General features: G+C 45.4%; 1 protein-coding gene across 1 annotated transcript; it reads left to right on the top strand.

Annotated features, from left to right (window-relative positions):
• Positions 1-30,069: 30,069 nt before the first annotated feature.
• WNT7A (Wnt family member 7A) lies at positions 30,070-126,746 on the top strand. The gene is made up of 4 exons (XM_070403737.1): positions 30,070-30,140; positions 34,841-35,067; positions 54,250-54,521; positions 124,879-126,746. Exons 1-4 carry the CDS (start codon positions 30,070-30,072, stop codon positions 125,356-125,358), a joined length of 1,050 nt encoding a protein of 349 aa, XP_070259838.1. The 3' UTR covers positions 125,359-126,746.
• Positions 126,747-144,179: the final 17,433 nt, after the last annotated feature.

The raw sequence follows: 144,179 nt of genomic DNA, 5'->3' as shown, positions 1-144,179 counted from the left end.
CATTTCTCAGTTTAGTAATATATTTATATTTTTAAGTATATATTTCAAATAAAATACAAGACATATTCAATTAGTAGTGAAAGGGCGAGGGCTATGCCCTCCATCTTACCCTGTGTCCTCCATTTTGGGGCAGCCACGTGCTTGGCAAGGAGCTTCTTCCCAGAAGTCTAAGCCTCTGCTGGCCACGCCCGGGATTTTAAACTAACCAATGACAATCAAGGAACGCGCGCGCCATAGAGATGACCACATCCTGTGTAGCGAGACACCGACTTGCGCCTGGCCAATTGGCGGGGCCCACAGTCCCCTCTCCCGCCCTTACTCCAACCCCCTATAAAACCCGTGGTCCCATCAGGCTTCTCTCTCTCGGCCACTTGGCTTGCCGTTGGGTCAGTGAGTGTGGTGGTCGGGGAGCTCAAGTTAGCTTGAAATAAAGGACTCTTTGCTTTTGCATCGGACTGGCTGGCTCCCTGGTGGTCTAATGGGGATCTTGAAATCTGGGCATAACAGTAGATTCAAATATATCCTCTAAATATTATATATGAGGCAAACTCAGATGAATATTTCAGTATTTTGTCATTTTAAAATACCTAGATATTTAATAATTTTTATCATTTAATTCAGCAAACTACAAAGTTTTAAGTTACCAAAGACTTTGGAAAACTATGTTTAGGCATATGAGGCTGGAGAAAAGGCAGGGGAGGAGGGAGCAGGCCTCTAGCTGCTTGGATTTAAACTGCTACATTTTTCCTTAGAGATAACATCTAAGGTTACTGCTGCGGCTTCTCTGCCTTTACAGGGAGAAGGGGGACTGGCCCTTTCCTCTAACAGAGAGTGCAGTCAGTCTCCTGTTGAGTGACTGCATTTACATTATTAATATATTTATAATTACTACTGAAAACTTTATTACAAATTCTTCATTTTAGTTACATCTATTTATTTATGTCTTAACAACTTTGAGATTTTAAATCCAATTATTATTATCCAAGGCATTTTCTTTGGCAAATTCTGTAACAGAGATAACTCACTGGCTTTCAGTGGCTTTAATGTTAAAGTATTATTTTATATTATTTTCCTTTTATGAAAACAGGAGTGCCCCCTGGGACCTGTGAGGCAACCTTGGAATTCAGTCTATTATTTTTTCAAGAACTGCCCATTATTATGGAAACATTAATCCTATTGTCCAAACCCAGCCTGTATATTTTCCTTGTGTCATTTTCGCCACCTTTTGCATTTGCATTCCACACCCTGTACAACAGCAACTTTGCAGAGTGCCCTCTCACACTCCAGGACCCTGTGGGGGATGTTGGAGAGCCGGTTTTGGCATGATCCACACAGGCCAGGCTGAGGGACCCCACCTGCTGGAGGGACTCCGCTCACTCTGCAGACAACGGGGGGGGGGGGGGGGGGGGGGGGAGACTGTGGGAAGTTGACTCCAGGGCATGTCCATCCCATCTCGCCCAGTCCCACCCCACAGGCCACCTTCTAATTAATTTCCTTTCAATGTGCATGAATCCGTGCACCAGGCCACTAGTATTTTTTAAAAAGTCAACAAATGCAATAAATACCAAATATACAAACCCACAGCTAACATCATACTCAACAGTGAAAAGCTAAAAGCATTTTCACTAAGATCAGGAACAAGACAGGGATGTTCACTTTCACCACTTCTATTCAACATAATATTGGAAGACATCTCCATAGCAATCAGACATAAATAAACAAATAGACAGATAGTATCCAAATTGCAAAGGAAGAAGTAAAACTGTCATTTGCAGATGACATGATACTATATATAGAAAACCCTAAAGAGTCTACCAAAAACAAAAAAACTATAAGAACTGATGAATAAATTCAGTAAAGTAGCAGGGTACAAGACTAATATTCAAAAATTGGTTGCATTTTTATATGCCAATAACAAACTATCAGAAAGAGAAATTAAGAAAATCCCATATATAATTGCATAATAAAATAAAATTTCTAGAAATAAATTTAACCAAGAATGTAAGAGATCTGTATTTGGAAAATTATAAACATTGAGAAAAGAAATTGAAGAAGATACAAGTAAATAAAAGAATATACTCTGTTCATGGATAGGAAGAATTAGCATTGTTAAGATGTTCTTACTACCCCAAGCAATCTATAGATTCAACACAATCTCTATCTAAATACTGATTGCACTTTTCACATAACTTAAACAAATACTCCTAAATTTTATAAGGAACCACAAAAGACTGAATAGTCAAAGCAATCTTGAGAAAAAGAAAGAATTGGAGGAATATACTACCTGATATTAAACTATACTACAAGGCTATAGTAATTTAAATATCATGGTACTGGCATAAAAACAGACACATAGACAACTGGAACAGAATAGGGAGCCTGGAAATAAACTCACACCTATATGGTCAATTAATCTATGAAAAAGTATGCAAGAAAATACAATGAAATAATGACAGTCCTTCAATAAGTGGTATTTAGAAAATGGGACAGATACATGTAAAAAAATGAAACTACCCACTTCCTTGCACCATATAAAAAGATAAACTCAAAATGGGTTAAAGACTTCAATGTTAAGACCAGACACCATAAAAATTCTAGAAGAAAATGTACAAAGTAAACTCTCTGACATTTTTTAAGCAATATTTTTCTGATATGTCTCCTTGGGTAAGGGGAAAAATAAACAAATGGAATTACATCACACTAAACATATTGCACAATGAAAGAAACCATCAACAAAGCGAAAAGACAACCTACTGAATGGCAGAAGCTATTCACCAATGATACCTCCAATAAGGGGAAAAATATAAGGGACCCATACAACTTAACACCAAAAAAAACCCCCCAAACAATTCAATTTAAAAATGAGCAGGGAACAGAAGACTGGCTGGAGAGAACCCTGATAACCAAGGACTGAAAGAGGAGACTGCATAGAGATTGGTAGGAGGGGCAGAAGCATGAAAGGGCTGGCCAGGCTCCCACAGATAGCAACTGAAGTTCCAGAGAAATATCTCAACTGTGGGGGGTTGCCATTGAGAACTCTAGGGTCTAATCCCCAAGCTGGACACGCGCCTCCCCCCCCCCCCCCCCCCCCCCTCCCGCAGCAGAGAGCACCAGATTGAGAAGGGTATCCACATAATATGTGGCTATGAAAAGCATCAGGGTTGCTGTCTGCCAGGAAGAGATGACTGGAAATTCAGGTACCCTCTTAAGGGGCCAATGCACAAAATTTCCTGTGGAGCCACTCACCTTGTACTCTGGCAGAGGGAAGACAGTGCCTTATAAACATAAGCCAGGACTTGAGCTATATAAACATAAGCCAGGGTTGGGAGCTCTGGGGTTAGAGCTCAGAAGGCAGATACCAGCTTTTCCTGTGCTGAGTCATTCCTTCACACTGCAGAGGTCATTTTCTCACCCAGATATTTGCTATACAAGCAACCTTGCCTGGGGGGGGGGGGGGAAGAAAGTTGATGCACACTATTAGAAAACACCTTGCCCCATGGTGCAAAGTTACTCAGGCCCATTAAGAGACTACAATTAGCCTCCAGGCAGAAGCAACTGCCCCACCCAAGAGTTTTGAAAAAACAAAACAAAACAAAACAACTCTTGCCACACCTGTGGATAATTGCTTGCGGGCAATTCAGGACAAAATCCTATCAGTCTTTAGACAGAGGTTGTCTCTGGAGATTCAGAAACAGCAGTTGACACTGTCCTACACTAGAGATTGAGAGGCATAGCAAATCTACCTAATATATAGTCAGAAACCCAAACAGGCAGCCAAAATGGGGAGAAAAAGAAACAACCCCCAAATGAAAGAACAAGAGAATTCTCCAGAAGAGATAAATGAAACAAAGATAAGAAATTTATCTGATAGCTTAGAATAGTGATGGTAAAGATGCTCAAAAGCATGAGAAAAGATATAACTATGAAAACAGAAATAAAGAATGACAGAGCCCTGACTGGTTTGGCTCAGTGGATAGAGTGTCAGCCTGTGGACTCAAGGGTCCCAGGTTCGATTCTGGTCAAGGGCATGTACCTTGGTTGCGGGCACATACCCGGTGGGGAGTGTGCAGGAGGCAGCTGATGGATGTTTCTCTCTCATCGATGTTTCTAACTCTCTATCCCTCTCCCTTCCTCTCTGTAAAAAATCAATAAAAAATATATTTTTTAAAAAAAAGAATGACATAGAACAAATACAGAACATATTGGAAGGAATATACAGCAGGTTAGGGGAAGGTGAGGATCGAATCAGTGGATTAGAAGACAGTTGAAAAAAATCACTCAATCAGAGAACCGAAAAAAATAATAATTAAAAAGCAGGAGGACAGCTTAAGGGAACTGTGGGACAATGTGAAACAAAACAATATTCGAATAACCGCTGTGCCAGAAGAGGCAGAAAGGAAGAAAGAGATAGAGGACATGTTTGAAGAAATAATGGCAGAAAATTCCCTAACTTGGTAAAGGAAAAAGTCACACAAATCCAGGAGGCACAGAGAACCCCAGGCAAGAAGAACCCAAACAGGCTGTGCCCAGACACATAATAATTAAAATGCCAAAAATTAAAGGCAAAGAGGGAATATCAAAGGCAGCAAGAGAAAAGCAAACTATTACCTACAAAGGAACTCCAATAAGGCTGACATCTGATTTCTCATCAGAAACTCTATAGGCCAGAGGGAATGGAATTAAGTACTGAAGGTAATGGAAACCAAGGATCTGAAACTAAGATTACCATATCCAGCAAGGATATCATTCAAAATAGATGGTCAAATAAAGAGCTTCCCAGACCAAAAAAAAAAAAAAAGGAGTACATCACCACCAAGCCAGCATTACAAGAAATGCTAAAGAGACTACTGTAATGAGAAGAAGCAGAGAGAGAAACCTAGGCATAGAGAATTAAAATGGCAATAAATACATTTCTATCAATAATAACCTTAAATGTAAATGGATTAAATGCTCCAATCAAAATGGATACAAAAACATGACCAACTGTATGCTGTCTACAAGAGACCCATCTGAGAACAAAAGACACACAGAGGATGAGAGTGAAGAGATGGAAACAAATTTTTCATGCAAGTGGAAAAGAAAAAAAAGCTGGAGTAGCAATACTCATATCCCACAAAATAGACTTCAAAATGAAGGCCATCACAAGAGACAACAAAGGTCACTACATAATACTAAAGGGATCACTCCAACAAGAGGATATAACCCTAGAAAACATATATGCACCCAATATAGGAACAACTAAATATATTTAAAAATTACTTTAAGAGGATTTTAAGGGAGAGATAGACAACAATAGAGTCATAGTAGGGGACTTTAACACCCTGCTGACTTCACTGGATAGGTCTCCCAGACAAAAAAAAATAACAAGGAAACAGTGACTCTAAAGGACACACTGGATCAGATGGATTTAATTGACATTTATAGAACATTTCAGTCCAAAGCTGCAGAATATACATTCGTCTCAAGTGCACATGGATCATTCACAAAGATAGACCACATGTTAGGACACAAAACAAGTCTCTACAAGTTCATGGAATTATATCAAGCATCTTCTCAGATCACAGAGGAATGAACTTAGAAATCAACTACAGTGAAAACAATCAAATACATTCAAACACATGAAGGCTAAATAGCATGTTATTAACCAATGAATGGGCTACCAATGAGATCAAGAAAGAAATAAAAAAAATTCTGGAAACAAATGAAAATGAACACATTATAACCCAAATTCTCTGGGACACAGCAAAAGCAGTCCTGAGAGGGAAGTTCATAGCACTATAAGCCAACCTAAGGGGAAAAAAAATCAACAATAAAATATTTAACCCTACAACTTAAAGAATTAGGAAGGGAACTACAAGAAAAGCTCAGAATAAGTGGAAGGAAATAATAATTATTAGAGCAGAAATAAATGACATATAGCCTAAAAAATAATAATACAAAAGAATCTATGAAAACCAGAGCTGGTTCTTTGAAAGGATAAATAAAATGGATGAACTGTTAGCCATACTAATCAAGAAACAAAGAGAGAGGACCCAAATAAATAAAGTCATAAATGAAAGCTGAGAAGTAACCACTGACACCACAGAAATACAAAGGATTATAAGGAAATGCTATGAACAATGATATGCCAACAAGCTGGATGATGTGGATGAAATGGACAAATTCCTAGAAAAATACAATCTATCTTTCAAAACGGAATCAGGAAGAATCAGAAAACCTGAATAGGCCAATAACAACTGATAAAATAGAAGCAGTAATCAAAACACTCCCAGCAAACAAAAGCCCCAGTCCGAAGACCATCACAGGGGAGTTTTACCAAACATTCAAAGAAGAACTAACACCTATACTCCTCAAACTATTCCAGAAAATACAAGAGGAAGGAACACTTTCAAGCTCTTTTTATGAGGCCAGCATTACCCTAATTCAAAAACCAGATAAAGACACTACAAAGAAAGAGAATTAAAAGCCAATATCCCTGATGAACATAGATGCTAAAATCCTCAACAAAATATTAACAAATCGCATCCAGCAATGCATTAAAAAGATCGTACACCATGACCAAGTGGGATTTATTTCAGGGATGCAAGGTTGATACAATATTCACAAGTCAAGAAAACTGATATATCACATAAACAAATTGAAAGACAAAAATATCACATGATCATATCAATACATGCAGAAAAAGCATTCAACAAAATCCAACACCCATTTTGGATAAAAACTCTCAGGAAAGTGGGAATAGAGGGAGCATATCTCAACATGATAAAGACCATATATTACAAACCTACAGTGAACATCATACTCAATGGGCAAAAACTAAAACCATTTCCTCTAAGATCAGGAACAAGACAGGGATGTCACTTTCACCACTTTTATTCAACATAGTCCTGGAAGTTGTAGCCACAGTGATCAGACAAAAAGAAGAAATAAAAAGAATCCAAATTGTAAAGGAGGAAGTAAAGCTGTCATTATTCACAGATGACATGATATTACACATAGAAAACCCTAAAGACTCCACCAAAAAAAGACTAGATTTAATAAATGAATCTGGCAAAGTAGCAGGATACAAAATCAACACCCAAAAAATTTGATGGCTTTTTTATACACCAACAATAAATTCTCAGAAAGAGAAACTAAACAATAAATCCCATTTACCATTGCATCAAAAAATTTAAAATACTTAGGAATAAACTTAACCAAGGTGGCAAAAGACCTGTACTCAGAAAACTACAGGACATTGAAAAAAGAGATAGAAGATGACATAAACAAGTGGAAAAACATATTGTGTTCCTGGACAGGTAGAATCAATATCATTAAAATGTCCATACTACATAAGGCAATCTACAGATTCAATGCAATCCCTATTAAAATACCAACAGAATATTTCACAGATTTAGAACAAATACTCCACAAATTTATATGGAACCAAAAAATACCCTGAATATCTGCATTAATCTTGAGAAAGAAGAACAAAGTTGGAGGACTCACAATACCAGATTTCAAGTTATATTCCAAAGCCACCATAATCAAAACAGCTTTGTATGGGCCCAAGAACAGGCATATAGACCAATGGAACAGAACAGAGACCCCAGAAATTGACCCATGCCATTACGCTCAATGAATATTTGACAAAGGAGGCAAGAGCATATGATGAGGTCAAGACAGTCTCCTCAATAAATGTTGTTGGGAAAATTGGACAGATACATGCAAAAAAATAATAAAACTGGGCCACCAACTTAGATCATTCACACGAATAAACTAAAAATGGATAAAAGACTTAAATGTAAGTTGGGAAACCATAAAAATCCTAGAAGAAACCATAGGCAGCAAAATCTCAGACATCTCATGTAGCAAATATGTTTATGGATACATCTTCTAGGGTAAAGGGAACTAAGGCAAAATAAACAAATGGGGCTACACCAATATAAAAAGCTTCTGCACAGCAAAAGAAACCATCAACAAACAACAAGGGAGCCCACTGTATGGAAGAACATATTTGGCAATGATACATCTGATAAAGAGTTATTATCCAAAATATATAAGGAACTCATACAACTTAACAGAAGGAAGACAAGCAATTTAATTAAAAAATGGGCAAAGGACCTAAACAGACACTTCTCCAAAGTGGACATACAGATGGCCAAGAGATATACGAAAAAAAAAATGCTCAAAGTCTCTGATCATTGCTGGAAGCTATCCATTGTCTACACTATCAGGAAAGTGTAAACAAGGAACCCAGAAGGCTGATGGACCTTGAGCTTTGGCAAGGGCTAAAGCTATGCACCTATTGTTTAGTTGAGACAATGGTGACTCAAGCAATTTCCTAACCTAATAGTCTCAAAGTGAATCTTTACTAGTATTTACTGACCTTTAAGATAGTCTGTTTGCTACTGGAATTGCCTGCCTAAGGGCAAGATGTGTATCTAAAATTGAATAAAAAGCTAGCAGGGCCTGGGCACCAGTGAAGTCCTTCCACTACAGTTGGGTTCTCTGCCTGGCCCCCTGTGATTTCCAAATTCATATTTCTTGTCTAGTCTTGTCATTTGTGCGCGGCCCTTCTTCAGGTCCTGAACCTTAGCTGCGCAGGTTGCGGCTGTCACATCTTTCACAGATCATCAGAGAGATGCAAATTAAAATGACAATGAGGTATCACCTCACACTTGTCAGAATGGCTTCCATCAACAAATCAACCAATACCAAGTGTTGGCGAGGATGTGGAGAAAAGGGAACCCTAGTACACTGCTGGTGGGAATGCAGACTTGTGCAGCCATCATGGAAAACAGTATGGAGTTTCCTCAGAAAATTAAATATGGGACTGCCATTTGACTCAGTAATCCCACTTCTGGGAATATATCCTAAGAAACCAGAAATGCTAATCAGAAAGAATGTGTGCACCCCTATATTCATAGCAGCATAATTTACAATAGCTAAAATCTGGTAACAGCCCAACTGCCCATCAGTAGATTAGTGAATAAAAAAGCTGTGGTACATTTACTCCGTGGAATACTATGCAGCAGTAAAAAAGAAGAATATCTTACCCTTTGAGACAACCTGGAAGGGCTTGGAGAATATCATGCTAAGTGAAATAAGTCAGTCAGAGAAAGACAAGTATCATGTGATCTCACTCATATGTGGAATCTAAGTAACAAAATAAACTGATGAACGGAGTGGATCCAGAAACATGGAAGCATGGAACAGAGTGGGGAATCTCAAAGGGAAGGCTGGGGAGGTAATCAACCAAAGACCTTGTATGCATATATGCATGGCCTATGGACACAGATGAGGCTATGCATATATGGGGTGGTGAGGGCCTGGGATGGGGGTAGGCTTTAAGGGGTTAGTGGGGGGGGGGAGAAAGGAGACATGAAATACTCTTAACAATAAACAATTATTTAAAACAATAATAATAATAAATAAAAACAATAGAAACATTTTTAAAAAATAAAGTAAAATTACAGCCAATGGGGGAGGGAGGAATGACAAGAAGACCTGAATAGATATTTCTCCAAAGAGGACATACAGATGGCCAACAGACACATGTAAAGATGCTCAACTTCACTATTCATCAGAGAAATGCAAATTTAAATCACAATGAGATGTCACTTCACACATGTCAGAATGATTATCTATCAATGCCCTAGCTGGTTTGCTCAGTGGATAGAGTGTTGGCCTGCAGACTGAAGGGTCTTGGGTATGATTCTGGTCAAGGGCATGTACCTTGGTTGCATGCTTCTCCCCAGCCTGGGCCCTGGTCAGGGTGGGTGCAGAAGGCAACCAATCGATTTGCTTCTCTCACATTGATATTTCTCTCTGTCTTTTCCTCTCTCTTCCACTCTCTCTAAAAATCAATGGAAAAATATCCTTAGGTGAGGATTAAAAAGTAATAGTAATAAATAAATAAACCAAGAACCACAAGTGTTGGTGAGGATGTGGATGAAAGGGAACCCTCATGCACTGTTGGTGAGATTATAAAATGGTGAGCCACTATGGGAAACAATATGGTGGTTCCTCAAAAAATTAAAAATAGAACTATCATAAATACCACTTCTGGGTATTTATCTGAAGAAATTCAAAACACTAATTTGAAAAGACATGTGCATTCCTATATTTATTACAGTCAAGATATGGAAGCAACCTAAGTGGCCATGGGTAGATGAATGGATAAAGAAAATGTAGTACTATATATAGTGAAATATTATTCAGCCATAAAAAATGAAATCTTACCATTTGTGATAATATAGATGAACCTAGAGCAAGCATGTCAAACTCAAAAGCTAAGATGGGCCAACTAAACAAGGTTTAAGTTTATGTGGGCTGCAAAAAAACAAAAGCTTCAATTTTCATAGAAACATAGGTTTATTTAGATAGAGACATGCTAAATACAAAGGGCTGAAATAAATGAGTAATTGTTAACATAACATAATTGAACATTTTAATAAAAATTAATATTCTTTTTGAACATCAACTTACCAGACACTGAATAACTGCACAAATTAATAAGCGTAACGCAAATAAACCTATTTTTCTTGTTCTCTGAAAGCGAAATATTTCCTGTTGTGCACACCAAACAAGTCAGTCCAACACTAACGACGTGGCAACTGGCTGCTAAAATATTCACTGCCAGTACCAGGGGAGAGAAATGGTGGGCCTGTGCGTAAGGCGTGTAAGGGAAATGAATGCAACACGATTATAGTAATCAGTCAGCGAACATTGTAGTCCATTTGTTATCAATAATTATGTATAACAAAATATTATAAAAAGTAAGTTATGAAATTTTTATGAAAATGTTTCTTACATACCATTATATTGGCTGGGACACAAAAATATTTGTTGTGGGCCACGAGTTTGACATTCTTGACCTAGGGTATTATGCTAAGTTAAATAAATCAGCAAAAGACAAATACCATATGATTTTACTTATATGTGGAATCTAAAAAATACATATATATACAAACTCATAGTTACAGAGAACAAGTTAATGGTTACTACATGGGAGGGATGTGGTTTAGGGGATGTGTTAAAAAGGTGAAGTGGTTAAGAAGTACAAATTGGGCCCTAGCAGGTTTGGCTTAGTTGATAGAGCATCGGCCCAAGGACTGAAGGATCCCGGGTTTGATTCTGGTCAAAGGACACATATCTTGGTTGCAGGCCTGATCACTGGCCCTGGTTGGGGCTCATGTGGGAGGAAACCAATTGATGTGTTTCTCTCACATTGATGTTTCTCTCTCTTTGTCTCTTCCTCTTCCTTCTAATCTCTAAAAAGAAAAAAAAGTCATTGGAAGAATATCCTTAAGTGAGGATTAACAACAAAATAGGTGGATTGCCCTCTAGTGACCTGGCAGCAGAGACCAAGCCATGACCACTTTTTGACATCAGATGAAAGTCCATTTTGTATCCCCTCCCAAGACTCGAAACCAGTACAAGTGATACCTGCTTTTTACCTAATACTGCTTGGGTGGAAAACAAATAGCACTTTGGGAGGAAATCCTTCAGATTGAATTATTTCCCAGTTTATGAAAAACAGAGCCTGAGAAAGAGAAGGGAATCTCCCTGACCTTGGCACCCAGGCGACAAAGGTTGCAGAAGCAGGCTGAGTGAATTTGGACCTTGAAGGGGTTCCTGAATATAATTATGCACTTGCTCTCTGAGCATTAGATGATGGTACTCAATCCCCAGGTAGACAAATTTCATAATACTACTCTCATTCCTGTTTATATCTGGAAAATTAAGACATAAAATTTAGCTGTACTAAAAATATAAAGGCTGCTTATGAAACAAGTTGTAAGGGGCTTTCTAAAAGGTCCAATACATTTTGTAGGTAGCCAATACTTACTTGAGAAAGCCTTGAGTACAGTTCTGATGCCACCTCGTGGTTAACATTGAGATCAGCACTTCTAAACAAAATTTGTAGAGCAGAGGGATGAAGGAGATGATATACTCTGGGAGGGGTGAGTAGTCATAAGTTCCTGAAGATGTGGGGAGGGAAGAGAGATGCAACTCGAGAAGTAACCTAGGGCCAGCTCCTGAAGGAGGCCTTTATCTCATGTCAGTGCCTATGTGACACGATCAGATGTGTATTTTAGAACAATTCAGCTGTTGGCATGGACTAAGAGAGACTGGGAGAGGGGTCACATGCCTCTGAGGTGGTTGTGCCTAAGACTTTTGGCCTGAATTCTTGGGCCATACCTCTGCTGCAGCTGCCTCCTATGAGAATATGAGCAGGGATTGCGGCTTACTTGTTCAAGTCTATATCCCCCTGCCTAGAAAAGTGCCTAGTACATAATAATTCTTAATTAAAATAAAAAGGGGCATATTTACTATATAAAATATTACATGAGCCTGGCTGGTGTGGCTCAGTGCTATTGATCCATGAACCAGGAGGTCACAGTTCAATTTCTGGTCAGGGCACATGTCTGGGTTGTGGGCTCGATCCCCTGTGGGCTCGATCCCCAGTGGGGGACGTGCAGGAGGCAGCTGATCAATAATTCTCTCTCATCTTTGAGGTTTCTCTCTCTCTCTCCCTCTCCTTCCTCTCTCTGAAATAAAAACATTAAAAATAAAATGAAATATTACATGATAATACTGTCAAAATATAGACCCTCTACCCCATGGATCCCCAGAGCATCAACCGAAAGACTTGTATGCATGCATATAAGCATAACCAATGGACACAAGACACTGGGGGGGTGCGGGGGTCGGGGGTGTGAGGGCATGTGCCGGGTGGGTAGGGGAGGCCGGGGGAAGGTCAATGGGGGCGGGGGGGGGGGGAAGAAGACATATGTACTACTATCTGTAACACTTTAAACAATAAAATAAAATTAAAAAAATAAAGAATAAGGAAGTAGCTCGGGCTTCACACCAGCCTGAGGCAGGCCTCAGGCTCCCCATCTTCCAGCTGGAAACCACAGGGCTCAGTGAGGTTACCCTCCATGCCTTTTCATGATTCTTACACTGCTCAGGCCCCAGAAAGCCCCTGCCTGTTTCCTATAGAAACCCTGGATTTGGGGCCAGACCAGGCTTAGCTGGGAGTCAGCCTGTCACACCTGGACCTCCAGGTTAAAGCAGCTGTCACAAGAGGAGCCAGGAAAATGTTCTCTGAACAACATAAGGGACAACTATTGTTCCAGAAAAACAGTATCTCAAACGACATTTCCAAGGACTCCCTCCAAGTTAATGGGACCCAGCAAACCCCAAAGAGAGAGAGGTGGCATCCAATCCCACTAGAAAATATGAAAAGGCTCTACTGTCCCACGAGAGGGGAGTGGGGAGGGCTTTAGAGAGGCTGCACACACCAATGTCTTCTGCCTTCCTCCATTACCTTAAATTTACAAATGGGGAAACTGGGGAGGACCCCAAAGTAAAAGATTCTCTCTGAGGTTACTTTGCAGGCTTGGGAAACCACAGTGCCCTCCTTTCCTGTTAGTCGTGGAAAAGTGGGGTCCAAAGATGATAGATTTCCAAAGCAGCCTCACCTTTACACACTCCCACTGCCTCCATTAGGCCCGCCATGCTGGGCCTCCTTCCTGTCGCCAGCACCACTGGCTGGACCTGCTAAGCCCAGGAGCTGGCTGCGCTCAAGCCCATTTGGCCCAACTCAGCTCCACTAGGTCCAGTCATCCACTGGGTGCCACTCTGCCCACCTTCTTGACCCCTTTCAGCTGGTGGAACAACACGGATTCACATGCTCTCCCTGCTTCACCCCACAGAGCCACTAGCTGGTCCAGGAAGGCCTCACCCAAACCCTAATCCTAACCCTAACCCTACAGGTATGGCTCCACCATTCCTCCTTGCTCCTGTCTTCAGTCACCTAAGAAGCACTTGTGCACCTTGCAATTCCCCTTCTGGGGAAGTCTGTCACACACAACCCCACAGGAGTCTTCCAGGATTTCCATCATTGCCCGAGGCCACGGGCCTGAGGAAGGAACCTGGACTCTGGATCATCATGAACTTGGCATGGAGTCCTGGCCCCCCGCATGGCAACTGGATGACTTTGGGCAGGCCTCTCACCTCTGAGTCTCAAGTCTCTCCATCTGCAAAATGAAGCTGCCGATAAATCCCACTCTCCCAGCCCATGGAAGGACTAGGGAGCCAGTGGCCACGTGTTGAACGGAGTGTGGACACAGAGCAGAGTTGGGTGACCAGAAAGAGAGAGCCCTGGCCCACACCACCCAGGAGCCAGAGGACTAACCCTAGGGTGGCAAAAAAAGCCTGGCCCTCTGCTTTCCCCCGGCTGTGTGCTTTGAGCAGGTTGCTTAGACACAGTGAGCCCAGTTTCCTGTCCCTAAAATGGACATAGCACCTTGGCCAGCAAGATCTATTTGTGCTCACTCTGGTCCAAGAAGTCTCAGAATGAGGCTGCGCATGCCAGTCCCATTTCCCATTCCTCAAAGGGTTGGGTGAGGAGAAAGATGCCTCTTATAATGAAATGACCCTTAGTGTAACTGAGATTCATTCCGTAAACCTTGACTAGCTTAGAACTCAAGGCTGGACACGCCGCAGAAACTGACTTTACTGATTTAGTAAAAACAGTTGTTAAAAGGGGAGATAGTGGAATTAGAAAAACCTGAAGAAGGGAGGTGGAAGCTGGGCTGCTTCAGGTGGTCTTGATCCTGAAAACCTCGGAACTGTCACCCTTGGACACTGCTGCTGTATGGAGGCACTACAACCCCTTCTGCTGTCACTGTTCAGACTTTGTGTCCAGAGACAGGATCTGATTGACGGGGCAAAGGTGTCAGGAAGCTCTTCACACTGGAGTAAGGTTTGAAGGATGAATAGAACTTCTCTAGTGGGAGAGGGAAGGGCCTTCTAGGGGGAGCAGCACAGAGGGCCTGCAACCTGGGGACATCTCAGAATTCTGATGGCCACACCAGGACAGGGACTTCCAGGTCCTCTGATTCAGTTCTCATAAAACCTTACAGAAATAGGTGCTATTAATTTTTTGGAAAGTGACTTTTGTTGACACCTGTAGAGAATGTTTATGAGTTTATTTGAAACAAACTAAAGACATGCTGGGAGCAAGATCTCAAATGCTCTACAGAAAGGGTTTTGCAGTTTCTTTTATGCATTTGAAATGAGGAAGGTTACATGTTGAAAAGTAAAACAGGGATTGGATTACAGGATAGTTAACAAGATTATGTGCTCTCTTGAGTGTGGTATGGCTTATCTCAAAGGTGTGTTAACCTAGAGGCTCAGGGCTTGCTCAAGGCAAAGATAAAAATTTTGCTAAAAAGTTATATGCCTAGGGCATGACTGCCCACTGTGACTGCTCAGTTAGGAATTTATAATTAGATCACCCTGTGAGGTTACTTTTCATAGGACTCCTACCCCCTTCCTTTTTTTTTTTTCCCACCCACAGGAGGGAACTAGTGGAAGGCTGCTTGGTCCTCTTGTCCTGGGTTTATCTGGATCCTGAGGAATGTGGATAGAAAGTAGGACAATAAGAAAGCCCAAAGCATCTGTTTTCCTTCTACTAGAAACCCAAATTCCCAACTAGAGGGGCCTAAACCATGAGAATTATTTTTTAACTTGGAAAAAAAACCCCAAAACCTAGAGGTGGGCAGTCTGGGCTGCAACAGCAGCTCACCCAGGCTGCCTGTCCCAGGCCCCTTCCTGTTTTCCATTCTGCCCTCCCTCCTCGAAATGGTAGCCATGCATGGGAAGAAGGGGAACCCAAGGGACTAAAGACCCAGTCATCTCCACCTGCTTCTCATGGGCTAGAAGAGAGTCATGGCCACTTATAGCTGCAGACGATGTTGGGAAATGTAGTTTTTAAAGTCTATCAAAAGACCGAGGCTCTATCTCCAAGACAAGGGATATTTTTCATTGCTTTTTAATCTATAATAATGATACCAGCTTTACTGTTCATTTACAGATATTTGTTCAAAGTGCCAATTATGTATGGTTTAGGCAAAAAGCTGGCTGTTATATGTATAGTAGTGAAGTGAACAGACAAGGATCTGTCCTCACAGGGGTCACTATGTGCAAAGCACCTAACACCCATTACTCTGTTAATTCTCCTAGCAGCACTGAGAGGTAAGTATGAGCACCCCATCTTGTGAACAACTAAATGGAGGCTCTGAGAGGTAATGATACAACAGAGCCAGCATTCAAACACATGTTGGTCCACTTCAAAGCTTCAGCTAGTAATAATGTTTCCTCAGCTGTGTTTTCTATCCCGGCTCCACCCAAAGCCTGGGACCTATTCTTCAGAGATTCTGGTTTAGTTGGTTGGAGGCAGAGCTCAGGCATCAGTTTACTTATATTACCTTATTTAATCCTCACAACAACTAGAAATGGGGGTATTTTTCTATTTAAAACCAGGAAAACTAAGACCCAGAGAGGTAGCCTCCCTTGCCCATAATCACACAGCAAGTCCACAATGGAACTGGAATGTGTATCCACAACTCTGCTTTATCTAAAGAGCTGCCCTTGGCTCCAGAAAAAGGTGGCTTCTGTAAATTTTGGGAGTATGCTGGCCAATCCTTCTGCCAGTCTCTAGCCTAGAAGCCTCCTTGGGTAGGTGTGTGCCTGTGATACACAGGCCTGGTCACACCAGGGCTGCAGTGGAAGCTAACCTGCTGAATGCCAGTGGGGCTGGGCCAAGGTGGGGGCTGGGCATGGGGACATGCTTTTGGCCAGCACAACAAGCAGTGGCTTCCTCCTCCCCAGCCGAGCCCTGCCTGATATGTCAGGCTCAGAATGGGTCACTAGCCAGGGACTGGAGGGCAGGCAGGGCTCCAGGGCCAGTTCTGAAGGAAATCACATGGTGGGGTCACAGGCCTGACCCACGAATGGTGAAGGGAGGGAGATATTTCAGGCCTGAGAGGAAGGACCCAACCCATGAGATGAATCACCCGGGACAGATTATCCTGAGGAAGACCTTGGGGGTGGAATTGTGATAAGCACCCTCTTCCCAAGGTGACCAGGAGCCATGGCCAGGCCAAGTGTGGCTGGAGAACTTAGATCTATTTAGAACGCCCACTAGGGCCCATGCTTTCCAGAAGTGACTTCCCAGTCACCTAACCTGATGATGAGTACCTCCACTTAAAGCTGAGAAAATGGAGCCTTTCAGATAAATCACTTCCTCAGTCACAAGGCCAGAGATGGGATTTGAAAAGGGAGTTTGCCTTCCTGTTACTGCCAGCTTGCCTCCCCAAAGCAGGGAGCTAAGATGGCTACTGCCCTCCCTGCCATATGCTCCCTGCATGGACATGGAGTCTCACAAACAAAACACCAGGCTCTAGACTCCTCATGCAAATCAGGCTTTGGGTCTTAGGCTTGCTTTTGGATTCGAGTCACTAGACTTGTCCAAACTCCTCACTGTATAAAGAATGGAGGCTAAAGGGGGCCAAGGGTTTACCCGGGATCCCATAGTGAGCCTGGCAGAGGCTGGCTTAATCTGACTCCTGCTTCTATCTCATGGGTCTGCACTGTTATTTGGGGTTAAAAGTGTTACTGTGAAACATTTTCTCAGTCTCTGAGTGTGGTCCTGGACCATCAGCATGGTTTGGGAATTTGTTTGAAATACACATTCTTGGGCCCCATCCCAAATGGATTGTATCAGAATGTGGGGGTATGTTAACAAGCCCACCAGGGCATTCTTCTGCCACCAAAACCCAAGTACACACACACACACACACACACACACACACACACACACACCACTATAGTTATTTAATGTTTAATGGCCTTAAAATGATCTTAACCCCAAGTTCAGTAAAAAAATCCCATTCACCCAATAGCCCATCCATTGACTCACAAACCCTGAAAGTCATGGGTCCTTGGGACTGTAATACTCAAACTTGAGAAACGTGCAGGGCCCTTTAAAAGGGAAAACTGTTTGTATGCTGTTTCCTGTGCACTAAAGGGTGGTCTGACTATTTTTTATTATACTACTAGAGGCCTGGTGCACAAAATCTGTGCATGGGGGAGGCCCTCAGCCCGGCCTGCACCCTCTCCAATCTGGGACCCCTCGGGGGATGTCCGATTGCCGGTTTAGGCCTGATCCGGCAGTCGGACATCTCTCGTACAATCTGAGACCGCTGACTCCTAATCACTCACTTGCCTGCCTGCCTGATCGCCCCTAACCACCTATGCCTGCCAGCCTGATGCCCCTAACTGCTCCCCTGCTGGCCTGATCGCCCTTAACTGCCCTTCCCTGCTGGCCTGATTGCCCTTAACTGCCCTCCCTGCTGGCCTGATTGCCCCCTAACTATTCCCCTGCTGGCCTGATTGCCCCTAACTGCCCTCCCCTGCCGGCCTGATTGCCCCTAACTGCCTCTGCCTTGGCCCCCGCCACTATGGCTTTGTCCAGAAGGATGTCCAGAAGATGTCCGGTCTAATTATCATATTACCCTTTTATTAGTATAGACTAGAGGCCCGGTGCAGGAAATTCGTGCACTGGGGGCAGTGTCCCTCAGCCCAGCCTGCACCCTCTCCAATCTGGGACCCCACGAGGGATGTCCAACTGCCCATTTAAACCGGCAGTCAGACATCCCTCTCACAATCCAGGACTACTGACTCCCAACCACTTAGCTGCCTGCCTGCCTGAATTCCCCTAACTGCTTCTGCCTGTCAGCCTGATCACCCCCTAACCACTCCTCTGCCAGCCTGATCGATACCTAACTGCTCCCCTGCCAGCCTGATCACCCCCAACTGCCCTCCCCTGCTTGCCCAGTTGCCCCCAACTGCCCTCCCCTGCTTCTGAGAAATGCCATCCGAAAGATATAAAATTCCAGTATGGTGATAAACTTGTCCGTGTATTCTAAAACAGTATGGCCCATATCCTGATGGTGATACAATATTTGCACCCATGGAAGCAAAAGCAAAAGAACTATTTATGGAACGAATATTTTCCATGAAATTTTTACTGTCAGAATCTTTGTTTGTCATTAATCTTTTTAAATATTCTGGTTATTCTGGAAAATGTATATCATTTGGACAGACTTTACCTTTGCTACAACATCGAGTAAATTTCCCTTTGGATGGTTTTTCATCAGAGAAATTTAGTGGTAGGCAAAATTGACATCTAACAGTCATTCCACAACAACTATGTTCGACAATTGCATCCTCATGTACTCCATTTTCACTGAGAAGGCATTTCCTACCAGTATTGGTAGTACCTGTTGATGACTGTTCTTTAGACATATTCTATTGTCACCACCACCTTCTTTCAACTTCAAAGGCACGTTGGTCTTTAGAAATTTTCTGTTGATGACGCTGGCTTTTTTTGGCTGCAGAGCTATGTTTTGCCAATAGTAGCTTTTCAGATACATTCTGTTGCAGGTGCCTCCTTCTTTCTACATCAGACACACATTGGTCTTCAGACATTTTCTGTCGATAACGCCGTCTTCTTTCGGCTGCAGAGCTACATTGTATCAACAGTTGTTCTTTAGACATAGTCCCACCTCCCTGCTGTCATGGTCTGAGATGCAGGTGAATGAGAGTCCTGGCTGTCAAGCTGTGGAGAGCTGTCTGACCAATGGCTGATTCTGGCTGATTCTGGGGGTGGGACTTCCTCCTCTCTACTGTCAGAGTCTCTGTGGTGGCGACAATGAAGCAAGCATTTCGCCCCGCCGCTCCGGGCCTGCCCTGCCCAGAGACCCTATGAGGCTGGGCTGGAATGCTTGCCTTATCGCAGGGGCGATGACGCAAGCGTCCCCACACCCCTCCCCCCAGCCTGCCCAGAGGCTGTCTATGACCAGGTTGGAACACTTGCCTTGGCCTTCCACGGGCAGGATGGAACACTTGCCTCATCTCTGGGGCAATGAAACAAGCGTTCCACTCCAGCCATTCCGTGCCCTCTGCCCAGAGGCCCTCTGTGGCCCAGGTGGAACACTTGCCTTGTCACCGTGGTGACAAAGCAAACATTCCGCCAGGCTGCTCATGCTGCCCGCTCTCAGTGGCTGCCCCCCTGGGACTGGGGGACTCCAGCAGGGCTGAGGGGACTGGGCACCACCATCTTGTGGCCATGGGCACCACCATCTTTGTGATGGAGTGACGGCTAATTTGCATATAACCTCTTTATTAGATAGGATTGCTTAAATATGTACTATCATAAAACTAAGTTTAGGCCCTTATGCAATTCTTTTGTTTCTTTGTTTATTTTAAAATCTTTAGTGTTGAAAGCATTACATATGTCCTCCTTTTCCCCCTATTGACCCCCTCCAGCCTTCCCTCATCCCCTGCCCCAGGCCTTCACCATCCTATTGTCTGTGTCCATGAGTTACGCACATATGCATACAAGGTCTTTGGTTGATCACTTCCCACCCACCCACCCTTCCCCACCTTCCCTCTGAGATTCCACACGCTGTTCTATGCTTCCATGTCTCTGGATCCACTCTATTGATCAGTTTATTTTGTTACTTAGATTCCACATATGAGTGAGATCATGTGATACTTGTCTTTCTCTGGCTGACTTATTTCACTTAGCATGATACTCTCCAGGTCTCTTCATATAGTCTCAAAGGGTAAGAGATTCTTCTTTTGTACTGCTGCATAGTATTCCATGGTGTAAATGTACCACTCCTCTACTGAGGGGCATTTGAGTTGTTTCCAGATTTTAGCTATTGTAAATTGTGTTGCTATGAACATAGGGGTGCATACTAGTACACTCTTTCTGATTGTGTTTTGGGTTTCTTAGGATATAGTTCTAGAAGTGGGATCACTGGGTCAAATGACAGTTCCATATTTAATTTTTTTGAGGAAACTCCATACTGTTTTCCACAGTGGCTGCACCAGTCTGCATTCCCACCAGCAGAGTATTAGGGTTCCCTTTTCTCCATATCCTCGCCAACACTTGGCATTTGTTGATGGTAGCCATTCTGACAGGTGTGAGGTGATACCTCATTGTCATTTTAATTGGCATCTCTCTGATGATCAGTGGCTTTGAGCATTTTTTAATATGTCTCTTGACCATTTGTATGTCCACTTTGTAGAAGTGTCTATTTAGGTCCTTTGCCCATTTTTTAATTGGATTGTTTGTCTCCCTTCTGTTAAGTTGTATGAGTTCCTTATATATTTTGGAGGTTAAACCCTTTATCAGATGTATCATTGCCAAATATGTTCTTCCATACTGTGGGCTCTCATGTTGTTTTGTTGATGGTTTCTTTTGCTCTGCAGAAGCCTTTTATTTTGATGTAGTCCCATTTATTTTCTCCTTAGTTTCCTTTGTCCTAGGAGATGTATCTGTAAACATACTGCTATGAGAGATGTCTGAGAATTTGCTGCCTATGGTTTCTTCTAGGATTTTTATGGTTTCCAGACTTACATTTAAGTCTTTTATCCGTTTTTAGTTTATTCTTGTGTATGATGTAAGTTGGGATCTAGTTTCATTTTTTTGCATGTATCTGTCTAATTTTCCCAACACCATTTTTTGAAGAGACTGTCTTGACTCCCTTGTATGTTCTTGCCTCCTTTGTCAAATATTAATTGAGCGTAATGGTTTGGATTGATTTCTGGGGTCTCTGTTCTGTTCCATTTATCTATATGCCTGTTCTTGTTAGCCCTTTATGCAATTCTAAAATCAGCAAGTTCCAGATTAATATGGACAACTACAACCAACATTACAAAGCCTAACTTTTAAATTAATGACATTAACAGTATGGCAGAGAAAGCTGATTTGCTGAGGCTAAATTGCAACTTGCAGCCTGACTGGGACACTGCCCACTACCACTTGACAGCCTTTCAGTTCTACCCCACGCATTACCTGCGGCAAGAAATGAATCAGTTCTCCCCTTCCTTCCCTCTATTCTGACTCCTCTAACCCTTCCTTTCTCAGCGCAGAGCTCCAGTACTTTTTCCCATGTTAGTAACTCTGCTTTCTTCTCCTCAGTACTCAGCCACGACAGTGACTTTAGCTGACACCCTCTTGACTGTGCACACAGAGGCAAACTCAGGCGGGATCTCACCTAGAGGGTGGCTGTCAGGGAGACAGTTGTCATCGCCATAAGCCAACACTTGTGGATATTAGATTCATGTTGAAATGAAAGAAGATAAATTTTCAATTTTCACGTTTGGAGCCTGGAAAATTAAAGGTCTGAAGCAGTCGCTTTTGGAGAATCTAAGTCAGAATTGCCATGCCTGGGCCCATTTCTGAGCTGGAGAAATTGAGGCCCAGAAAACAGTGGGGACCCACTCTTCCCTTCTCTGATCCTTCTAATGTCCATCATCTGTGTTTCACATTGGTTTGTCTCCAAATGCAAGGGGTTCCCCTAAAATAAAGTGAGTTGCCCTTCCTGAGAGAGGTTTGTGCATTGGTTGGCCACCACCCAGTGGGGACAGTGCAGAGAGGAATGGACACTGACTGGGTGAGTATTGAGCCACAGGAGGGAGCCCCAAAAGGCCTCTGTTCCAGCGAAGCCACACTTGGCATCTGGGATGCTGCTTATAAGTAGAGAAACTATGCCCACCTCTGCCAGGAAGTCTTCAGATTCCTTCTGGTACTAAAGGGCTAGGTTCCAAAATTATTATTATTACCACCTTCTCCTCCTCCTCCTCCTCCTCCTCCTCCTCTTCCTCCTCCTCCTCCTTCTCCTCCTCCTCCTTCTTCTTCTTTTTCTCCTTCTTCTTCTTCTTCTTCTTCTTCTTCTTCTTCTTCTTCTTCTTCTTCTTCTTCTTCTTCTTCCTCTTCTTCTTCTTCATCTTCATTATCACCAAATATTTATCATATATTGAGGGTGTGATATAATCCCAGACATTTTTCTAAATGCTTTACATATATGATTGCATATAACTCACGTGGTAGCATTATTGTTATCATTCCCATTTTATTGATGAAAAAACTGAGGGTGAGGGAGGTTAACCATTTTTCCTAAGGTCACACAGCAAGTGATTGAGCCAGGACTCAAGACTGGGTGTGGTGTACTAATGCCCTCAGCAACATTTTATAGCTGACTCTGCTCCTGGCCGTGTATCAAAAGCCTCTTGTTCTTGATTTGGGGTTCAGTCTCCCCACCTATGGAATGGGGAGTCTCTTTGCACCCTCATACTCCACTATCTCTCCCTAAATTTGCCTTTTGTGTGCTGCTCAGCTGGGCAGTCAACAGGACGTTGGTGGCAGAAGGATGTCCATGTTCCAGCTGCTCCCAGTCAGGATGCTGGGGCCCTCCCTGCCCTGGCCCTCCTGGGCTAGGCACTGAATCACAGTGCAGTGGGCAGACCTTGTGCACAGCAGTGGGAAGGCTGAGATGTAGATGAAAGCCATGGAAATGAAATCAGAGTAGAGGCCCCATTCTCGGCAGGGCTGGGGAGATGGGGGAGACAAACGGGGTTGAATGCTTGTCAGCCACAAAATAATGGAGGCTCACCTTCCTTGTAAAAACCCACATGCCACAGTGTCACTGCCCTTCTCAGACAGTTAGCTCTTTATTAAGCACTGTGTGCCAGACACTAGATGCTGGGCAAGCAGTTTAACCTCTCAACATCTCACTTTTCTCTTCTGGAAAATGAGGCTGTTGTGAGGAGTACATGAGATCATTCACTTATCCATTTATCCAACTATCGCGGGCTGACTGTGTGCCAGCCATCATGCTAGGAGATGCAGCGCTAAATGACAAACATCTACTTCAGCGGGGAAACAGATAACATAAGTCAACAAATGAATGTATTTGTCAAGTTCGAGGGGGTGGCAATAAACTCTAGGAAGTTAAATCAAGCCAGGGTAAAAGTTAGAGAGTGCTGTGCTGAGGCAGGGTGGATACTCGGGGACTATTTGAATAAAGTAAAGGACCACTCATCATTTTAAAACTATCCTTGTGAAAACTCACATCAGACTGCGTCACTGCCCTTCTCAGACACAGGTGACGTGAGCAGCTTCCACACCTGTGGAACAAAGTCTACAGGCTCTGCTATCAACTCCTGAACAGTGTCTGCAAACTTCTTCCCAAGCCCTCCTCTTCCTAACTCTTTGCTCTCCGTGGGCTGGTTCGTGTCTTGGTCGGGGCCTCCTCTGGAGGTGCTCATTTAGGTGAGGGGCAACCAGCACACAGTGGGACTGCTGCTGTGACTGGGCTGCTGGGGCTGTGGAGGTAAATAGCCTTGGGTGAGGATGGCTTCGAGGGAAGAACTGAATTGTAAACAGTATTTTTGTTATTCAGTTCTCAGCACATCTCCCCTTTAGAGAGGCCTTCTCTGGCCACACTAGCCGAGATTCCCCACAAAGCCCCTTTCTTTCACAGCTCCTATGCAAGCTGAGCGGTGATGGTGCTAGCCCTGATCTCAGAATCTCTCCCAGTGCTGGAGAAGAGGCAAGAAAGAAATAGTGGGAATAAAGGCAGGGCTCCCTGTGGTGCAGTGCTGAAAGGGAGGAGAGTGGCTGGCGGCAGAAAAGGGAGCTGGAGATGAGGCCGGAGATGAGTGGCCTGGGAAGATGTATCTGAGAAGTTCTGTTTCAGGGACTTTCTCAAAGCCACACAGTAGTGACAACACTGGGAGGAGAATCTCATTCTCTTGGCTCCCACAGAAGAGCTTCTGCCCCACACTCATGCCTCCATGTTCTATGTCCCGGTGTGCTTTTTCAGCAGCCATCCCCAGATGCACATCACTGGGGCCTGGAGCCTGGGAACCTCCACTCCTCCCAGCTGCTCCAAATGCTTTAGTAATAAAAACTTTTTCTCTGGTTTGTATTGCTGAAGCTTTCTTATAAGCACAAATGAAGAAAACTAAAGAAGCAATTATAAATTCTCTACAGCCCAGGCCCTGAATTCATCAATGGAAACTGTCTTCAATAGGGACATTCATTCCTGATGGGTGGTGACAACAAGTGGTGGCTGTGGTGTCCCCATTAATTTGTTACAAACACGTACACACCACTCACCATTTCCAGGCAGCTTTCTAAGCCCTTTACATAGTAGCATCTCAAACCACTGTTACCATCCCCAGTTCACACACGAGGAAACTGAAGCAAAGGAGAGAGTTAAGCAACTTTCCCAAGGCAACAGAAATAACAAATGGTGGAGCCAGAATTTGAACCCCTTTAGAGCCCTTGTTTATAGCAGTGTGGTAAGGAATGAGCAGAACTCAATGCATGTTGTAAATAATTATTAATTGCAGTCCTTGGGACCCACACCACCTCTCCTCTGTAGTCAGCAGGGGGAGCCAGAGCTCCTGGTCCACTGTGCCTGTGCCCCAGTCCAGGCCCCTCTGACTGAAAGTGGAACTGCCCTCGCTAAAGAGACATGCCCTGTTATTCACACTTGGTTTGGGGTCTTTGAACGAGTCAGATAGGGTTGCCCCAGGGTGGGGCTCCCCACTGAGTGAAAGATAAATCACCTGAAAATTATTTACCCCAGAGGAAGCCCCAAAATGAAAAAAAAAATCAACAACTGTCCTGGATCATGCAGCTATTAAGTGGCAGATCTAGGACTCAGACACCAAAGTCTATGACCTTTTTATCAAGCCATGGTCCTCAGCTGATGTTGGTGCTGGGATACAGAGTTGTAGGACCAGGGACCTATTGGCAGGGAGCTCGTGTGGTAAAGGAAGAGGAAGGGCCATGAGCCCAGAAATCCGGTGGGTGCGCGAGGTCTCCACCATGACCAGCTCAGGGGCCCTGGAGCATAAAGGGAGACACGTGTTCAAATGTCTCCTGCTGTGTCTGTACCCAGCACAAGGCCCCACACATCTTCCTCTTCAGTGTGGGTTTGATGAATGTGTGAATGAGGAAGAGACCAGAGTGCCTAGGACAGAAGGAGGTTAGTCAAGGTAGACTTTTCAGATGAGTTCCTATTGGGTGGCCTTGAAGGATGAGTTAGGAGTTTGCCAAGTGAAAAGGAGGGGAAAGGCATTCCAGGCATATGCAAAAGAATAACAGGGTGGAATAAAAAGTCTCTCAACTTGTTTTAAAAATATCAGAACCCACAACACACACACACACACACACACACACACACACAGTTAAAACTTTATTATATACAATGCCTCTTGCTTTCTGGTCCATTCCCATTTTGTAAATGTTAGTGGCAACCCACCGATTTGCTGTGATGAGGACTTGGGGGTGGGAGCGTTGGGAAAACTGGAGGCTGGAAGGGAGTTTGGCGCTAGACTGTGAAGACCTTTGGAAATCAGCGTGATGATCTGGACCCTTTTTAGTTCTTGCCCCCTGCAAGGTTGGACGCTAAACACTCCTTGCTCCTTCTCTAGCAATTCGAGTAACTGCCTTCATCCCTGGCTAGTTTTCTTCAGTTGGCTCTAGCTTCTCCTCTTCCCCAGCTGGTTCTTTAACTCATGCTGAGTTCCTGGGGCTCTGCACTGGGCCCCCTTGGCCTCCCACAGCACTCATCCTTGTCTTGGTTTGAAGGACCTGCTTCTGTGGAGGTCCGCCACCTTTGAAAGCCCTCCCTTTTGAGTTCAAGGCACATACAATCAGCTGCCCTCCCAGTAACCTACAGATACCTCAATCTCTCAACCAGTTCATCACCCTCCGACTGGCTCCTCTCCCATCCCAGCTCCATGTTGCCCTCATCAGTCCTACACACTGTCTCACAGAATAGGATCCTGTCCTTGGAGTCTCCTCATCCTGTCGATTCTGCTCTCAACTCCATCTGCTTCTCTCCATGCCATCTGCCACTACCCTTGTCCAGGCTGGGGCTTTTCTCTCTGGGTAACTGTTTTACCACCTGTTCTTGTCCTGCCCCTTTCTATCGATGCCCCATAAGAGCTGCCTTGAGCCTCTGAAAAAGAAATCGGATCATGTGACACCCCTGCTTCAAACTTATTAATATTCCCTAAATGTATCCCCAACCCCCTGCTGGGCCCCTTCTCTGAAACCTTCCCCCACTCCCACTGTCCCTAACGCTCTGTTCTCTAGACCCATCAGACCCCCATGGGCCCTGCTTCCTTTGGCTTCACAACCTCTACCTAGTTAACACCAACTCATTCCTTCTGGATCCCAGGGTAGGAACATCTCCAGGAAGCCTTCCCTGATTCACTCAGGCTGGATTTGGTGACTTTGTCTCTGTGTTTCCACAGTCCACTGTGCATCCCCCAGCTTTATGCCTAACACCTTCTTTTTCATTGCAGTGGCCCAAGTCTGTCTTTTCCATTAGATGGGCAGCAGAATTGCGGGGTTAAGGGCAGATGTCAAAGCCAAACTCTTTAGGTTAAAATCCCAGCCCCACCGTGTTTGGGCAGTGGGAGTTTGGAACTTCATTTAATCCTTCTGTGATTTGCTTTCCCCATACTGTAAAATGAAGGTAACGATGATGATAATAATAATATTAACAAGAAGAACAGCTGTTAGAGGATTAAATGAGTGCCTGGCACATAGCAAGTGCTGTGTGTTTGGTGATTTAAGTCAGCACTCAGACTAGTTACTCCAGGAGAGTAGACCCTGGATTTATTGGATCCACCGCTATGTCCCCAGCTCCTGCCCCAACATCCTGGTTATGAGTGTGACACAATGAATCTTTGGTCTCAGAAATGGTGATACATATAGATAAGAAAGTAACATTTGAGCAATGCTTCGGAGGCAGACTGCTGAGGGCTCCATGCTGATGGAATCTGTGGGTGAGACAGGAGGAGGAAAAACCTGACAAGACAAACCTGTGACATAGCCTCTCAAATCTTCGGCTGTTTCAGTTCACCAGCCACCTCACCCCAGCACTCATTAGCACCTCAATCCATTAAAGACTCCAGCTAGCATAAGAGTCAAGGTACATTCCTCTCTTCTCTCTCCCTACCCCTACCCTTCTCCACTGAGTCTAGGCCCAGTGTCTTCCCTCCTTTCTGCACCCCACTTCCACCCTAGTTGTTCCAATTAGGATTGCTGTGTCACAAGTAACAGCAACACAGTGGCCAAAACGAGAATTTCATTATCTTCACAAATCATGGGGTTCGGCAATTTGGACAGGACACAGTGGAGACGACCACAGAAGCCAGTACAGAGGCTTAGCTGCGGAGACTCACAGGCAGGAGTGACTGAATGGAGGCTCCTTCACCCACTGTCTGGCACCCAGCTGGGTGACTCCAATGCTGAACTCCGCTGGGACTGTGGACTGGAGCACTTACACATGGCTTCTAAATATGCCTGGGCTTCCTCACAGCGTGGCCGCCTCAGACCTCCGTGGTGGCTCAGGGCTCTAACAGGTATTCCAGCCAAGGCAGAGGCTGCACTGCCTCTCATGACATAGCCTTGCAAGTTTTGCAGCATCACTTTGGGCAGACCTTGTTGGTCGAAGCCCTCAGAAATCAGCCCAAATTCAAGCAGGGAGAGCACAGAGAACCCACCTCTCAATGGTAGGCATGTCTAATAATTTTGTGCCATGCTTCAAAACCACCACCTGACCCCCAAACACCAGTGTCTCGTACCTGGACCTGCTCCCTGGCCTGCCTGGCTCCACTGTGGCCAGCCCTTCCCATCTCCTCAGGGGGTTCTCCACGGCAGCCCAGGGGAGCTTTTGAACACACCCGTCACCCTTCTTCCTGTCCCTCCAATGTCTTCCTGCTGAACTTCCCACTGAAATCTAGGCTCCCTGACATGGCCACACAGCTGCATGGGATCCTTCCCACCTCAATGGCTTTCTTTCTCTTTCTTGGCTGCAGCTCCAGTGCCCTCCCGGGGCTCATGCCCAACACCTTTCCTTCCCGAAATGTCAGTCCCCTAAATCTTTTGTCCTTCAGATCTCAGCTGGAATGCCACCTTGTTGGATCTAAAACAAACCATGCATCACACAGTGTGTCTCTCCCATAACTGTTTTATTATCTCCACTTGCATTTGTTTACGTTTGGTCTGTCTCCTTCACAAGTTCCAAGAGAAAAAGACCCTTGTCTCTCTTGTTCCTCATAGCTTAGGTTCCCCGCCATGGCGGGCACAGGCATTTGTGGGTTGTGAATGAATGCATGAACGGTAGTTTTCAAGGAACATGTGCGTGGTATGAGAAAGCAATTATAGAGGAGAGGCAGGCATGGCCTGGGATGGCAGTGGTGGTGGAGGTAGCCTTGTTTCTAACCGGGTTCTGCCACTCGCTAGCCGGGGTCTTTAGGAAAACACAGTCGCGTCCCTGAGCCTCAATTTCTTCAGCTGAAACTTGAGTCCAGCAGCCCCTAGCTCACTGGACGGGAGTGTATATCATAGGAAGGATTCAGCACCTCTGGCCAGCCAGGAGGCAGTCCCCCAGTGAGGCCAAGCTGTAACACCTGCTATGCTCGCCAGGTGTCGCCCCGTGGTGCGCTCTGAGCCCTGCGCTCTCGGGTGGCTCCGCGGCCCGACGTTTAGATTCCGTGCGGGGCATCCGGGCCTCAACCTGACTGTCCACTAGGAGCGGGGTTCCAGAGGAGGCTGCCCAATCTGGGCACCCACTTGCTATCCCCCATCGAAAAGACAGGGGTGGGGGAAGAATATGCTGAGTCAGTTATCCCGCTCCGCCATTAGCTCTAAGGAAGGGGTGCCCTCCCCCAAGAGGGTCTCGGAAGCCCCGGGGAAGGCGGAACCCGGGTGCGACCTAACACCCCACAGCCAGCTCCAAGCTCTCAGCCAGGCAAGGAGGACGGGGAGACAGGCCAGAGCCAAGGCTTCCCACCCAAGCCCTGATTCCCTCCTCCGCCCCGAGTGCAGTCCCTGAGCGTCCACTCGTCCCGCAACTTTCGAATTAGCCACCTCTGGGGATCGAGAAGCCTCCCACCTCTCCCCACCCGGCTCCGCGTCCCAGAGCCGAGAGAGGGCGCCTCTCGAGCGCGCGCCGGGAGCAGGCGGCTGGGTCCGGGGGCGAGGGGGCGCGGGGCGGGCGTTCCGGGGGGCAGGCGGGGGAGGGAGAGAGAAAAGAGGGAAGGAGGGGCCGGGCGGGCGGCTGCAGGGTCCCCGCACTCCCCGCGCCTCGCACATTCGCACCGGCAGCTTGCGCGCAGTCCGGCGTCGCCCCGCGGTGCGCTCGCTCCTCCCTCCCTCCTCCCGCTCCGTGGATCCCGCGTTCCCGGAGAGGCTCAGGCGCCGAGTGCGCGGACGGGCACACGAACAGACGGCCCTGGGGACGCCTCGGCCCGCACCTCCCGGGCGGGCTATGTTGATTGTCCTACCGGGGTCGGCCCGCGGGATCAGCACACCTCGGCCCGCGGCCCCGGTGACCAGGGGGGACTATGAACCGGAAAGCGCGGCGCTGCCTGGGCCACCTTTTTCTCAGCCTGGGCATGGTCTACCTCCGGATCGGGTAAGGGCCTCTCGCAGCCCCTGCACGCGTGTCCCGGCAAAGTTGGCGTGGCCTGGGGAAAGGCTGTGCTGCCTAAGAGCCGCCAACTTCCGTGGCCCCATCAGAGAGGCCGGGTGGGCAGGGTGCGGGAAAGGTGGGTGCACAAAGGCCCCCCGCAGGCAGGCGCCCCAGTTGTTGTACGTCAGTTCGAGAGGTACCAGCTGGTAGACCCGCCATCCTGAGGATGTCTGAGTCTGGAAGCCCTCAGAACTAGAGATAGCCAGTAGGGACGCTCCAGCTTGGGGGGCTAGGGTTAGCCAATCCCAGAGGCCCTTCAGTCCCGGGCATGGGAACAGCAGGTCCAGCAGGAACACTGTGTCGGTATCTGGGACCACAACTGCTCCCAGGGAACTCATCCCCCAGAGCCCCAGAGGCACGGACACAAACGCTCCTAGAGACAGGGCAGTGCCCCGGGGCCGGCGGGGCCGTCCGAACAACAGGGAACAGGTACCCAGAGGGAGGGATGTTCTTGGACAAAAAACACCAACCCTACTCAGAACCCTGACACTACACGATTGCTAAGGACCCTCGGACGTCCAGAGCCTTTCCTAGGCCAAGGGGACAACGTCTACTAGCCGAAACAGACACACACAGAGACAGGACGAGAGAGCTGGCCCCGAGACACCAAAGGAGGCAAGCTCGCAGAGCCAAGCGCCCGAGAAAGGCGGGATACCCTAACCTAAAACTGGGTGTCAGAATCGGTCTGCGCACGGGCGGAGCAGCCCCCTCCCCCAGTCACCACTGCATTTCTATGGAGGTGGGCTGGGGCGGTGCCCTGTTTGGAAGGTTGGGGTGGGGGCTCCAAACGGGTCTTGGAGCTGCATTTGCACGGCCAGTCACCCTTTGTACTTAAGAGATAATGTGTGTGAAGCACGGAAGGGTGAAGGGGGGGGGGGCGCTTTAAGGATTGATAGAGGTTGTGGGGCTGATGGGCCACCTTGGCAGGTTTCACACAACCTGCTCCCCCACCCCCAGCTGGGAACCTCCCTACTGCTCTGCTTGGGGAGGGGCGGGCTGGCTGCCGGGGCTGCTGCGAGGGGTGGTGTGTGGCAGATCCTTTGTATTTTGTCACTACCACTCCTCCCCTTTGCCCACCTCCTGTCTCTGGAGCAGGGATTTCTCAGGTTGACCCGCAGTGGAAGCAAGCAAGTGCGCACAGAGCTAACGAGCCGGCCCGCCAGCCCCAACTGCTGGCAGAGCAGGCGACCGCGGGCGGAGAGGCGACTGCGGGGCCCGCGCACTGCCGGCCTCCTGTGTGTTTTAAGTGTTATTGATTCGCCCGCGGCTGAGTGGCTTCTCTCCCCCGCCCCCCCCCCCCCCCCACCTGCTTTAATCTTCACTTTGGCTCGCACACCCGCCGCCACGCGCGCATCTAGCATCCAGGAAGCCGGTCTGGCTGATTGGCGCTAGCCGCTTGTGGCTTTATCTTCTTTTTAATTAGAAACGGGGTGGAGGGACCCGGAGGGGAGAGAGAAAGAAAAAACAACAGAAAATAACCTCCCCTGGCTGCACCGCCTGCCCGACCTCCCGCCGGCGCCAGCACCTCATTGACCCCGTGGGGGCCCAGCTGCCCCGGGGAGGGATCCAGGAAGGGCGCTAGCCGAACTGCGGCCCAGCAGCTGCCCTTTGGGGCCCAAAGAGGTCCAGGTCGGGAGGAATTGCAGGGTAATTTGGGACCAGGCCCTGCTGCTCCATGAGCCTTGGGTTATCTATCTGTAAAATGAGCATGCGGGGTGAAGTCCCTAAAAGGCCGTCTAGTTTCCCAGATATGACTGGTTCCTTCTGATGGCAGGACATCTGTGGTATTCTTATTTTATCTGGATAGTTCCAATGATTGGAGCACCAGCCCCTGTGACAATCAGATCTAATAATAATAATAATAATAATAATAACAACTTTAACAACAACATCTTCTAAGCACTCTCCATGTTTTAACACATTTAATTTTTACAGCAATCCTGTGAGGTGGGGGCTAATTATTATTATCCTCATTTTAGCCATGGAAGTACAGAGAGGAAGTGTAACTTGCCCAAGGTCACACAGTTAGTAAGCGAAGGAAACTTACATGGCACCCTAGCTCTGACCACTTAGCCAGGAGCCTATTGTTCCTATGAATTTTTGACCCTAATATATCATTACACTTCTCTGCTGGTGTAGGAATTTCCTTGTGGTCAGGTAAGAGTTCAAAGATTCCTCCTGACTTATGGATAGAACCTCCACTTAATCTTTCTGTGCCATTTCTTTCTCAAACAATTCAAACATCCTAGCTCTGTGTAGACCCTGTTTTAATGGTTGAGATGAATGGCTGTAGCTTCTGTTTCAAATCCATTACCTGTTAGCCTCCATGTCTCAATCTCTGTGAACCCCAGTTTTCAGACATGTGAAATAGATATGGTGAGTCTTGCCCAACAGGGCTGTTTAGGAAGATCACATGGGCTAATGTTAGTGACAGCATTCACCATACAGACTTGACACATACTAGGGATGCTGCAAAAGTTCACCGAGGCAGTCAAGTCCATATTTGGGAAGCAGGTGCTCACCTTAAGTGACATTTTTAAAGTTCTACAATCCATTTATGCAGTAACCATTTAGTGAACCAGCAGCCTTCCTGCCCTCAAAGAGCTCACAGTCTAATGAGAAAGGCAATGAACAAGTGAGCAGACAAATGAAAAACAAACACACACTTTAAGACATTTCAGAGGACTGGACCATGAGTAGCAAGAGTATTAAGAAACACAAAACGGAGATTGTGATGGAAAGTTAGGAGGGGAGGGGTGGGAAGGCAGGTGACTCAAGGCCACATAAATGATGACAAGAAGCCAAGCATGTGAAGCTCAGGGGGTGAGAAATCTTCTAGGGAGAGGTACCAACAAGGACAAAGGGCCTGAGACAGGAAAAAGCTGGTGTGAGGCAGGAGCAGAGGGAAAAAGGACAGGAGTGGTCAGTTAGGCACCTGGAAAGGAGTGGGATCAGCTCATCTCTGGTGCTATTGACACAGAGTAACTGCACTTTAAGAAATCCCAATTCCAGAACAACTTCCCATGCCTGAGCTCCAGGATGGAAAGCATGGGGCACTTAGTCCAGTGACTGGCCATGGCCCTCAATAAGTGGAAGCTCTTATTATTATAATTACAGTGAGACATCTGGGGTGAGATCTCTTTCAAAGTAGACTTGAGGATTATACAAAAGGAAACTCCATATGAATGGGTCATCTTTATGCAAATGAAGGACTAGCTGCATCATTAGGGTTACGATCTGAGCCTGTTTGGGGTTATCTTGATATTAAGAATGGCCCCATCCTCAGGCCAGGTATCCACAAGTCACACTGATGCCCGTCTTTCTACCTTCTCCATCTGTCCCGTTAGCTTCACCCCATCCATCAGTCCATCAATCCATAGCAAGTTTGGTCAGCTCCATCTGCAGCCATCCCCAAAGGCCAAGCCACCACCACCTCTTGCCTGCTCACTCTCCCTGCTTCTGCCCTGGCATCTTATAGTCCTCTCCCATGGGGCTGGAGAGATGGGACACTGTCAGTATCATGCTTACAGCCTTTCAGTGCTTTCTGATACCTGAGAACATTCTAGCCCTGAGTCATCTTTTGCCCCCAGATTGTCCTCCTTCCTAAGCTCTGGTTTGCATCACCTTCTATGGGTTCTTTCTGTTTCTTGGAGACCCCAAGCTTGTCCCCTTCCATGATTTCGTTTTCTGTTCCCTCTGCCAATAAATACTCTTCCCCATACCTTTCCACTGCTGATCATTCAGGTCCCTGCTTCACTGCCACTTCCTCAGGAAGACCCTTCTTGACCACCCCAGCTAAAGTGGCTCTGTCCCTTCCCTCCCAAACCCACCCTTGCTGCCATCACAGCATCTTTACTTAGGCTCTGTAGTGTGCACCACTGTCTGGAATGGCTTGTTGTATTTGTTTATGGTGCGTACATTGTCTCCCTCTGTAGCTCTTCGAGTGCAGGGCCTTGGCACCTGAGAGATGTCTGATATGTGTCTATTCAGTGAATGACTCTCCAGAATAGGCATAAGCTTCCTCTAGGCCAGTCATATCTAGAGGAGGCTACATATACACCACTGGCATGCAGGGAGCAAACCTAGAACTTGTATTCACAATTTCTGCTTAAATATTTTTTGCTAATAAAACATACACATACATACTAGAGAGTATATAAAACATGTACAAACAGTTGTTTTTTTAAATGAACATCTGTGTACTCACCAACCTTTCAGAGGCAATTGCTGCATGAAATTGTAGTATCCCTTGCTTGCCTTTATCGTTTTCCCACATAAAGATGATTCCTAAACAATATTGGGATTCATTTGCATGATTTTAAATTTCATCTCAATTGAAACCTACCCTAATTAGAAAGGCAACTTGCTTAGTTCCAACATTTATGTTTGACATACATCATCTTATTTTTTGCTATTGAAAAAGGAAATCAAGCCTCACTAATATTGTATATACACCCCACACAGAAACCAATGTGAAACCACAGGTGAATAAACCTGGGTTGGGGTGCTGTATCAAAAAAGTTGGGAGGCTCCTGCTGGGAGCTGTGGGGTGAGGTGGCCAGGGATGGATACCAGGGAGGACCTGTAGTCCATGCCCCACCCTGCGAGCCTAATGCTCCGTCTCTCTGTGTCCCCTGCTCCAGTGGCTTCTCCTCGGTGGTAGCTCTGGGCGCGAGCATCATCTGTAACAAGATCCCAGGCCTGGCTCCCAGACAGCGGGCGATCTGCCAGAGCCGGCCCGACGCCATCATCGTCATAGGAGAAGGCTCACAAATGGGCCTGGACGAGTGTCAGTTTCAGTTCCGCAATGGCCGCTGGAACTGCTCCGCGCTGGGGGAGCGCACCGTCTTCGGGAAGGAGCTCAAAGTGGGTATGTGCTCACCGGACACTGCAAACAGGCAAAAAGGGTCTTACAGGCTACTGACAGAATACTCTTGGGAGCCCTCTGGGACTCCTCACCTGCCCATGCTGGGATGACCCCACTGTGGGATCCTCAAGGGGCTGCGACTTGAATTCAGGTCTCCTAACAAGAGTTGGCTCTCTGGTTTGAATCCAGACCACCCTGGCCCTGTATGGCAGAGTTGAATACTAACTGGTTGATACGGCACTTATGTTGTTTTTTGAATTGAAGCCCAAATTTAAAATTAGCCATTTTACCTAAAAATAAAATTTCTGAATTCTTTTGAAAAATAGATTTACACATGTATCCACATAGTTATTATGGGCTAGAGCTGAGAACACAGTTTCCTTTAGGTGGAGCCTAGGCAACCCATTCACTGCCATAGTCCCCACCACTCCCTATTATCCATCTTAAATTCACCCTTATATGATACTAGAGGCCCCGTGCATGAAATTCATGCACTGGTGGGGGAGGGGTCCCTCAGCCTAGCCTGCACCCTCTCAGAGTCTGGGAGCCCTCAGGGATTGTCTGACTGCTGGCTTAAACACGCTCCCCCTGGCTGAGCGGTGCTCCCCTGTGGGAGCACACTGACCACCAGGGGGCAGCTCCTGCGTTGAGTGTCTGCCCCTGGTGGTCAGTGCATGTCATAGCAACCAGTCATTCTGCCGTTTGGTTGATTTGCATATTAGCCTTTTATTATATAGGATGCCTGGCCACTGTGGGCATTTCAGTTTGCAACCCCTATTGTTGCTTAGACACCACACACACACACACACACACACACACACACAGAGGCACAAAGTGTCAGGCCATGCATTTGGTTTTCAAACCAATGTGAAAAAAGCCTGGTAGAAAGGGGTTGGTCATGGGAGCCCTGGTTAGTGAGGGGAAGGCCATGTTGTGTGTCTTGCTTATGTGCATTGGACTGGAGGGCCAGCGACTCTGCAGGCTTGCTTTGAGCTGTGGACCTGCCTGAAGGTCAGGTCAGCCTCGTCTCTTTGGGCTGGAGTGGTTCACCTGGCCTACTCCACTGCTCAAAGGGCACCCCTGAGTTATTTCCCTCAGCCTCAACATCAACAAGTACAATGGTTACTGAAAAAATCCACCCAAAACCCAGCCACTACTCTGAGTCCTCACTTTCTTCCTCTTGGATCATACAGCTGGCGTATTTGGGCTCTCAGGTCCCCTGTCCCACTCCCATCAACCTGCTGCCCCCATCCTCCTACAGATCCTCCTGCAGGCAAGGGCATCCTTTATAAATGGAAATCAGATTATGTCATTTCCTTACTTAACTCCTAGAGTGCCGGGGAGCGCGATTGCGCTCCTCCTGTCTTTTGCCAAAAGTGCCGGGAGCGCTATGGCGCTCCTTCTGCAGTGTCACTATTAGATGCTAGTAGTTCACTCTTTATTGACAGATGGCACCTAAGGAAAATCAGCAAAAATGCCTTGGCAATTTTAGCATAGTTCCTAGGATATTGGTTGGCACTCAAAGGGTTAAAACCCTGGGATCAGAATGAAATCCCGACTGCTGACCTCTGTCCCTGTCTCCCCCCAATCTTCCCTCTCCTCCTTGCCCACCCAACCTCAATCTGTTTCCCAAACACATCACACTGGGTCCTGCTTTCAGAACACAGCCCCAGGAGTTCTTTCTGCCTCAGATCCTTTCCCACAGCCCCATACTCCTGAGCCCTGTTCTCCGTGCATAGCTCCCTCAGCATCCAGGTCTCACAAGCCTCCTCAGGTCCCCTTTCTAAAGTCCTCTTTAGCCAGGAAGCCCCATCCCATCAGCCAAACACTTGGCACTGTCTACATCTCTTCCTCACTCTTGGGGGTCGGGCCCTCTGCCACATTCACCACTGAATGTTTTCTTTCCCCTTCTTCTTGTAAGGAGGAGCAGCAGTCTCTTGGCCCTGCAGAAGGTCTCATTTTGTCACCACCTTCTGTAGCTGCTTTCTTACTCACACCTGAGCGGACTGCTGAATAGGATCCCAGGTTCAGGGTAAGGTTGGCAGGGGTGTGGGAGCCTCCTCTTTCAGGACCTCACACGAGCTCCCTTTTCAACATCTTTGTGGGATAGGATCTTGCCTTGCACTGCCTGCCCTTGTTCCCCCACTTTCCAACCCCAGGGCTTACTTTTCAAGTGGAGAACCAATGGCAGAGAAAGGAGGCACTGCCCTGCTCATGCCCAGAAATGGCATCAATACTGAGACTCCAGTTTAGGTCACTGAAATACCCATCTTGTGACCCTCCCCTGGTCATCACCTATGGTTTTTCTGCTAATTCATGCTCTCATCCCTGGCCTCTGTTTCCAGGACCCATGTCTAGGCTCTGACATTATTTCAATAATGAGGAAACTGAGGCTCAGAAGGGACCTGCTCAGGGTCAACAAAAGTGAATGGCAGGGTCTCCCAGGACTGGGTTGATCCCAAGCACAGGTTGCAGTCTTGAAATAGCCAGTCCATTGCTAGTATTGTAATGGTGCCTGCTGGGGTGCAGTGGCAGGCTATGGTGCAGGGAGGCCTGCCCCCACCCCCCAGTGGGCCAGAATTATAGAACTGAGGGATCCTTTGCAGGCTGAGGCAAAGGACTACTGCCAGTACACACCGGACAGGAGTGGAGGGAGGCCTGAGGCAAGGAGCATTCTTCAAGAGGCAGGCTTGGATAGGCAAGCTTTAGATTGTTAGTCTCCCTCCACCTCAGCCTAGGGAATTGAAGCAAAGAGAGGAGTCTAAGGAAACTCATGGGATAGCCCTACCTGGACCTGAAAGAGAATGGAGTCAGAGCCAGGAGGCATGTGGTCAATCTGAGCAGTTTGAATTTCTAGGTGGTGGGGGGATTGGAGAATTTTGACCATGGGCGTGACTGACAAAGTAGGTCACATTGTATAAAATAGCCACCATTCAATGATTTTTGGCTCATGACATCATATGATTCAATCTAATAGGAATTCTGGAATTAAAGGGTGGGTACAGAATTCATTCATTCATTGTCATTCATTGATTCACTCATGCATTCACTCGCTGTGGCTGGAGGCTGCTGTTCCAGCCTGTGTGGTCTTGGATTCATGAGGGAGGTGAGCCTTAGGCATGTTGGGAGAAGAGCATTCCAGGCAAAGAGAATGGCCGGAGTAAAGGCCCTGAGGCAGAAACATGTTTGAGGAACAGTGAGGAAGCTAGTTTAGCTGGAGAACAGCAAAAGAGAGAAAGAGGAAAGCTCAGAGGTCAGAGAAGGAGCCAGAAGCTGGACAATGCAACATCTATCACGCCAAGTCAGGTTTTTGGATTTTCCTCCAGTGAATGGAAAGCAAGTGATAGGGATCTGACTTTCAGATTTAGCAGCATTGCTCTGGTTCTGGGAACATAAAGAACTGTGGAGGGGCAAGGCTGGGAGTTCCGAGTCTGGTACAATGTTCTAGACAGGAGGTGACCAGTGCTGTGGACTGAGTGGTAGCCATGGAGATCTGCTTGGAAGTGAGCTGCCAGGATGGAGGGAGACTAACAATCTAAAGACCACTGAGGAAGGAGTTACCCTTCTAAGGTGGTGGTAGTGGGAACAGATCAAGATTGGACCCAACTCCTACAAGGCTGAGAAGTCACTTCCCTTCTGAGCCTTGGTTTCCTCTTGTGTGAGCAGGTATCCTTCTAGAAAACACCAAGAAGCAAGTCTCCAATTTAGGCTTTCCGGGCTCTTTATCAGTGTTCTTGCCCCCATGGGTTGCCTTTCTGTGGGAGTGACCAGTCACCAAGGGCTGCCTTGCAGGGGTGAGGGAACAGGAGTATGGTATTTGACTTTGTTAGCTTGGCCATCCAATTCACACTGCAGAGAACTGGACACATCTGCCTTTAAAGAGACTTCTCAGAAGCTCCAACTTATGTTTCTGCTTATATCTCATTGGCTTGAACTTAGTCACATGACCATACCAACCTGCAAGGAAAGCTGGGAAATACAGTCTTTTATTCAGAACAGCTATAAGACCAGCTCAGGATCTGTGACTGAGGAGAAAGGGGAACATTGACATTGGAGTGGGCACTAGCCCCGGCATAGGTTTCATCCCATGCTGAGACCTAAAGGCTCTCCTTTCACCACCTCCTCAGCCTTCTCTCCAGTCCCCAGCTCTGCTTGTGTTTCTTGGCTCTGTCTCACCTTCTGAGTATTCCAGATTTTGCTGCATAGATCTGAGGAAGCAGTGGGCAAGGCCCTCTTGGCTGCTAAAACTAAAACTCAGTTCAGGGCACCCCAAAAGAAGAGGGGCTTCTAGTTGGCCTGTGTAACTGGAAAGTCAGGGATGGTGCTGAATTTCAGAATGGCTTGGACCAAAGGTGGTGTTGGCTTCTACCAACCTCAGAACCCACCCCACTGGGACAGCAAGATGGCCATTGCATCATCAGCACCTAAGTTCAAGTCCTGCAGAAAGGCCTTAGCTTTCTCTGACAGCACCTGCAGAGGTCCTATGGTTCACTCTGATTGGATCAGCTAACAGGGTTTGACTTTTGGTTGTGAGTCCATCCACACCAATCACAGTGCTTTTGTTGGTCAGGCCTGGGAGTCCTACCCAGACCATTTTTCCGGGAGGGACTGCTCATGAGTCTGTTAGTTAGCTCCGGCTGCTATAATAAAGCACCACAGGCTGGGCAGCTTAAACACAGACATTTATTTTCTCCCATTTATGGAGGCTGGTTTCTTCTGAGGCCTCTCTCCTTGGCTTGCAGATGGCTACCTTCTTACTGTGTCCTCAGAAAGTCTTTTCTCTGTGTGCATGCCCTTGATGTCTCTGTGTGTCCTAATCTCCTATTCTTATAAGGACACCAGTCAGTTTGGGTTAGGGTCACCCTCATGGTCTCATTTTAACTTAATCACCTCTTTAAAGGTCATACTGGGGGTTATGAATTTGGGAAGGGACACAATTTGGTTCATAACAATGAGCAACCAGAGGGCAGCATGGTCTGTGCATTAGGGGAAGGAATAAGGGGTGTAGTGGTGTTCAGAGGTAAGACTCCTAGGTGGGAGGAATGGACTGGACAATGGAGATGGGCCTTCCCTTGGGTCTTATGGGTGGGAAGAATTTCACTGGCCAGTGAATAGGATCCCAGGCAGAGGGAACAGCAGTATAAACATATGGACCTTTGATTGCTAAGGGGATGGTCAACAGGAGTTTGCAGCCTCAGATTACTTGACAGGCTGCCTATTCAAGGGTCTTAAAATGCCAGGGATTCAACTTTATCAGCCGCTTCCCAGTGTGGCCCTTGGGGGCTTAAAAAGATATTCATCAATGTCCAGGGTTTTTCTTTTCTTAAATAATACAATGACACCCATCCTTTGAGTCTGCCACCCAGCACAACAACTAGAACAAGGACAGGTAATTTGCATCCACTTCTGTGAGCATCCCTGGTGCACACCTGCCTTTCCCCCCCAAGCCTTACGTTCACTATCCTGAATCTTGGGTTTTCCATTCCTTGCTTATTTATGTCTAATTTATCATGTTGATATATTCCCTAGAAGTCAATTATTTGATTCTATTTGTATTTAATATTATAAAGAAAAGCGTTGCACTGTGTAATCTTTTGGCATTTACTCCTTCGCTTACTACTCGTAAAACTCACCTATCTTCCTTGTAGCTGCTGTTGATTCATTTCAGCTGTGGTAAATAGACTCAATCTGTGCACCCATGCTTTGGGTTATGGGACATCTGGGTGGTCTCTAAGCATTTATTGTCACTAACAGTGCCACACAGGCCTCCTTGTGCTCATCTCCTGGCACCCATGTGTATGCATTTCTCTTGGGTATATACAGAGGAATGGAATTGCTGGTCACAGGGTATGAATGCCAACCTAAGTTCCACAGTGATTGTGCCAAGTGCCACTCCCACCAGTGAGCAGCATTGATCTACGACCGCTCCAACACTGGGAATCATCTAAACTTCCTCATTTTTGCCTAGGGAATGGGTGTGAAATGTTTCCCACTGTCATCTTGATTTACACTTCCCTGAGAAGTGATGCTGTTGAAATCTCTTCCCACATTTACTGGCTGTGTATGTTTACTCTTCTATAAGTTTCCTGTTCATGCTTTTTGCCCATTTTTTTGTAGGTTTGTGTGTCCTTCCCTCAGTTTTGTTTCATGGTGCAGGGAGTAGAGAGGGCTGGGTCAGCAGCAGCTTAGGGAGGCAGGGTCATGAGAGGCTTCACTCTCTTGTCTTTTATGTTTTCATGGAGGACCGGTAGGTGCCAGGAGTGGAGACAGCTCTTCCTCACATATCAACTGATTTGGTCCCATCCTCTTGGAAAGGAGGCCTTCATCTCAGGCTCAGAGCAAGCTGGAGGCTGACCAAAGTCATGTGGCTGTTTTGTGGCAAGACTGAGATTGGTAGTAATTCCCTGTTGCTGAGAGATTCTTCTGTTTATGTGAGCCTGCCAGAGTTGAGGGTCTCCATGCTGCTGTGAACTTGAGAACCTTGTTTTTTTGTTGCTGGGCTGTGGGGCAGCCAAATAAGTACTGGCATCAAAGTCATGCAGCCAGGTGTCCATCCCAAGCCCACCATTACCTTGCTGGTGACTCTGAGCAGGTATCTCACCTTTCTGATCTCAGACTGGCCATCTACAGAATGCGGGTGTCATATGGCCCACCTTGCTAGGTGGCAGCAACATGACACAGGGTGTAAGACCCTGGCATCTGCTGGGTTAGGGCCATCAGAGGATGTCCCTTTGTTCCTCCCAGGAGGCCCACATGCCTGTCTCAGATGACGAAGAGCTCAAAAAATTGGGAACCCTGCTCTAGATTTGATTCTTGTTGCAATAGCATGGGAAGATGTAGAGTGAAATGGGGAGAAGCTCTTGGTTCAATTACTAAGCCAAGATCACTATTTTGACTACCAGTCTGTCCACTTCTCACTAACTCCACTACCACTTCCTCATTCAAAACTCTATCTTTAAAGACTTGTCCCGACCACTACATCAGCCTCCTAATATATCCTTGCCTCCCCGATACACACAGCCATTCAGCATAGCATCTTCCCTGTGATGCTCTGATCATGGCACCTCCTGTGTAAAACCCCTCCATGGTTTCCTATTGCTCTGGGAATAAAATACTGACAGGCCCCCTGGTCCCTTACAGACCTCTGTGACCTGCATCCCAACCCCATCTCCACCCCAGCCCCGCTGGCCTTCTTCCCATCCTTAAGCAAGCGAAAGTCCTTTCAACCTCAGGGCCTTTGCCCTGGCTATTCCTTCTGCCTGGGCAGTCTTCTGCCCTTCCATTCTGGACTCACATGTCACTCCACCCAAGAGAAGCCTTCATGAGTCTCCCTTGTAGCACAGACTCGTCCCTATCCATCCCTCACCTTGCTACACTTTTCTCGTATCTCTTTGACTACTTCAGTGCATATTCCTGATTTATTTGCTCATTATGCAGCGCTTTGTAACGGTTCAGCCCCAAAGCCACCTGCTTGGTTCTTTTCACAGCCAATGACCTTGACCACATGGCAATGATAACAGTGCCTATCACATAGGTGTGGGAGGAGGAGATTACGTATTCCCCATGAGGCACTCAGAACCGTGCCTGACACACTGCACAGGCACCATAAATCATAGTTGAAGTGTTATCACTTGTCTCTTGGGCTAGAAGGCAGCTCGTTGAGAGAGCAAAGTCCTCTGATGCAGAGGCTGGCATATGAGGGCATGGTCACTATGGCACAGTGGATGTGGGGACAGACCCCTGCCCCAATTCCTTCTGGAGTAGGAGGAGGAACAGAAGAGTGACAGGGAGAAGCTGCTGAATGATGGCAGGTAACCTACCCAGCATTACGCAGGTCTCCATTCAAATGCCACCTCCTCCAGAAGGCCTTCCTTGACCACCTGGCCTGAGACAACCCCCTGAGGTTGAAAGGACTTTCACTTGCTTAAGCGTCAGTGGGGCTGGGGTGGAGATAGGGTTGGGATGCAGGTCACAGAGGTCTGTAAGGGACCAGGGGGCCTGTCAGTATTTTACAGTACTCACTACTGTACTCATAATTAACCCGGTGCTGCTGTTTTTACAGTACTCACTAATTTCAGAAATGACTTTGCTTACTTTGTAATGGTGTGCCTAGCATCAGTCTTCTTTCCAACTATGAGGAAGTCCATGGAGCCAAGATCTGTCAGTCATGTTCTCCTGGACCCCTCGGTGCCTGGCACACAGTAGGTGCTCAGGAAACACATGGAGAAATGCATGACTCCCAGGCAGTTCAGCTCCTCTGTGCCAGTGAGCTAATGGTTTTTCTGAGCTGCTGAGGACAAGGGCCAGGTTTTGTTTATCTATTGACTCGCAGGTGTGGGTGGCACCTCACACTCTGTTGTGTGAGTACTTTTTATTTCTGACCCAAAATACAAGATTGAACATTCATTCCTGCACATTTTCATTTTCATTCCATTTAGCCCAGCATTCTGTTAGCTTTCCCTTCCAACTCTTCCTTGACTTCAAACAGGATAAAAATGTTGACTAAGTCAAGGCCTCAGGAACCCCTCCCCCACACGTGACTCAGAGGCCTTTTCCCAGAAGAAACCCTAGCCTCCACTCCCTCCCCACCCCACCCCACCCCCAACAGCTTCTCAGGGTGAAAAGGGTGCTCCTTCGATGGTAAATTTGTGAACTCACAACACTGTACTCAAGAGATCCAGAGTTTCCACCACCATAATAAAGGTTCTGAAAAGTCCTGCAGACAAGTGAGCAGCTGGAGCAGGCTTCCCCTGGAGGGTCCACCTTGGACTCAGTGACACTCTGGTGGAGCTGCCCTTCAGAGGCACCTACATCAAGAAACACTACTCTGGAGACCCTCACAGGTTGACCATGCTCATAATGTGGGGTTTTCACTAACCAGGAATCCACCAAAGTTTGTCCACTTACCCCCAAGCCCGATATTTTTCCCCAAGGGCACAGCAGAGGCACATCCCAGCTTGTGATATTGCTGAGGATGATGAGATGGAATTCTAGGCAACATTACCCTTGAAAGTCCCTTAAATCAGCCTCAAAATTCAGAATACCTCGTTTTTTATGCAAGTACAGTAAAGCATTCATGTGGATGTGTAATGCATATGTAGTAGCACAGAATATAGAAGAGTACATATCCAAAATATACCTATAGTATTTTTTGAATTCTGTTTAGATTTCACATATAAGTGAAATCATATGGCATTTGTCTTTCTCTGTCTGACTGATCTCACTTTAAATATTCTCAAGGTCCATCTATGTTGTTCCAGATAGCAAGATCTCATTCTTCTTCATGGCTGAACAATATCCCATTGCACATATGCACCATATCTGCTTTATCCATTCATTCAATAGACACTTGGGCTTTTCCATGTCCTGCTATTGGAAATACTACTGCAGTGAACATCGGAGTACAGATATCTCTTTAAGATAATGATCTAGTTTTCTTCAGATATATACCCAGAGTGGGATTACTGGGACTTAGGGTAGTTCTATTTTTAATTTTTTGAGAAACCTCTATACTCTTTTTCATAGTGGCCACACTAATTTACATTTCCATACATGCAGTATTTTAATTTATTTTTTCCCTAAGTGCATTTTCCTGAATTCATATAAACTGAATATTCATGAGATCATACACCATGTCCCCAGCCCATGTGCCCCCCCTACATTTATTTATTTATCTGCCCCACAGATATTAACTAGAATCTTCTGAGTGGTCAACAGCTGATGAATCAGCCACAGGCTCAGAATTTCAGGGCACTCACTGACTGGCGGGGAGTCAGGGCTTAAATGTAGAAGAGGAGAGGGCACTGGGTGATGAGCAGGTGGACTGTCACATGGAAGGCTGCCTGCAGGGTCACCTGAAATAGGCTGGCCCACAACCCAGGGGAGGAAGGGTGTGGCAGTGGAGAAGCAGCCCAGAAAAGCTTTCAGTAGTGACACAGCCAGGAGCCAGGGGCCCAGAGATGGGTGCCCTGGTCTGGAGGAGGAGGAGTAGGGAAGGCAGGAAGAGGCAGAGGGAGAGGTGGGGACAGTCAATCTGCAGGGTTTTGTGTTCAGGCCTCGGGTGTGCCTGGGAGGAGAACTGTCAGAAGAGTCTCCGTCTCAAGTGAGAGGCAGGATGTAGGAAGGTAATCAGATTCCTAGCACACGCAGAAATCTGCTCTGTCTCCAGCATTATGGTCAACAAAGGAATGGCAATTTCCGATGTATGCTTCTGGGCATCTGCATTCTTTTCCAAATACTCCTGACCTCCGGTTTGGTGCTTCCTTGCCAGGATTTTTCCAGGGATGGGCACAGATGACCTGGGATTCAGGCCCTGGGACTCACCCTTCTCTACGGATGGTAACCTTGGTGCACTTCTGGGCTTCTGTTCTGGTTGCACTTGTCATCACTTCTCTTCAGCAGTCACTTCCGCAGTTCCCCTCTCTCCCTGAGCCTCTCACCTGGGAATCTGCATGCCTTGCACAATTCATCTTTTTGCGCCCCCCCCCCCCCCCCCCCCGCCCCCCGCCCCAGGGGCTGTAAGAGTGGATGGAGTACATGTCTGCTGAGCTGTGCTGCTTGGAGGGAGGACCTTTCCAGGGAGAGAGACAGAAGCGAGGGCTGGGGCCAGCTCCAGTTGCTGCCTTTTCTTAACAATACCCCGTCTTGCCTGAGCAAAGACCTTTCTCTTCCTATTCTTGTCCAGAACACAGCTAACAAAGGACACTTTCTCTCATTTGCATTTCTTTTGCAAGCCTCAGAGCATTCTATGTTTTAGTTCTCCTGACACTATTTTTGAGATAAGTCTTTTGTTATAATGTTCTTTTTCCAATTTCCATATGGTGGACAGACACACACACACACACACACACACACACACACACACCACACACTTTTACACCCACAAACTTTCAGTCATTCTCTGTTGAGGATTTACAGGTGAATAATACAGGTTACTGCAATCTAGTTGGAAGAAAGAGATAGATAATTCAATTAAACACAAAGTAAGGATGGCTAATGTGCTGGGCCACAAGCAGAGGGAGGACTATCAGGAAGGTCCCTCAGAGAAGGGACACTGGAGCTGTCTTGATAGGCATGCTTCACCAACAATGCATCTATCTAGTAAGAGCTATTCTTATTAATCCCTTACCAGGTATTGTGCAAGCCTGTTATGTGCCTTGCTTTATTCACTCCTCACAACCTTAGAAAGCAGATATTTTATTATTCATTTTATAAATGAGGAAACTGAGGCCTTGAGAGGTCAGTTAATTCACTCAAGGTCCTGCCACTGGGAAATGGAGCCAGAATGTGAACCCAGGTTTATCAGTCTCCAGGGCCCTGCTTTGAAACCACTGGGCTACATTGCCTATTACCTGGAAGATGGGAGAGGAAGGGCATTACTAGACTGAAGGAACAAAATGTGCAAAGGCATGGAGGCAGGAAGGAATAGGTAGTGGCCCTTGATGGGTACTCAGCAGTGCTCTCCTCCTTGCTTGGTGGAAAGAGACACTTAGATAGAACCAAGGTAGGAGAGAAGGGTGGAGGCAGCAGGCCTACACCTGTCCCTTCCCCAAGTTCCATCTCTGCGGGTCCATTACCTTAATCAGACCCAGCCGAGGCCCTGCTCCCAGTTTCTCTGGTTGTTCATCAAGAGATTCTCTAATTCCTGTGGATGGAGACACCCGGATGTGGCATATTCTGAGCCCAGAGGGTGTGAACTGCCATGCCACAGGGCTGGCAAAAGCAACCTTTTTCCATCTGTGTATTTTCCAAATCATCATGTATTTCAGCTTGTGTCACTGCAGATTGCTCACTCTCTGACCCATTGGCTTTAAATAGAAAAAGAAAAAAATACAATGCACTTTGTGGTTTCCAGTAAGATACCGTAAATACACCCAGATAATATTCCGGGGCAAACCATTTGCAGTGGATGCTCAGGGCAGTGCAATGGAACCTTTCGGGCAGCCTGGACATCAGTGCATTTCCTCTGTACCCGCCAGGATTGCTGTGGGGCGGGAATGCGTGGAGGGCGTCAGTCAGGCTCCCCACTGAAAATCTCAGTAACAATACCAGTCTTTTCTGGGCACTTTCTAGAGGCCTAGTCTTTTCACACAGGGGTTTCCTTGAACCTTCATGGCAACTTGGCAGTGTCCTCCTGGTGGTTCCCATTTAACAGATGGGGAAGCTGAGACTCAGGAGGCAGAGTCTTTGCTCAGGGTCACCCAGCTAAATAGGAGCAGAGAGGAAAGACTGGCGAGCTCCATTTTATTCGAGTTCTGAGCTAAAGCCACCTGGACTTCTGGAGGGACATTTTTTTGGAGATATGGGTAGATTCAGAGTTCAGGAGGGTGTGGTAGAGGGGAGAGTGGAGATTCCATACTGGAAGCCAGGAGACCCTGGTTATTCCCCTGGTCTCGCTGAGTCACTGGAGACTTTGGGCAAGTCTCTTGACTTCCTTGAACCTGTCATTCAAGGAGGAACCATGGGCTTCATGTCTGGGGCTCTGGGATTCTATTCCCTGATTCCAGGGGCATCAGAACCTCTGCTGGGGCAGGATAGCAGGGGCCAGAGGACCTGCTACTGCCCTCTCTATAGCTTCAGCTGCTCCCACACCCCATCGCTCACCTGCTTCCACCACAGACTGTATCATGCCAGGGCCACCACACAATCTTTCTCTGGCCTGGAGCCCTCCCTCTGCACCCCCCGCCCTCCCCCCCCCCCGCCCCTACACACACACACACAGACAGCCTCCTAGCTGCTTCTCCATGCTCAAAAGCTACCATGCCAGATGCCTTCTGCTCTGACACTGTCCTGTTCTACATTCTTCAGAGTCCTCAGCTGCTACTGAGTGTTTTTTTAATTTTTATTTTTTAAATTTTGTTTTATTGCTTAAAGTATTACAAAGAGTATTACATATGTCTCCTTTTTTCCCCCCCTTGACATTACCCCGGCCTCCCCTACGCTACTGAGTGTTTTGATCTCCCTATCTGTACCCCATAAAGTCAAGGCATGTCTAAATCTCTCTTGTCAGTTTTCTCAGCCCCTAGTGTGGTATCTGGCACATAGTAACTGTTTAAGAAATATCTGTTGAGTGAAGAAATAGGGCACATGGCTCACTCAGTCAAGGAGACCAAGGGGATGTCTGGCTTTGATAGAAGTTCTTCCTCTGCTCATGGGCAGGAGGTAGAGGTGATGGTCAGGGGCAAGAGGTAGAGGTGGATGGTCAGGGGCAGGAGGTAGAGGTGATGGTCAGGGCAGAGAGGGTGGGGCTGTCCCTGGAGGGTACATGGTCAGTGATGGTCAAGCCCAGTATCTGCTGCTTATGGGCCCCATGTGGTAAATCCAGGAAAGAGGCTGGGCTGTGGTCAGTAGGACTAGAGTGAGTATCATGCCCTTACAGTAGAGAGTAACTCAGATGCTGGAGCTGGGCTAACTGGATTGGAATCCTTGTCAGGTTACATCACTTCTCTAGGTCTCAATTTCTATGTCTGTAAAATGGAGATAATAACACCCACACCTCATAGGATTGTTGTAGGATTAAGTGAGTCGATCTATATTGAGTGCTTAGAACAGAGCCTGGCAAATAGTAAGCAATTTTATGACTTGCTATGCTTATTATGAACATTGGGTACATTGTCTCACTCCACTTCTGCAGCAATCAAGCAGCCATCTCTAAACCGTCTTCCAGATCTTGTAAGGGACAAAGGAGATGGCATTCAGGAAATCACCTAGTGGGAGGGTCATTCTCAGGCCAATGGGGTGGTCCTTCTCAGAGTATTGCCATGGTCAGGGTCTGGGTGTGCTCTGGAGTTGTTGAGATAGCATGTGACCTCTGGGCTTGCATCTGGACTCTGCCAGAGCAAGTCTCCCTGAGCCTCAGTTTCTCCACTGATAAAATAAGGAACTGTTAGTCACCTGGGTAGGGTGAAGAAGGAATAGACAGATGGCTGGAGTATGCTGTGGCCTTTCATGCTCAAAGTCTGAGATTCTGGGACCCTTCTCTACCTTTTTACTGTCATTAAAACCAGTTCTTGGCTCAGCAAGCTTATCTCATTTGAGTTGATGGGGTCTTACAAATCATTTATTGAGAAGTCTTAACTAAGTGACATCTCTTGACAGCAATAAAGGTATTTTTATAAGAGTCGATGCCGTAAGCCCAAGTAATGGTAAGCTTTCAGACACAGCAAAGAGCCAGGAAGGGAGGGAGGCTGGGACTGAGGAAGGACACTGCCAATCTGGCCCCAGAATCCAAGTCTGGCCGGTGTCCAGGTGGGCAGCCTCAGTGAATGGCATTACTTGTCAGAGCCTCGGCTTCCTCACCTGTCAAATTGTGAGAAAAGGTGGCTATCCAATGGGACTATTGGAAATATCACACAGATAGCCAAATACGGGTCTGGCACATAATAGATGATCAACAAATGTTACTTTCTTTCCACCCTTCTCCTTCACCCCAAGCCAAACCCCAACCTCAGGCCTCTGGCTACCTCTGTGTAGACATGGCTTCTTGGGGAAGCCATGCTGCCTGGGCTGGGGGTCATCCCCACCCTGCCTCGCAGAGCCTCTTGGGATCTCGGTTGGGTTGTTCTCCTTAAGAGCAGGTGAGCACACTTTCCAAAGCACTGCATGGAAGCACTAAATAAAGGTCACGTGGTTGTTGGCCACTGTCTGGAGCTTTCTTTCATTCGTTCATTTATTCATTTGACAAATATTTACTGAGTGACTACCTACTACTTGTAACAAAGTGTTTGCCTTCAAGGAAATTACATTCCAGAGGGGCAATGGAGGTGGTAGGTGAGGTAGAAGAACAGAAAATAAACAAGTAAGTCTAAAATATAAGGAAAGTTATGGAGAAAACTAAAGTAGGGGACGTTTCTCTCTGCACCTCCCAACAGTGACTGTAATTTCATCCATTATAATAATTATAATACTCACTATTGTTTATTTAAGCATTGGGTATATGACAGGTGATACCTACTTCTTTCTACAAGGTGGCTGATATTAACAGATATGGAAATAGAGGCTCAGAGAGGTTCAGTGACTTGCTCTGTCTGGCAGGGTTCAAATTGGAATTTAGGTCTGCTATTCATTTATCCCTCACACATCATGGTGGGAGTTGTAAACAGTGGATCAAGACAGACATGGTCCTTGTCCCCTTGTATATTCATTTGGATGGGCAGACAGACCTTGGACCAGCCCCATACACCATGAGGCTGTCTTGTTCTTCAAGGTATCATGGAGCATGATGTGGTGAAATGGGACACAGTGGTAATAATAACAATGGCTGGTGTTTACTGAACACTTACTACATGTCCAGTGCTGTGCTCAGCACCTTTCCCTCATTCTGTTTAGATGCTGTTATTCCCATTTCACAGAGTAAACAGGGGCTTAGAGCAGTTAACAGGCCTGACATTAGTTACACAGTCAGCCTGATGCCCAGGGCAGTTTCCCCAGTGGTCAGTGTTGGAGGAGAAGTGAGATGGGACTGGGTGGTGTTAGCCTAATGTTGGTGGGCAAGGCCAATGTCAAGATATCAAGGGATCAACAGTGACCCTTTAGCATCTGGAAGTATTAGACTTTACCAGCCAGTACCTGGGTCCCTGGGACCTTTGAAGCCAAGAATGACTGCACCTCAACATTTCTCAGACTCTAGGCCACCGCCTTCACTCCTCAGCAGGTACTGAGGTGAGGGAGCTAGGGGCCCCTGATAAGACTTCACTCTGGTCTGGAGGCCCACCTTAGGCTCAGGGGAGTTAAATGTGTTGTGGTGCAGCTGCCCTTCACCCATTTGGAATCTGATGAGAATCTTGCATGGGTAGCGTGCCATTATCATTATGTTTAACTAGTGTCTGTTGTCATCATTTGCAAAGTCATGGGGCTCAGAGAGACCCCAGGGATTGGTAATCACTTGGTGGTAGAGCTCCTGCACACAGAATCACCAGGAAGGAGGTTGGGCTGGCAGCCCCACTGCCCCTGGCCCCACCTCCCATAAGGAGCCTGGGAGAAAGGCAAGTCTCAGATGACAGGCCAGGCCCCACCCCTTCCAATTTACATACTCCACTCAAGGTCTGATTAAGGGGACCCAGTCTTCTTTCTTGGAGTCATTTAATTCCTGGGGACAGTTCTTGGTCTGTGTGGAGTGTCCAGAGGCAGAGTCCGCAGTTCAGCTCTGCAGCCTACCAGGCGAGCGGCCTGAGCAAACCATACCTTTCTCTTGGCCTCAGTTTCTCCAATGGTAAAGGAAGATAAATGAAGACTTCTACTGCTTACCGCACAGCTCTTTCATAAAGAACTGTTACTACTGCCATAGATAGAAATTGCAATAAATTTAATAGTTGGGGCCGTTTTCTCATGCCAGTCTCTGTGTTAAATGCTTTACCTTTGTTAATTTTGTTCTAGTCCTAAATGAGTGGGTAGTTAGCATCCCTATTTTATAGTAGAGAAACTGGAGCACAGAGAAGTTGATGATCCAGCCAAGGTCACACAGCTAGGAGTGATAGAACAGGGACTCCCCAGCACCTATCCTGCTCTCTCTATACTTTTCATCTGATATTATTTTTCTTGATGTCGGCGAGGGTCTAATCTGACTGTAGGCTGTCCCCTTCAGTGTAGTCTTACCTGTCCGTTGACATCTGGAGCAGTTAGAGCTGCTGCTCAGGGGCTTTATCTTTGGGACCAGTCTTCCCGCTTGGCTTGGATGCCCTTGGAACATGCAGAGGAGTAAATTAAAAACATGCAGAGGTAGAAATGAGGTTGCAAATCCCAGGAGATTCTGGTTGTCCACCCCTCACTCTTCCACCTCCTGCTCTGGCCAACTCAGACCCACCTGCTTGCTGCCCAGCTTTGGGGGAAGATTTTTCCAATCTGCCCTCTCCCTGGGAGTCTGTCCACTAAATGCTCTTGTCCAATGTCCTGCTTGAGTGGAACTTGAGGCCTGATCTCCTGTCCTCATGACCTTAAATTTCAAAGCTCCCTCTTTCCCAAAGCCCAGCAGCAGGAGATGGTCACTCTGTCCCTACCTGCCCTTCTGGTGGTCAGTTCTGTCTTCAACACATGGCCCCAACAGGCTCCCTTGCCTTCCAGTGAGCCCAGCAGAGCATTGCTAGTTCTTATGGACCATTTATTAATTTCACAAAACAAAAGCATTGTCAGGTATCCAGCCTGCCAAATTGTCAGACCTGTGTGCATGTCCACCCCATCGATGTGGCTTTGTCGCAGGCCCTCTGTCAGGAATTTATTACACACATGAGGTGTGTAATACCAATGTGAGAATATGTGCAGAGTCAGGGACCCAGTAGGTGTGTGATGGAGCTGGAATTTGAGCCCCTGTTTTAACAGGGTGCTGTGGATGGGCTGGCCTGGAATGTCAGAGTAAAGTGGCTTGGGCTACAGAAAGCCACTCAGTGGTGATTGGGTGGGGGCAGGGGAATACAGGTTGTCTGTGTCTTAGCAGCCCAGGTTAGGGTGGCCATGGGTGGGTGGGAAAAGGGTGTGTCTGAGTGTGGGTCCCAGTGATCTGGGACTTAAAGCAACTTGGAGGATGCCTTATCCACCTCCCAAACTGCTTAAGCCACTTCATCCCAACATCCTGAAGCACTTCTCCCCACTCGATCATGCCTGCTCAGCACTACTTCATCTCCTGCTCCAGCTTTGGGGGCCTTTCCCAACAGGCTGCTCTCCCTGAAACCCACACCACCCTGGCTCTGAGTGCGAACTTGCTGAATGCTCACTCGGAGTTCACGCTGCACACAGGGCTTCCTACAGAGTGCCTTGGTCCACCTTCATTATGTGCAGTAGACACTGCTTGCGAACCTGTTTGAGGCCCAGAGAGGCAAAGAGTGTGGGTGGTAGCATTTCTGCACACTGGCTACTCAGGACCCTTCCACCCCCACTAAGAGCCTAGCACCACTGGGCAGAGCCATCTTCAAATAGCTGGGAAGACTTGTGGAAAGTGACTTCTCAGCAGCTCCCCAGACCCCCTACTGCACCTTCCTGTTTACGTACCTGCTCTTTTCCACCCTGACTGTGGGCAGTCCTCACTCCTCTTCCCCAGCCCCTGCCTTCTAGGAGACCAAGGCCTGAGGATGCAGATGTCCAGGGTCCAGGGCCCAGCCTTCCCTGGAGATGCTCACAGTCTGGCCAAGAGGAGTGGGTGAGCCTGCGACTGGCAAGTGACACACAGCAGTAGTAACAGGGGCTCACAGAGAACAAGGGCTGTGTGTCAGGCACCTGTGAGGAGTCAGACGCAGAGCTGAGAGTGCTAAAAATTTTTTTAACTTCTAGTTCTTATTTTTGAACACTTAACAAGACAACATTCAAACAAATTTTAAAAGTTAGGATGGATTAATTTACAGTAAAATAATCAACTTAAAATATCAGCCCTTTCATTTAGGGCCAAGGAGGCCAATAGTTCCCATTTAAACAGATTTACAAAATTTATATTTTAACCTATATTTGATGGCATCGAAATATAAAAAGTATACAACTTCCATTGAGACCTTCCCTTCCCTTCAGAGTATAATTCATACAATTGCTCCTTTGTTCAGTTCTCAAACTTTTAAAAAATCACCAGTTCTATTTTGAAATATATCTACAACTCCACTGATAACAAGAACACTCTTAAAACAATTCTTATAGGACAAACTCTTACTGTTTTCTGTCATTGCCATGAGAAAAGTACTGTTGCAGAGTTTCCCTTTTACCTCTGAGTACATGGGACTCAGGGAGGGCTCAGCACTGGCTGAAAGTTACAGGACCAGAAATGGATGCCTCTGAGATGTGAGCCCAGGCTCAGGCTCCGGAGTCTGTGAGCAATGCAGGTGTTGAAGAAATGCTGTTTTGAGGGTTGTTGCCAGATGCTGTGAGAGCTGTTCACGTGCACAGTTTACACCCTAATTTGAGTGTTGTGGGGAGTGGGCGGTCATTCACAGGGTTGTCCCATCCTCTGGCCTTGGGAGCCTGGGCCAGCAGCCCACACGTCTCTCTCCTCCCCTGCCAGTCAGCTACCTAAGGGCAGGCAGCGATTGGGGCTTGAGTGGGCATGTGCATGACTGGTGCTCAGGCTTGGTCATCATGCCAGGATGGACCTCTCGGAGATAAGGAATGAGTGCTCAGTGGATCTTTGTGGAGCTCAGCCTCCCTTCTTATCCAGGCTGGTCCCCTCCCCAGATATCCTGGACCTGACCCCAGGCTTTCACCCTCTCCTCACAGGGAGCCGGGAGGCAGCCTTCACCTACGCCATCATCGCTGCTGGCGTGGCCCATGCCATCACAGCTGCCTGCACCCAGGGCAACCTAAGTGACTGTGGCTGCGACAAGGAGAAGCAAGGCCAGTACCACCGGGATGAGGGCTGGAAGTGGGGTGGCTGCTCGGCCGACATCCGCTACGGCATCGGCTTTGCCAAGGTCTTCGTGGATGCCCGGGAGATCAAGCAGAACGCCAGGACGCTCATGAACCTGCACAACAATGAGGCGGGCAGGAAGGTAGGGCGGGAGACCTGGGACAGCCTGCTCCCAGGTGGCAGGGCTCCCAGAAAGGCCACAGAGCTCCTCCCCTAGCTGGCTCTGCCCTCCCCAGCTGCTGATAGGGCTCAGGGTGTGGCATGAAGCTTGTCAGTTACTAGAGAGGTTGAATAACTGAATCTAGGTGAAAACAAATTTGATGTAACAGCGAGATGGAAAGAGGGAGGCTTGTGAACTCTTATCCTTGGGTCCACAAAATCAGCTGTGCAAACTCTGACTCGGGGAGAGGTTAAGATGGGTTGAGCAGGAGTCATCCCTTAACAGCAGGGCCGCTAGCATGTCATTGATCACCACTGCTGGAATCTGGCACTCAAAATAAAGGTACCTTTTTGAGTGCCTCCTCAGATGCTCCTGGATTCTGAGCTCAGCTTGGAAGAGAGCTAGGAATGTTCCAGGATATTTCTAGTGGAGGTGGCTGGGACAGAAAGGGGCTGGACACCCATTCCATGAAAAGCTGGCTGTCCTAAGGCAAGGAAGCAGAAGGGCCCAGAGTGCAGAGTGAGGGCCCACGGGGTGACGGGATCACGGAGAAGTAGGTCCTGCTGTGAGGAGCCAAGCCAAAGCCATGAGATATGGAGTGAGTTACCAAGAAAGGAGTGAGCTCTTTATCCCAGGAAGTATTTGGGCAGAGGCAGCTCAAGGTACCCAAGTCAGTGCTCCTGGCTCAGGCTGTGCCCTGGGCTGCAGCCTAAGGCTGGGAGTATGCTCTTACGTGCCTTTGAAGGCTGAGGTGCTCAGAACCCTTCCTGGAACCCCTAGGCCCAGGAGATGCTGGGAGAGGAAAAGCTCAGATGTCGGGTGGAGCTCTGTGGTGAAGTGTCTGTGAGCCAGGGCAGATGGAGAGGGGGGCTTAGGGCTACCTGGGGTGGGAACAGACCACTGCAGTGATAAGATTTGTGCTGACACCACCTGGGGCCACAAATGCTGGTACCCAGGGTGGCTGGGCAGGAGCAAGAGTGACAAAGACCTAAAAAACCATACACAAGGCTATATTGGACCCAGGAATGCAGACCCCATCCACAGGCCACCACTGTGGTTGTACAGGAAGGCAACGGGCCCACTGGAGCCAGACCCTGAGTTTAGACTCAGATTTTTATGTACCATCACTTCATTTTTAAGTGTTGGTATTTCAAATTGATTGTCAACAGTAGAAAAGGTAAAAAAAGAAAGGATTACCAGAGGCTCAAGTATTTAACTGGCTAAGTGTGGGCTATGAACACCCCATTTGGGTGACAGATGTATTAAGTGGCACATATCTTGCTCTGCTGGAGCACGTCTGTGGGCCAGGCAGTCTTATAGCTCTGGATGTATCAGCTCGCCTAATTCTCAAGGCATCTCTAAGAACAGTAGCATCATTATCCCCATTTTACAAGTGAAGAAATTGAGGATCAGAGTGGGTAAGTAATGGGCTGAGGGTCCCATCTCTACTAATAAAAGGGTAATATACTAATTAGGACATCTTCCAGACTTCCTCTGGACGTCCATCTGGACAAAGCCACAGCGGCTGCGAGGGCCTTGGGCTGGGGGCATGGGCAGGGCCCACGTGGGAGAGGTGGGCCTGTGCCGTGGGCTGGTCCAGTGCCGTGGCCCCTTTTGCAGAGGCCTGGGGCTCAGGCAGCCATGAGCACCAGCAGCTGTGAGGCCCAGAGCTCAGGCCTCGCAGCTGTGGAGGCCGGCAGTGACAGCAGCAGCAGGGTGATGGGGGCAATGCCTTTCCTTGTTTGGCCAGTTGCCTCCCACAGAGGGAGGCCAGACTGCCATTTAGGTCCAAGGGGAGTGGGCCTAAGCCATCAGTAGGACATCCCCTGAGGGCTCCCAGACTGTGAGAGAGGGCAGGCCTGGCTGAGGGACCCCCCCCCCCCCCCGCCCCAGTGCATGAATTTTCATGCACTGGGCCTCTAGTAGTTAATAAGCAGTGCCAGAATTCTGTCTCTAAGCTGACATTCTTTTTTTAAAAATATATTTTTATTGATTTCAGATAAGAAGAGAGAGGGAGAGATAGAAACATCAATGATAAGAGAGAATCACTAATCGGCTGCCTCTTGCACACCCCACACAGGGGATTGAGCCTGCAACCCAGGCTTGTGCCCTTGACCGGAATCAAAACTGGGACCCTTCAGTCCACAGGCCAATGCTCTATCCACTGAGCCAAACCAACTAGGGCAAAAGCTGACATTCTTTATATAGCATACACTGCTGTGGCATGGTGGTCAGAAGGCTTCCTGTAGGCTGGCACTGGGCTGCCTGGTTTAGATTCCAGCTTTATTATTCCTTCCCAGGAAGGAAGTAGAGCTGGCAGGAGTGTCCTCAAGGCTGAGGTGAGGAGGGAAGGAGACAAGGCAGGAGACCACTTACCCCGGGGCCTGGTACAGAGTTTGTCCTCAGCACAAGGCGGCTGTGATTACAAGTTGTGCAAACGCGTAACGCAGGAGGGAGTCCGTCTGGCAAGCGTTGGGGGTAAGGGGGGTAGCCTGCACACCTTAGAGAGGAGCAAGGTTCCCCTCTTGCAGATGAATGGGAGAGGACAAGCTGGCCCTTCCTCCAGCCTTCAGGTACCCTTCCCTCCCTCCTCTTCTCGAGCCTCTGGCCACATCCTGTGTGTAAGAGCCTCCCAGGAGTCTGGGTGAGTCACACCTGCAGAAACTCACCTGACATGATGCTGTCCTGGGTTAATTGGAAGGCCCTGCCTGGCTGGCAGCTCCTGTGCAGCCAGCACATCCCTCCAGGCTTTTCAGCTATTCATTTCTACTAGTTTCTGTGGTCAGATCACTCTTTAGGGCACAGGGCACAGGGCGTAGGCTTCCTCCCGCCCTTGAAACACTCCCTGGAGGCAGAAAAAGGGAGTGCTTCAAGAGTCTTCCCTCTTCCAGCCTCCGTTTCCTTATCCGTGGCTACCTGGTTGGGCCACTGTGAGAATTAAAGAAGAGAATTCTTAGCTTGGGATAAGAAAGGTTCAGTATATCCAGTGGGAAAAGCTTTCACAAGCCACAGAGTTCCACAGCGTGAGGGCTGCGGCTGCTGTTCCAGGCAACTCTTGGGTGGTGCAGCTGCTGGAATCTGTCAGACATCATAAGATCAACCTCAGTGGCTTCCTGGAGGAGACAAGTGAGGTTTGGCTTGGCAGGGAAGAGAGGGGAAGGTAACACAGGTTTGGTGTAGGGAGGCAGTGGTCAAATGTCCAGAGGTGAGGGCTTGGGGCAAGTTCAGGGGCCCAGACTGGCTGGTCTGTGAGTCACAGCATCTGGAGAGTCTGCATGGTCACCTGCCAGGCCAGGGAGTGAGAGCCTTGATTTGTCCCCTCAGATCTTTTTGTGGTTGCTGTCAGGTTTCAGCTCAGATGTCCCCTTTCAGGCAAGCTTCCTTTCCAATTCTCAGATGTCATCTTGTTCCTTTCTCTCCCACCCCACTCCATACCAGATCATGAGCTTGAAGTGTCTCATTCACAGCTGCACCCCCAAGGCTGGCATCAACAAGCCACTCTCTGTGTAGAGTGAAGAGTTGAGTACCTATGGTCACTGGTGAACCACTGATGGTTCTGGAGCAGGGAAGAGGCAGAACTCATAGACACTGACTCCAGGAAGGCAGAGTGAGGCCCTGGGCGGGATCAAGAATGGGGTGCAGAATGAGTGCAGACTGGGCTCTCCCAGAATGATGAGGAAAATAATATGGGGTGGGAGGGGGAAGAGGTGCTAGCAGCCTGACTCTGTATCTTTAATGCACATTCCTGTTAGCCTATAGTCTAGTCACTGCCCCTTCCTTAATTATCTGGTCTTGAAAGACCTGTTTACCTAAATACTCCCATTTCACAGAGGCCATAAACCATGAAACATACACAACCCCTGGAGGGGGTTATCAGCGCTGGTGCCAGGCCAGGCCAGGCCTTTAGGCATGGTTTCACATCCACCATCCCAACACACGGGGCTTTTTGCAAAGCCCGCAAAAGGTCCGGAAGTCTGACCCATATTTGGGGGACAAAGAAACCAAAGGGTATAAAGAGAAAGCTTCCTCCATATTGGCTTGCTCAGGATTTGGAAATAGGCTCCCCTGAGTCATGGTACTAGTACATCGGGAAATAAATGTTTTTTTCCTGTATCTCTGGGTACTCCTGTGTATTTTTCAGTCGCCTGGTAAATTCTGTAACAAGCTCAGGGAAACCAGCAGAAGGGCTCTCCCCATGTCGGCCCAGCTCCACTCTGGCTTGTGAGGACCTTTGTGGGTGGCTCCCCGGGATAGCAGTTCAACCTGGCGCTCTGTATTTTCCAGAGCCAAGAAGGGGGATTTGGGACTCCCCAGTGTACATAGGGAAAGGCCTGACCATCCACAGGTCTGGCCCTTTGTGGTGTGGGAGTGCAGACCCAGGGCAGTATCCATACTGCTCAGCCAGATCCCAGCAGGCTGGTGGTTTCTTAGCCCAGCCCTCTCTGCTACAGGGCACCTGAGCACCCACACACATATCCAAGTGGTCAGGAGCAAGGACAGCCACCTAGCCTAAGGCTTGGTTTATATCAGTTCTGAGTCCCATCCCTACTTGGAGATACAGTTTCCCCATTTGTCAAATGGGACTATGACATTGATTTATTCTGGATCCCAGGTGCTGGTCAGGGCCAGGTGAGGGTACACAGGGGAGGTGCCCCAGGATCCTGCTGTGTGCCATTTATTAGAAGGCATGGGGCCCCACCCCAGAACCTCCCCCACAGTAGGCCTCTGTGGGTCACACACACAGAGGAGAAAAGAGGCAGCCCAAAGCCACTCCTGGCTGAGTGTCTTGGAAAGGCTCACAGATGTGTTTATCACTGGCTCCCTCACTCCTGCTGTCAGCAGACAAGACTCAACCTGACCACAGGCTCTGGTGCTTGTTGGCAGCTGTTTGAGAAAAGGAGGAGGCAGGGAAAGTTAGGGAGGGGGGTGCGTGTATCGAGGAGCAGAAGTGGTGGCAGATCCAATGAGGGGAAACCGGGGGCAGCCCACTGACTCACCTGGCAGATGGGGAGAATAAACGCTGTGGGAGCATCCTGCCCTCACAGGTCTCCACTCCTCTGGGCAGAACCAGGTGCTGGTCTGTGGATGGGCCACAGGGCTGGGAGATGGGTATCTCTGTGGGACAGCCAGCTTTTCCATTCCCTCATTGTCTCATGCAATTGTGTGGTCTGCAGGGTGGAATCAGAATGACTAGGTGAATGGTAGAAATTATAGTCTTTCCCTATTAGAATTTTAGGGCCATAATATTTTTGGATTGAAATCACAGACTGTTCAGATTGAGAATGTAGGATATTAGGTTCACATCCTCATATGTGGGGTTTGGAATTATAGGATGTTTGGTTGGGAGGGAGAGAGACATAGGGAGCATTGGGTTGAAATGTTCAGATGGTAGAATCTTTGTGGCTTTGAATGATTTCTTTCCAGTCTTTTGTGCAGTGGGGAGATGAGCAAACCATGATTCTTTCCCTCAAGGTAATTGGTCTAGTGAAAGAGTCAGATAAGAGGAGCAAGAAGTATGATTTAGGGCTCACACCACAGGGACAATGCCACACAGAATGCTTAAGGGAGCCCAGGGAGGGAGTGCTCTCCCCGGGGACAAGTCTGAAGACCTCTAGAGGAACAAGGGACCATTAGAATGGCTTTGAAGGATAGGTAGGAGTCCACCAGGTGGACAGGATAGGTGGGGAAGAGGAGGGCAGTTCAGACAGAGAAAACAACATGTATAAAAGCGTGAAGTCCTAAAAGAGCATGGTTGGGCTGTGGGGAGTGCAGGGCTCTGTGTGTCATAGTTCCATTTGACAGATGGGGAAACTGAGGCCCCAAGCAGGGATGGAACTCAGAACTGATATACACTAAGCCTTAGTTATCCCAGGTTAGGCAGCTGTCCTTGCTCCTGACCACTTGATTATGTGTCTGGGCCTTTCAGATGCCCTGTTGCAGAAAGTGACCACTTCAGGGCTGGGCTGGGAGACCACCTTCCTGTGATCTGGCTGAGCAGTATGGCCGTTGCCATGGTTGCCCAGGGCCAGGGGCTGGAGTGCTGTGGATGCCTTGCTGTACACTGAGAAGAAAGTGCACAGGGAGCTCTGGAGGCCTCAGGGGAGGGAAGGACCCTCAACAATCCCTTCCCTGGGGTGTGGTGACTGAATTCAAGAGAGGCAGCCATGGGTATGAGGGCCCAGCTGGGAGAGGGCTGGCCCCTGCTGGAATGTGCTGCTTGCTCCCAGGGAGGTGAGCTCAGGGGGATGGAATTTCACCTGAGTGAGGAGTCACCTCCCAGTCCCTGCCCAGCCTCTTGCTCACAGAGGGTGCCGGTTTTGTCCCTTCCTGCCCTGCCCCGTCTGGTCTGGGTGCTCCTGGGAGCTGGATTCCCACCCTGCCCTGGCCAGAGGCAGGTCTGTGAGTCAGGGGACACCAGGGAGCTGGCAAGGCTGCTGAGGTGGGGCCCAGATAAGGTTTGCCCAGCTATGCTCCTCTCCACTGTCCTGAGGGCCACTTGCATATTTGACCAGAAAGAGTGGTCAGTGGTGGTAAGTTGAGGGCCCGGGGAGCCAAGCCCAGCCTTTCTGGAAGCTGGCTGACCAGCTTGGGCTGTGAGGAGGCCTCCTCAGGCCCTGTGCCCTCCATTCCTGCCCCAGATCCAGGAACAGATGTATGTGCGTTCTCACCTTCCCAGATGGAAAGGCCTCTAGCCAGAACTTAAGGGACTTGGATGTTGAGCAAACCACATCCATCCTTGGCCTTGATTTCTTCTGTGGTGGAAACTTATGGTCTCAGAAGGGTCTTCCAGGTCTGACATGTGTGTTGAGTACTTAGGACCAATGGATGTCAACCTTGTCTGCAGCCACACACTCGTGGCATCCACCAAACTATTCCTGCCTCAGGGCCTTTATACATGCTATTTCCTCTGTCAGAAATGCTCTTCCCATGAATCTTTGGATGACAAAGGCCCTCCCTGACTCTCCTCCTCTATGTCCAGTCATCTCCTTTGGTATACCCTGCTTTATTTTCTATGTGACACTTATCACCATAAGAAATTATCTTATTTACAAAGCTCTCTATGTGTTTATTGTCTGTCTTTTCTCACTACAATATCAGCACCATGAGGGATTATATGAGTTCACAGCTGCATCTCTCTGTGCCTAGAACAGTGTCTGGTACATAGTAAGTGCTCAAGAAATATTTGTTGAGTACATGAATGAAATGACAAATGTCTGCTCTTACCTTGAGGAATTTTCCGGGAATACAGTTGCCATATTAAAAACAAACAAACAAACAAACAAACAAGTCATCCCAGTTAAATTTGTGTTTGATATAAAGTACTAAACTATTTCCCAGAATGGCTGTGTCATTTTACACTCCCACTAACAAAGTATGAATAATCCAGTTTCTCCACATCCTCACCAGCATTTGGTGTTGTCACTGTTTTTTAGTTTTGCCATTTTGATAAGTGTGTGCAACATCTCACTGTGGTTTTAAGTAGTATTTCCCTAAGGGCTAATGAAGTTGACTATCTTTCCATGTGCTTATTTGCCATCTGTGTATCTTCTTCAGAGGAATGTCTGTTAATGACTTATGCCCATTTTCTAATTAATTTGTTTATATTCTTATTGTTGAGTATTGAGATGGTAGTCTTTTGTCAGACATATGGTTTGCAAAATCACCCCTGCCCCAGTCTGGAGCGTATCTTTTTATCCTCTTCAGGAGGTCTTTTGCAGAGCAAAAGTCTTTAACTTTGATAAGGTCCAATTGATCAAGTTTTCCTCTTATGGATAGTGCTTTTGGTGTTGTCTAAGAACTCTTTGCTCAGCCCTGGTCCCCAAAATTTTCTCCTATACTGTTTTCTAAAAGTTTTGTAGTTTTACATTTTATATTTAAGTTCATTATCTGTTTTTAAATTAATTATAAATCAACAAAGGTTTATATAGCCTTAAATTTTATTAAAATATATACTACATAAAACAGCATTCTAACATTTTAGTGATGTTAAGTACATTTACATTATGTGCAACCATCACCACCATCCATCTCCAGAACTTTTTCATTTCACAACTGAAACTCTGTTCCCTCAAACACTAAGTCCCCATTCCCCACGTGGACCCTGGCAACACCATTCTACTTTCTGTCTCTATGAATTAAACTGCTGTAGGGACCGAATCTGAGTGGAATCCTACAATATTTGTCCTCTTGTGACTGGCTTATTCCACTTAGTTTGATGTCCTCCAGGTTCTATTATCCGGTTTGAGTTAACTTTTGTAAAAGGTTCATTTGAGGTCAAGGTTCATTTTTTGGGCCTATTTATGTGCTCAGTCTGGCCACTCTCTTCAGCTCTACAGTCCTGTCTGTGGAGGACAGTGACTTCTAGACAGTGCCAAGGAGAACTGTACAATCTTTTATGTAGTTATTTATTTTTAAAATTTATCCCAGTACAGATGTTCCCTTTATTCCTTCCATTGACCCCCTCCACTCCCCACCGCCCAGCCTTCACTGTACTATTGTCTGTGTCCCTGAGTTATGCATATCTATAATAATAAACATGTAATATGCTAATTAGACCAGACATCCTTCTGGATGACCTTCCGGATGAAGCTGGGGCACTCTGGGTCCTGGATGCTGGAGGGAAGCCAGGGTCCCTGGTGCTAGAGGGAAGCCAGTGCCGGGAGCCGGGGGAAGGAAGGCTTATTCTTGCACAAATTTCATGCATCGGGCCTCTAGTATGCATATAAGTTCCCTGGTTACTCTTTTCCCACCCCCCTTCCCCAATACTTCTGAGATTCATCAGTCTGTTGTTCCATGCTTCCATGTCTCTGAATCTGTTTTGTTCATTGGTTTATTTTGTTCATTAGATTCCACATATGAGTGAGATTATGTGATACTTGTCGTTCTCTGACTGGCTTATTTTGCTCAGCATAATACTCTCCAGGTCCCTCTATGCTGTCTCAGAGGATAAGAGATCCTTCTTTTTACAGCTGCATAATATTCCATGGTATAAATGTACCACAGATTTTTTTATCCACTGATGGGCACTTGGGCTGTTTCCAGATCTTAGTTTTATAAATTATGCTGCTATGAACATAGAGATGCAGACATTTTTTTTTTGATTGGTGTTTTGGGTTTCTTAGGATATATTCCTAAAAGTGGGATCACTGGGTCAAATGGCAGTTTCATTTTTAATTTTTTTAAGTGAGAATAAGATTATTTATTTCAGTTAATAACATATGGAAGTGTAGTAAGATATAAGAAAGTAGATCAATTAATTGCCTTCAAATTAACATCAAATGCAACTTATCTCACTTTAAAAATTTTTAATTTTTTTTTAATATATTTTATTGACTTTTTACAGAGAGGAAGGGAGAGAGATAGAGAGTTAGAAACATCGATCAGCTGCCTCCTGCACATCTCCCACCGTGGATGTGCCCGCAACCCAGGTACATGCCCTTGACCAGAATCGAACCCAGGACCTTTCAGTCCGCAGGCCGACACTCTATCCACTGAGCCAAACCGGTTTCGGCAAAGAATTTTTAATTTTTAATTTAAATTCTTTATTGTTTAAAGTATTACATATGTCTCCTTTTCCCACCATTGACCTCTCCCCATTCACTCCCACACTCCAGCACATGCCTTTACCCCCCTCCCCCATTGTATGTGTCCTTTGGTTATGCTTATATGCATGCATACAAGTCCTTTGGTTGCTCTCTTCCCACCTCTTCCCATCCTCCCCTGACTTCCCTCTGAGGTCTATTCGATGCTTCTATGTTTCTGGCTCTATTTTTGTTCATCAGTTTTATGTTGTTCATTATATTCCACAAATGAGTGAGATCATGTGATATTTATCTTTCTCCGACTGGCTTATTTCACTTAGCATAATGCTCTTCAGGTTCATCCATGCTGTTGTGAATGGTAAGAGTTCTTTTTTTTTTTTTTTTTACAGCAGCGTAGTATTCCATTGTGTAGATGTACCACAATTTTTTTAAGTGAACATATCAAGATTTTATTGTCATATCATAAAACAAAATATGGAGCTTAGAACTGGATCATTTGACCCTTTATCTTTTTATTTTCTCCCAGTTCAAAATGTTTGCATCTCTTAATAGCCAGCATTCTCTTAGATCAGCAGTTGGGCTCAACACATTCAAGCCTCAGCACAATCTTCTTTGTAGTTTTAGCCTTTTTTGGAAAATGAGCTTAGTCTGCTGACCATAGCCACTCTGCTTCCTGTCATAATTCTGATTTCCCTGTGCATACAGAGAATCCCTGCCCTTCTTGTACTGTGTTACTTTGTGACGTTGATGCTTGCCACACTTAGAGAAAGTTCGGTGGGTTTTAGGAAAGTTCACATGTTTGCGAGAGCGCTAACGGCAGGGAAAGGAAGCTGTACCACAGCTTTTTTATCCACTCATCTGCTGATGGGCACGTAGGCTGTTTCCAAGTCTTAGCTATTGTAAATTGTGCTACTATGAACATAGGGGAGCATACATCCTTTCTGATTGGTGTTTTGGGTTTCGTAAGATATATTCCTAGAAGTGGGATCACTGAGTCAAATGGAAGTTCCAATTTTAATTTTTTGAGGAAACTCCATACTGTTTTCCATGATGGCTGCACCAATCTGCATTCATACCAGCAGTGTACTAGGTTCTCTTTTCTCCACATTTCTGCCAGCACTTGCTATTTGTTGATTTACTGATGTTTACCATTCTGGCAGGTGTGAGGTGATATGACATTGTTGTTTTAATTTGCATCTCTCTGATGATCAGTGACCTTGAGCATTTTTTCATATGTATCTTGACCATCTGTATGTCCTATTTGGAGAAGTGTCTATTTAGGTCCTTTGCCCATTTTTTAATTGGATGTCTGTCTTCCTTTTGTTGGGTTGTATGAGTTCTTTATGTATTTTGGAAATTTACCCTTATGAGATATATCATTGACAAGTATGTACAGTGGGCTCCCTTTTCATTTTGTTGATGGTTTCTTTTGCTGTGCAGAAGCCTTTTATTTTGATGTAGTCCCATTTGTTTATTTTCTCTTTTGTTTCCTTTGCCTGAGGAGATATATTGGCAAATACATTGTTATGAGAGATGTCTGATATTTTGCTGACTATGGTTTTCTAGGATTTTTATGGTTTTACCACTTACATTTGAGTATTTTATCCATTTTTAGTTTATTCTTGTGTATGGTGTAAGTTGATGGTCTAGTTTCAATTTTTTGCATGTACCTATCCAGTGATCCCAACAACATTTATTGAAGAGACTGTCTTTCCTCCATTGTATGCTTTTGCTTCCTTTGTCAATATTAATTGAGCATAATGGCTTGGGTCGATTTCTGGGATCTCTGTTTTATTCCATTGATCTATATACCTGTTTCTTGTGTCAGTACCAGGCTGTTTTGATTACAGTGGCTTTGTAGGATAATTTGATATCCAGTATTGTGATCCCTCCTACTTTGTTCTTTTCTCTCAAGATTGCTTCTACTATTTGGGGTCTTTTTTAGGTCCATATAAGTTTTGGGAGTATTTGTTTTAGTCCTGTGAAATATGCCATTGGTATTTTAATAAGAATTGCATTGACTCTATAGATTGCTTTGGATAGTATGGACATTTTAATTATGTTAATTCATCCAATCCATGAACCCATATGTTTGTATTCAGATTTCTGAGGGCATGGTTTTATACCTCTTTGGTTAAATTTATTCCAAAGCATCTTATTTTTGTTGTTGTTGCAATGGTAAGTGGGATTGTTTTTTTAGTTTCTCTTTGTGAGAATTCATTACTGGTGTATAAAATGCCATCAATTCCTGGATGTTAATTTTGTATCCTGCTATTTTGTTGAATTCATTTATTAAATCTAATAGGTTTTTTGGTAGTGTCCTTAGGGTTTTCTATGTACAATATCACATCATCTGTGAATAATGACAGTTTCACTTTCTCCTTTCCAATTTGGATACCTTTTATGTGTTTTTTTTTAGTTTCACATTAAAAAAAAATCTTTATTGTTCAGATTATTACAAATGTTCCTCTTCCCCCCCCCCCCCCCCCCCGGCCATAGCTCTCCTCCACCTGGCTCCCCCCACCACCAGCCCTCGCTCCCCCCGACTATCCTCATCCATAGGTGTAAGATCTCTTCCCACATCCCCACACCCCTTTTCCCCCGAGAATTGTCAGTCTGCTTCCTTTCCATGCCCCTGATTCTATTACATTCACCAGTTTATTCTGTTCATTAGATTTTTTATTCATTTGATTTTTAGATTCACTTGTTAATAAATATGTATTTATTGTCACTTTGTTGTTCATAATTTTTTATCTTTACCTTTTTCTTCTTCTTCCTCTTCTTAAAGAATACCCTTCAGCATTTCATATAATACTGGTTTGGTGGTGATGAACTCCTTTAGCTTTTTCTTGTCTGTGAAGCTCTTTATTTGACCTTCAATTCTAAATGATACCTTTGCTGGGTAGAGTAATCTTGGTTATAGGTTCTTGCTATTCATCACTTAGAATATTTCTTGTTACTCCTTTCTGGCCTGCATAGTTTCTGTTGAAAAATCAGCTAACAGTCATATGGGTACTCCCTTGTAGGTAACTAACTGTTTTTCTCTTTCTGCTTTTAAGATTCTCTCTTTGTATTTTGCCCTTGGCATTTTAATTATGATGTGTCTTGGTGTGGTCCTCTTTGGATTCCTCTTGTTTGGGGTTCTCTGTGCTTCCTGGACTTGTAAGTCTATTTCTTTCACCAGGTAGGGGAAGTTTTCTGTCATGATTTCTTCAAATAGGTTTTCAATATCTTGCTCTCTTTCTTCTTTTGGCACCCTCATAATTCGGATGTTGGTATGCTTGAAGTTATCCCAGAGGTTCCTTACAATATCTTCAGATTTTTGGATTCTGTTTGCTCTTCCATTTGGGTGTTTTTTGCTTACTTGTATTTCAAATCCTTGACTTGATTCTTGGGATCCTCTAGTCTACTGTTGAATCTCTGTATATTGTTCTTTATTTCAGTCAGTGTATGCTTAATTTCTGACTGGTCCTTTCCCATTTTTTTTGGTATTCTCACTAAGATCCTTGAAGGTCTCACTAAGTTCCTCGGAGATGTCTAGAAGATTCTTGAGTAACCTTATAACTGTGGTTTTGAACTCTATATCTAGTATTTTGCTTTCTTCCATTTCTTTCATTTGTGACATGTTTCTTTGTCTCCACATTTTGGCTGCTTCCCTGTGTTTGTTTCTATGTATTGGGTAGCTGCTAAGTCTCCTTGAGTTGATAGAGTGGCCTTGTGTGGTAGGTGTCCTATAGGGCCCAGTGGACACCTGAGGTGGACACTCTTGGTGCACCCCTTTCACCTGAGGTGGACACTCTTGGTGCACCCCTTTCTGGGCTGTGTGCACAGTCTTGTTGTAGTTAAGCTTTGATTGCTGTTGGTATCACTGGGAGGAATTGACTTCCAGGCCAATTGGCTGTGAGGACCACCTGTGTCAAAATGGAAGAGCTGCTGTTCAGGAGACACCCTTATGGGGCAGGATTTGCTTCAGTGGGGCTTTGGTGCTCACTGAGTCTGCCTCTTGAGTGTGTCACTTATGGATGTGAAGAGTTGTAATCTCCCTTTTATATTTTCTTCTTGTCTGATCACTGTAGCCAAGACTTCCAGCACTATGTTGAATAAGAATGGTGAAAGTGTCTTGTTCCTAAGAAAAATGCTCTTAGTTTTTGTCCATTGAGTATGATGTTGGCTGTAGGTTTGTCATATATGACCTTTATTATGTTGAGGTATGATCCCTCTATTTCCCACAATGCTGAGAGTTTTCATTAAAACTGGGAGCTATTTGTTGAATGTTTTTTGCAATTATTGATATGATCATATTATCTTTATCTTTCTTTTTGTTTATGTGATGTATTACATTTATTGATTTGCAAATATTGTCCCAGCTTTGCATCCCTGGAATAAATCCCACTTGGTCATGGTGAATAATCTTTTTAACATATTGCTGGTCCAGTTTGCTAACATTTTGTTGAGGATTTTGGCATCTATATTCATCAGGAATATTGGTCTGTAATTTTCTTTCTTTGTAGTGTCTTTTTGTGGTTTTGGAATTAGGATAATGCTGACCTCATAAAAAGAACTTGGAAGTCATTCGTCCTCTTAACATTTTTTGAATTGTTTGAGGAGGATAGGTGTTAGTTCTTCTTTGAATGTTTGGTAAAACTCCTCTGTGAAGCTCTCTGGTCCAGGACTTTCTTGTTTGCTGGGAGTTTTTTGATTCTTGCTTCAATTTCATCAGCTTAATTCGTCTATCCAGATTTTCTGGTTCTTCCTGATTGAGTTTTGGAAGATGGTATGTTTCTAGGAATTTATCCATTTTATCCACATTGTCCAGCTTGTTGGCATATAGCTGTTCATAGTATTTGCTTACAATCTTTTTTATATCTGTGGTGTGAGTGGTTACTTCCCTGCTTTCATTTCTGATTTTATTTATTTGGGTCCTCTGTCTTAGTTTCTTGATGAGTCTCACTAGTGTATAATCAATATGGTTTATCATTTCAAAGAACCAGTTCTTGGTTTCATTATCTTTTGTACTTTTAAAAAAAAATCTCTATGCTATTTATTTCCTCTCTGATCTTTATTATTTCCTTCCTTCTACTTACTCTGGGCTTTTCTTATTGTTTTCTAATTCTTTTAGTTGTAGGGTTAGATAGTTTACTAGAGATTTCTCTTATTTCTTGATGTATGCTTGTAGTGCTATGAACTTCCCTCTCAGAACAACTTTTTCTGTGTCCCATAGATTTGGGGCTGTTGTGTGTTCATTTTTGTTTGTTTTCAGGAAGTTTGTGATTTCTTCCTTGATTTCATTGGTAACCCACTTATTGTTTAATAACATGCTACTTAGCCTCCATGTGTTTGAATGTTTTTGAGTGTTTTTATTGTAGTTGATTTCTAGTTTCATGTCATTGTAATCTGAGAAAATGCTTGATATGATTTCAATCTTATTGAACTTGTAGACTTATTTTGTGTCTTAACATGTGGTCTATGAGAATGTCCTATGTGAACTTGAAAAGAATGTATATTCTACAGCTTTGGGGTGAAATGTTCTGTAATTATCAATTAAATCCATCCGATCTATCGTATCATTTAAGGTTACTGTTTCCTTGTTGATTTTTTGTCTGGAAGATCTATTCAGTTCAGTCAGTGGGCTGTTGAAGTCCCCTACTATGACTATATTGCTATCAATCTGGCCCTTAATGTCCTCTGAGTTTTTTTTTATATATTTAGGTGCACCTATATTGGGTGCATATATGTTTACCAGGATTATATCCTCTTGTTGGATCAATCCCTTTAGTATTATGTCATGACCTTCCTTGTCTCTTTCTATGGCGTTTCATTTGAGGTCGATTTTGTCAGATATAAGTATTGCTACCCCTGCTTTTTTTTTATTTCCACTTGCGTGGAAAATTTTTTTCTATCCTTTCACTTTCATCCTGTCTGAGTCTTTTGTTTTGAGGCAGTCTTTTATAGGCAGCATATACATGGGTCATATTTTCTTATCCATTCAGCTACCCTATGTCTTTTGACTGGAGCATTTAACCCATTTACATTTAAGGTTATTATTGATAGGTACTTATTTATTGCCAGTTTTTGTTCTTTATCTCTCTCTCTCTTTCTCTCTCTCTCTCTCTCTCTCTCTCTCTCTATATATATATATATACATACATGTATTTATTTTCTCTTCTTTCAGAAGTCCCTTTAACATTTCTTGCAATGCTAGTTTAGTGGTAATAAACTCCTTTATTTGTGTGTGGGACACTCTTTATTTCACCATATATTTTGAATGATAACCTTGCTGGATAGAGTAGTCTTAGTTTCAGATCCTTGCTTTCCATTACCTTGAATACTTCATGTCATTCCCTCCTGGCCTATAGAGTTTCTGTTGAGAAATCAGCTGACAGCCTTATGAGAGATCTTTTTTAAGTAAGATATTGCTTTTTCTCTTGCTGTTTTTAAGAGTCTCTCTCTCTCTTTTTTGTTTAATTTTTGGAATTTTAATTATAATGTGTCCGGGCGTGGGTCTCTGGGTTTTTCTTGCTAGGACTCTCTGTGCTTCTTGAACTTGTGTGTCTTTTTCATTCACTAGGTTAGTGAAGTTTTCTGCCATTATTCCCACGAATGGGTTCTCTATCCCTCAATCATTTTCTTTTTTTTAAATTTTGTTTTATTGCTTAAAGTATTACATATGTCTCCTTCCCCCTCCCCCCCTTTGACATTCCCCTGGCCTCCCCTACCCCCCAGTGTCTTATGTCCATTGGTTATGCTTATATGCATGCATATAAGTTCTTCGGTTGATCTCTTACCTTCCCCCACTCCAACCCTCCCCAGCTTTCCCACTGTAGTTTGACAGTCTGTTCAATGCTGCTCTGCCTCTGTATCTATTTTTGTTCATCAGCTTATGATGGTCTTTATTATCCATAAATGAGTGAGATCATGTGGTATTTTTCTTTCATTGACTGGCTTATTTCACTTAGCATAATGCTCTCCAGTTCCATCCATGCTGTTGCAAATGGTAAGAATTCCTTTCTTTTTACAGCAGCATAGTATTCCATTGTGTAGATGTACCAGAGTTTTCTAATCTACTCATCTGCTGATGGGCATGTAGCCTGTTTTCAAATCTTAGCTGTGGTGAATTGTGCTGCTATGAACATAGGGATGCATATATTCTTTCTGATTGGTGTTTCTGGTTTCTTGGGATATATTCCTAGCAGTGGGATCACTGGGTCAAATGGGAGTTCCATTTTTAACTTTTTGAGGAAACTCCATACTGTCTTCCATACCAGTCTGCATTCCCACCAGCAGTGCACGAGTGTTCCCTTTTCTCCGCATCCTCTCCAGCACTTGTCATTTGTTGATTTGTTGATGATAGCCATTCTGACAGGTGTGAGATGGTACCTCGTTGTTTTGATTTGCATCCCTTGGATGATTAGTGACTTTGAGCATGTTTTCATATGTCTCTTGGCTTTCTGAATGTCCTCTTTTGAAAAGTGTTTATTTAGGTCCTTTGCCCATTTTTTGATTGGATTATTTATCTTCCTTTTGTTAAGTTGTAAGAGTTCCCTATAAATGTTGGAGATTAAACCCTTATCGGTGATAACATTGGCGAATATGTTCACCCATGCTGTGGGCTTTCTTGTTGTTTTGTTGATGGTTTCTTTTGCTGTACAGAAGCTTTTTATTTTGATGTAGTCCCATTTGTTTATTTTCTCTCTAGTTTCCAATGCCCTAGGAACTGTATCAGTGAAGAAATTGCTTCGGCATATGTCTGAGATTTTGTTGCCTTTGGCTTCCTCTAGTATTTTTATGGTTTCCCGTCTTACATTTAAGTTCTTTATCCATTTTGAGTTTATTTTTGTGTATGGTGTAAGTTGGTGGTCTAGTTTCATTTTTCTGCATGTACCTGTCCAATTTTCCCAACAACATTTATTGAAGAGACTGTCTTGACTCCATTGTATGTTCTTGCCTCCTTTGTCAAATATTAGTTGAGCATATTGGTTCGGGTCGATTTCTGGGTCCTCTATTCTATTCCATTGATCTATATGTCTGTTTTTGTGCCAGTACCAGGCAGTTTTGAGAACAGTGGTTTTGTAATACAGCTTGATATCTTTTATTGAGATCCCACCTACTTTGTTCTTCTTCCTCAGAATCACTGCAGCTATTCGGGGTCTTTTTTTATTCCAGATGAATTTTTGGAGAGTTCATTCTAGGTCTGTGAAATATGCTGTTGGTATTTTAATGGGAAGTGCGTTGAATTTATAGATTGCGTTGGGTAGTATGGACATTTTAATGATGTTGATTCTACCAAACCATGAACATGGTATGTTCTTCCATCTGTTTATGTCTTCCTCTATCTCTTTTTACAACGTTCTGTCGTTTTCTGAGTAGAGGTCTTTTACCTCTTTAGTTAAGTTTATTCCTAGGTATCTTAATTTTTTTGGTGTGATGGTAAATGGGATTGCTTTTGTAGTGTCTCTTTCTGTAAGCTCACTATTGATGTATAGAAATGCCATAGATTTTTTGGCATTAATTTTGTACCCTGCTACATTGCTGAATTCATTTATTAAGTCTAATAGTTTTTTGATGGAGTCTTTAGGGTTTTTTATGTACAATATCATGTCATCTGTAAATAAGGACAGTTTTACTTCTTTTCCAATTTGGATGCTTTTTATTTCTTCTTCTTGTCTAATCGCAATGGCTAATGCTTCCAGTACAATGTCGAACAGGAGTGGTGAGAGTGGGCATCCCTGTCTTGTTCCTGTTCTTAAGGAAAATGGTTTTAGTTTTTGTTCATTGAGTATGATGTTGGCTGTGGGTTTGTCGTATATGGCTTTTAGTATGTTGAGGTATGATCCTTCTATTCCCACTTTGCTGAGAGTTTTTATCAAAAATGGGTGTTGGATTTTGTCAAATGCTTTTTCTGCATCAATTGATATGACTATGTAGTTTTTTTTCTCTCAATTTGTTTATGTGATGTATCACGTTTATTGATTTGCGGATATTGTACCATCCTTGCATCCCTGGGATAAATCCTACTTGGTCATGGTGTATGACCTTTCTGATGTACTGCTGGATCTGATTTGCTAGGCTTTTGTTGAGGATTTTGGCATCTATGTTCCTGAGGGATATTGGCCTGTAATTCTCTTTCATTGTGTTGTCTTTACCTGGTTTTGGTATTAGGGTGATGCTGGCTTCATAGAATGAGCTTGGAAGTGTTCCTTCCTCTTGAATTTTTTGGAATAGTCTGAGGAGGATAGGTTTTAGTTCTTCCTTGAATGTTTGGTAAAACTCCCCTGTGAAGCTGTCTGGCCCTGGGCTTGTGTTGGCTGGAAGCTTTTTGATGACTGCCTCAATTTCATCCATAGTTATTGGCCTATTGAGATTTTTAGATTCTTCCTGATTGAGCGTTGGAATGTTGTATTTTTCTAGGAATATGTCCATTTCCTCCAGGTTGTCTAGTTTGTTGGAGTAGAATTGTTCATAGTATTTTTTAACAATCGTTTGTATTTCTGTGGGGTCTGTTGTTATTTTGCCTGTTTCATTTCTGATTTTATTTATTTGGGTCCTCTCTCTTTGTTTCTTGGTGAGTCTGGCCAAAGGTTCATCAATCTTGTTTATCTTTTCAAAGAACCAGCTCTTTGTTTCATTGATTTTATGTATTGTTCTTTTGGTCTCTATGTCATTTTTTTAAAATTAAATCTTTATTGTTCAGATTATTACATTGGTTCCTCTTTTTCCCACCGTAATTCCCCTCCACCCAGTTCCCACCCCACCTTCCGCCCTCACTCTCCACCCACTGTCCTCATCCATAGGTGCACGATTATTGTCCAATCTCTTCCCGCACCCCCCACACCCTTTCCCCGCCCCCCAAGAAGAGTCAGTCCATTCCCTTTCTATGTCCCTGATTCTATTACAGTCCCCAGTTCATACTGTTCATCAGATTATTTATTCACTTGATTTTTAGTTTCTTTTTTTAATTTTAATTAAATCTTTATTGTTCAGATTATTACATTAGTTACTCTTTTTTCCCACCATAACTCCCCTCCACCCAGTTCCCACCCCACCCTCCACCCTCACTCCCCACCCACTGTCCTCATCCATAGGTGCACGATTATTGTCCAATCTCTTCTCTCACCCCCACACCCCTTCCCCTCCCCCCCCAAAAAATAGTCAGTCCTTTCCCTTTCTATGTCCCTGATTCTATTACAATCACCAGTTCATACTGTTCATCAGATTACTTATTCACTTGATTTTTAGATTCACTTGTTGATAATGTGTATTTGTTGTTCATAATTTCTATCTTTTTCTTCTTCTTCCTCTTCTTAAAGGATACTTTTCAGCATTTCATATAATACTGGTTTGGTGGTGATGAGCTCCTTTAGCTTTTTCTTATCTGTGAAGCTCTTTATCTGGCCTTCACTTCTGAATGATAGCTTTGCTGGATAAAGTAGTCTTGGTTGTAGGTTCTTGGTACTCATCACTTTGAATATTTCTTGCCACTCCCTTCTGGACTGCGAAGTTTCTGTTGAGAAATCAGCTGACAGTCGTATTGGTATTCCCTTGTAGGTAACTGATTTTCTTTCTCTTGCTGCTTTTAGGATTCTCTCTTTGTCTTTTGCTCTTGGCATTTTAATTATGATGTGTCTTGGTGTGGTCCTCTTTGGATTCCTTTTGTTTGGGGTTCTCTATGCTTCCTGGACTTGTAAGTCTATTTCTTTCACCAGGTAGGGGAAGTTTTCTGTCATGATTTCTTCAAATAGGTTTTCAATATCTTGCTCTCTTTCATCTTCTGGCACCCCTATAATTCAGATGTTGGTACGCTTGAAGCTGCCCCAGAGGCTCCTTACACTATCTTCGTATTTTTGGATTCTTTTTTCATTTTGCTTTTCCGATTGGTTGTTTTTTGCTTCTTCGTATTTCAAATCTTTGACTTGATTCTTGCGATCCTCTGGTCTGCTGTTGGGAGTCTGTATAATATTCTTTATTTCAGTCAGTGTATGCTTAATTTCTAGTTGGTTCTTTATCACAACATCGAGGGTCTCATTAGATTTCTTGAAGATCTCACTACATTTATCGGCGGTCTCACCAGTCTTTTCGAGGGCCTTATTAAATTTATCGGCGGCTTCTAGACAGTTCTTTAAAGACCTTAAAAGTGTGGTTTTGAACTCTATATCCAACAGTTTGCTTTTGTCCAATTCTGTCATTTGTGTCCTGTTTCTATGTCTTGGCATTTTTTTTTTTTTTTTTTTTAAATCTTTATTGTTCAGATTATTACATTTGTTCCTCTTTTTTCCCCCCATAACTCCCCTCCTTCCAGCTCCCACCCCACCCTCCACCCTCACTCCCCACCCACTGAGTTCATCCATAGGTGCATGATTTTTGTCCAGTCACTTCCCGCATCTCCCACACCCCTTTTCCCCCAAGAATAGTCAGTCCATTCCCTTTCTATGTCCCTGATTCATTATAGTCACCAGTTCATTCTGTACATCAGGTTATTTATTCACTTGATTCTTAGATTCATTTGTTGATAGATGCATATTTGTTGTTCATAATTTGTATCTTTACCTTTTTCTTCTTCTTCCTCTTCTTAAAGGATACCTTTCAGCATTTCATATAATACTGGTTTGGCGGTGATGAACTCCTTTAGTTTTTCCTTATCTGTGAAGCTCTTTATCTGACCTTCAATTCTGAATGATAGCTTTGCTGGATAAAGTAATCTTGGTTGTAGGTTCTTGGTATTCAGCACTTTGAATATTTCTTGCCATTCCCTTCTGGCCTGCAAAGTTTCTGTTGAGAAATCAGCTGACAGTCGTATGGGTATTCCCTTGTAGGTAATTGAGCCTCTTTCTCTTGCTGCTTTTAAGATTTTCTCTTTGTCTTTTGCTCTTGGCATTTTAATGATGATGTGTCTTGGTGTGGTCCTCTTTGGATTCCTTTTGTTTGGGGTTCTCTGCGCTTCTTGGACCTGTAAGTCCATTTCTTTCTCCAGGTGGGGGAAGTTTTCTGCCATTATTTCTTGAAATAGGTTTTCAATATCTTGCTGTCTCTCATCTTCTGGCACTCCAATGACTCTGATATTAGTCCGCTTAAAGCTGTCCCAGAGGCTCCTTACACTATCTTCACACTTTCGGATTCTTTTTTCATTTTGCTTTTCCAATTGGGTGTTTTTTGTCGAATCTTTGGTTTGATTCTTGTGCTCCTCTGGTCTGCTATTGGGTATAATATTCTTTATTTCAGTCCGAGTATGCTTACTTTCTAATTTCTTTATCGTAGCATCGAGGGTCTCATTAGTTTTCGTGAGGCTCTGCACAAATTTATGGCAAGCCCTCAAAATTGCGATTCTTAGCTCCATATCCTCCATTTCTGTCATGTTTTTTTGTCTCCGCATCTTTTATGCTTTCTTGGTGCACCCCCTTGTGGTCTCTGTGCACAGTCTTGTTCTAGCCAAGCCTTAATTGTTGTAGTTAACACTAGAGGGATTTGACCACCAGGCCGACTGGCGGTGGAAATCAGCTGTGGGAAAACTTCAGTCCTCAGGGGAGGTGCTAGTCCAGCCCTTGCCTGAGGCGATTGGCAAATGGCTGTGCGCAGGGTTTGGGCGGGGCGGGCTCAACAGGGCGGGGGGGAGGGAGCAGCTATGGCCGCTCTCAGTCCGTCCCCAGGGGCTCTGTCTCTCTGTCCCAGCAATCGCTGCAAACCTCGGAGGGGCCGTAGCCAGACAGTCCCGCTTCTCCCGTTTGAGTCTGGGTCCCTAGAGACTCGCCCGGATCTGTAGCCCAGAGTCTGAGACTCGCTCCTGATTGAAAACGACACTCGCGCCCTCAGCCGCCAGCCTGCTTTGCGCGCGCACCCTCACCACCGCACCGCCGTACCTTTAAATTTTCCACACTGCGCCTCCGCTGAGCGTCGGAATGCTGTTGTTTTTGCTTCTAGTTGAAGAGACTCTCCTCAGCCAGCCTTCCCGTGGTTCTGGTTGATGTCCGCTCCGACTTTTAGTTGTATTTTTGAAGTGGTTGTCCACGGCGGCAGTCTCCGGTGTTTACCTATGCCGCCATTTTCGATTCTCCAACATTGATCTGTCTTGGCATTTTTTATGCTCCGCTTTGTCGATAGAGTGCCTTTCTGTGCTAAGTGTCCCAATTACCAGAGGTAGACACTCTTGGTACACCCCCTTATGGGCTTTGTGCACAGTCTTGTTGTAGTTAAGCCTTGATTGTTGTAGTTATCACTGGGAGGAATTGACCTCCAGGCCAGTTGGCTGTGAGAATCAGCTGTGTCTGCAGTGGGAGAACTTCTGTACTGGAGACACCCCTCTGGGGCAAGACTTGCTTCAATGGGGTTTTGGTGCTCACTGAGTCTGCCCCCTGAGTGTGTCTTTTATGGTTCCACGGAGCTGCAAACTGGATGGTCCCACTCTGACCTCTGGGCTTCCTGGCTCCTGGATCTCTAGGGAGGTGCTAATCTAGCCTTTGCCTGCGGCTATCCAGCAAAAGCCTCCCTGCAGGGCTTGGGCAGGGGAGGTCCCACAGGATCAACAGGGCAGGGCTAGAAGTTATGGCTGCTCTCAGTCTTGCCCTCAGAGGCTTTGCTTCTCAGTGTCCGGGTAATTGCTGCAAGCCCCTTGGAGAGAAAGCTGCCCTCGGGTTCTGACCAATGCCAGACAGTCCCGCTTCTCCTGTATGAGTCTGGGTCCCTAGAGACTCTCCCGGAACTGGAGCTCAGAGCCTGAGCCTCCCTTCTGATTGAAAACGACAACGGCGCCCTCAGCCGCCAGCCCGCTCCTCAGGCACTCCGCACCTTAGTGTTTTACTTCAGCACTGGGCCTCCTCTGAGTCTCGGTATGCTTTTCTCTTTCCTTCTAGTTGTAGAATTTCCACTCAGCCAGCCTTCCTGTGGGTCTGGATGATGTCCTTTCCTTCTTTTAGTTGTATTTTTGAAGTGGTTGTTCGAGGCAGCAAACTCCGGTGTTTACCTATGCTGCCATCTTGGTTCTCCTGGTCTCTATGTCATTTATTTCTGCTCTAATCTTTATTATCTCCTTCCTTCTGTTCACTCTGGGCTTTTCTTGTTGCTCTCTTTCTAATTCTTTGAGATGTAGAGTTAGATGATTTACTACCATTTTTTCTTGTTTTTGAGGTAGGCCTGTAGAGCTATAAACTTCCCTCTCAGGATTGCTTTCATTGTATCCCATAGGTTTTGGATTGTTGTGTTTTCATTGTCATTAGTTTCCAGGATGTTTTTAATTTCTTCTTTGATCTCATTGGTAACCCAATCAATATTTAATAGCATGCTATTCAGCTTCCAAGTGTTTGAGTGTTTTGGATTGTTTTTATTGTAGTTTATTTCTAATATTATGCCATTGTGGTCTGAGAAGATGCTTGGTATTATTTCAGTCTTCTTGAATTTGGGGAGACTTTGCTTGTGACCCAATATGTGCTCTATTTTTCAAAATGTCCCAATGTGTACTTGAGAAGAACATATAATCTGCGGCTTTGGGGTGAAGTGTTCTGAAGATGTCAATTAAGTCCATCTGATCTAGTGAGTCATTTAGGATTGCTGTTTCTTTGCTGATTTTTTGTCTAGAGGATTTATCCAGTGATGTCAGTGGTGTATTAAAGTCCCCTACTATGATTGTATTATTGTCGATCTCTCCCTTGATATCTTCCAGGAGTTTTTTTTTTTATGTAGTTGGGTGCTCCCTCATTGGGTGCATATATTTTTATCAGAGTTATATCCTCTTGTTGTATCGATCCCTTTAGTATTATGAAGTGGCCTTCCTTATCTCTTGTTATGGCCTTCACTTTGATGTCTACTTTGTCTGATATAAGTATTGCTACCCCAGCTTTTTTTTTTCATTTCCATTTGCCTGAAAGATATTTTTTTCATCCCTTCACTTTCAGTCTGTGTGAGTTCCTTGTTCTGAGGTGGACCTCTTGTAGACAGCATATATATGGGTCATGTTTTTTTTTATCCATTCAGCCACACGATGTCTTTTGATTGGAGCATTTAGTCCATTTACATTTAAAGTTATTATTGAAAGGTACTTGTTTGTAGCCATTTTTATTTTTGTGAGCCTGTGTTCCTTCTTACCTTTTTATTTCTTCTTTTTACATGAGTCCCTTTAGCATTTCTTGCATTGCTGGCTTGGTGGTGATAAACTCCCTTAGCCTTTTTTTGTCTGCAGAGCTCCTGATTTCCCCTTCAATTTTGATTGATAGTCTTGCTGGATAGAGTATTCTTGGATTCAGTCCCTTGCTTTGCATCACTTTATATATCTCCTTCCATTCCCTTCTAGCTTGATGTGTTTCTGTTGAGAAATCATTTGATAATCTGATGGGGGATCCTGTGTCGGTAACTCTCTGTCTCTCGTGCAGCCTTTAAGATTCTCTCTTTGTCGTTAACATTTGCCATTGTAATTATGGCATGCCTTGGTGTGAGTCTTTTGGGATTCACCTTGCTTGGGACTCTCTGTACTTGTTTAACTTTTTTCTTTCCCATATCAGGGAAGTTTTCTGTCATTATTTCTTCAAATAAATTTTCTAATCCTTGCTTCTCTTCTTGTCCTTCTGGCAGCCCTATGATATGTATGTTATTTAGTTTTGCATTGTCCCAAAGCTCCCTTAGGCTCTCCTCCTGCTTTTTCATTTTTTTCTCTAGTTGCTGTTCAGATTGGACTTGTTTCTGTACTTTATCTTCTAACTTACTAATTCGGTCCTCTGTTTCTTCTAGTCTACTGTTGAAGCCTTCCATGGTGTTTTTGATTGTAGCTATATCATTTTTCATTTCTTCCTGATTTTTGCATAGGTTGTTGATTTTCTCGTCCATCTGGTGTATGAACTGTATGACCATTACTCTGAATTCTTTTTCTGTGATGTTGCATGCTTCAATTTCACTAATTTCCTTTCTTGGCGACTCCTCATTTTCTTTCCTCGTTGTCTCCCCATTCTGACTATCACCAGAATGTTCAAATGTCAAGTTGCAGGGGCCTGGGCTGTGTGTAGTGGGAGTTTTGCGCCCCCCCCCCCCCCCCGCCCCCAAGCGTCACTGAAGAGCTCTAACACCAAGACGTGCAGCTGCTGTGGGTTGGTGGGAACCACGCTCGCCCCGGGTCAGAGTCTCACACACTTATTGTGGCCTCGTGTGCGCACCTAGAATCAGGGATCCTGTCTGCGCCACATTGAAACAGAGAACCTGCTTGGGTGTGCCAAAAATCAAAGTCTCCTAGTGCGGGTCAGGAGTCAGAGGCTCCCTGTGTCTGCGCCGAGAATCGAGTATCAGAGTCTCTGTTGCTTGGTGCTGTCTTGCACCAAGAATCAGGGTCCCTCTGTGCGCATGCACCAAGAATTGGAGTCTCTGGCTCTTAGTGTGATTGTACTGGGAATCAGGGATCCCAGGTGCATGCAATAAGAAACAGAGTCTAGTCCCTGGTGCTCTTTGCTGCCTCTTGTGTGGAGATTCAGGGTCCCCGATCTGCTTGGGAGATAGGGTTGCACAGTTGCACTGTGTTGGCAGGAGGCCCACTCCTGCCCTGTGGAAAACAGCCTTCTCTGTGTGCTTGCCCTGAATCAAAGTCATGTGGCACTGCCGCTCAGTGTGGGTGTGGGGTCTGGTCATGTGGGTGTGCACTGCAGGAAGCAGACTCCCCATGTCCAAGCACCCAGGTTCAAATTCAGTGCTGCCCCCCTGCATGGGCACGGGGTCTGGTTGCAGGGAACAAACTCCCCAAGTTCGCATGTTCAGGTTCAAATTCAGCACCGTCTCCCTATTTGGGTGCCAGGTCAGGTCATGGGAAGCAAACTCACCGGGTTCATGCCCCAGGCTCAAATTCAGCGCTGTCTCCCAACATGGGCGTGGGACCTGGTCTCAGAAAACCATCTCCCCAAGGTTGCGCACCTAGGCTCAAATACAGCACACTCTCCCCGCCTGGGCGCAGAGCCTGGGCGAGGGCAACAAACTCCCCGGGTTTGCACGTCCAGGTTCAAATTCAGCGCAGCTTCTCTGCTAGGGTGCAGGGTCTGGTTGTGGGACACAAACTCCCCGGGTCTGCACCCCCAGGCCCAAATTCAGCGCTGTCTCCCCATGTGGGCACAGGACCCTGTCGCAGAAAACAGTGTCCCCAACAATGTGCACCCAGGCCCAAACTCAGCAGTCTCCCTGCCTGGGTGCGTAGCCTAGTCACAGAAACAGATTCCCCGAGTTTGCGCACATCCAGACTCAAACTCAGCGCTGTCTCCCTGCCCTGCGTGGGCACGGGATCTGGTCCCAGGAAACAGTCTCACCAAGGATGCACGCCCAGGCTCAAATTCAGCACAGTCTCCCCGCCTACGGAGTCTGGTCGTGGGAAACAAACTTCCCATGTCTGACACCAAGGCTAAAAGGCAGGCAGAGCTGCTGCTGCTGAGTGTGTGCAGACAGCCCCACTGTGCAGCCAGGGTCTGGCAGCTCCTATGCCACTGTCCCGGGAGCGGCTGGGGAGGGGGATTGGCTTTGTGACTCACAGAAATCTGCGGCCTGTGTGCCTGGAGTCTTGGTGTTCCTGGGTCTGCAGCTGTGGTCGCAGGTCTTCCACCAGAGCAGCTGTGGGGTTCCGGTTTGTTACTGAGACCAGACTGCGTGGTGGCGAGGCTAGGATCCTAGTCTCAAGCAGTTCCCTTCTTCCCCCTCAATCATTTTCTTCTCTTTTTGGTACTTCTATGATGTGGATATAGTTAAGTTTCATGTTGTTCCACAGCTCCCTTAAGCTGTCTTCCTGTTTTTATATTGTGTTTTCCACTTTAGTTCTCTGATTGAGTGATATTTGCTACCTACCCAGTCTTCTAATTTGCTGATCTGATACTTGGCTTCCTCTAATCTGCTGTTTATTTCATCCAGTGTATTCTTTATTTTTGCTATGTCCAACTAGTTATTTTTCATAGTTTCAATATCTTTTTTTATGATGTTGAGCATCATTATAATTATTACTCTGAACACTATATCTGATAAATTGCTTATCTCCATTTCGCTTAGCTCTTCTTCTGGAGAATTCTCTTGTTCTTTCATTTGGGGCTTATTTCTTTGTTTCCCCATTTTGGCTGCCAGTCTAAGTGTGGCCTCCTCCTTACATCCTTGGTTATAAGGTTTTTCTCCAACAGTTTTCAGTTGGTTATTCAGTATGAGTTTTCTATATTTCAACTGTTCTTTCAATTTGATTCTGGGAAAATGTCAGAGTAGCTTCCACTTAATCTATTGTCATCTTTCCCAGGGATATTAAGCTTGAGAGGCAGCTGGAGCTGCCTGGAGTGAGCCTCACTGCATGTTAGATCCCGAGGTTTTCCCTGTACAATCATTTTAGAACCAGAGACTCTTCTTTCCTTGGTCCTACTGAATCGATGAAAGGCTGACACCAGACATGGAGGGCCCTTGGAAAGGCCACATGTACCAAGAGAGTAGAAGAACAGGATTCACACTAGGGCCCAGCTCCCACCCTGGCCTCTGTGGCTGGATGAGGTGCTGATGTGGGGCCTGAGAAGTCCATCAGGACAACCCACTGGGGAAACTTGGCCAGGCTGTGTGTAACCAGAAGAAAAAGCCAGGACAGGTCAGGAGTGGAAACTGCTGAGGAGGAATCAGGGAACCAGCCCAGACCCATATGGAAGATGCCTGAGGTTTTTCCAGTTTTCTCTGATGACACAGCAAGTGCAGAGCCTAGCCAGGTATGGTCATTGATGCCATGGTGATAGCAGTGGACAGTGCCGGGAAGGAAGATAATGTGGTGAGGAGCAGAGATGGGGCAGGAGCAGCCCCACCAGTGGAGAAGAGAAAAATCTATGGACCCCAAGCATCATGGGACCTGATCCTCGGTATTCCACTTTGCTTTAGATGGGCTACCAAGCCCCCCCACCCACCCCGGGGGTGGATATGGGCAGCCTAGGGCAGGCCCAGAGGAGACTCAGCCTGGAGTGTGCTAGCTTTAGTCACTAAAGGGCTAGGTGGTGTCTGGGGAGGAAGCAGCCAGGACCAGGACTCAAAAAATAGAGGAATGTTGGGAAGATGCTAGTTTTAGCTCCAGTGAGATAAGCTAGAGAATAAAGACACCATTCTAATATTAGCACTTGAAATGCATGTGCTAATATAATCCCCACAACAGCCCTATAAGGTTAGTATTCTGGATTGTTCTCTCTATTTTACAAATGGAAAAATGGAGAAACAGAGAGGTTAAGAAACTTGCCCAAGTTCTATACAGCTGGCAGGTGTCACCCTGGAATCTGAATCTAAGCAGTCTGGCTCTAGACCCACTTCTTAACCACTGAACTGTTTTATCAGCTTCAGCAATTTTTGGACTCAATTGTGTTTATCCCCACCCCTAGTTCTGCCATACTGTGATGCTAAGGCATTATTATTCTAAGATTCTGAGATTCCTCAAGTTTTGGGGAACTTGGAGACCACAGTCTTCAGCCTCCAAAAGGTCCCAATATCTGGCAGTTTAGGAATTGTGGGTGACTCAGGCACTGTGAGTCCTCTCCTACTCTGGTCACTGTGGCCCTGGAGAGTCCTCAGGCACCATCCTCTGCCTGGGAATGGGTACTTCTGGGCCAGGAGGGAACTTGGCTGTGTGGAGAGGAAGATTCTACACGTTGCCCTCCCCAGCAGGGAGAGGCCTGGGCTGTTATGGGGCAGGGGTTCAAGGTGGCACTTGACCAGGAAGTGTCCATACCTGTGCAAGAGACCTGGGGCACCTCCTGTTTTAATGAAGTTTCTGAGCTTGCTCAGTCTGGTGAAGGCAGCTTGGGGAACCATATCCTCTCTCCTGGCAGAATCCTTTTTGTCCTTCTCGTTAGCTGTGAGTCACTGCAGCATCTCTCAGAGTTCAGCCTGGAGCCTGGCATACAGAAGATGTTCTCAGTGAAGTGGAGTGCTTATAGCTGTCCAGTATAGCCACCACAGGCCACAAATAAATAAAATTAAACATTCAGGTCCTCAGTCATTTTTGAGTGACTCATAGCTACCATATTAGACAGATTCATTGTTATAGAAGGTCTGCTGGACAGTGCCCACTGAATTAGAGTGCTGTGGCATGGACAATGGTGTTAGTAAGGGGAACCAGGGAGGTCTCTACAGTAGTAGGAGCAATCTTTTCACCTCCCTGATGTCATGGCCAGCCCAGGGTGAGGGGGGGTGGCCTCGAATAGTGGCCATCTGATTTCTCTTGGTAGGAGATCCTGCTGGCACTTCAGCCAGAGGATCATTTGAAACCAACCTGTGGTGGGGAGGGGCAGTGCGGGGAGCTCTGAGAGGCCTCCCAGTGAGGTGAAGCCTGAGGGGGCTTGGTTACACCACCACAGTGAGACCAAGTCAAAAGGCAGCCATGGGGACAATTGATGCTTTTGTCCTCAGGAGGGGAACTGGGACTCCTGGGTGTTATCAAATCTGCTGGGATGAGGAGAGGGGGAACCAAGTGGTGTAAGGAAGACAGGGGAGGGAAGGGACAGGAATGGTCTTAAAGAGAGGGACATGGACTGGTGACGTGGGCAGGAGCCGGCTGCTGTCATTTCCCCTAATTCTGAACACTTGCTTGTCCTGTGAGGAGAAATCCAGGTGCTGTTATGTCCTGAAAATGACACCTTGCTTGACAAAGAGGCTTCTTTAATTTGTCACCTTTCAGTGTGCATTTGAGATGCAAATAGTAGTCATTGCACACAGTCGTGAGCACTTGCTCTATTCCAGCACTCTGTCTACATGAGTTAATCCATTTCAACAATGGTGGGGGTCCTTATTAACTGTGTTTTGCAGCTGAGCAGCTGAGATCCAGGCAAGGACTTGAACAGTGTCCCAGGCTCCTGAGCAGCCCCAGCTGTACCAGAATAAGGGCTCAGCTCAGCTGATCTCAGGGCCTCCCTAGGACATCGGGGAAGAGGGCAAACCATGGGCCCGTGGGGTGTGGGCAGCGTGAGGCCAGCACTCAGCTGCTATGTGTGCTCCTCTCAAGACCTGACACATCATGTGCTCTCATGCATGGCCTTACAGGGAAGGCCCTATTGTCGCCACTCCCATTTCAAAGGTGAGGAAAACTGAAAATAGTTAAGTAGTGTATTGAGGTTGCCCAGGTAGAAAGTATCCGAGTTGGTATTCTTTCCCAGCCATTCTGCCTCTTCAGCCCATGCTGTATGCGGCCTCTTCTTAGCTCTCACTAGTGTGTGTGTCTGTTTGAGTTTGTTCTGTATGTACATATATATTTGGAGGGATAGGCATGAGAGGATTGTCAGTATTTTGAAACGATACTGATTCTAACAAGAACATTTGTGAGACACTTTATAATCTGTATAACCTTTCTTTTACACTTTCTTGGCCAAGTTACACACTCACCTCCAAGTGAACGATGTAATTGTGTCCATTTCACAGGCGAGGCACCTGACACTCCCGCTGAGTATCTCTCAGCCTGCTGGGAGGGCGGCTCTGCAAGGAGCTGCTCTCCCCTGGCTTGGAGAGCCCTGGGTGGGGAGGCAGGTTGGGGAGCCCTAGCCACATTGTGCTCTTGACTCATGGAAGGATGTTCGGTTTTGTTCCATGCTGGGAGATGGAATGCCATAGCTATGGAAAGAGTTGTAATAAAAAACCAATTTTGTCACTTGTTTGCCGCGTGACTTAGTTTTCTTACATCAAGTCTCAGTTTCCTTCTTGGGATAATTTGTACTTCTCAGAGCCGTTATGCAGATTTAATGAAATGATACCCATAAACTGCTGAGTCCCATGCCCTCTTGCATGGTGTATGCTCAGAAACAAGTGGCTACTGTTATGAATATTATTATTGGTAGTAATAGTAATTTTCAAGCCATATTAGGTTTTAAGCACTACTAATATATTCTATTCCTAAGACACTTTCTAGGTCTAAAACTCCATTTATTTTTCACGTACCAGCCACATAGCATGCTACAAGGACTTGGGGGAAGGAGATATCCAAGAGGTCATTGAGATGTTCACTTTACTGAACTGAGAGGGTCATAAGGGGACTAAGCCATTGTGATCCCATGCTGGTCCTCCCTCTCTGAGACAGGTGAGGTCCATCTGGGTCTCTCAGTCATATCAAAGCAGCCGCCTCTGGAAAGGGCCCTGCCCTGGACCTTTCCAGTCCCCTGCCACAGTACCCAAGCATGCACCACATTCTGGGGCTCGCAAAGTTGTCCTTAAAGTCTAGTGTTCAGCCCAGAACTCCCACCCAAACTTAAGCCTGGTGTATCCAGCTGCCACTGTCCCCCTTCCTATTGTCTCAAACCTCACTCCTGACCTTTCTCCCATGAATGTGCTCCTGCCTTCATTCCCCTCCCCCACCCAGTTCAGGAAATAGTTCTGTTGTCTAGGACAAAATCTTTGGCTTTGTTCTTGACTCTTACTATCACACCCCACATCCAATATGTTAGTTCTGCCTAGAATATCTATCAAGAATCTTCCCCCTTCTAACAACCTGCATTCCTGACTCCATGGTCCGAGCCACAATCATCTCGTACCTGGGGTATAGTACAATAGCCTCCTAACTTGTCTCCTTGCTTCCACATTGACCAATGTAAGTTAAATCATCTTTCCTCCACCCATAAGGTCGCAATGGCTCCCAACTTACTCAGAATAGAAACGAAAGTCTTCACAATGTCCAATAAGGCCCTTTATGACTTAAGACCATCTGATCTTATTTTCTTCTACTTCCCCTTTGTTTACTCTGCTTCATAGACACTGTTCCTCAAACACAGTGGGTACATCCCTACCTCAGGATCTTTGTATTTGCAGTTCCTTTTGCCTGGAGTGTTCACCCTCCAGACATTCACCTTCACCCCTCCTCAAGTTTTTGTTCAGATATCACCTTTGTAAGTGGACCTTTTCTAACCACCCAATTTGAAATTGACCTCCTGTCTGCTTTATCACTTCCTGTCCCCTTCCGTGACCACCTAGCATAACATTGGTAGTTAACCCAATGGCCCTTGTGTGGCTGGGAAAGTGAAAGTGTTTGCTATAGGAGACCTCCTGTGGGAACAGTGAAGACTCAGTCAGAATTTTTCTTCCTGCCTTTTAAACTCAAGAATCTGTGACTTCAATATTTGGTCTTATGGGCCAGCCTGAAATGAGGATTTTATTTTTAAACCCCTATGTAACCCTTGACTTACTCCAGGTACTGTTCTAAGTACTTCATATATATTAACTCATAACATTTTCATAAGAACCCAGTTATAAAATGCTATTATTATTTCTCTTTTACAAATGAGGACACTGAGCACAGAAAGGCTCGCTGACTCACCCAAGGTCACACAGCGAAAGAGTAGAAGCAAGGGTCTGAATCCAGGCAGTCTAGCTCCAGTGTATATACTCTTGCTATATGTAGGTCCTCTGATTGGGCATTCGTTCACTCACTCGTTCATTAAATATTTGTAGCATGTCTCTTTTGTGTCAGGTGTAAGATTTTAGAGACCAACAAATGACTAAAAATGGTCCCTGCCATCATGGAGTTCACAGTTTAGTAGGAAATGCAGAACAAGTAAATAAAGGGAAAGAAAAAATATATTCATTCAGAAAACATTCACCGACACCTACTAAGTGTTAGCCCTGTTTTTAAGCACTGGAAATCAGAGATAAATAAGAGAAAATTTCTGCCTTTGAGGTGCTTACATAGTAATAACAGGGGAAGGGTGAATTACTGCATGTATTCATAATGGCATAAACAGCATTTGGTAAAAGGAAGTGTAAGGGACTGTGGGATCCCAGGTTAGAACGTCTAACCAGCTGGGGGTTGGTTTGGAAGTATGGATGGTGGATGGATGAATATTTGGGAGGATGATGATAGATAGATAGCTAACTAGATAGATAGATGATAGTATTTGGAAGGATGGTTGGAGAATGGCTATATGGATGGACAGGTGGATGAATAGATGGATGGAGAAAGGGATGAAGGGATGGATGAATAGAAAATGATTAGAATGATGGTTGGTTGAGGGGATGGGTGAAAAGCTGAGCTCATTGCTGATAAGTTGGATGTTTTTCCAGTGAGATCATCAGACCAGCTGAGAAAGAAAGGGGTAGAAATCCATGCATTCATTCATTCAACAATATCTAAGCAACTATTTCTGTGTCTGGGATTGTTTGAAGCTCTGGGATTAGGTAGTACTTGCCTTTAGGAAGCTGACTTTCCATAGGGAAAACAGAGGACAAACAAATAATTATATCTACTATCAGAGAGTAATGAATGCTATGATGAAAAAGTAAAGCAGGGTGAGAAGTCAGAGGTGACAGGAGGGGGGATTTATATTAGGTAGGCAGGAATAGCCTCTCTGAGAAGATGAGTTCAGAATAGGAAGTGAGGAAGTGAACCGTATGGGGAATAGCATTTGAGACAGAGGGAACAGCGAATACAAGAGCTTGGAACAAAGAGGCTCAATGAGCAGAGGGAGAGTGGAGATGAGGTATCAGATGGGTGTGTTTGGGAGTGGGGGGTGGGGGAGATGGGCAGATCACCTCCTGCACCCTGTGAGGAGTGTAGGTTTGTTTGTATCCTGGAAAGCCAAAGGTGGACTTTGAACTTAGACTGAATGAAGTTGGAAAAGGTACCACCCTCCTTGTTTCCCTCCTGCAGTTCCAAGCCCTCCTGGCATATTCACAGTTGGGAGGTTATCAGCTTTTTAATTACAGACCCCAGTGCTCAAAGGTTAAAACTCACCCATAAAATAGGCCCTGGGCAACTTGTGGCGCCTCAGAGTGATTTACTTGCTCACCATTTCCATATTTAGTATCATCCAATGTCTGTGGGCCAAGTTTCCAGATTAGAAAGAAGGAGGAATTTAGGGGAGTTGGTTTTTTAACACATAGATCTATTTTTCAGTTGTTTCCTGAGATTATTTTCCAGCTGCTAAAAATTTACAGGATGCAAGTAATGGTGTGTTCCATGATGCTGTTCATTTCTAAGAGTCTAGTCCCTTGCTATACTGCCCTTTTCTCTTGAAAGTATATGTTTGCTTGCCGGTAAGAGAGAGATGGGTATAAAAACACTGTGAACTGAGCGTGTGACTCAGGGACAAAGGCATCGATTACCTAATATTTCATATACTCTGGGTTAACTTCAGGTTATTTGCTTTCATTCCCTTCTGAAACAGGGATCCTCCAGATCTCTAACCAAGTTATCTGCAAGGCATCTCGAATTTCAATGCACACACGATCACCTGGGGACAGTGTGGAAATTCAGCTTCTGATTCTGCATGTCAGGGTGAGGCCTGAGAGTCTGCATTTCCAACAAGCTCCCAGGTGATGCACTGGGACTACACTTTGAACAACAAGGATTTGACCAGCACTCTCCCATAGAAATTAATGAGTCACACATGTAATTTAAACATTTTCCTAGTAGCCACATCAAAAAGGTAAAAAGGGGCCCTAGCCGGCTTGGCTCAGTGGATAGAGAGTCAGCCTGCAGAATGAAGGGTCCCGGGTTTGATTCCGGCCAAGGGCACATGCCTGGGTTGCAGGCTCGATCCCCAATAGGGGGCGTGCAGGAGACAGACGATCAATGATGGTCTCTCATCGTTGATGTTTCTATCTCTCTCTCCTCTCTTCCTCTCTGAAATCAATAAAGAAATATATTTTTAAAAAGGTAAAAAGGGTGACATTAAATTTAGTAATGTATTTTAATTAATCTAATATGCTCAAAATAGTGTCATCTCAATGTGTAATCAAAATGAAAATACTGAGATTTTATGCTCTTTTTTCCTATAATAAGTCTTTGAAACCTGGCATTTGCTTTATACTTACAGCACATTTCAGTTCAGATGAACCACAGTTCAAGCTGTCAGGTGGCTGATGGCTTCTGTCTTAGATGTGCAGATCTCATTCTGGCTTGAATACCTCTGGTGATAGGGATCTCACTTCCTTCTGGAAAGTTCACTTCATCCCTGCAGGCTCTTGGTTGGGAGTTGCCTTATAAGACAACTAGGAAGGGCCAGTTTCACTCCTTGCATCTCCAAGCTGGTTGGCAACTTTTGCAGAGAATAATCCTGCAAAAAATTTGGCGGCTCCAACCCATTAAAGTTCTCTCCTCCAGTTCCCTCCTCAAAATATTGCTTCAGTTAGCAACCCTGAGATGGTCCCTGTCATTGCTGCTCTTAAGACCCAGTTTTCTTGTTGAAGAACCAGGCTCAGAGAAGTTGAGTGATGTTCCCATGGTTACCCAGCCAGGAGGTGGCAGAGCTGGGACTCCACGTCAAGGAGTTGAAACCTCTTCTTCCTCTGTTGTGAGAGGTTCCAGTTTCTTCAGCATGACCTGGTTTCAGAGGACCTCCCAGACCCATTCACCCTTATCCAGGCACACAGGACCAGCCCATGTGGTGCAGACAGAGCTTCAGAGATGGCGAGAAGCCACACAGCTCTTGGAGGCCAGGCTGGGACAAACGCCCATGTCCCCCTGAGCCCTGGGTCTCAGCTCCTACAGCAGTTCCCTGTAGCTTCAGACCAGTAAGGAATCCATTATTCCTCAGCTTGCCACCCGCTCGTCCCCAGGAGAGGCCCACCTTGCTGGACACTGCCTTGCATAGAGATAACCCAGTCACCTGGCTGGAAAATTCCTGACTCCACCATGATCAGAAAAACATCTATCTCAAGGGAGGTGTCTTTCCACCCATGTCCTTGGGCCAGGCAGCCCACCTTCCCAGATCCCAGCTCCTGTACTGGACACTCACACAAAGGAAGTTCCTGTTCTTGGGTGGGGTATTCAAAGAGCCTCAGTGGTACCTAGTTGCCCAGGCAGGGCCTATTGGATCCTGGGAAGTTCACCTGGTGGTAGCCAGGGCATAGAGAGCCATGAAGGTCAGCAGGTGCTGTGGACGCTGGCTTAACCCTCATCAGCTGGGCAGCTTGTAACTGATTCACCACCAAAGCGGGTTCACAAGCATCTACCCCTGGAAAATGGTCATGTGATTGTCTGCTCCCTTGTTCTTCATCTGCAGTTCTGTCTGGTTGAGCCTCCCTCTTACTGCTTCCTGCACCAGCTCAAGCCTCTGATCTGTCCTCCATGTGGCTGCCCAAGAGAGCTTCTCAAATGCCAAACACCCCCTGTTCCATCAAGAGGCTGGGCCAGCCCTCCAGCCTGACCCACTGGCCTCCTCACCATTTCTTGACTGCTCTGTGCTCTCAGCCCTTTTCACTGGCCTTAGCTCATGCTGGTCCCTCTGTCTGGCCTGCCCTTTCCTTCTTCTTATCTAGCCAAGTTATCCTCAATGTCCTCAGCTCTGGAGGCCATTTCCTCACCGCCTCATTCCAGTTGGTCCCATTGTTACTGCTCTCAGTCATTCATTCAGGATGTATCTACTGGGCACTGTCTATGTTCCAGGCACCAGTCTGAGTGCTGGGGACACAGCAGGGAGCAGACAGGCCAGTTGCTGCCTTTGGGCAGTTACATTCTAGTGGGAGATAGGAGAAACCAAATAAGGAGAATGTGTCTATGTCAGATACTGACCTTCTAGGGAGCAAAAGAAACCAGGTGGGGGTCAAAAGAAGTGTCCTTGGAAAGGTGAGATTTGAGCAAAGGCCCAAGGAAATGAGGGAAGAAGCCAGGTAGAGAGCAGAGCAGAGTGTTCCATGCAGAGGGACAGCCAGTGCTAAGGCCTTAGAGAGGAGCATGCCTGGTGTGTTGGAGGAGCAGCAAAGGACGCATTGTGACTAGAGTGGAGAGAACAGGCATAGGGGTGAGATCAAGGCAGTAGCAGGGGATGGCTTGGGGAGAGAGGACAGTATTGTGAGCTACATGTATCCAACTTCTAGCTTCAACAACCCCAGCAATAGACATCAACATCATTTTAGCTGCTACTCTGGAACAGTTTAGGGCAAGTCCCAGTCATGATGTTATTTTACCTACCAATTCTTGTGTGTGTATATCTAATCAATACAGAGTTTTAAAAAAACATAACAATAGTGCTGTTATTACTCAGAATAACATGAACAATTCCTCAGTGCGATATAATACCTCAGCTTGGAATCCTCCATTGTCTTAAAAATCCCTCTCCAGTCAGGTTGTGGAAGTGGAACCTCTGTCACCAATGGAGAGGCAGGTTTGCACTGTTGGTAGAGGTTGGCACTGGTCTCATATCCATGTGATAATTGGATGCACTCTTGACCTCCCCACCCCACCAGAGCATAAACTTTAAGAGAGCAGGGAGCTTGCCTCTGTCTGTCCTCTTGGCCACCAACTTCAGGCCTAGCCCAGGGCAGAGATTAAATTAACACATGGTGAAAAGATGAATTAGTGAGTGAATGATGAAAGATGAATGAATGAATGAATGAATGAATGAATGACAAGGCCAATTCATGATGTTCTAGAAGTTGGGAGGAGCATGTGGGTTCCATCCCTCCACTCCCACTGCCTACTTCCCTGCCTATCATGCTATGGTTGGAGCCACCTGACTGCCTCACTTTAGGCCACAGCCCACATTCTACAGCCAAACCCTGTCTCTAGGCTGAATCCCATTGGAGGTAGCCTCTGCCCCTTCATCAACCAGCTTCCTCCAGGTGAGTCGACTCATGAGAGGCAGTTGGCATGTGCCTGGGAGGAATAGGCCGGAGTCAGAAGGCTGCATCATGAGCAGACACAGCCTGTCTGCCCCACCTCTAAAATGGCCCATGATAGCCCTCTGAAGGGACTGTGTTAGCCTTAGTTTACAAGTGAGCAAAGCTGAGGCCTGGCCCAGAGCCCTGGCTAACAAGCATAGTGGAGCCAATCTGTTGGCCTGTACTGTCTGGGCTCCCCTCACATGTGAGGATGTGTATTACTTTGAGCTTGTAAGTGTGTGCATGTCTGAGCATGGGAGGGTTGTGGTGTAACTATGAGTGAAGGACTGTGTGAGCCTGTGTCGTGCAAGAGTGAATGGTGTGCAGTGTTGTGTATGAGGTTGTGAGTATCCACATGTGTGTGAGCATAGGGGCTGAAGGGGATGTGTATGGGGGTTTGTGTATGAGCATGTGGGTTGTGTGTGTGACTGTGAGGGAGGGAGCAGGTGAGTGTGAGCACACATGTGACAGTGCGTAGTGATGAGTGTGAGGGTGTGTGAACAAGTGTGGGGTCACTGGGGATCATGCATGTGGGAAGACATGAGTGTGTGTACAGCACATGGGGATGTGTTTGGGCATGTGGGTGACTATGTGCAGGAGCAGACATGTGTATTAAGAGAAAGTGGGAACCTAGAAAGGCAGGTCTGGAGATGAAGGGTTATTTATCTACAAGACCCCAGTTCATGGGCTTCGAGAGCCAGGCAATAAACTCAGGGCTTTTACCCCAGGACAACAGGGTGCCACAGATAGGATAGTCTTTGAACAGTCATAACCTGGCCCACACTGAATTTCGGAGGTCCCAATCCAGACCAGAAGAATTTCCTGACTGGTTTGGTTGACACTGCTCTTCCTGAGGCCAGGTGGGACTCTGGGCCACCTTGTAGTCAGGGCTAACCCAGCTGCACTCCGGTGGCCCTGTTCTAAGGAATGCAGCTTTCCCCTGCCATCCCACCTGAGGCAGACAGGAATATTTTCTTGAAGTCAGTGCATCCAATATTACTTAAAGAATGTAACCAAGAAGAAAATACTCCAAATGTTTTTTAAAAATCTGTCTTCTCTTTTATCTGAGTTGCCCAAAGGAATACAGCTGCAGCTGAAGGCAAGGCAGCTTTCTGCTCATGACGGATTGACACACAGGAGGCACGGAGGTAGAGGAGGAGCAGCAGCAGCAGGAGGATCAGGAGTAGGAGCAGGAGGAGGCAGAGCAGGAGGAGAAACAGAAGGAGGAGGAGCAGGAGGAGGAACAGGAGGAGGAGGAGCAGGAGGAGGAACAGGAGGGGGACCAGAATAAGGAGGAGGAGGAAGAGGAAGTAGAGGAAGAGGAGGAGGAAGAATTTAAGGAGGAGGAGGAACAAGAGGAGTATAAGGAGGAGGAACAGGAGGAGGAGGAGCAGGAGGAGGAACAGGAGGGGGACCAGAATAAGGAGGAGGAGGAAGAGGAAGTAGAGGAAGAGGAGGAGGAAGAATTTAAGGAGGAGGAGGAACAAGAGGAGTATAAGGAGGAGGAACAAGAGGAGGAGGAATAGGGGGAGCATAGCAAGAGGAGCAGGAGGAGGGACAGAAGGAGGAGGAGCAGGAGCAGGAGGAGCAGGGAGAGGCAGTGTAAGCTCTAGGCTTGTAGCCTGCAGCCTCCCTCCCAAGGTGTGCTCACACCTATAGTCTCCTGGTGGCTGGATCCAGCAAGGGCTCTGGGGAGATGCACCTGTGGGGACATGAAGGGGAGAAGTTGGGCTGTGATGCAGCAGCAGAAGCTTCAACTGGTTCATCAGAATGGCCCTTTAGAGATGTTTCTAGTTGAGTCAGGGAGAACAGGCCTTTGGCTGAGGAGATGGCTCCCATGATGGAGCACCTCCAGGAAGAACTTGGCTGCAAACATCAGCAGCCAACACTCCAGGCAGCTGGCCAGTGAATGCTTGGTCTTGGAGAAGGACCTGGGTGGGCACCAATGTCCACTGTGTACACCTGCCCTGTGAGCCATGGCCTGGGGGAGCAAGGCTCTCCAGTCCCCTGCTTTCCACAGATCCAGCTGTATCACACGGCTCCAGAGCCAGACTACCTAGGTTTGAATACCCATTCCAATACTTCCTAACTATGACCCCTTGGTTCTTCTGTTTTCTCATCTGTAAAGGGGGAATGATAATAAATCTGTCTCATAGGGTTGTTGTGCAAATTCAGTGAGTTGCGTTATGTCAAGCACTTAAAACAGCAGCTGAGGCCAAGTTGGCAGCTTTTATTGGAGTTGTCCGGGTTCCTGCCCTCATGGGGCTCACAGTTTGGTGGGAAGGACGTGTGCAAATAGGAAGTTACAACAGAGCAACTTGGGCAGGAAGCCAGTGGGCAGCTCTATGCTGAGAAATTGTCCCTACTCTTATTCAAGAGTAACACAAACATTTCACACCATGCCATAGATAATTTAACAACCATAGTAACTCAGCTATGCTTCCTGAGAGCCTGCTTCAGCCCAGCACGGTGCCCCAGTCTCCCATCCTGGCACTGCCACCACTGGATATGTTTCACTGAGTGAGGAGGCAAAATGAGGCTCATGAGGTGGTCTAATTGACGCATGCCCCAGCCAGGGTCCAGTAGAAGGCACACTTGGCAATAACAGAAGAAAGTTTAATGAAGGGGTTACTCACAGGAGTATGGGCTAGGAACTCTTACTACCTGGAAGCCTGAGGGCAGGGAAGGGAGCAGTGTAGCTGGAGGAGAGGGGCCACGTGGCAGGAGCCGTGGTTATAGTTAGGGGAATGTGGAAACTGTCACCACATGGCCCTGTATAGAGGGAGTCAGGAGTAAATGTCCTCGCCTCTCCCTCTTCCTGCCCAGTCTTCTGCAGTATTTCCAGGTGGCTAGACCTGACTGGAGACTGGAGGGCAGGGAGCTCATGGATGTAGTGTCCACAGATGGCCTTTGGGGGCAGAGAAGGGGTCTCATCCAAGGCTCTCATGAGGCCCAGCTTTGACTCCAGCAGGACCCCCACCTTGTTGGGCTCCTTAGGATAATGCCATGAGTTACCCAGCACAGGACATGGCCATGCATGGCACCTATGCACTAAGGGGGATGAGGGTTCAACTTGATTGGTGCAGGTGCTGCTTGGAGATGAGAAACATGGCTAGCTGAGGCATGGAGACCTGGGGGAAGAAATAGCCAGATTTGCTGACCATCTTCTTGCCTCAAGTACCCTGGACTCTGACAGGTGGGCATTCTGTGGAAACATCAGCCTAGGAGAGGAAGACTCTGTGCACAGCAGATCTGTCACCTGCTTTCTGTGCCTCTTCTTGACTGGAGCCCAACTTTCCCAGTCAATTTTTCCCTCTGACTTGGGGTTTGTTCAGAGAAGGTTTGGGAACCAGGTGTCCTGCTGGGGAAAGGGTGGCTGGGATCTAATAGTGGGAGAAAGCACCAGTGGTAACATGCTTAGGAGAGGACGCTGTAGAGACCCAGAGCAGATGGTGAGAGAGGAGAAAGTGGTGGCGATTGTGGGGGCTTCTGAAAGTTGCACTGGCTCCTGTGTCAGGAGGCAGTAGCACACACAAGCTTCAGGAGCTGGGCTGGGATGTTTACAACAGGATGAGCTGGCCTGAATGTGGGAGAAGGTGGAGAGAGAATGAAAGGCCAGGGCTTCTTTAGTGGGGTCCACTTAGTACCCACAATGACCCCTGGAGGCAATGGGTACTTCTACAAGTCTGTAGCTACTGCAGCACCCTGAAATTGATCCCTACCTTGGAACTTCTGGGAGAATGAGGCAGACTTCAGTCAACCTGCTTCTTTCCTCACCCTTGCCCGCCTTATCCCTGTGTCCCTCTTTTCTCTTGAAGAACCCCCTGCTAGCCTCTTCATTGTACAGGTGGGGGAAACTGAGGCCCAGAGAAGGAAAGGGACTTGCCTGCAGCCATGTAGAGGCAGAAGCAGGACCTCCAGCCAATTGCCCTTCCACCTCATAACTCTGCTCCCCTACTGCTGCCCATCTAGACTGTGCCAGTTCATCCCTGTTTCCCCCGAAGGAGACAAGGGAAACTCACACAGGTGACACACTGCACCAGGCAGCCCTTCTCTCATTTAATCCCACTGTTCCTCGGAGGAAAGACTTGCTCCTATTTTACAACGAGAGTCACTGAAGATGCATTTCTTCCAAGTAACAAAATACCTTGCTAGATGTGGCTTTAATGATAGGAGTTTTCTTTTTCTTGCAAAATGAAAGTCTGGATATAGTTTCTTTCAGAGGCTGCCATCTCTTTAAGGGACCAGCTGTTCCCAATCTCCAGTATGCCATTGGTACCTTGTCAGCCTCTAGGTCTCCTGCCTTTTGATCACAAGATGGCTCACACCACAGCACTCAAAGATAAGCAACGAGAAGTCTCTCTCTCTCTCTCTCTCTCTCTCTCTCTCTCTCTCTCTCTCTCTCCCTCCCTCTTTACCAGGTGATATCTTATGTGTTCAGCCTCCATGATCAGAGGCAGGTAGGCTGTGGTGAGAAAATAGAGATCCAGGCAAGAGTGAGCCCTGCTCCCTTTGGCCATTTCTGCCATCACCTGCATGTGGCAACAAGAGGTAGGATTTGAACCAGATTATTAGGTTATCTGGCCCTGGCACTGGTGCTTTCTCCCCTGCTTCTGGCCAGTTTTCATCACAATATGCTTCCATGTAGAGATTGATTCTAGTTGCCTAGAACACTGCCAGAGTGCAAATGGTCCATAACTGACCCCTTCCTGCAGAGGAGCCAAGCTAGCCTCAATCTCGAGCCCTGAGGTCCTGGCCTCCCCAAGGCCCTTTCAAGCAAACCAGATCTGCTCCAGGTTGTGACAAAACCCACAAACTAAGGACTGGCTATAATTTGCAAAAGTCATCTCCACTATACAGATGAAAGGAGCTCTGTACTAGTTAGGGTATTTTAAGCTCTAAGGGACAGAAACCCAACTGGAGATGGCTTAAAAACAAAGGGAGTTCATTAGCTGATGGAACTGCATGATCTTAGGATAATGAATTCAGGTCCCATTTGATCCAGGGTGCAAATGTTATTCCCAGGAAACAATTGCACACCCCCTACCCTCTCTTTTCCAGCGCTGCTCACTTACTTCACTCCATTTCAGACCTATGTGATTACAAGGCACCTGTCCACAGCTCTGGCTCCTGCATTCTCTCCTGTGCATATCTGGAGGGAAATAACCAACAGTTCTTGTCCACTGTTTCGTATGAACACCAGGGCTCTCTCTAAGTGGCCCTGACTGGCCTGAGTTACTAGTCTGTCCTTAGCAATGAGCAGGTGGATCTGGGAGCAGTGATTGGTGGGAACCTGGAGTGATGACTGGTGGGATCTTTGAGCAATGACTAGTAGGAGCTGAGAATTATGACCAGTGGAAGCTGAGAAATGACGGGTGGGATCTTGGAGTGATGACCAATGGGAGCTGGGAGCGATGACAGGCGGGGCTCCTTTGGTTTTAGTGGTTGGAGAAAGCCTCACTGAGGAGTCGGTGTTTACAGAGCCCTGAAAGCCATGCCTGGCTTGTATAAAACAAGGCACAAAGAGAAGGGCATCCAGAGCAGGGCAGATCTTGCTGGAGGAGACCCCTTGGGTTGGATAGGGCAGGGATAGGACAGCTCTGAGAGAGAGAGAGGTGGTGTTTGTGAGGCCCTTGAAGGGTTGGACTGAGCCAGGGCATGTGGGGGTGAATGGAAACACATTCCTGGAGGAGGGCATGGCAGGAATGACAGACCCCGAGAGGTAGGAAAATCCTCCTGAACTGTGTCGGGAACACCAGGTTCTTCCCAGGGGAGGTGAAAGGGAGCAGTGGAACTCAATGCTGGGAAACAGCTTTTGGTTTTTAAAAATTAGATGCCCTCAGGATGCTGTGGCGGGTGACAGAAGTTCCTGGTCACAGGAGCACCATGTGGCATGGACCATATGGGAGGTCACTGTCTGACCTCTCCCCCTGAGAACCCCTTCCTCCTCTAGGAAATTCACTCCCTGAATCCTCTGGGCAGTCCCAAGAGACTGGGACTGCCAGGGAGGCCACCTTTGATAGTATCTATTTGGTATTATGAATCAAGAAATTTTCCAGAGCCAAGTTTCTCCCAAGGCCCCTCCCTGGCCTAAGAACCCCACCCTGGCAATTCTGGGCTCTGGGCAACACCATTGTTGGCACTTCCTGGGGGCCTGTCAGAAAGAGATTGATTTTGTACCTCCAGTGGTGTGGAAAATCCTTTCTGCTGCTCCAGGCAGGTTTGGGGCTGAGCTAGGGGACAGAGAAGCAGATTGAGAACAGCCACCCCCACCCATTGCAGGAATCCCTAATGCAGACTCCACCTGCTGCTCTCACATACTCCCAGGACAGGGAGCTTATCACCACCCTGGTCAGCTTAGTGGGGAAGGCTGACCTCTTGCTGAGCTGGTATCTGCTGCCCTGCCCCATGACTCCCCCTTCCCATCAAATAGGGTCCCAGTTTTGCCCTCTGGATGCATAGTGCCTCCCACTCACCTTGCCCTGAGATAGGTCTAAAGAGTGTGTGTGTTTTGGGGGGGGGGGGGGGTGCGGGGGCGGGGCGGGCAGTAACCAGGGCAGAAACTGTCTTCTCTAGACTAGGCAGCTCCAGCTCTTCAGTATGGCTTCTTTAACCCCCTCATCTACACATGCTTTATCTGTTTCTGTCCATCTGCTGTGGTATAGCCCAATTCTGAAAATCACATAGCAAGGCCATCTCCTCCTTTATTGTGGACAATATACACCTACCTCAGTTAATATGGCCTCAGATAGTTGGCTTTTTAGCAGTCTCTCAGTTCGTATTGAACTTGTAGTCATCTAAACTTTAAATTTTTCTGTGTCTCCCCTCTAATGCTTTTGCAATCAATTTCTTAACACAAAAAATTTATAGGTGTTTACCCCACTTCTGGCTGGTTTCAACCACATGTTTTAATCTGTGGAAGTGACTGAATCCTGACTAGGACTTAACTCCCATTTTCCCTTGTGAGCACCTGAGCTGACTGGAATCAGATTTCAGTGGCGCTAAAACACCCTGTTGATCCCCACATGTCCTTCTTCCTGGCTATTCACTGTCTCTGAAATTTCCTAATTATGCCCTCAACGTAAACTCTTTCCCAAGCCTAGTCCCTCTTCCTATTCATTGTCTTGTGTATAGTCCCTGCATCCATCAGAGGCCTGTGAGTCACCCCTGGGACCTCTGCAGCCCTCCACCAATCGTCCACACTAAGTCTTGCCAATTTTGCTCCTTCTCTCCCCTCCACTGCCACCATCATGATCTGAACCACCATCGTGTCTCTGGCCTGGTTGATGGGGATACCTTCTTGCCAGATTTCCACCCTACCCTCTGACCTTCTCTAACCTAATGGCCACTCCATTTGGAATGATCTTTTAAGTTGTCAGTTGGATCCCATGACTCCCCCGCATGAAAGCCCCTCTTTGATGCCCTTGGCTCGCAGATGATCCAGATGCTTCTGCCCGAGTGTCTCCCAGCCCATCTCCCTCTCACTCTGCCAGCCTCGCCTGTCTCATTCCTCGAAATCTGGCCAGCTTGCCTTTCTGTGGGAGGCTTTGGGGAGCTGCACACAAGAGCAGCCCCTCCTGGGACAGGATTTCTTTGCTCTGTTCTGCTACTTCACAGCACTCACCAATCTATAATCAATGATTGATTCCAGGGATGCTCTGGCTTGGGTGTGCAGACTCCAAGAATGCAGGGACAGCATCTCCTTGTGTCATGTTCCTCCCAAGGCCTCTGGAACAGGGATGATGCCAAATAGCACACAGCAGTTATTCAATGTCAAAGGAGAGAGCAAGTGAATGAATGTTTCACATAGGAAAAGACACACACTAATTAGGTCTTTCTTTCGCCTTGCATCTAGTCAGCACCTTTTCCATGCTAGGTAAGTCTGCCAGAGGCTTGGGAGATAAAGATGAGCATCCTGGCTCCACTCCTCAGGTGTGTCCCAGGTGAGGGTCTCCTGAAGCAGAGGGGAGATGGACTTCCAAGTTAAAGCTGTTTATTAGGGATTTGTGAAGAGAAAGGGGAGGAGCAGGGATGGGCAGAAACTGTGATGCTGGCCAGGCAATGTTTTGGTGGGAACTCTGGAGCAAGTACTGTCCATCAGAGTGGCCAGACCTTGAGACACCCTTGCCTCTCTCTGTCCCTGGCTGCAAGCCAGTGGGAAAGGTTGCAGTTCTCTGCCATGGGGACAGATCCTGAAGGAGCTGACCATTGGATGATGTGGGCTGATTCCACTCCTAGTCCCATGTGTGCTGGTGCTGGCTCCTTCAGGCTGGCAAAACCCAGTGTGATATAGTCAGGGATTTGTGAGCTGATCGTTAAATATTTGGTAGCTTAAAATCAGGCTTTTTTTGAGAGCCAAATTACAAGCACACCACTACCTGTAGCTATGAAGCATGAAAGGGTATCTGGGTAGTATATCTCCATGTCCATGACAAAGAGCTGTTGGCCTGATGAGGAAAGTTGACAGGCATAGTCAACAGCCCAGGACAGCTATGGAAATCATGAGGGAGTCAATGACTGCTCTGGTGATCAGGGAAGGCTTTGTGGAGGAGGTGAATTTTTTTTCTGACATGTCAGAATATTCAAAAGGTACAAAAGGCAATCCCATGAAAAATAAGACTCCCATTCAGCTGGTTATCCTATTCACTCCAGGTGCTTGCCCCAGAGGCAGCCACTCTTACCAACTTCTCAAATATTCTTCCAGAGATAGTATTCTGTGCTCTTATGAACACACATGCACAAGTATTTTCTTTCTCACACAAATGAGCTCATGCCCTGGGTACGTTTCTGCACTTGCTTTGTTCTCTTAACTATGTGTCTTGCAAACCAGTCCTCATTAGTCAGTACAGACCTCCTCGTTCTAACAGTTGCAGGACATTCCAGTTTATAGATTCACCATCATTTACATAACTGATTCCCATTGGTGAATCGTTAGATTATTTTGGCTTTTGCCATTTCACACATGCACGAGCCTCCCGGGAGTGTTCATATTCAGTAGTGGGATTGTTGGGTCAAGCATCTTTAAATATTGGCCTTCCAGGTAAGGAAGAGCAGGTATAGAGCCAAGACGTGGACATGGAGGAAAGAACATGGGGCTGGGAATCAAGAGGTCAGGACTCATTCTGGACTCTGCCATGGAGGGGCGGTGTGTAGCCACTTGGGTTGTGGCTAGTATAATGGGCACTTTCAGACTGGGAAGTTAAGGGAAGTTTAAAAAGAGAGTACTATCCAACAACTTATGAATGGGTGGATAAGTTGTGACATATCCATACAATGGAATATTACTCAGCTATAAAAAGGAATAAAGATGCTATACCATGGATGAACCTTGAAAACATTACTCTGAATTAAGGAAACTAGGCACACAAAAGGCCACATATTTTATGATTACATTTAAATGAAATGTTTAGAGCATGCAAATAAAGAAAAACAGAAGGTAGATTAGTGGTTACCTGGGATTGAGATGGAAGAAATGGGGAGTGACTACTAGTGAGTATGGAGTTTCTTTTAGGGATAGTGACACAATTCTGAATAGACCAAAGCCCACCAAATTGTGTACTTCAAGTGAGTGAATTGCATGGTGTGGCAATCATATTACAAGAAAGCTGTGTTTTTTATTATTATTTTACTAGAGGCCTGGTGCACGAATTTGTGCACAGGTGGGGTCCCTTGGCTTCCCTGGCAATTGGGGTCAATGGGGGAGGAGGGACGGGGCCGCCATCCTGCCAAGGGGAGGGATCTTGGGAGGTTGGCCCCAGCAGCAAGCTAACCAATGACCGATTCTGTGAGGAATTGGGCTCTCTCCTCCATCCTGTCTGGGTCCAAGGTGCGGGTGAACCAGATTCGGGGCTGTCAGGGCCCAGTAGCAAGGTCTGGGTCAGTGTGTGTCATAGCTACCGGCTGGTAGTTCCAGTCATTCGGTTGTAATGGTCACTTAGGCTTTTATATATATACTAGAGGCCCGGTGCACGAAATTCGTGCACTGGGGATGGGTCGGGGGGTCCCTTAGCCCAGCATGTGCCCTCTTGCAGTCCGGGACCCCTCCCTTGTTACTGCCCACCTGCTTGCTGCTTCCTACCGCTTGGCTTGCTGCTCCTTAGTGCTGCCACGAAGGCCTTGGGTCTGCTGGGTGCTGGGCCTGTGGGTTTGTGTCTCTGATACCCCCAGCAACCCCAGCACCAAGGTGGCGGGCCTTGGGGCTGCTGGGTACAGGCCCCCCATTGCGTGTTTGTGTCTTCTATCAGGCCCCCAGCAGCCCCAGCACCACCTAAATAACTTAAGGGAAACTTTATTTAGTCTTCTTTTAAAAGCAATCTAGTTTAAAAATGAGTTGCAGTTAAGACAGAACAAAGAACATGGTACCTAAGAGTGAGATAGACTGACAGAGGAGAGGCTGGGCACTGGTCAGGGGCTTACATGCCAACTGTTCTACACCTGGGAAATGATGTAAAATCGGTTTCTTTAGTTTTCTGCTTAATGGTCTTCTCCAGCACTGAGGTCAGAGGAGCCGCCTTCCAAACGTAGGCTGCTTCTCAGAGTCGAAAATTTCGCTGTAGGCCTCTGCCTAGGACAGGACCTCTGAACCCCCAGGGTGTATAAACACACAGGGCTTCCACCAGGCTCCGCTGATCCAGGCGGCTGGGAGGTCTCTTGGCTCCACTGATCCCCGGGCCCAGAGGCCTCTTGGCTCCGCTGATCCCGGGGCTGGTAGGCCTCTCGGCTCCGCTGATCCCCGGGCCTGGAGGCCTCACCGCTCCACTGATCCAGGTGGCCGGGAGGCCTCACCGCTCCGCTGATCCCCGAGCCAGGAAGCCTCGCGGCTCCACTAATCCCCGGGCCGGGAGGCCTCTCTCCCAGGCCCGGAAGCCTCTCGGCTCCGCTGATCCAGGCGGCCAGGAGGCCTCTCGGTTCCGCTGATCCCGGGGCCGGGAGGCCTCTTGGCTCTGCTCATCCCCGGGCAGTGAGGCCTCTCTGCTCTGCGGCTTCAGGGCTGTTTGGCTTCCCTCTACCGCTTGGAGCCTGATTATTCAGATTAACCACCATCTTTTAGCTTCTATAATTGAAACATTGTATCTTTTGGAGCTGTTGCTTCAGGAGCTCAGAGCCCGGCAGCTGCAGGTGGGAACCTTGGTTTCCTCTATTGCTGGGGCAACCAAGCATCCTGTTCTCAGTTGCCTGGCTGCCGGCCGCCATCTTGGCTGACAGTTAATTTGCATATACTCACTGATTAGCCAATGAAAAGGGTAGCGGTCGTATGCTAATTACCATGTTTCTCTTTTATTAGTGTAGATAGACTAGAGGCCTGGTGCACAAAAATTTGTGCACTTGAGGGGGGGGTCCTTCAGCCTGGCCTATGCCCTCTTGCAGTCTGGGACCCCTTGGAGGATGTCCACCTGCTGGCTTAGGCCCGCTCCCTGGGGGATCGGGCCCAAGCTGGCCATCAGACATCCCTCTGGCAGCCCGGCAGCCCGTGGGGGATGTCCACTTGCCAGCGGGGAGCAGGCCTAAGCTGCAGTAGGACATCATTAGCACTGCTGAGGAGGCGGGAGAGGCTCCCACCACCACCGCTGCACTGGCAGCTGTCAGCCTGGCTTGTGGCTGAGCAGAGCTCCCCTGTGGGAGTGCACTGACCACCAGGGGGCAGTTCCTGCATTGAGTGTCTGCTCCCTGGTGGTCAGTGTGTGTCATAGTTACCAGTCATTCCCAGTTGTTCTGCTGTTAGGGTCAGTTTGCATATTACCCTTTTATCATATAGGATAGAGGCCTGGTGCATGGGTGGGGGCAGGCTGGTTTGCCCTGAAGGGTGTCCCGGATCAGGGTGGGGGTCCCGCTGGGGTGCCTGGCCAGCCTGGGTGAGGGGCTGATGGCTGTTTGCAGCTGGTCACACCCCCTTAAGGGTGGTGGGGGGGGGGTCCCCACTGAGGTGCCTGGCCAGTCTGGGTGAGGGCCTAAGGGCCGTTTTCAGGCTGGCCAAACCCCCCAGTGACGGAAGCTCCCAGCCTCTCCTTTTTTTTTTTATTCTGGGATTTATTTACCTTCTAAAATTGAAACTTTGTAGCCTTGAGAGGAGCTCAGAGCCGGCCAGGGCCGGTGGGAGGGAAGCCTCCTGCTTGCTTCAGCTCTGTGGCCATGGCCAGCTGAAAGCAGGTATCTGGGGTTTATTTACCTTCTATAATTGAAACTTTGTTGCTTTGAGTGGAGCTCAGAGCCAGGCTGCGGCAGGCGGGAAGCTTGGCTTCCTCCATTATTGGGGCAACCAAGCCTCCTGCTTGCTCCAGCTCCATAGCTGCCGGCCGCCATCTTGGCTGGGTTAATTTGCATATAGTCACTCTGATTGGCTGGTGGGCGTGACTTAAGGCGTAGCAAAGGTACGGTCAATTTGCATGTTTGTCTTTTATTAGTGTAGATTATTTTTCTTTTTAATAAATTTTATTGTTGAAAGTATTACATATGTTCTCTTTTTTCCCCTATTTACCCCCTCCAGCCAGCTTCCTCCCCCACCCCCACCCCAGACCTTCACCACCCTATTGTCTGTGTTCATGGGTTATGCATATATGCAGACAAGGTCTTTAGTTGATTACCTCCCACTCACACACCCACCCACCTTCACCTTCCCTTCAAGATTCCGCACTCTGTTCCATGCTTCCATGTCTTTGGATCCACTCTGTTCATCAGCTTATTTTGTTAATTAGATTCCACATATGAGTGAGATCATGTGATACTTGTCTTTCTCTAACTGACTTATTTCACTTAGCATGATACTCTCCAGTTCCCTCCATGCAATCACTAAGGTAAGACATTCTTTTTACTACTGCATAGTATTCCATGGTATAAATGTACCACAGCTTTTTTATCCACTCATCTACTGATGGGCACTTGGGTTGTTCCCAGATCATTGCTATTGTAAATTGTGCTGCTATGAACATAGAGGTGCATACATTTTTCTGATTGGTGTTTTGGGTTTCCTAGGATATATTCTTGGAAGTGGGATCACTGGGTCAAATAGGAGTTACATTTTTAATTTTTTTTTTCATTTTTAAAAAATTAATCTTTATTGTTGAGATTATTACAGATGTCCTTTGTTTTTCTCCCCATAGCTCCCCTCCACCTGGTTCTCACCCCAACCCAGGCCCTCGCCACCCTATTGTCTGTCACATTTTTAATTTTTTGAGGAAGCTCTATGCTATTTCCCATAATGGCTATACCAGTCTGCATTCTTACCAGCAGTGTCCTAGGGTTCCCTTTTCTCCACATCCTCGCCAGAACTTGTCATTTGTTGATTTGTTGATGGTAGCCATTCTGACAGGTGTGAGATGGTATATCATTGTCGCTTTAATTTGCATCTCTCTGAAGATCAGTGACTTTGAGCATTTTTTCATGTCTCTTGGCCATCTGTATGTGCACTTTGGAGAAGTGCCTATTTAGGTCCTCTGCCCATTTTTTAATTAGATTGTTTGTCTTCCTTTTGTTAAGTGTATGAGTTCCTTATATATTTTGGATATTAACCTTTTATGAGATGTATCATTGCCAAATCTGTTCTCCCATATAGTGGGCTCCCTTTTCATTTTGTTGATGGTTTCTTTTGCTGTGCAGAAGCCTTTTATTTTGATGTAGTCCCATTTGTTTATTTTGCCTTGGTTTCCTTTACCCTAGAACAGTGGTTCTCAACCTTCCTAATGCCGGGACACTTTAATACAGTTCCTCATGTTGTGGTGACCCCCAATTTCATTGTTACAAATTGAACATAATTAAAGCATAGTGATTAATCACAAAAACAATATGTAATTATATATGTGTTTTCCGATGGTCTTAGGCAACCCCTGTGAAAGGGTCCTTTGACCCCCAAAGGGGTCATGACTCACAGGTTGAGAACCACTGCCCTAGAAGATGTATCCATAAACATATTTGCTACATGAGATGTTTGAGGTTTTGCTGCCTATGGTTTTTTCTAGGATTTTTATGGTTTCCCAACTTACATTTAAGTCGTTTATCCATTTTGAGTTTATTCGTGTAAGTTGATGGCCTAGTTTCATTTTTTTTTGCATGTATCTGTCCAATTTTCCCAACACTGTTTAATGAAGAGACTCTCTTGACTCCATTGTATGCTTTGCCTCCTCTGTCAAATATTAATCCAGCAAAATGGCTTGGGTTGATTTCTGGGGTCTCTGTTCTGTTCCATTGATCTATATGCCTGTGCCTGTGCCAGTACCAGGCAGTTTTGAGAACAGTGGCTTTGTAGGATAACTTGAGATCTGGTATTGTGATTCCTCCAACTTTGTTCTTCTTTCTCAAATTGCTGCAGCTATTCGGGGTCTTTTTTGGTTCCATATAAATTTTTGGAGTATTTATTCTAGATCTGTGAAATATGCTGTTGGTATTTTAATAGGGATTGCATTGAATCTGTAGATTGCCTTGGGTAATATAGATATTTTAATGATGTTAATTCTACCAATCCATGAGCACAGTATATTCTTCCACATGTTTATATCTTTTTCTATTTCTTTTTTCAATGTCCTGTAGTTTTCCAAATACAGGTCTTTGCCTCCTTGGCTAAGTTTATTCCTAAGTATCTTAATTTTTTTTTATTGCAATGGTAAATGGGATTGTTTCTTTAGTTTCTCTTTATAAGAATTCATTATTGATGTATAAAAATGCCATCAATTTTGGGAGTTGATGTTGTATCCTGCTACATTGCCAAATTCATTTATTAAATCTAGTAGTTCTTTTGTGGAGTCTTTAGGGTTTCCTATATACAATATCATGTGATCTGTGAATAATGACAGCTTTACTTCTTCCTTTCCAATTGGATGCCTTTTATTTCTTCTTCTTGTCTTATCACTGTGGCTAGGACTTCCAGTACTATGTTAAATAAGAGTGGTGAAAGTAGACATTTCCCTCAAGATGTTTCTGTTCTTAAGAGAAATGGTTTTTATTTTTTGCCCATTGAGTATGAAGTTCACTATAAGTTTTTCATATTTGGCTTTAATCATGTTGAGATATGCTCCCTCTATTCCCACTTTCCTGAGAGTTTTTATCTAAAATGGGTTTAGATTTTGTTGAATGCTTTTTCTGCATGTATTGATAATGATCATGTGACTTTTGTTTTTCAGTTTGTTTATGTGATGTATCATGTTTATTGATTTGTGGATATTGTACCAGCTTTTCACCCCTGGAATAAATCCCACTTGGTCATGGTGTATGATCTTTTTTATATGCTGGATCTTATTTGCTAATATTTTGTTGAGGATGTTAGCATTTATGTTCATCAGGGATGCTGGCCTGTAATTTTCTTTGTAGTGGTCTTTATCTGGTTTTGGAATTAGGATAATGCTGGCCTCATAAAAAGAGCTTGAAAGTGTTCCTTCCTCTTGATTTTTTGGGAATAGTTTGAAGAGTAGAGGTGTTATTTCTTTTTTGAATATTTGGTAAAACCCCTGTAAAGCCATCCAGACCCTGGCTTTTGTTTGTTGGAAGTGTTTTGATTACTGCTTCTAATCCCTCAGTTGTTATTGACCTACTTAGGTTTTCTGATTCTTCCTGATTCAATTTTGAGAGATTGTATTTTTCTAGGAATTTGTCTATGTCATTCACATTGTCTAGTTTGTTGGCATCTAGTTGTTCATAGTATTTTCTTATAATCCTTTTTATTTCTGTGGTGTTAGTGGTTACTTCTCAGCTTTCTTTTCTGATTTTTATTTATTTGTATCCTCTCTATTTGTTTCTTGATGATTTTGGCTAATGGTCATCAATCTTGTTTATCCTTTCAAAGAACCAGCTCTTGGGTTCATTGATTTTTTTAAAAATTGGTTTTTTTTAGTCTCTATGTCATTTATTTCTGCTAAACTTAATTATTTCCTTCTTTCTACTTACTCTGGGCTTTTCTTATTGTTCTCTTTCTAGTTCTCTAAATTGTAGGGTTAAATAGTTTAGTATTATTTTTTCTTGGTTTTTGAGGTAAGCCTGTGTAGTGCTATGAACTTCCCACTCAGGATCGCTTTTGCTGTGTCCCAGAGATTTGGGGTTGTCGTGTGTTCATTTTCATTTGTTTCCAGAAATTTTTTTTAAAATTCTTTATTGTTGAAAGTTTTTCATATGTCTCCTTATTCCCAGCCTGCTCCCGCCCCTGCCAGCACATGCCCACACACCCCTATTGCCTGTGTCCTTTGGTCATGCTCACATGCATGGATAAAGGTCCTTTGATTGATCTCTTACCATCACCCTCTCCTGTCTTCCCCTCTGAGGCTTGAAGGTCTGTTAAATGCTTCTATATCTTTTGATGTTTCCAGGAAGTTTTTGATTTCTTTCTTTATCTTGTTGGCAACCCATTCATTATTTAATAACATGCTAGTTTCCATGTTTTGGGGTGTTTTTACTATATTTGATTCCTAATTTCATTCCACTGTGATCTGAGAAGATGCTTGATATGACTTCAATCTTCTTGAACTTGTGGAGACTCATTTTGTGTCCTAACATGTGGTCTATCTTTGTGAATGACCCATGAGGACTTGAGAAGAATGTAAAATCCACAGCTTAGCAGTGAAATTTTTATAAATGTCAATTAAATCCATCTGATCCAATGTGTTCTTTAATTTTTTGTTAATTTTCTTGTTAATTTTCTGTCTGGAAGAACTATCCAGTGAAGTTAGTAGAGTGTTAAAGTCCCCTAACATGCCTGTATTGTTGCCTATCTCTCCTTTAAAGTCCTCTTAATGTTTTTTTATATTCAGTTCCTCCTATATTGCGTGCATATGTGTTTAGCAGGGTTATATCCTCTTGTTGGACCAATCCCTTTAGTATTATGTAGTTACCTTTGCTGTCTCTTGTGATGGCCTTCATTTTGAAGTCTATTTTGTCAGATATAAGTATTGCTACTCCAGCTTTTTCTTTTTCTTTCCCATTTGCATGGAAAATATTTTTCCATCCCTTCACTCTCATCGTGTGTGAGTCTTTTGTTCTGAGGTGGGTCTCTTGTAGAAAGCATATACCGTAGTTGGGTCATGTTTTCTTACCCATTTAGCTACCCTATGTCTTTTGATTGGAGCATTTAATCTATTTTCACTTAAGGTTATTATTGATAGGTACTTATTTATTGCCAATTTATTCTGAATTTCTAGGTTTCTCTCTCTATTTCTTCTTCTCATTACAGCAGTCCCTTTAGCATTTCTTATAATGCTGGCTTGGTGGTGATGACCTCCTTTAGACCTTTTTGTATCTGGGAGGCTCTTTATTTCACTGTTTATTTTGAATGATAGCCTTGCTGGATATAGTAGTCTTAGTTTCAGATCCTTGCTTTCCATTATCTTGAGTACTTCTTGCCATCCCCTTCTGGCTGTAGAGTTTCTGATGAGAAATCAGATGTCAGCCTTATGGGAGCTCCTTTGTAGGTAACAGTTTGCTTTTCTCTTGCTGCCTTTAAGTTTCTCTCTGTCTTTAATTTTTGGCATTTTAATTATGATGTGTCTGGGTATGGGCCTGTTTGGGTTCTTGCTTGGGGCTCTCAGTGCTTCCTGAACTCTTGTGACTTTTTCCTTCACTATGTTAGGGAAGTTTTCTGCCATTATTTCTTAAAACACGTTCTCTATCCCTTTCTCCCTTTCTGCCTCTTTTGGCACACCTACTATGCAAATATCACTATGTTTCATGTTGTCCCACAGCTCCCTTTAAGCTGTTTTTTAATTGTTTCTTCTTTTTGGTTCTCTGATTGATTTTTTTCTACTCTGTCTTCTAATTCACTGATCCCATCCTCGGCTTCCCCTAATCTGTTTTGTATTCCTTCCAATGTGTTCTTTATTTGTGCTATGTCATTCTTTATTTCTGTTTTCATAGTTATTATATCTTTTCTCATGCTGTTGAGCATCTTTACCATCATTATTCTGAACTCTATATCAGATAAATTTCTTAGCTCCATTTCATTTATCTCTTTTTCTTGTGGAATTCTCTTGTTCTTTCATTTGGGGGTTGTTTCTTTGTCTTCTCATTTGGGTGCCTATTTGGGTTTGTGACTATGTATTAGGTAGTTCTGCTATGCCTCTCATCTCTAGTGCAGGACAGTGTCAAATGCTGTTTCTGACTAATTAGATCAAACAAAGACTCAAAGCCTCCAGAGACTGCCTCCGCTTGCAGACTGATTAGATTTAGTCTTGAGTAGCCCTCAGGCAATCATCCACAGGTATGGTAAGAATTTTTCCCAACAGGGTGGGGCAATTGCCTCCCTGGAGGCTAACTGTTATTCTCATTCTTTTAACGGGCTTCAGAAACTCTACACTGTGGGACAAAGTGTTTTTCAATATGATGGGTCAACTGTGTTCCCCCAGGCAAAACTGCCTAGCTAGAAATTGTCTGTATGAGATTGATGACCTTCTCAGTATGAGGGAATGACTTAGCACAGGAAACTGGGGTGTCTGCTTTCTAAGCTCTAACCCCAGAGACCCCAATCATGGCTTCTGCTCACACAGCTCCAGTCCACTCTGCCCTCCCTCTGCTGGAGCACAAGGTGAGTGACTCCACAGGGAATTTTGTGTGTTGGCTCTTTAAGAGGTTGCCTGCATTTTCAGTTATCTCTCCCAGGCAGACAGCAACTCTTCTGTTTTTCAGTCAGATGTTATGTGGGCACCCTTCTCAGTTCTGGTGCTCTCTTCTGGGAGGCCCAACTTGAGGATTAGACCCCAGTATTCCCAATGGCAACCCCCCACAGCTGAGATATCTCTCCAGAACTTCAGTTGCTGTCTGTGGGTGCCCTTTCATGCCTCTGCCCCTCCTACCAGTCTCTATGTGTTCTCCAATCTCTGTCCTCAGTTATCAGGGTTCTCTCCAGCAAGTCTTCAGTTGATTATTCAAAAAGTTTTTCTGTATTTTAATCGTAATTCCAGTTTGGTCCTGGGAGTGTGTCCGTGCAGCATCCACTTACTCTGCCATAATTTTTAATCTCCAAGTTGTGTTTTTTAAAAAGAGAGATTGCTAATAAAACAAAGGACAATGTTAAAGGAGCTAAAATGGATGGTGCAGCACCATGGCTTTGTGAACAGTGAGGAACCATTATTTCTTAGGCTTAAAGTGTCAGGAGGTTGGACTGCCAGAATCCCAGGGCCTATACTAAGAGAACTTCTATGCAGGAGCTGTGACCTTTGATAGGGAATGCAGCCATCTGGGGGCCAGTGGAGATGAGCAGGAGGAGTAACAACCAGGACTTTCCTCCTGCCCTCTCAGCTCCCTCCAGTGCCTTTCATTGGCCAGACCCACCTGGAAGTGACCCAGCTGCAATCAAACCACCCCACAACCCAAATGCCCTGGGCCCAATCTATCGCTTTTAGGAATGGTTAGAGTCCTGGGGCAAGCAAGCTCATTGGTGCAGCCCTACAGTCTAGTGCCTCTGGGAGCATAAAGCGGGAGGGGAAAGTGTGAGGAGTGGTCTGGAAAGACATAAGGAGGAGGTTCTGCATACTCTGAACCTGGGTCCCTTCCTTTCTCTCTGAAGGTTTAAGAAAATTTAATTCTGTCAAAGTGCTAGAAATGCTTTGTAGAGGTTAAAAAGCAGCATGGATACAAGGCTAAGAGTATCAGAGAGTCAGAGCAGCCTTTGAAATCATCTAGTTCAAACTCTTGAGTTCAAATGGGGAAACCAAGGCCCAGGGAAGGCACCCAGCCAATCAACATCAGAGTCAGCTAAGTCTCACCTCCGGAGACAGTCCCTACATCTAGCTTTTCTGCTGAGATCTTGTTTTTAATAAACTTTATTTTTCAGAGTAGTTGTAGATTCATGGCAAAATTGAGCAGAAGGTATAAGGAGTTTTCATATATCACCTGCCTCCCCCTCCACACATATACTCTCACTGCACAAGAGTGGTCCATCTGTTACAACCAATGCAAGGTCTTTTAAGTCATAAATCCTGTTCCATTGGTTTCCCTGTCTACTCATAGTAAAATCTCATCTTCTAGCATAAGGAGATAGGATGACTAAATGTCATGTGGTGACCTAGTTAGGATTGTGGAACAGAAAAAGGACAGTAGGTATAAACCAGGGAAATCTGAATAAAGTATCAACTTCAGTTAATAATAACATATTAATATTATGTTTTATAAGTTACATGCTGTCAATAAACAGCTCATTAATTGTAACATTTACCATACTAATTTAAGATATTAGGGTGTATGGAAACTCTCTTCACATTTTTTCTGTAAACATAAAACTGTTTTAAAAAATAAAGTTCTTTTACAAAACTCAATATGAAAAAATCCCACCTCCTTAGCACAGTCTGTGGAGTCTGTAGGATGGAACCTCTGCCTATGCCACTTTGGCACCTCGCTTACCCCAGTCACCACGCTCTAGCCCAGTGAAGGCGAACCTATGACACGCGTGTCAGAGGTGACACGCAAACTCATTTTTTGGGTTGATTTTTCTTTGTTAAATGGCATTTAAATATATAAAATAAATATCAAAAATATAAGTCTTTGTTTTACTATGGTTGCAAATATAAAAAAATTTCTATATGTGACACGGCACCAGAGTTAAGTTAGGGTTTTTCAAAATGCTGACATGCCGAGCTCAAAAAGTTCACCATCACTGCTCTAGCTACATGGCCTTGGCCCTGCAGAAGCCTCAGGCTCTTTGCCCCCTGTCCCTCAAGTGGAGACAAAATGAGAATGAGTCTGTGCTGCCACATGCTGGCCTCCTCTTGCGGGCTGCCCTCTGCTCAGTGTCACCTCAGAGAGGTTGTCCTCTCTCATCAAGGTCACGTAGTCCGCCCACCTCCTTCCTCATTCTCCAACTGCTACTCCTATCCCATTTTCTTCTTCTCACTTATTTTATTATTTGAAGCAGTTACCTGTTCCCCTAAACCCCATAGCATGTCCTCTCAGGTCTGTCTCTCTTTCCTTTGCTGAGTCTCCAATCCAATCCTTACATGATGCCAGCGTATAGTAGTTTCTCAGTTTGTCCCCTCAGTTCCTGTGAAGGTCAGTCCCCAGACCTGCACTAGTGACAAGTGAAAATGAGTGGGGCCTGTGTATGGAACTGGAGGTGGAATGGGAAGACAGCCCCTCATCATGTCATCTGACCCCAAACCACCACAGAGGTGAGAGGCAGGAGAACTATGTGTGCTCAGAGCTTGCTGAGCCAGACATCCGGGCCTCACTCTTTTCTCATTTCTTTTCCTTTTTTCACTGAGGCATCTCTGCACCACAGGGTGGTGACATAGTAGACTCCATGCAGTCTCATGTCACTAGTCTTTAAGTTGGGACCCAGTAGTGCAGCCAGGGACATAAAATATTGACAATAATTCATACCAACAGTTCCAAGTCCCCTCTCCTCCACCACGGCTCCTCCCCTGGGTCCTCCCGACTTCCCCCATCCAGCAATGCAGGGTTGGTGCCCTGGTGGTTGTTCGGGCTGGGAATGCAGTTGTAAAAGCTGGAATGCACCCTATTAGTGAATTAACATTTGGGCATTTCCTAAGAGAACCCACCATGTGCCAGGGACTGGGAAGGTGTGTGGAGCAGAGTCATTTAGAGCCTACAGATCCTTCAACTGCCTGGCAGCTGACCCACAATCCAGAGTCTTCAAGCACAAAGGGATTCCTGGAAGTCCCCCTGGGAAGCTCAGAAGCTGGTAGCCAGCCTGGCCTCAGGGGGTGGGAAAAGAGTGTGCAAAGAGTGATCTTTGTCCCAGACACACTTCCTCTGCTATTGTCCCCTGCCTTAGGGTGAGGGCTTGCTGCCTGTCTGTAATTTCCATCTAGGTGACCAGTCCTGGCCAGGAGAGCTGTGGTTATGCCCAGCTTAATTCAGACATAATGCGATCACTGAGGCTCTCAAAATGCAGAGTTTTCAGGGTTAATGGTCTGATATCATCTGATTAGGGGCCCACACAAATACCACCACAGCCTGAGACAGCCACAGAGGAAGAGGGAGGCAATGTTCAGGGGGCTGCACAAGGGAGCTGGTGCAGATGGTGTGGGAGGCAACTGCACCCAGCCCGACCCAGGAGCCTGGCCTCCGGCACTGGGGCTTAATGCCCAGGGTCCACCTCAATGGAAACATTTGGTATCACACTGCCGGGGTTCTTGTTCCAGCATTAAGAAGGGTTCAGGAAATCTGGAGAAGGAGCTGTGTGGAGATTAAATAGTCCAGAGAGGAAGCATAATTTTGAAAAGCATTTGTGGGCCAGAGGAGCCTAGTTTAAAGGAAACTAAGATCTCCTCTTCTCAGGACCCCATGCTTGTTATTAACACAAATTGTCCTGAGGCGAGGCAGAGATATACACTTCAAAGGGTCAGGGTTTTGTATACAGAGTCCATTGTCAGATTGGGGAGAATTAGCCTACGGCTGTTCAGGTGTTTGGCCAGTAGGAGGCAATAACATGTAGATTAAGATGCCCTGAGCTGTCTGGCAGCAAACAATCAATTTAATGTATCCTATTTAGGTTTGGGGAAATGCCATCAGCCATTCCCAACAGGTGACAACATATGTGACTCAGCCCTTGTTGAGTCTCCAAGTTCTATCAACCTTTTGATAAAACTCTTGCAATTATGACATGCTGGAATGGCTTCCAGCATCATACATAGGCAAATACAGCCCATGCTTTCAGCAACTTTTTGGTTTGTTTGTTTGTTTGTTTGCAAGTGTGGAAGGCCCCCTGCCAGGGAATGCGCTGGTTTTCTTTTCTTTTTTTTCTTTTTATTTTTTTATTGCTTAAAGTATTAAACAGAGTATTACATATGTCTCCTTTTTTTTACCCTCCCTTGACAATCCCCCAGCCTCCCCTACCCCACAGTGTCTTATGTCCATTGGTTATGCTTATATGCATGCATACAAGTCCTTCGGTTGATCTCTTACCACCCGCTCCTTCCGGCCACCAACTCTCCCCAGCCTTCCGGCTGTAGTTTGACAGTCTGTTCGAGGCTGCTCTGCCTCTGTATCTATTTTTGTTCATCAGTTTATAATGTCCTTATTATCCATAAATGAGTGAGATTATGTGGTATTTTTCTTTCATTGACTGGCTTATTTCACTTAGCATAATGCTCTCCAGTTCCATCCATGCTGTTGCAAATGGTAAGAATTCCTTCTTTTTTACAGCAGCATAGTATTCCATTGTGTAGATGTACCAGAGTTTTCTAATCCACTCATCTGCTAAAGGGCACTTAGGCTGTTTCCAGATCTTAGCTATGGTGAATTGTGCTGCTATGAACATAGGGGTGCATATATCCTTTCTGGTTGGTGTTTCTGGTTTCTTGGGATATATTCCTAGAAGTGGGATCACTAGGTCAAATGGAAGTTCCATTTTTAACTTTTTAAGGAAACTCCATACTGTCTTCCATAGTGGCTGCACCAGTCAGCATTCCCAACAGCAGTGTATGAGTGTTCCCTTTTCTCCGCATCCTCTCCAGCACTTGTCATTTGTTGATTTGTTGATGATAGCCATTCTGACAGGTGTGAGATGATACCTCATTGTTGTTTTGATTTGCATCTCTTGGATGATTAGTGATTTTGAACATGTTTTCATATATCTCTTGGTCTTCTTTATGTCCTCTTTTGAAAAGTGTCTATTTAGGTCCTTTGCCCATTTTTTTTTTATTGGATTGTTTATCTTCCTTTTGTTAAGTTGTATGAGTTCCCTATAAATGTTGGAGATTAAACCATTACAGAGATAACATTGGCAAGCATGTTCTCCCATGCAGTGGGCTTTCTTGTTGTTTTGTTTATGGTTTCTTTTGCTGTACAGAAGCTTTTCATTTTGATGTAGTCCCATTTGTTTATTTTCTCTTTAGTTTCCAATGCCCTAGGAACTGTATCAGTGAAGAAATTGCTTCGGCATATGTCTGAGATTTTGTTGCCTTTGGCTTCCTCTAGTATTTTTATGGTTTCTCATCTTACATTTAAGTCCTTTATCCATTTTGAGTTTATTTTTGTGTATGGTGTAAGTTGGTGGTCTAGTTTCATTTTTTTGCATGTATCTGTCCAATTTTCCCAACACCATTTATTGAAGAGACGTCTTGACTCTATTGTATGTTCTTGCCTCCTTTGTCAAATATTAATTGAGCATATTGGTTCGGGTCGATTTCTGGGTCCTCTATTCTATTCCATTGATCTATATGTCTGTTTTTGTGCCAGTACCAGGCAGTTTTGAGAACAGTGGCTTTGTAATACAGCTTGATATCTTGTATTGAGATCCCACCTACTTTGTTCTTCTTTCTCAGGATCACTGCAGCTATTCGGGGTCTTTTTTTATTCCAGATGAATTTTTGGGGAGTTCATTCTAGGTCTGTGAAATATGCTGTTGGTATTTTAATGGGAAGTGTGTTGAATTTATAAATTGCTTTGGATAGTATGGACATTTTAATGATGTTGCTTCTACCAATTCATGAACATGGTATGTTTTTCCATCTGTTTATGTCTTCCTCTATCTCTTTTTTCAATGTCCTGTAGTTTTCTGAGTAGAGGTCTTTTACCTCTTTAGTTAAGCTTATTCCTAGGTATCTTAATTGTTTTGGTGTGATGGTAAATGGGATTGTATTTTTAGTCTCTTTTTGTGTAAGTTCACTTTTGGTGTATAGAAATGCCATAGATTTCTTGGCTTTGATTTTGTATCCTGCTACATTGCCAAATTCATTTATTAAGTCTAATAGTTTTTTGATGGAGTCTTTAGGGTTTTTTATGTACAATATCATGTTATGTGTGAATAAGGACAGTTTTACTTCTTCATTTCCAATTTGGATGCCTTTTATTTCTTCTTCTTGTCTAATTGCAATGGCTAATGCTTCCAGTACTATGTCAAACAGGAGTGGTGAGAGTGGACATCCCTGTCCTGTTCCTGTTCTTAGGGGAAATGGTTTTAGTTTTTGCCCATTGAGTATGATGTTGGCTGTGGGTTTGTCATATATGGCTTTCATTATGTTGAGGTATGATCCTTCTATTCCCGCTTTGCTGAGAGTTTTTATCAAAAATGGGTGTTGGATTTTGTCAAATGCTTTTTCTGCATCAATTGATATGACTATGTGGTTTTTATCTCTCAATTTGTTTATGTGATGTATTTCGTTTATTGATTTGCAGATATTGTACCATCCTTGCATCCCTGGGATAAATCCTACTTGGTCATGGTGTATGACCTTTCTGATGTACTGCTGGATCTGATTTGCTAGGCTTTTGTTGAGGATTTTGGCATCTATGTTCCTGAGGGATATTGGCCTGTAATTCTCTTTCATTGTGTTGTCTTTACCTGGTTTTGGTATTAGGGTGATGCTGGCTTCATAGAATGAGCTTGGAAGTGTTCCTTCCTCTTGAATTTTTTGGAATAGTCTGAGGAGGATAGGTTTTAGTTCTTCCTTGAATGTTTGGTAAAACTCCCCTGTGAAGCCATCTGGCCCCGGGCATTTGTTTGCTGGGAGCTTTTTGATTACTGCTTCAATTTCTTCTATAGTTGTTGGCCTATTGAGATCTTAGATTCTTCCTGATTAAGTTTTGGAGGGTTGTATTTTTCTAGGAATATGTCCATTTCCTCCAGGTTGTCTAGTTTGTTGGAGTAGAGTTGTTCAAAGTATTTTTTTAACAATCCTTTTTTATTTCTGTGGGGTCTGTTGTTATTTCTCCTCTTTCATTTCTGATTTTGTTTATTTGGGTCCTCTCTCTTTGCTTCTTGGTGAGCCTGGCTAGAGGCTCATCAATCTTGTTTATCTTTTCAAAGAACCAGCTCTTGGTTTTGTTGATCTTTTGTATTGTCTTTTTGTTCTCTATGTTGTTTATCTCTATGTCGTTTATTATGATCTTTGTAATTTCCTTCCTTCTGCTTACACTAGGCTTTTCTTATTGTTCTCTTTCTAATTCTTTTAGTTGTAGGATTAGGTAATTTATTATCATTGTTTCTTGTTTTTTTTTTGCAGTAGGCTTGTAGAGCTATGAACTTCCCTCTCAAGACTGCTTTCGCTGTGTCCCACAGGTTTTGGATTGTTGTGTTTTCATTGTTGTTTGTTGCCATGATGTTTTTTATTTCTTCTTTGATCTCTCTGGTAACCCAGTCATTGTTTAATAGCATGCTATTTAGTCTCCATGTGTTTGATTTTTTTGGATTGTTTTTATTGTAGTTGATTTCCAGTTTTATGCCATTGTGGTCTGAGAAGATGCTTGATATTATTTCTGTCTTCTTGAATTTGAAGAGACTTTGCCTGTGACCCAATATATGGTCTATCTTTGAAAATGACCCATGTGCAGTTGAGAAGAATATATATTCTGTGGCTTTGGGGTGAAATGTTCTGAAGATGTCAATTAATTCCATCTGATCTAGTGAGTCATTTAGGATTGACATTTATTTGCTGGTTTTTTGTTTAGAGGATTTGTCCAATGGTGATAGTGGGGTATTAAAGTCCCTTACTATGATTGTATTGCTGTCAATCTCTTCCTTGATCTCCTCAAGAAGTTTTCTTATGTATTTGTGTACTCCTATATTGGGTGCGTATAAGTTTACCAGAGTTATTTCTTCTTGTTGGATTGCTCCCTTTAGTATTATGAAGTGGCCTTCCTTATCTCTTTTTATGTCCTTCTCTTTGAGATCTAATTTGTCAGATATAAGTATTGCTACCCCAGCTTTTTTTTTCATTTCCATTCGCCTGAAAAACCTTTTTCCATCCCTTCACCACCAGTCTGTGTGTGTCTTCTTTTCTGAGGTGGGTTTCCTGTAGTTAGCAGATATATGGGTCATGTTTTCTTATCCTCTCAGTTACCCTATGTCTTTTGATTGGGGCATTTAATCCATTTACATTTAAAGTTATTATTCATAGATACTTGTTTGTTGCCATTTTTATTCTTTACCCCTGTGTACCTTCTTCATTTCCTATTTTTTCATTTTACAGCAGACCCTTTAGCATTTCTTGCATTGCTGGTTTGGTGGTAATAAACTCCCGTAGTCCTTTTTTGTGTGTGAAGCTCCTGATTTCACCCTCAATTTTGATTGATAGCTTTGCTGGGTACAGTATTCTTGGAATCAGACCCTTCCTTTGCATGACTTTGTATATTTCATTCCATTCTCTTCTTGCCTGATGTGTTTCTCTTGAGAAATCAGTTGCTCGTCTGATGGGGGATCCTTTGTAGGTAACTTTCTCTCTCTCTCTGGCCACTTTTAAGATTCTTGCTTTGTCATTGGTGTTTGCCAATTTAATTATAATGTGCCTTGGCATCGGTCTTTTGGGGTTCATTTTGTTTGGGACTCTGTGAGCTTCTTGGATTTGTGTGAGTTTTTTCTTTCCTATATCAGGGAAGTTTTCTGTCATTATTTTTTCAAACAGGTTTTCTATTCCTTGCTCGGTTTCCTCTCCTTCTGGCACCCTTATTATGCAGATGTTGTTTCATTTCCAAAGTTCTCTTAGGCTCTCCTCCTGCTTTTTAATTTTTTTTTCTAGAAGTTGCTCTGCTTGGGTATTTTTTCCTACCTTGTCTTCTAGCTCACTGATGTGGTCCTCTGCTTCTTCTAGTCTACTATTGATGCTTTCTATTGAGTTCTTTATAGCAGTGATGTCATTTTTCATTTCTTCTTGGTTCTTCTTCATTTCCTCTTGGTCCTTACACATATTGTTGAATTTTTCTTCCATTCTTTTCATCCACCTTATGACCATTTCTCTGAATTCTTTCTCTGACAGGTTGCTTGCCTCCATTGCCTCCATTTTGTTTACTTCCTTTTCTGGTGATGCCTGTTTTTCTTTCATATGCGGACTGTTTCTTAGTCTCCCCATGATCACTCTTCTTCAGGTGTTTGGTTATGTAGTTATCTCTCTGTTTTAAGTGAGGAGGAGCAAGGCTTGTCTGAGTCCACGTAGTCACGCTGCTTGAGATGATCCCTGGATACCGTGGTTGCAGGGTCTCTGGATGTATACGCTTCCGATATCAGCCACTCAAGATGGTGCAGTCTTCGTGGCTGAGCCGGTTGCTCCCCGCTGGCTTACTTTTGCAACTTTTTTTTTTTAAAAAAAACAACTTTATTGCATTATAATTCACATAATATGCAATGTACTAATTTTAGGTATGCAGTTAAAAAGTTATTCCCAGGTCTGTACAACCATCACCACAGTCAATTTCAGAATATTTTTATTACCTCAGAAAGAAACCTATACCCTTTAGCAGTCACTCCACATTTCCCCAAACTGCTCCCAGACCACTAATCCACCATCTGTCTTTATAGACCTGCCTATTCTGGATGTGCCATACAAATGCAATCATGCAACCTTTATGACTGGCTTCTATCACTTAGTTTAGTGTTTTCAAGGTCCATCCATGTAGTAGCAGGTGTCAGTACTTCATTCTTTTTGTGGCTGAATAACATTCCATTTATGGAAAGACCACACTGTACTCAGTAGTTGATAGATATTTTGGTTTGTTTTGCATTTTCCTGATGATTAGTGATGCTGAGCATCTTTCCACATGCTTATTGGCTATTGTACCCATTACATTTTTTATAAGTTGCAACATATAGCTTACATGAAAAAAAAAAACACAGAGACCATTTATTCAAAAGAATAATGATAAAGCACCCATATATAGGAACAGAACATTATCGGAACCCCAGATGATGCCTGGGTGACCTCATCAACTACAGCCCCTTGCCTTCAACTCCAGAGACAAGCACTTTTGGTATTTGTGTCCCTCATCTCTTTATTTCCATGCGTCCCCTCTCTGTGTGCCCTGAAGAATACAATCCAGTTTTGCCAACTTTTAAGTATATATATATATTGATTTCAGAGGGGAAGGGAGAGGGAGAGAGAGATAGAAACATCAATGATGAGAGAGAATCATCTATCTGTTGCCTCCTGCATGTCCCCCACCGGGGACCAAGCCAACAACCCAGGCATGTGCCCAGATGAGGAATCGAACCGTGACCTCCTGGTTCATAGGTCGATGCTCAGCCACTAAGCCACAACAGCTGGGCAGTTTTGCCAACTTTTGAACTGATAAAGATAAAACAATTCTGTGGAAATCTTTCAATTACTTCTTTCCTTCCCTACTGTGTTTCTGAGGTTGACCCCTGTTTGTGTGGCTGGCTGTAGTTGTTCACTGTCATTGCCCTATTGCAGTGATGGCGAACCTATGACACGCGTGTCAGAGGTGACATGCGAACTCATTTTTTTGGTGGGTTTTTCTTTGTTAAATGGCATTTAAACATATAAAATAAATATCAAAAATATAAGTCTTTGTTTTACTATGGTTGCAAATATCAAAAAATTTCTATATGTGACACGGCACCAGAGTTAAGTTAGGGTTTTTCAAAATGCTGACACGCTGAGCTCAAAAGGTTCACCATCACTGCCCTATTGTGTCCTGTTGAGTATACATGCCTCAGTTCATCCTTCCTACTATGACGGATGGACATCCAGATGGTGCTCTGTTTGGAATTATCATAAACACTGCTGCTCTGAGCATCCTGGAGCCTCTTTCCTGTCCACATGAGCAGGTTTCCCCAGGCTCTGCTGCTTGCACTCTTCAGCTTTCTCAGGCTGCTGTGTTTGCACTCAGTTTGTGTGAGTTCTAGGGATTCTGCAGACTCACCCACACTCAGTAGTGTCAGAATTCATTCTGAACATCTTCCAGCATCTCTCTGTTCAAGTCTCTGACCGCACTAAAATCTCAGTCACCCAGGCCGTCATGTCTCAGGAACACCTGCCTGTTCCTTGGTCCACATGCATCACACCGCTGAGCCTCGCTCTTTCCCACTTTTCAGGCCAAGGTGGGCTGGCCTGTGGGAACTCTCTTCTCACTGATGATACAGAGGGACATCTGTGTTTTTAGGTGGCTACTCATCTAGCAGCTCCAAGTGTGTGAAGATCGTGTGAGGGTGCTGGCACATAGTATGTGCTCTGTCACACTAGGTGTCCTGATACCAGAGACTCAACCAGCCAGGATCTCTGTCCCTGAACATTCTGGATGCTTACAACATTGCTGACTTGTTTGATTATAGGTACTCTAGTCAAAACACAGGTAATCTTCCCTTCCTGTTGAGTATATTGACCAACTATTGGTCACCTCCTCCTGGAAGCAGAACAATTAGTGCTTGGGTGGACCCTGAATACAGGTCCATTCTAGGTGACAAATCTCTGTGTCCCCAGCACCCGCATAGGCCCAGGCCCAGAGGCAAAACTAACAATTACTTTTTGAATGTCTGATTTTGTTATAGCATTCTGATTTTTGTTAGAAAAGATAAAATTGCATTTGCTCCATGTTTCAGTGAAGGCAACTGAGCCTCAGAGATGGGGTGTGACAACCCCAAGGGCAAATAGCAAGAAAGCAGCAGGGAAAGCATTCACACCCCTCAGCAGTAAGACCCTGCCTCTGAATGCCTCAAACACCAGTATGCCTGCTCTAGGAGTCAGATGAGCCTATTTTTCCCTGTAGATGGAATCATACTAAACTGATGAAGTGAAATAAGATGCTATATATAGAAGCATGTGTATAAGTGATTAATAAATGTTCATTTACTTATTCACTTATTCTTTCACTATGTAACAAGAAAAAGTATTTTGACAATCTGGATGAAGAGCTAGGAATATGCTTACACACTATGACCCAGAAACTATGCTCACTAATACATCCCCATCCCAGTGCCTGCTATACAGTAGCAGCTTAATACTTGTCTATTAGGATGACATCAGGCCAAAGATGATGAGGAAGGAAGAGAAGCTTCAGTTCCAAATATACTTGTTTCCACATTACATAGAGTTAAAAAGAAGGAAAGAAGGGAGGGAAGGAAGGAAAGAAAAAGTAAAAAACAACAACTGAAAACAACCTAAATACCCTGTGCTATGGGGGCTTTGGTAAATGATGTCTCCTCTTACTGCTAGGATATTCCAAAGCTGGGGTCAGCAAAATATGGCCCATGGGCCATCTCTAGCCTACTGCCTATGTAGTTAAATAAAGATTAAATGGCCAAAACCGATTTGGCTCAGTGGATAGAGCGTTGGCCTGCGGACTGAAAGGTCCCAGGTTCAATTCCGGTCAAGGGCATGTACCAGGGTTGCCGGCACATCCCCAGTAGATGTGCAGGAGGCGGCTGATCGATGTTTCTCTCTCATCGATGTTTCTAACTCTCTATCCCTCTCTCTTCCTCTCTGTAAAAAATCAATAAAATATATTTTTAAAAAAAAACAAGATTAAATGAAAACCAGCCATTAATCTTGCCTGTCTTTGAACTTCACAACAATGGAATCCTATATTATGTTCTTTTTAGTGTCCAACTTTTTTCACACAACATTACATCTAGAAGATTTTTTCTTATTGTATTAGTAGTTCATTCTTTTTCACTATTATCTAGTATTTCATTGCATGATTATAACTAATTACTATTTATTATTATTCCCATCTACATATGGGGAAACTGCAGCACAGAGATTTAAAATAAGTTGCCCAAGGACACACAGCAGGTTCATGTTAGATCTGGGACTTAAGCCCAGGGTCCAGAATCTGTGCTCCTCCCCAACTCCCACCCCATACAGTACTGCCTCTCATGCTATGATGGTGGAAGCCCAAGGGGCCTTGGGAACTCAGAAGAAGGGCAACAGCATCCAGCCTGGGAGCCAGGGATAGATACCAAGGAAGCTTCAATCAGAGCAATGGGTTTCCAGACTTATATGTCCATGGTGTCTGGCAGGTGTCATAGGTGATCAAAGCAGTTGATCTCTGAAAAACCACAACTTAAGGTCAGGTAGGTAATAAGGAGCAGTGAGGACTATGGCAAATTGAAGGATACCAACTCATGAGGAAGACAGCTGCTGGTATAGCTCCAAGTATTATTGCCATATGACAAGGCTGGCAGAGGTTGTGGTGAGCCAGGACTACAGCTGGCATTTCTTGCCAGATTCTGTGCCAGGAAGTTAGCACCACTTATTAAATAATTTGACTATCACCCCAGAGTTGCCAGATGCACTTTCTGTTTGCCAAAAACAAAACAAAACAAATGCACATGGGAGTCTGCCTTTTAAATATTCCTGGTTTTTAAATGTTGGTTCACAAACCATTTTAAACCTTGGCAGGCCAAAGAGAACCTATGTGTGTTCTGGACTGGCCTGAACTGATCTAAGTGCATCTACAGACTGCACAGGAGTTGGGAAGCAAGGAAGGCAAGTTAGTTCCAGGTGGAAGGCACAGCACAAGGGCTGGAGATGAGAGGAATTTGAATCCAGGCCTGAGTTTCCTGCACCAAAAGAAAAAACAAAAACCAAACCCAGCTAGTTGGGGCAGGGGTGGGCTAGGCTGGGCTGGGTCCTGCGTGCAATGACCTGTGTTGTGCTCTTCCCCGCCCACTCCTGCAGATCCTGGAGGAGAACATGAAGCTGGAGTGTAAGTGCCACGGCGTGTCAGGTTCCTGCACCACCAAGACCTGCTGGACCACGCTGCCACAGTTCAGAGAACTGGGCTACGTGCTCAAGGACAAGTACAACGAGGCTGTACACGTGGAGCCTGTGCGCGCCAGCCGCAACAAGCGGCCCACATTCCTGAAGATCAAGAAGCCACTGTCATACCGCAAGCCCATGGACACGGACCTGGTGTATATCGAGAAGTCACCCAACTACTGTGAGGAGGACCCAGTGACGGGCAGCGTGGGCACGCAGGGCCGCATCTGCAACAAGACAGCCCGCCAGGCCAGTGGCTGTGACCTCATGTGCTGCGGCCGTGGCTACAACACTCACCAGTACGCACGGGTGTGGCAGTGTAACTGCAAATTCCACTGGTGCTGCTATGTCAAGTGCAACACCTGCAGCGAGCACACCGAGGTGTACACGTGCAAGTGAGCACAAGACCGCACTGCATGCGCCCTCAAGTCAGGTCCACTGTGGGGAGGACCAGTGTCCAGCTGCACTTACCCTGCAGGTCACTTCCCAGATCTCCATAGGGAACTGCAGGAATGCTGAGCTTGTCTTTCCTGCTGTGGAGGAACCTGCGCAGTTTCCTGCAGACACTTTGGGGAAAGGGCTCTCCAGAGCCCCTAAGCATTCTAGTCCATTCCCAGCCTGCTCTGCCCTACCCCAGACACTGCCTGGGCCTCCTCGCTGCAGCAGAGCCTTGCACAGCAGGAACCCTGGATCCTTGGGCCTCATCATAGCAATATTTAACAATTTTGATTTTAAAAATAATATTAATTTATTTAATTAAAAAGAATCCTTCCACCTCATTGGGATCCGTTTTCTGCAAAGTGGACTGATTGCTTTCTTTGCAGGAAGATTTTGTCACTGGGACAAGGAACAAACTAGAACTGTATATAATTATTCTTTATGCAGATATTTCTACTAGTTGACTCTCCAAGTATCCCCTACACTACATGGTTAAGTACAGAGCAGATGTCATATATATATATATATATATATATTTAAGCTGATCCAAGTTTGGAGATGTTTTTCACAATACATTTCCCATCCTTTAGTCCTCCCCAACTCACACTTCACCATTAGAAAAATCCAGTTTGGAATAAATAGAAAGAAGAAAGATAGTAATAAAAGCACCCAGCAGTTTTCATCTTTTGGAAAGTGAGCCACTGGATAGGAGAGAATGTTTTGTAAGAGACTATTTTTATATGAACATTTTATTTATTTTGCATCTGGCTGTATCATTCCATCATCTGGGCTTCTTAATTCCAGGGCTTGCTCTGTGGTAAGGAGGGGAAAGGCCTGGGTGTGGAGTCAGATCCCATGAGGACCCTCACACAACTGGGTTTTCAAGTTCTGTTGATCAAATGGGCAAAAGTAGCCATGGATGCCTGGGCTGTCGTGTCATTGGTATTACCTGGGAAAGGAATTAGACCTCCAGTCTCAGCCTATTAAATTCAGGCTTTAAGAGCAAGGTCACTGAGCAGTGACCTCATGATTAGCGATTTGGTGGGCAGGTGTATGCATTGGGACCAACACAGGGACTTGGTCACGGCCACTTGGCAGAAGCCAGCTCAGGGAACCTACTCCTCACCAGAATGCTCCTGAATTGCTGAGTGCCCTGGGGGATAGGGGTGAGGCATAGACCTCAGTTAAAAGGCAAAAAAGCTGGGGTGAGAGGTCCCATGAGCAGCTGGGTTTCCTGGATGTCACAGCCCCAGGGTAGACTGTCAGAGAGAGGGATGGATGAGGCCTCTCTGCCCTGGGTCCCCCTTCTTCCAGTGCTTCTGTACTTGGAAAGCTTTCCTTAAGGAGGCCGTGGGTGTTCTGCATCCGTGTGTGTGTGTGTGTGTGTGTGTGCGCGCGCGCGCGTGCGCGCGCGCGCGCGCGCGCACACACACACTCACGCTGCAGCTTTAGGGAGTCTTGGGATAGTCATGTGACTTTGTGCTTTCAGGTGTCTCTTGTGTGCTCCTGTGTGTACCCAACTATCTGTTTCTCTCCATCTGTGTGCCTGAAAGATTCAGGGTGGTGTATGCACGTGGGTGTGTGCCTGTGTATCTCTGCTTGCAGGGCAGGGCTGATGGTGTTGAGTCAAACTATAGGGAGCTTTGGCAATTGTGTTGAGCCACCAAGAGATGGCACTTCTGAACTCTATGCCCACAGGTACCTCTGAGATCACAGCCCCATGGCCCCATAAACTGGGAGCCTCTCAATGTCTAGGCTGTATTGGACACTCCAGTGTCAGCACTGGGCCTGGATCACAGCATAGACAAATAAAATGGCTGGACAGTTGGTTGATTTCTTCCATTGAACATTTATTTTCTTCTTTACTTGGGTATCAGGATGGGTAGGCATGAAGGAATGAGTGCATGGGTAGATGGGTGAATGAATGGGTGAGTGGGCAAGTAGGCAAGTGCGTGGGAGGGTGTCAATGGGTGAGGGAGGAGAAAATGCAGAAGTTTCTTGAAGTCTCCATGTCATGGTTTATCTCTGCCTCAGAAGCCTGCAGTGTCCACCATGAGCAAAGAGGCTTGTTAAGCCTTCAGCCCCTCTGCTCCTGACTGGCCTCATAGCACCTGAGAGTGAAGGAGATTCTGATCACCTCCCAGAGGCTCATTTAATGTAATCACATAAACATGGTTTCAGAAGCCACCCCATGTCTTGTTTAACTATTCAGATGAGGAGTGGGCCTGGCAGGGGGCAGCTGGGCTTGTGAGAAGAATGACCAGGCCAGCTGCCAGCCTATCACTTGGCTCCTTAGTACACTGTTAGTTTCAAACGTGGGGACCTGCCCTCCCCCCGAAGGTGCCCAGCTAAGCTGTGCTCTGAGCCTCAGTTTCTCCATCGCAAAAGTGGAATAATAATACCTACCTCACAGGGCTGTTGTGAGGGTCCTTCCAATAATGATTGTACGGCACTTTGAGTTTCAAAGCAATGGATGGATGCTAAGTATTATTATTATTAATTATTATTGTTGCTATTATTACTGTTCTCTCCATAATGATAATATTCTTAAAACATAGCTTATAAGAATACATATTTTGCTCTGTGTTAGGCAGAGATATCCCCCCTTTGTTTTACTCCTAAAGTGGCTTTTCAATAAAACTGCCATTAAAAAGACAAAAATCTTAAGAGACTGAAACAAAAAACACACAGCAGAAAGTCCAGGACTATAGTTTGGAAAGCTCAGGGTCCAGGTGGATAACAACTGTGGGAAGTGAGCTGCTCAATGCAAGCCCATTGGAGCTGCATGAAGATGTGGGCATCCTCACAGTCAGACCCCCTGATGTTTCTTTAATCCTCACCCGAGGATATGTTTTTATTGATTTTTAGAGGGGCGGGGAGGGAGAGAGAGACAGAGAAACTTTGATGCAGGATGGAAACATCAATCAGTTGTCTGCTGTATGTGCCCCAACCAAGGATTGAACCTGCAACCTACGTATGTGCCCTGACCAGGAATTGAACCCACAACCTTTTGGTGTACAGAATGATGTTTCAACCAACTGAACCACTTGTTGGGGCAGATCTCCTACTTTTTTAATATGGAGCAAAACAGGACTGCAAGCTGAACTTGCCTTTGTGCCTCCAGTGTGCAGCCTCTGACTTGGATCAAATCTCTTGTTTTAGAGATGGAGAAATGAGGCGCAGAGAGGGACAGGACTTTATGCAAGGCTACCTAGCAAGCCCACCAGAGGGAAGACAAAAACAGGACTTGTGCCTCCCGGAGGCAACAAAATGATGTGGAGGGGTAGGGTGGGAGGGATGAAATTCCTACTTGTTCAGACTACCATAGGGTGGGGCAAAAGTAGGTTTATAGTTCTAAGTACACAAAGCACAGAGTTTATTCTTGATTATTATTTATTAATCATTGTATTATTTTTCATATGAACAACTGAAAACCTACTTTTGCACCACCCTGTATGTGTTCTCAGGTGTGTGTGCAAATGCACTCATGTCCTTCTGGACTTAAGTTTAGAACTAATTCAAGGCTCCACTGGGCGATGGGTCTGTGCTCTCAACCACTCTGTAGGGGGTGCCCTGGCAGCCAGCCAGTGGAATCCCCCAAACTCCCATTCTCCTACCCACACCCCTTCAATCAAGGGAACCCCTTAGCAAGACCCAGGTCAGGAGAGTCCTGGGTTGACCTGTTTCTCTACCCAAGGTAGAGCTGTCCCTTGCAATCTTCAAGGCAAGTTTGTGATGTGTTTCCTGAGACCCTAAGAGGGCTCCATTCCCACTTACAAATGAGGACCAACCTCCGGGAAGCAAGTGCCTTCTTCAAGACCCTAGCCCCATGAAATGGGAAACAGGCTGCAGTCTGGTTGTCTCACATCAGCCTATGGTCCTGAGCTTTCTGTCACCTCTAACAGAAGCTTAAGAAAGAAAGAAAAGGCAGTGGGTCACACAGGGCATCCAGGTCTGACACAGATTGTCATTGCCCACTTTTCCCCACCTTACTGAATGCATCCAACAGGCCACCAAGACCTGGCATTTCTTCCCAGGGCATTGCACAGCCCACCCACCTTCCTCACCGACTGGCCATCATTGTCTCTCACCTAGAAGAATGCCACCACCTCCTTCCAGGCCTCCCTGCCTCCACTTATGCCCCCTCAAACCAGCCTTTCAAGCTCTGGCTAGCCCAATCCACTTCCTGACTACAACCAGATGTGGCTCCTCATTATCCTGCAGATAAAGAGCAGGTTCATTAGTCCTTCACGACCTGGAAGCCTTGCCTCTGCCTCTTCTGCACAGCAGTAATAGTGCCATTTGTGAAGTTATTGCTTTGTGCCAGGCAAGGTTCTAGCAATTTTCATGAATTCTCTCTTAACTTCACACCACCCTGTATGTCTTGTACCTTTGCTGTGTCCTCTGCCAAGAATACCCACCTTCCTTTCCTCCACCTGACAGACTCTTGTTCCTCTGAGGAGCCCTTCTTTGCTGTTGCAGGAAGGATGAGGTCTGGAGCCACCCATGTGCAGGTGCAGCCTTGCTGTTCTTCTTGTCCTGAGCTACTGGAATCGGAATTACACTCTCCCTCACAGTGTTCTAGAGCCATCTTCCAGCTGAAGGCGGGGAGATGAAGGGATTCACCCACACAAATCACTGACCAGGCTCTATGACCAATGTATCAGTTAACTATTGCTGAGTAACAAACCACCCCAAGACTCAATGACTTCAAACAATTGTATCATTGCAACTAAGTCTATGGATAAGTTGAGCAGTTCTTCTGATCTCAGATGGGTTCCCTCATGCACCCATGGTTAATTGTGGGTCAGGTAAGTGTGCCTGCTGATCTTGGCAAAACTCTGTCATATGTTTTGGAGTCAACTGGCTACAAGCTGGTCTAGAATGACTTTAACTAAGATGAATGGGCCATAATTTCATCCTCCAGTAGGCTAGCACAAGCTGGTTCACATCAGAGTAAAAGGATTCTGAAAGTAGGAGCAGAAGCTGCCAAACTTCTTGAGGCCCAGGCTCAGCACTGGCACAAGGTTAGGTCTGCTACATTCTATTAACCAAAGCAAGTCACAGGACCAGCCCAGATTAAAGGTGTTAGGAAGGAGACTCTTTTACAATGGGAGGAATTGCATAGTCACATAGCAATGGGTGTGGGGCAGAGAAGGGACTTAACCACACGCAAGACCATTGTGAAGACATTCACATTTGCTGTCCTGAGCAGGACATAGCACTGATAATGTGGCAGGGACACGGCTGCTCTGTTTAATGGGCCCCCCAAACCTCAGCTTCTCCACCTGTCCATCACTTGTTCTAGAGTCAATCTTGTGTCTTGTCTTTTTCTACCCCAGTCCATCAGCAAAACCTCTTGAGTGTACTTCAAAATATACCCAAAGGTAACCACTTTGTCTGCACACCCACAAGCCATCTGTGTGCCTGAGTCTGGCCAAATTCTCGCCATACCTAGGTCCTCTATGTAGGTCATATTGCCAGACCACATTCCCTGTTTCCCTTGCAGTTGGGAGTCACCACATGACTGGGCTCTGCAATATGGAGTAGGGATGATGTGCTCCACTTCCAAGTCCATCTACACCTCCTAGGCTCTTTCCCTTCCACTGGGGCTGTAAGGTGTGGGCAGTAGAGCCACACAAAATTGGTTCCTAGGCCCCTCAGGGTCCACCTGACTATTAGAAACACCCATGGGTAAGAAATTTGTTGTGGGAAGCCACTGAGATTTGTAAGTTCTTCTGTTACAGCACAGAGGTCCTCTCTTACTAGACTCTACAGTGGCCTTCGTTCTGTTCTTCCAATATACTAGGTTTCACCCTGCCTCTAGGCCTTTGCACATGATGCTCTCTCTGATTTTTTTCTGCATAGCTGAATTTTCCTGGTTAAAAAGGATTGACTCAAATGCCAGCACTTCAATATGCACCCTAATCATCTGGGCTTCCAGCACCTTTCATCCACCACTTTTGTTTTTTTGGCATTTACCACTATCTGAAATGATATTTCTCACTTATTAGAGGTTTACAGTACAGTAGTTAAGAGCATCAACACTTGCCTTGGCCAGGTGGCTCAGTTGGTTGGAGCATCATCTCATACATCAAAAGGTTGCAGGTTCGATTCCTGGTCAGGGCGTGTATGGGAGGCAATCGATCGATGTTTCTCTCTCTTTCTTAAATTAATAAAAACATATCTTCAAGTGGGATTAAAAACAACAACAGCAACATCAACCCTGAAATCAGATGCCTGGTGTTCAAACCTGGCTCTGTTATTTACTGGCTGTGTAGTTTAGGGTAACTAACTTAGCCTTTCTGTGGCTGTGTTTCACCTGTTTCACCATTTGTAAAATGGGGCAGCAATAGAATCATCACAGTGATTAAATGAGCTGACCCGTGTAATAAAGTGCCTGATACACTGTATGGGCCATGGAAGTGTGAGGTTTGGATATTACTGTGTTTGTTGCATTTCATGGGTGCAGCATATCGGCTGTCTTTGTTGCCACTGGATCCTTAGTGTGCAGCACACAGGGTTAATAAACATTTGTTGAGTAAGAATGAAGAAAGAGCTGGAGCCCATTTCCAGACTCACCCGGCCCCTACTGGGGAGAGGGCATCAGAATCAGAGAGCCAGAGAACAAGAGACCAGGGGCTGGAGGGTGTGGAGACAGATCAATCCCCTTGATGTGGTCACAGACACATCTGCTCCATTGACAAGGTGGCTACTGGTTGCCACAACAACACTCCTGGCCCCAGAAGAATGTGCTGGAGACAACGGGAGAGCTCAGCAGCCACCCCCAACTTAGCCCTGGATGGCAAGCTGCCTCTGACCCAAAGAAAGTGTCACACCCTGTGCTCGTGCACGCTCACACACCCACGGTCGCTCATAGACATGGAGTGAGAGATCCAGGGGGACCTGCACACAAGGCCAAGGGGAGGCATCATAAAGGAGGTACAGACACACACCTATCATGGCCAGAACTGAGACAGACCTCATAAGAGATATACACAGGCCACTGCAAGGGGTCCAGGGTCACACTAACTTGATGCCACCCACCCAGGTGCTGGCCACTGACTGGGCAACTTGTCTCACCTGGGAAGCCATGGCTTGACCTTCACTATTCACCTGTGGTCCCTGGCACTTGCAGGCCCCAGTTTGTGTATGTGTGTGTGTGTGTGTGTGTGGTGGGAGTCACTGTGTATAGGTTGGAGGAGGACACAGTGCCATCTCCCTCAGGAGGGAGGCCACACCCAGAGTGGAGATAGTTGAGTATGAAGAGAGAAAACCGCCGAGGCCTTACAGCTACAGTCTTGCTCTCTGGCCAAGATTCTGGGTTCCAATCACAGCTCTGCCCTCACACTGTGGAGAGATAGGATAAGCAAGGCCTTCTGCCCTCAGCCCCAGTGTCCTCACACTCACAGCAAGTGCGCGCAAGCGTTTCATGTGGGGCTCCCCAGTGCGGTCAGGGCAGACAGCAACTGTGAACCCCACATCCACTAGATAGCACTTGGCACTGCCTCGGAACTGCAAGCCTGGGCTCGGTCCCCACTGTCATCAGGTTTGGGGTAGGTGCCAGGGACTGTGGGGGGCTTTTGCCTACCTTAGGCCTCAGACAGGGTTTCTGAAAGCACAGTCCCCAGACCCTCTCACGGGGTCAGGAGGTCAGGAGGTCAGGAGGTCAAAGCTATTGTCACACTCCTTCTCCTGAAGGTGCCTGGCAGAGTGCTCAGGCCAAGTGACTAGACGTGACTTCACTGCCAAAGTGACTGAACACAGTGGCTGATGTGAGGCACTAAAGAGATCTGAGAAAGTGTAAAACAATGACCCTCTTCTCACTAAGTTTTATTTTATTGGTTTTAAAACAAAAAGCTATTTTTCATTAAAAATGTGTTATTTATGTAAACATAGTGGATTCATTACCATTTTTTAAAATAAACTTTTTATTGTTGATAATATTACAGATATCTCTCCTTTCTCCCCTTTCCCCTCATCCTCCCAGCCCTACCCAATTCCCCCTGTCTTTACTACCCTATTGCCAGTGTCCATGGGCTATGCCTTTAAGTATATAAGTTCTCTGGTTTATTTCTTCTCATCCCCCCAACCCCACAATAAGGTACGTCAGTCTGTTCCATGCCTCCATGCTTCGGGTCTTATTTTGTTGGTCATTTTATTCTGCTCATTAGATTCCACAAGTAAGTAAGTTCATGTTATATTTGTCTTTCTCAAATTGGCTTATTTCACTTAGAATAATATTTTCCAGGTTCATCCATGATGTCCCAAAAGGTAAGAGATCCCCCTTTTTAATAGCTGCATAGTATTCCATAGTGTAAATGTCCCACAGCTTTTTTAAATTTATTTTTTTATTGATTAAGGTATTACATATGTGTTCTTATCTCCCCATTGCCTCCCAACCCCCCACTGATGCCCTCACCCTTCTGGTGTCTGTGTCCATTGGTTAGGCTCATATACATGCATACAAGTTCTTTGGTTGATCTCCTCCCTTACTCCCACCCTCCCTACCTTCCCTCTGAGGTTTGACGGTCTGATTGATGCTTCTCTGTTTCTGGATCTGTTTTTCTTCATCAGTTTATGATGTTCATTATTTTCCATAAGTGAGTGAGATCATGTGATATTTATCTTTCTCTGACTGGCTTATTTCACTTGCATAATGCTCTCAAATTCCATCCATGCTGTTGCAAATGGTAAGAATTCCTTCTTTTTTACTGCAGCATAGTATTCCACTGTGTAGATGTACTACAGGTTTTTAATCCACTCATCTGCTGATGGGCACGTAGGCAGTTTCCAAATCTTAACTATGGCAAATTATGCTGCTATGAAAATAAGAGTGCATATATCCTTTCTGATTGGTGTTTCTAGTTTCTTGGGATATATTCCTAGAAGTGGGATCACTGGGTCAAATGGGAGTTCCAGTTTTAGTTTTTTGAGGAAACTCCATACTATTCTCCACAGTGGCTGCACCAGTCTGCATTCCCACCAGCAGTGCACAAGGGTTCCTTTTTCTCCGCATCCTCCCCAGCACTTGTCATTTGTTGATTTGTTGATGATAGCCATTCTGACAGATGTGAGATAGTACCGCATTGTCGTTTTGATTAGCATCTCTCGGATGATTAGTGACTTTGAGCATGTTTTCATAGGCCTTCCTTATGTCTTCTTTCAAAAAGTATCTATTTAGGTCAGTTGCCCATTTTTTGATTGGGTTGTTTGTCTTCCTTTTGTTAAGTTGTATGAGTTCCCTGTAAATGTTGGAGATTAAACCCTTAATGGTGATAACATTGGCAAATATGTTCTCCCATGCAGTGGGCTTTCTTGTTGTTTTGTTGATGGTTTATTTTGCTGTGCAGAAGCTTTTTATTTTGATGTAGTCCCATTTGTTTATTTTCTCTTTAGTTTCCAATGCCCTAGGAACTGTATCGGTGAAGAAATTGCTTTGGCATATGTCTGATATTTCACTGCCTATGGATTCTTCTAATATTTTTATGGTTTCCTGTCTTACATTTAAGTCCTTTATCCATTTTGAGTTTGTTTTTGTGTATGGTGTAAGTTGGTGATCTAGTTTCATTTTTTTTTTTTTTTGCATGTATCTGTCCAATTTTCCCAACACCATTTATTGAAGAGGCTATCTTGACTCCATTGTATGTTCTTGCCTCCTTTGTCAAATATTCATTGAGCATAATGATTTGGGTCAATTTCTGGGTTCTCTATTCTATTCCGTTCATCTATATGTCTGTTCTTGTGCCAGTACCAGGCAGTTTTGAGAACAGTGGCTTTGTAATACAGCTTGATATCTGGTATTGAGATCCCACCTACTTTGTTCTTCTTTCTCAGTATTGCTGCAGCTATTTGGGGTCTTTTTCTATTCCAGATGAATTTTTGGAGAGGTCATTCTAGGTCTGTGAAATATGCCCTTGGTATTTTAATAGGAAGTGCGTTGAATTTATAGATTGCTTTGGGTAGTATGGACATTTTAATGATGTTGACTCTTCCATCCATGAACACGGTATGTTCTTCCATCTGTTTATGTCTTCCTCTATCTCTTTTTTCAACGTTCTGTAGGTTTCTGAGTACAGGTCTTTTATTTCCTTAGTTAAGTTTATTCCTAGGTATCTTAATTTTTTTGGTACGATGGTAAATGGGATTTCTTTTTTAGTCTCTCTTTCTGTAAGTTCACTTTTGGTGTATAGAAATGCCATAGATTTCTTGGCATTAATTTTGTATCCTGCTACATTGCCAAATTCATTTATTAAGTCTAATAGTTTTTTGATGGAGTCTTTAGGGTTTTCTATGTACAGTGTCATGTCAACTGCAAATAAGGACAGTTTTACTTCTTCTTTTCCAATTTGGATGCCTTTTATTTCTTCTTCTTGTCTAATTGTAATGGCTAATACTTACAGTACTATGTTGAAAAGGAGCAGTGAGAGTGGGCATCCCTGTTTTGTTCCTGTTCTTAGGGGAAATGGTTTTAGTTTTTTTCCATTGAGTACGATGTTGGCTGTGGGTTTGTCGTATATGGCTTTTATTATGTTGAGGTATGATCCTTCTATTCCCACATTGCTGAGAGTTTTTATCAAGAAAGGGTGTTGGATTTTGTCAAATGCTTTTTCTACATCAATTGATATGACTATGTGGTTTTTTTTCCTCTCAGTTTGTTTATGTGATGTATTTCATTTATTGATTTGCAGATATTGTACCATCCTTGCATCCCTGGGATAAATCCTACTTGGTCATGGTGTATGACCTTTCTGATGTACTGCTGGATCCGATTTGCTAGGATTTTGTTGAGGATTTTGGCATCTATGTTCATGAGGGATATTGGCCTGTAATTCTCTTTCATTGTGTTGTCTTTACCTGGTTTTGGTGTTAGGGTGATGCTGGCTTCATAGAATGAGCTTGGAAGTGTTCCTTCCTCTTGAATTTTTTGGAATAGTCTGAGGAGGATAGGTTTTATTCTTCCTTGAATGTTTGGTAACACACCCCTGTGAAGCCATCTGGCCCCAGGCTTTTGTTTGCTAGAAGTTTTTTGATGACTGCTTCAATTCTTCCATAATTATTGGCCTATTGAGAATTTTAGATTCTTCCTGATTGAATTTTGGAGGTTGTATTTTTCTAGGAATATGTCCATTTCCTCTAGGTTGTCTAGTTTGTTGGAATAGAGTTGTTCATAGTACTTGTTAACAATCCTTTGTATTTTTGTGGGGTCTATCGTTATTTCACCTCTTTCATTTCTGATTTTGTTTATTTGGTTCCTCTCTCTTTGCTTCTTGGTGAGCCTGGCTAGAGGCTCATCAATCTTGTTTATCCTTTCAAAGAAACAGCTCTTGGTTTCATTGATCTGTTGTATTGTTTTGTGTGTTTTTTTGTCTCTATGTCATTTATTTCTGCTCTGATCTTCATTATCTCCTTCCTTTTGCTCATTCTGGGCTTTTCTTATTGTTCTCCTTCTAATTCTTTAAGTTGTAGAGTTAGATGATTTACTACCATTTTTTTTTTCTTGTTTTTTTTTTGAGGCAGGTCTGTAGAGCTATAAACTTCTCTCTCAGGACTGCTTTCATTGTGTCCCATAGATTTTGGATTGGTGTGTTTTCATTGTCATTCATTTACAGGATGTTTTTAATTTCTTCTTTGATAACCCAGTGATTGTTTAATAGCATGCTATTCAGCTTACAAGTATTTGAATTTTTGGGATTGTTTTTATTGTAGTTTATTTCTAATATTATGCCATTGTAGTCTGAGGAGATGCTTGATATGATTTCAATCTTCTTGAATTTGGAAAGACTTTGCTTATGACCCAATATGTGGTCTATTTTTTAAAATGTCCCATGTGCATTTGAATAGAACATATATTCCATGTCTCTGGGGTAAAATATTCGGAAGATGTCAATTAAATCCATCTGGTCTATTGAGTCATTTAGGATTGCTGTTTCTTTGCTGATTTTTTGTCTAGAGGATTTATCCAGTGATGTTAGCGTGATATTAAAGTCCCCTACTGTGATTGTGTTGTTGTTGACCTCTCTCTTGTTATCTTTCAGGAGGTGTTTTATGTATTTGGGTGCTCCTGCATTGGGTGCATATATGTTTATCAGGGTTATATCCTTTTGTTGTATTGATCTCTTTTGTATTGTGAAGTGGCCTTCCTTATCTCTTGTTATGGCCTTCACTTTGAGGTCTATTTTGTCTGATATAAGTATTGCTACCCCAGATTTTTTTTCATTTCCATTTGCCTGAATGATATTTTTCCATCCCTTCACTTTCAGTCTGTGTAAGTCCCTTGTTCTGAGGTGGGTCTCTGGTAGAAAGCATATATATAGGTCATGTCTTTTATCCATTCAGCCACTTGATGTCTTTTGATTGGAGCATTTAGTCCATTTATGTTTAAAGTTATTTTTGATAGGTGCTTGTTTATAATCATTTTTATTTTTTGTGCCTGTGTTCCTTCTTCCATTTTTATTTCTTTTTTTTTTTACACCAGTCCCTTTAAGCATTTATTGCATTGCTGGTTTGGTAGTGATAAATTCCCTTAGCCTTTATTTTTGTCTGTGAAGCTCGTTATTTCCCTTCAATTTTGAATGATAGCCTTGCTGGATAGAGTGTTCATGGATTCAGTCCCTTGATTTGCATCACTTTGTAAACTTCCTTGCATTCTTTCCTGGCCTGATGTGTTTCTGTTGAGAAATAATTTGATAATCTAAAGGGCGATCTCTTGTATGTAACTCTCTGTCTCTCCTTTGCAGCCTTTAATATTCTCTCTTTGTCTTGAATATTTGCCATCATAATTATGATGTGTCTTGGTGTGGGTCTTTTCAGGTTTATCTTGTATTGGACTCTCTGTGCTTGTGTGTCTTTTTTCTTCCCCACATCGGAGAAATTTTCTGAGATTATTTCTTCAAATAGGTTTTCTAACCCTTGTTCCTCTTCCTGTCGTTCTGGTACCCCTATTATTAGTATGTTGCTTCGTTTCATGTTATCTCAAAGCTCCCTTAGGCTCTCCTCCTGTCTTTTAATTTTTTTCTCCAATTGTAGTTCAGTTTGGGTGTGTTTTGCTTCCCAGTCTTCTAATTCACTACTTAGGTCCTCTGCTTCTCCTAGTCTATTGTTGAAACTTTCCATGGTGTTTTTTAATGCAGCTATATCACTATTTCTTCTTGATTCTTACATAAGTTGTTGATTTTTTTCATCCATCTGGTTTATTCTGAGTTCTTTTTCTAACATATTGCATGCCTCCGTTTCACTTTGCTGCTTTTCTGGTGATTTCTCCTTTTCTTTTCTTTGGGGGTTTCTTTGTCTACCCATTTTTGTTCTGACTGAAGGACCTAGGTGTGTCAAGTCGTGCAGGGGCTGCTCCTTGGGTGGCAATGGCTCCTTGGGCAGCAGCTGCTCCTCAGGCGGTTGCAGCTGCTGCTCCTCAGTTGGCAGCAGCTCCTCTGGTGGGTGCTGTTCATAGCAGTGGTGGCTCCTCTGGTTGGTGGGGGGAGGCTGCTCACACAGCTGCTGCTCCTTGGACAGGGGTGGGCTGCTCACGAGGCTGCTGCTCTTTGGATGGGGGCAGGCTGCATGCGGCTGCTGCTCCTGGGATGGTGGGGTGAGCTTCTCATGTGGCTGCTGCTCCTCAGACAGGGATGGGCTGCTCATGTGGCTGCTGCTCCTAGGACAGGTGTGGGCCACATGTGGCTGCTGCTCCTTGGACAGGGGTGGGCTGCTCGTGCGGCTGCTGTTCCTCAGGCAGGGGTTGCTGGGGTCCAATCCCAGCGGGTCCAGGGGTCCCCAAAGGTGTGGACGGAGTCGGCGAAGAAGGAATGACACGAAGACAGCCTTCAGTTGATCAGCAGCCTAGTCAGGACCTATAGCCAGGATTTCCAGCCAAAGTTCTGGTCGGAGCTCTGGTTAGGAACTGATGAGGTTCTGAAGTTTATTGTCTTGTTACATCCGTATTTATACCAGCCGATTTTAATCCTGTCAATTTCTATTACAAAGGTTAGGGCGTTTCTTATCTCCATTCCAGGGAGTAAAGATTATGTAGCTTAACTACCCGCCTGGCACTTAATTAAGGGGTTGTATCCCCTCCCTAACCTCAGGGAAAGATCCCCACCTGGGGAAACAACCTATCTCAGAGAGGTGACCTTGGTTAAAACACATGGCGCTAAAGGGAGCAAACATATTAAGAACAGTATGCTATATATGTCAGGTCCATTGAAACATATGCTGTGCAGATGTTTCTTTCCTGCAGCGACTGTGTCAAGCAGCAAGGATGGACCAGCTTCCCGCAAGGGGTGGGCTGCTCCTTGGACTGGGGTGGGCTTCTTGCACAGCTGCTGCTTCTCAGACAGGAGTGGGCTGCATGCACGGCTGCTGCTCCTTTGATGAGGGCAGGCTGCTGCTTCTTGAACTGGGGGCAGGCGACTCACACAGCTGTTGCTCTTTGGATGGGGGCAGGCTGCATGAGACTGCTGCTCCTTGACCTGGGGAGGGCTGCTCTTGGGGCTGCTTCTTCTCAGACAGGAGTGGGCTGCTCACATGTCTGCTTCTCATGTGGTTGCAGTGCCCTGGGCTAAAGCATTGGGCCAGTCAGAGGTGAATGCTCTCCAGAACTCACAGGAGCCTGCGCCTGGGGTGGCTGGAGTCTCAGTGACCGTGGGACTACAGCCGAGGCAGCAGGTCCCTGGTGGGGGTGGCTGTAGAGTTCCGGGTGTTATCTGAGGGCACCCTGGGTGGAGGTTAGGTTGGGCTCCCAGTCACAGCAGCTGTCCCCTTCAAAAATGGGAGACCTCTGAGGAAAAGCCGGCTGCTCTGGGAGTGTTTGCAATGGTAGCAGAGGCTGCCCGCTCAGCTTGCCCCCAAAGGTCCTGCAGGATCTAACTGTGCCCCCCCCCCCACACCACATGACCATACACTCCTCTTTTGCTCCCTCATTCACTCACACTCTCTCCCTCACTGCCACTTTCTTCCTACCTCTGTAGTTGGGTCTGGAGTGTTATTGCCCCTTTGTGGATGGAGTCTCCTCTCCGGGTGTCGGGTTATGTGACTCACTCTCTAGCACATTGGCCAAAAAAGATAAAATTCACCTCCACAAGACATGACATATAAAGAACAAAACACGAATGTACTCACAACACCGATAACCCCAATATAAGTGACCACCAGAGAAAAGAGAATTAGGGGAGAGAAAGAGCACAAATGATATTGAAAAGAGAAAAAATGGTATGAGAGAAAAAAAAACAGAAGAAAAAGAAATAAAAAGGAAAAAATATAAATATATACATGGGGAGAAAACACCAGAGAACAAACAGGTAAACCAAACTGTACAAACACCAAATTCCCCGTAAAGAGGGTGGGGGCAGAATCTTATATACAGAAAGTAAGGTTAAGAATTGGATGAATATGGGGAGGACCTCATTTCAGTATAGAGGAAGTAGAAAGAGGATGAGTGGATAAGAAGAAGGAGAAAGAGAAGTAAATAATAATTTTTTAAATTGATTAAAAAAATAGGATAAAACAAATAAAATAATTTAGAATGATGGAAAAATAATGTGAAAAGAAATAGAAAATAAAGAAACAAACGAACAAAGGAAAACAAAAAAAAGAAAAACGAGATAACAAAATAATAATAAAATAAAAATGAAAAAGTGAAGTGTTGTTCCTTTGGCTGATTTAAGATCCCACTCTTCTGTACTGTCTATGGCTTCTCCATTTTCTGTTGCTGGGACTGAAGGCCTCTCTTTAGGCCAGTCCCTATGGACTCTCAAGCACTATTCAGATTTATTTTTCCTTTGTATCACTCAGGGTGTAGTCTGGGTGTGGCTGTATTGCAGTGATGGCGAACCTATGACACTCGTGTCAGAGGTGACACGCGAACTCATTTTTTTGGTTGATTTTTCTTTGTTAAATGGCATTTAAATATATAAAATAAATATCAAAAATATAAATCTTTGTTTTACTATGGTTGCAAATATCAAAAAATTTCTATATGTGACACGGCACCAGAGTTAAGTTAGGGTTTTTCAAAATGCTGACACGCCGAGCTCAAAAGGTTCACCATCACTGCTGTATTGGTTGCCTGGAGACTGCAGGGAGGGCCTATCTCTTCAGGAGAAAAAGGCTACCCAGGTTCTGCGCGTCAGGTATGACTCAGTGCCAGACTTGCAGCCACCTCTCCTGGGCCCTCTCCTCACCCCAGCCTCTCCCCAGACTCCACAAGTCTGCACTTCCTCCTGCACCCCAGCCATGGGTGAGTGTCCATATCTGAAAGGTCCTATAAACTAGGCTCAGTGAAGAAAAGCAAAGACCACAAAGAGGAGAAAGAGTTGTGCCTCCACAAGCCCCTTCCTTTCTGGCTCCTTGAATTCTGGGCAGCCATCCTGAATGCCCCTCTGGACTCAGTCTGTTGTGACTGTGGACCCAGATCTAGAATCCCCTGCCACCAGCAGTCCTGCGGAATTCCTTTCCACAGTCAGACACTGTACCCGACCCAAGAGACACACCTCAGTGCCATGCGGTTTCCCCCGACCCTCTAGGCTCAGAGGTTCTGCAGCTCTCCCCAGCCCAGATCCCTGAATTTTACCATTCTCTGGGTGTCCTCTGCCCTTCCCGGCTGCAAATTGTCTCACCAGCTGTGTCTACTTCACCAATTTGGGTTGGATATTATTTGATTTAGTTGTTCGTTCTGTCTGCTCTGGGACAAGGCTCGGGACATGTTCGTCTATTCTGCTGGCATTTTGTTCCTCATCCCATAGCTTTTTTATCTACTCATCTACTCTAAGGCACTTGGGCTGTTTCCAAATCTTAGCGATTATAAATAATGTGCTATGAACATAGGGTGCTTATATTCTTTCTGATTGGAATTTTGGGAGTTTTAGGATATATTCCCAGAAGTGGGATCACTGGGTCAAATGGAAGTTCCATTTTTAATTTTTTGAGGAAACTCCATACTGTTTTCCATAGTGGCTGCACCAATCTGCATTCTCACCAGCAGTGAACTAGTGTTTCCTTTCTCCATGTCCTCCCCAGCATGTATTATTTGTTGACTTTTTTTATAGTAGCCAGTCTGACAGTTGTGAGGTGATATCTCATTATGGCTTTAATTTGCATCTCTCTGATGATTAGTGCCTGAGCATTTTTTTACATGTCTTTTGGCCATCTGGATGTCCTCTTTGAAGAAATGTCTATTTAGGTCTTCTGCCCATTTTAAAAATGTATTATTTGTCTTCCTTCTGTTGAGTTGTATGAGTACTTTATATGTTTTGGATATTAACTCCTTATCAGATGTGTCATTGGCAAGTATGTTCTTCCAAACAGTGGGCTCCCTTTTAATTTTGATGGTGTTTTCTTTTGCTGTGCAGAAGCTTTTTGTTTTGATGTAGTCCCATTTATTTATTTTCTCCTTAGTTTCCTTTGCCCTAAGACAGTGGTCAGCAAACTCATTAGTCAACAGAGCCAAATATCAACAGTACAACGATTGAAATTTCTTTTGAGAACCAATTTTTTTAAACTTAAACTATATAGGTAGTTACATTGTTATTATCTTAATTGGGGTACTTCTAAGGCTTAGGAAGAGCCACACTCAAGGGGCCAAAGAGCTGCATGAGGCTCCCGAGCCGCAGTTTACCAACCATGGCCCTAAGAGATGTATCCATAAACATATTGCTACTAGAGGCCTGGTGCATGGGATTCGTGCACTGGTGGGGGGCATTGCCTGCAGGGATTGCCTGCTGTGGGAGCACCACTCATCCTGGTCAGCCAAGCGGCTGTGGACCCACCCTCTGAGCAGCTGCTCCCTGGTCTGGCATCTTCTGATGAGCCGGAGCACTCGCCTCTCCAAGGGACCCAGTTGGGGCCGGCCCCAGGGACAATAGCACTGAGAGGCAGGGGAGTAGGCTTCAGTCCTGCAGTGGTCACAAACCTGCCTCCCAGCCTCCTGGGTAAGCTCTATGAGGAGGCAGCAGAGAGTGAGGAGGAGGAGCCTGGGGCGAGTAGGCTACGATCGCAGCCTGGGTTCCTGCCTGTTGGTCCAGGGTTCGCAGCAGGAGCAGCCGCTCATCCTGGTCAGCCCCCTGGTTGAGTGTCTGCCCCCTGGTGGTCAGTGCACGTCATAGCGACTGGTCCACTGGTCATTCAGCCGTTCAGTCACTGGGCTTTTATTATATAGGATGTGAGATCTCTGAGTTTTTATTGCCTGTGTTCTCCTTTAAGATTTTTATGTTTTCATGCCTTACATTTGCTAGGTGTACCAGTTTATAGTGTGGAGTTTTTTCAATAGATGGAGTTACACATATGTTGATATATATGCTATTTTGTTGTATTGACAGCAAGCTTCAAAACTTCATATGTCAAATTTGCTGAAGGTGTTAACATCATAGATATTTTTATGTTTAAAAATGTCGAATTTCATGCCAAAAAAAAAGAGCATTTGCGGGAAGTTTTAATTCATTAATTTATTTTTAAGAAAAGTGCTGCTGAATACTTTGGGAAGCTTATGGTGAACATGCTCCATCTCAAGATACTTGTGAATGCTGGTTTAAACGCTTTAAAAGTGATGATTTTGATGTGAAAGACAATGTCCAGATCAACTGAAAAAGTTTGAAGAACAACAATTACAAGCATTATTGGATGAAGATGCATGTCAAACTCAAAAACAACTTGCAGAAAGATTAAACTTTGCTCAGAAAACAATTTCTGATCATTTACAAGCAATGGGAAAGATTTTAAAGGAAGGAAAATGGGTGCCACATCAACTGAACGAAAGACAAATGGAAAACCGAAAAGTCATCAGTAAAATGTTG

The sequence above is a fragment of the Myotis yumanensis genome, unplaced genomic scaffold (genome assembly GCF_028538775.1).
Source record: "Myotis yumanensis isolate MYYU_CA2020_CCGP unplaced genomic scaffold, mMyoYum1.0.hap1 SCAF_2, whole genome shotgun sequence".
NCBI classification, from domain to species: Eukaryota; Metazoa; Chordata; class Mammalia; order Chiroptera; family Vespertilionidae; genus Myotis; species Myotis yumanensis.
Note: the sequence above shows the minus strand (reverse complement) of the source record. Positions and strands in the feature narration are given on the sequence as shown.

What these genes read in the sequence shown, in the direction of transcription:
- WNT7A (XM_070403737.1), top strand. Translation starts at nt 30,070, where the DNA reads ATGAACCGGAAAGCGCGGCGCTGCCTGGGCCACCTTTTTCTCAGCCTG. An exon ending in ATGGTCTACCTCCGGATCGG is followed by an intron (nt 30,141 to 34,840) that starts GTAAGGGCCTCT and finishes CCCCTGCTCCAG; the next exon opens with TGGCTTCTCCTCGGTGGTAG. An exon ending in CGGGAAGGAGCTCAAAGTGG is followed by an intron (nt 35,068 to 54,249) that starts GTATGTGCTCAC and finishes CTCTCCTCACAG; the next exon opens with GGAGCCGGGAGGCAGCCTTC.